Source organism: Ceratotherium simum, chromosome 35 (assembly GCF_057802395.1).
Source record: "Ceratotherium simum simum isolate JZ-2026a chromosome 35, ASM5780239v1, whole genome shotgun sequence".
NCBI lineage: Eukaryota > Metazoa > Chordata > Mammalia > Perissodactyla > Rhinocerotidae > Ceratotherium > Ceratotherium simum.
Window position 1 is genome coordinate 18,239,547 of NC_141934.1, and position 142,424 is coordinate 18,381,970.

Sequence of the window (142,424 nt, forward strand, 5' to 3'; positions counted from 1 at the left end):
GCGACCCCCCAAGCCCGGGACCTCGGCGGCGGGGTGCCTGCTCGCGTCCAGCGCGCCGCGCTGCCCCTCTCCCAAACCACGCGCCCCCTCGCTATCGGCGCTGCAAGGGTTAAAAGTTACCTCTCGGTTTCTTCTGCCTGCAGCCCCCCCCCCCGGGGCCGGATGATGTAACCCCCCTCCTCGAGCCCTCCCCGCCCCCCTCCACCATGTGACACTTTAATTAATAATAGCGCCGTCAGCACAACAAACGCACAACACAAGGAGAAACTTGGTGTCCAGGGGAGGCCCCCGGCGGCTGAAGCGCGGCGGAGGCAGGCGCAGAGGCCGGAGGAAGAGGAGGCGAGGGGCGGCCCGAGCGCGGGGAGGGAGCGAGTGGAGCGGTCATGTGCCCGTGCCCCCTGCACCGCGGCCGCGGCCCCCCGGCCGTGTGTGCCTGCAGCGCGGGCCGCCTGGGTCTGCGCTCGTCCGCCGCGCAGCTCACGGCCGCCCGGCTCAAGGCGCTCGGCGACGAGCTGCACCAGCGCACCATGTGGCGGCGCCGCGCGCGGAGCCGGAGGGCGCCGGCGCCCGGCGCGCTCCCCACCTACTGGCCCTGGCTTTGCGCGGCCGCGCAGGTGGCGGCGCTGGCGGCCTGGCTACTCGGCAGGCGGAACTTGTAGGAACGCGGGGCTTCTTGGTGGGGCCGGAGCCGAGACCCAGCCGGAGCGAGCAACAGGTACGCGAGCGAGCGAGCGCGCGCCAGGGCGCGGTAGCTGGGGACTGGAGACGCTGGGCCGGCCTGGGAGCGGGAGCGCGGCAAGTTTGGCTTTCTTCTCTTCCCATCTCCTTCTTCCTCTGCTCCCTTCTCTCGCAAGGATCTCCGTCCCCCTCCTATCCAGTTCCCTTCTCTCCTTCCAAGTGTCAGGTCCACTGTTTCTGTCCCCTTCTCTCGGAATGCTTAAGCGCATCTTGCCACTCCCTCCAGTGGGGTGGCTTTGGGAAGACTTTCGCCTCCATAATCCCCACCAGCCCCGCAAGTAAACACACAATACAAGTTAAAAAGGGTTCTTTCTATGAGAACGTAGTTACAAGCCACGCAAATAATTATAATCTATCGCCGTTTCTAGACAAGTCCCCCGTCCTCTTCCAAGCCTCCTGCTGGTCCTAAGTCGCCGCCATCTCCATCACCTCCGCTCCAAACCCTCTTCTTCCTAAGTGTCACTTCACTTTCTGTTCCCCAGTCTCTGGCTCCCCGAGTGCATCTCGCGACTTCCTCCCCCTCCAGGTTCCTAGCTGGCTGTTGTACTCCCAAGGCCCGCGCACTTGGCAGTTTTCCTCCGCTTTGCCAACTTTTTCACTCCTTCTCCAGCGAGGTGTCCCGTTTAAGGAGCTTGGGTTCCTCTTCACCAGACGGTTGGGACTGAGATGAAGAAGGAGATGCCCCCGAAGTGGGCTGGGATCTGAGGCTCTTAGGGAAGCTCCAAGGGGAAGCCTTAATGAAAGAGCATTTATTGAGCGCCTTCTGGATGCTAGGCCCTGTTTAAGGATGGAATGTTTGAGAGCTTGCGGTATGCTAGGCACTGCGCGGTGGTGGGGGTGGGGAGTGAGTATGGAGCACCTAGTGTGTTTGGTACCAGTGGGAGAAAGGTATTGAGCATCTACTGTGCACTAGGCCCTTGGGGTTGGGGAATTATTGAGCACCAGCCGTGTGCCTGGCACTGCGCTAGGCGCTTTGGGCGAGCAAACGTATAAGGATCATCTTTTCAGATTCTGGAATAGAGAGGAGAGCTACAGAGAATGGGGGTGGAGAGACTCAGGCTGAGCCCACCATAGGTGAGTCTGGGGCCGAAGGTGAGGATCGAAGGTGAAAAAGCCAGCCACCTTGGGATGCCACGGGTCCACGGATGCCGCGCGCTCGGGTCCGGCGGAGCGCCCCGGTGCGCCGACACCCTGGGAAGCTGGCGCGGCGCCCGCAGGCGAGACCCGAGCGTCTGTGCCCGCGGGGAGAGGCGGCAGCCGGAGCGTGGGGGGTGGCAGCGCCGGGGGAGCTGCGGGGGTGCGCGGGGTGTGAGCCGGGAGCGCGGGCGACAGGTGTCGCGTGGGCCGGCGCAGCCCGGGCGCCGGCGAGGAGAGGTGCGCGCTTCGGGGAGCTCTCCACCCGGCTCCCGGAGGTCCCATCCGCTTTTCCCCCTCCAGAAAGAGGGCCCGGGGCTGCCCTCAGCCGGGAAGGGGCCAGGCTGGGGCTGCCGATTCCCAGGCACAGGAATGACATTTTAAACGGGGCGCAGGCGGCAGAAAAAGGGAGTCGAGGGAGAGACGGGAAGCCCAAAGCGTGGAATTTAGGGAAAGGAGGAAAGAAGGTGGGAGGAGAGGGAAAGGAAAAGCGGGCGGCGAGACAGGGAAAGAAAGGAGGATGAGGCAGCTGGAGAAAAAGAGAGACTGCCTGGAGAACAAGTTGCAAGACAGTGGAAAAGTGAATCAGAGGAAAGATGGGAAGCGAGAGGAATCCAGTAGAATTGGAGAGCGGGGCTAGGACACGTCTTCCTCTAGTCTTGGGTCCATGTGAGGCTGGGAGAGCGCTCCCTTCCCAGGATAGGGCGGTGCGGGATGCTGAGCGCCCCACCCAGGAGGCGGAGAACGCCCGGCCAGGGCCCGGCTGTGTGTGCGTGTCGGGTCTGGGGGTGCTCTGGGGCCCGGAGGAGGAGGCTGCGGGCCGGGAGGAGGCGGGAGACCTCCGCGCGGGCGAGCAGTTGGGAGACTCGGGCTCACGCGGCAGGCGAGGGGGGCGGAGAGGAGTTTCGCTGGTGCGGCGTCGGCAGATAACTGTCTTTAGAGTTTGTTTCCCCCTTCTCTCTCTGCTTCTGCCTCAGAGTCCGTGCTGCGTCCTGACTCCCGGCCACCCCCTCCCCACACCCCTGGATTCATCCTTCCGCCTGCTCCGTCCCGCCAGGGCGTCCCCGGCAGCCACACCCTCCAGGGTTCTCCTGCCTCGAGGGCCCTGACCCCAGGATGCCCGGCAAGACTTTCCTCCAGCGCCGCCCCTCACTCCCTTGGGACACCGGTAGAACTGGGTACCACCCCCTTCCTGCGCTCACATCCCGGGTTCGCCATGCTCGGGCTCCCAGCCTTGGCCCCTTTCCCAGGGACTGGAGTTCCCTCCCTGTCACCCACCACCTGCAGCTCTGGCCTTTCTTGCGCTTTTGGCCTTATTGGGGGGAAACCCATCTTTTCCTGGCCTCTGGTAAGTTAGGAAGAAGTGAAAAGAAAGAAATCCACTGGCGAAAGACAATTTGTTGAGTTTTTGTGTGTGGTCCTCTCCGCTTTTCCTACCCTAGAAGAGAAACGGGAGTACTAATGGGGTACCTTGGGTGTTTCAGGGAGGCCTGAGTCAGCCATAAAGGGCAGACAGTTCTTCTCTTAGGCTTAAGGGTGAGTTTAGCTATCTTCAGCAAACTTGTTTGAGCCTCTACTGTGAGCAGCAATACTGTTCTTAGAAGTCATCATTCACACACACACACACACACACACACACACACACACACACACACAGCCTTGAGACTGTTTTCCTATATGTAAAATGGGGACACTAATAGTACTTAATGCATAGATGTGGTCAGGAGGGTAAAATGAATTCATATACAGAAAATTCTAGAACAGTGCCAGCCACGTAAGTGGATATAAATGTGAGCTACCATGATTATGACTGTGCATTTAGGATCTTTCTTTCCCGAAGTGGACAAAATTTTGCCATTGTCATTGCTGGCAATTCCACACCATCCCTACTTGCTCTCTTGGGGAATCAGGGCCAGACGGCCAGGACAGTACGGTGGTTAAGAGCATGGGTTTAGGGACCAGACAGAGCTGGGTTCAAGTCCCAGCCCAGGAACTTGCTAGCAGTGTGACCTTGGGTAAGAACCATAACCTCTCTGAGCCTTTATCTGTAAACTGGAGCTGTACCTCTGTCAGGGTTGTTGGGAGGATGAAAGGAGGGCATCCATTTAAGGTGCCCGGTGCAGTCCCTGGTGCTTAGTTCACTCATCAGAGGATGTTATGAAATGGCTAATGCCATTCTTATTATTTCAAAGGGGAAACCGAGGCAGAGAGAGTTCACCTGCGTCTTCCCAAAGGATCAGTGGCAAAGTCAGAAAGAGAATTGGAGTTTCTGTCTTTGAAGGCTGGCAGCACGTGGACCCCCAGATGACTTGGGGGATGCAGGGCAGGAGAAGATATTGGGTAGCAAGCAGAGGAGGTGGTGAGCCGAGAATGCCTGCACTAGTGAGATTCCCTTTAGGAGAGAGCCTCAGGGGAGGCTCCTTGGAGGCTGGGGAGGCTGGGAGTAGGATGGGTGTGATTTAACCAGTCACTGCTGGAAGATGGCAGGAGAGAAGGAACAAAAGATGCTTTATGGTGAGCGCTGGCTGGCAGAGGCGTGGGAGGGAGGGAGAAGTGCGCCTTGGGAGGGGGCAGGGAGGGAGAGAGAATGGAGCCCAGGAATCTGGCTGCTAGAGGGGGCTAGGGTGGGCAGAATCTTGCCTTGGAACTAAGGAGAAAGAGAGAAAGGGAGAGTCTGCAGGCCCAAGAGGCGACGTGGTCAGCGGCAAAGAAGATAATGGGCCAGCAGGAGCCTGCTTTAATGAATTAATGACGGCCTGGCCCGCCAGCCAGCCAGACGTGCTAACTGGTTCTTGGCAGGTACTTTGGGGATTAAGTGGTTAAACTTGGAGGCACATCCCTCAGGCCTCCCTCCTAGCCGGCTGCACCCCTGCCAGGATTACTTTTAGATCTTGAAAGTCTAGGCGAGAGGAGGGAGCAATCCGAACTGAAGGAGACAGCTGTTGGGGAGGAACCCTGGGAAGGGGCCAGATGTGCAGGGCCTTCCTGCCACATGGTCCCTGTCTGGAGTCACCAGCTTGCCTAGTGAGAGGCCAGGGCACAAGTGACTGAGCTGTGGATGTAAAAAGAGCCACACTGGGGGATAATTAAATACATCCCCAGATGTGGGCTGGGTGGATTTGGCAACCTCTGGTTTTTGAAAAGTCAGCTTGTCAGACCTACGGTGGGGGCAGGGAGGGGTGAAGTGGGGGTTCTGTTTCCCCTCTGGTCATCACCACGTATGTGTGATGGGATTTCACAGGAACAGTGAGCTGCCCCGCAGTATCCCTGGCCCCTGGTGACTTGCTGGCCACATAGTAGGTACGCAGTAACTGTGTGATGAACAAATGAATCAGTCAGAAACTATGCAAGATAAGTATTACTGTTTCCTGAATTCAGCTTCTTACACTTATTCAGCTATTAATTATTGAGTTCCTACTGTGTGCAGGGCACTGTGGACACAGGAAGAACCGAGACATAGAAGCCCCTTCTCTCATGGGGCCTACATTTTAGTGGGAAGAGACAGATGATAAGTCAATAAAGATTGTTCTGGTTACTGTTGCTGTGTAACCAATTACTCCCAAACTTAGTGGCTTAAAACACCTATTTGATTATGCTCATACATTCCGTGGCTTGGGAATTTGGACAAGGCATGGCAGGGGTGACTCATCTGCTCCAGGCTAGTTACAGGCTGGAATCACGGTGGGGGATCTTCATTTACAGATCTGGCTGTTGATTCTGGGTAGCAGCTGGGACTGCCAATCAGAGCATCTCCACTCAGCCTCCTCTTGTGGCCTGGGCTTCTCCACAGCATGGCAGCCTCACGGTAGCTGGATTCCAACCTGGTGACTCAGAGCTCCAAAAGCAAGTGTCCAGGGCACCAGGTGGAAGCTGCTTTGCCTCTTCTGACCCAGCTTCAGAAGTCACTTTGGTTAGAAGCAAGTCACAAGCTGGCCCAGATTCAAGGGGAGCGGAATTAGACACCACCCCACGGGGGAGCGGCAAAGTTCTAGACTAGCATGTGAGACAGGAGATATTGCTGTGGCCATCTTTGGATCATGCAATCTAACACAGAGATAATTTCAGAAAGTGCGAGGGCTCTGAAGGTAATAGACGAGGGTAATGTAGTGGAGAGAGCCCGGGGGACTCCTTACCTGCAGGGGTTAGGGATGGCCACTTCGAGGAGGAGCTAGGGACTGGTGACATGATTGACAAGAAGGAGCCAGCTATGTGAAGACCTGCAAGAAAGGTGTTCTGGGAGGAGAGAATAGCATGTCCGGTGGCCTGGAGGTGTGATTTTGCATGGTGCGTTTGAGGAAGAGAAAACATGAGCAGCGTGGCTAATGCCATATGAACTTGGGGGAGAAGTCAGAGAGGTAGGCCCGGGCTAGATCAGGCCGTGGCAGGGAGGCTGAGTTTTGTTCTAGGTGCAATGGGAAGGAAGCTCAGAGAGGCTTTCATAAGTAATGTGATTCACAGGTACTGTCAGTGCATGAAGAGGTGCTTTGCAGAAGGGAAATTAGATGTGATGCAATAAAGGGGCTACATTCTGTCATCATGCATCTGCAAACACGAGCATCAGCTCAGAGCCAGGCACCAGGATGCAGGGATGCAGACATGAACAAATCCCAGCCCCTGGCCTCAGATGCTCCTAGACTTCAGGGGCAGGAGAGCCTGGCTCTGACCCTCACCCCAGCCGCTCAGTGAAAGGGAAATAGTTCGCCTCCAGCCAAGGTCTGAGAGGTCCTGATCCTGTACCAGCTCGCTGATGCCCAGCCCTCACCGCCCTGAGAACGCTGTGGATACTGGCTGGATTTCTATTGTCTAAGAAATTTCACCGTTCAACTCAGTATTGTCTCCCTACTCTCCTTCCTGCCCTAAACTGGTGCCCCTGCTGTTGGGTGGGGGAATCTCTGTTTTAGCCCACATCAATGAGATATGTCCTTTTATTACTGCTAGATACCCAGGGAAAGAGAAAGCTCCTCTACCCTCCTGTGGAGAGAAAATTGGCTGCCACACAGAGTGTTGCCATCACTGAATCTTTGCTCCCCAGGCCATAGACTTGGGCAAGATGGAATTAAATTGCTTTGGGAAACTTTGTGTAGTATTCCTTTTTTAAAAAAAAATGTTTTTTCTTGATTACAAAATATATTGCAAGTTCATATCAAATACTTGGAAAACACTGAATAAAAGAATTTTCATCGATTGTTTTTATCTTACTACCCATTCTTAACATTTTGATATTTCTTTCCATTTTAAAAAATGCATTGATAGGTACTTTAACAAATGGAATCACTATGTGACTTCGTTATATCATGGATATTTCTCCATGCCTTATGATAGTTTCTAAGACATACTTCTTAGAGGTTGCTCAGTATTTCATTATCTGGCTGTTCCATCATTTACCTTCCCAGTCCGCTATTGTTAGACATTGAGATTGTTTCCAACCTGATGAAGAACATCCTCGTGTATAACTCTTTGGGCACATCACAGATGATTTTCTTAAAAATGCCCAGAAGTGGAACTTTGATATTAAAGTGTATGTAAACATTTTTTTTTTTTGGTGAGGAAGATTTGCCCTGAGCTGACATCTATTGCCAATCTTCCTCTTTTTGCTTAAGGAAGGTTAGCCCTGAACTAACAACCATGCCCATCTTCCTCTATTTTGTATGTGGGTTGCCACCATAGCATGGCGATGAGTGGTGTAGCTCTGCGCCCGGGATCCAGGCCCATGAACCCCAGGCCGCCGAAATGGAGCACGCCGAACTTAACCACTACACCACGGGGCTGGCCGCCATTGGTAAACATTCTTTTATTATAAAAGTTGTCTAAAGAGTATAAAATCTCATGCTAAAGGTCCAGAAGGGCTTTCTAGACAAACACTGCCATTTTTTCCCATTTCTCATTCATGTCACTGGCCTCTGTACATAAGGTGGTTATCAGCTTGGCTCTCACCATCCTCAGCTAAATCTGTGTTGTCTGTGGAATGTTCTTCGTGGACCACACCTCTGGTCATTGTCGGAGTGCTTAAGAGTGAGGATGACTCCTTGCGTGCCCATCCCAACTGCAGCCAAGATTATGTCCAGTTTCAGACTCCTCTGTTTCCTCCCACTTGAGAGAGAAACTATGGCTTTCATCTGATTTTCCAAAGAGCTATGACCCCAAAAGGTCACCATTCTAGAAACATAGCCAGACTAGACAGGTCTTTAGGGACCACCTACCCCAACTCCCTCACCTTATAGACAGGGAAACTGAGGCACAGAGGTAGCTTCTGAGGGTTAAGATGAGGCAGGCTTCAATGCGAGCTGACTGTCTCGTGTCTGTCAAGGGTTGAAACCTGGTGGTCTCCTGGCTGAATTTGGCCGGCAGTTGAGTTTTATTTGAGTGGAATTTTTTTCCCCCCAGCACTTAAGTATCAGGCACTTTCATGCAGAAGCCTGTATTTCCAGTTTTTCTTGAAAAAATGGAAAGATCTGACAACACAGAGTCAGAATTCCCACGTGGCAGCAAAAGGCTGGAGATGAGTGTCGGAAACCCCTTTAGATGGGACGCAAACTCTCTGGTGACCTTGCCCTTCCTGGGCACACTTTACTGTGCCCAATGCATTTAAATTCGAGACCCCTGATTTGGAGGACCACCCTACCAGACCTCTCTCGATGCACCCACACACCCACACACATATCCTATTTTAAATAAATGAGATCATTCTGTTTTGTAATCTGCTTTTTCCCCACTAAAAGTAGCTTGCTGAGATCTTCCCATGTCAACAAAGAAATGTTGCCATCATCCTTTTTAATGGCTGCATGGTGTTCCATTGTTGGATGGACCATGATTTACTTATTTGGTCATCTCCCTGGGGACATTTACGCTGTTTTGCATTTTCTGAGAGTGTAGACAAGGCTGTAGTGAACATTTTTGTTTGGACAACTTTGGGAAAAAACGTGAAGTTCCTAGGGGTGAAACTGTTGGGTCAAAGAATGTGCATGTGATAACATGGGATGCATATGGCAAGATTACTTTCAGAGGGGTCTGCCCGTTTCATTTGGTGTCAATTCTGTTGTGCACTGCTGCACTCTCAGAGCTCACGCTTCTGGAAATCAAGTTAGCAACTATTCACCGACCACATTGATAACTATTCACGGAGAGGAGGGGGCTGGGCAGAGGGGAGCAAATACTTCTTCCAGGAGCTGCCAAATGGCCTTGTCCTTTCTGACACCCCCCAAACCAGCCTTCTGCTCTTTCAGTCCTCTCACCCCAGTCTCCTCAGCGCCCAGCTTTCTAAGGGGCCAGCATGAGCCACACAGATGGAGATTTAAGCCATGACACAGACCAGAGCAATCTTCTTCCCTCTAGGAAGATTCTGCCTGGAGAGCTTTGTGCCCAGGAATCTTAAGCACTCCTGGTTGCCACTATTATTCACTGTCGTTAAACAGGTTGAACTGAGCACCTACTGTGTGTGGGGCCTTGTGCTGGGCTCTGGGCATGTAATGATGGGGGGGACACGGTGTCTGCAAGTGCTCAGAAAATATTCGGGGAGGCTTAGGGGTGCAGTGAAGGGGGCTTACCTTTCATTTCTATATCCTCTGCTGTTTGAGTTGGTAACTTATCAGGTATGCAAATACCAAGAGCAAAAATGGTATTTTTTTAAATTAAAAATTGGGACCTCTTAGGAGGGAACCCCAGAGTCCTAACCCTTCTCAGATAGAGGAAAAAGGGGGTGAGCCTCCCGCTTTATCTAACCCTGCAGCGGGGCTTGGAGTTCACAGCTTTCCACTCTCAGTGCCCAAGACAGGGTGACAGCACAGCGGCCCAGGGGGCAGGGCCTCAAGATTTCATGTTCTCCCCCTCTGCCCGCCTGGCCTCTCCTCACTGTGGGTGCAGAGGAGAAACAGGGACATTTTTAAAGGCGTTTCATGAATTCTTCAGTTGTGCGCCTTGGCTGTGAGTCAGCATTCGAGAAAGTTCTTTATGAGCCAAGTTTGAGGGAAAATATCCCAGGGGCAGGACAGTGGCTCATAGCGAGTGGTGGACTTTATGTTTTTACAATAGTTTTAAATTGTACACTTACTACTTGCTCCTGGCAAAAAAAAAAAGAAAAGAAAAGAAAAGAAAAAAAACATAAATGATATACAAGTATATAAAGTAAAGCCCTGCAAGGGCTCTTGTACTCCATCCCCAAAGCCACTCGCCTGGGGTAACTTTCAGGCTGGAGTATATAACAACAATGACAATAATAATAACAACAAATGCAGCCCTTACTATGTGCTGGACTTTGTGCCTCACAAATGTTAATACTTTTGGTCCTCACATCAACACAGTGAGATTCACTAGTACTCCCCACCTTTTCCTTGTAGAGACACTGAGGCCCAGAGAGGTTAATAACTGGCCCAAGGTCACACAGCTTTTAAGTGTCTAAATCAGGATTCCAACTCAGGTGTCCGGCTCCAGAGTCTGTGCCTTAACCATTACAATATTTTGCCTCTTTGCTACACCTTTTTATATGGGTATATAGATAGATGTAGATATATAGATATCTGTACATGTGTATATATATATATTCATTAAAGGAAAAAAGATCTGAGATCGTGCTCTTTGGCCATTTTCTCTTTTCAGTGAAGACTCATAGCCATCTTTCTGTCTCAGCACATTTAGATCTAACCTCTTTTTTTTTTTTTTGTGAGGAAGATCAGCCCTGTGCTAACATCTGCCAATCCTCCTCTTTTTTTGCTGAGGAAGACTGGCCCTGGGCCAACATCCGCGCCCATCTTCCTCCACTTTATATGGGACGCTGCCACAGCATCGCTTGCCAAGTGGTGCGTCGGTGCGCGCCCGGGATCCGAACCGGTGAACCGGGGCTGCCACACCTGAGCGCGCGCACCTAACCGCTTGCGCCACTGGGCCGGCCCCATAGATCACCTCTTTCTAATGTGCATGTAGGTTAATTCATTAATCCAGTCTCCTATCGATGGACACATGGGTTGTTTCCAAACTGCTGCTATTACAAATAAAGCTGGAAGGGACATCCTGGAGCACATTTACGTGACCCCTTCTGTGGGCTAGATCCCTAGCCTAGGGTGTCCAATTTAAGATGCCCCTAAAGTGTATGCACATGCCCACTCTCTGATGGTGGGACCTGGTGACATGGTGTCCCCTGGCTGTGCAGGGGGCGCTTCTGGTGTTCATCTTTCACTGTGGACACCAACCTGTCACCAATACATGAGTGGGCGCAGGAATTCATCCATTTAGCAGCCCTGGGAAACCCTTAGAAAGACTCGTCATAGGCTCAATGATTTACAGGTGGGAAAAGTGAAAATCAGTTGCTGGTCCTACCCAGTTTTGCAAGAAAATGCCATTCCTTTCAGGGATGCAGTTGATCACAGCTTTAAAAATACAGTCCCCCCCTTTCCTGATGCTGTTTTTATTCTCCCTTCATCATCTGCATTCAACTCACCTATTCACACGAGCTCCATTCCCACAACTTGCAGATGCAGTTCCCTGCTCATCACGGTCCCCTGTTCGAGCCATACTTGTCACTGCCCTTGCGTCTTGCTCAGGGCCTTTCCCACCTTAACGATCCTTCCTTCCTTCTTCCAAATATTGAAAAAATATGTATGTACATCTTCCAAACCCAGTTCACATCCTGCTTCCTCTCTGAAGCTTTCCTGATGGGAGAAACTGCATCCTGACTTCTGGGCTATAAGTACACCTGCGGACAATGGTCTTCTGCAGCACTGGCGCCTGGCATGTCAGGTCTGCCCCAGTCAGACTTGAGGCACGTGGAAGGCAGGCACCAGGCCTTAGCTAGAGCAGAGAACAATGCTTAGCACAAAGTTAACACACTCAGTGGCACATAGCACGTGCTTGACAAATGTGGTTCCTTTCTCTCCCTCCATCCTTCCATTTTTATACCTGTGTTTAAGGCAGCATAATCATTGTAGGTAATGCTGCAGAGTTCCAATGATTTTCATTCTGTAGATCCGTATGACCAGAAACCAACAAAGTAAGATTTTTAGGGTGTACAAAAGCTGGTTTTCATAAACTGAATCGAGTGTGTTTCTCTGTTGAGTTGATGGATGACCCTGATTCAGTATTCCATGAAAACACAGGGTGGCTACACAGTGATGCAGAAGCCCTACTGTGCTGGTGCTCTCATGAGATAGAAGGGGAGTCGGGGGGTGGCGGGCTGCAGAAGTCTTTTGCCTCCACCTAAGCAGGTCAGAGCAGAAGGTTTGAAGTTGCAGACTGGGATCCTTGTGACTGTCAGCTAATGTAGATGGTGGGGTCCATGTGATCATGACTCATCTCTTTTGTGCAGTCATATGTATTGGTCCGGATGCAAATAAGAGGCAGAGAGTACCCCACACTGAGTAATCAGAGAAGAATTTAGTAAAGATGACAAAGGTATGGGCGGGGTTTAGGAAACCAATGAGGGATAATGCAGTACCCCAGGGCTGGCAACAGAGGGGAGCTGGAACCACTTGGCCTGAAGGGGTAAGTTGAGGGAATAGAGCCTGGAGCCTGGAGAGAGGCCTGGAGCTGAACCAGAGAGCTGCCGGCAGGCGCTGTGGCCCACCTACGGCCGGCAGGAGGGGGAACAGATACCCTGATCTCGCTGTCACATTAGTGCCTTCTGTTGACTGGACCCGGCAGGAAGCCAGAGGCCAAGGGAGCCTGTTGGTGCAGTTCGTACAGGTCAACATCCCAGACTTTTTCCAACTTGGAGGTCATAAAGCGATCTCTCTGCCACTCTTTCCTACGCTCCTTGGTTTGTATTTCTCACATGGCGGTTCTTATCCTACGTGCTTTAGAGTTAACATGTGAAATGTTCTTATCTCCTCTGCTAACCGGCAGCCCCTGCTAACTCGCCAGCCTCCTCTCTCCCAGGCCCCATCGCACGCTCTCTGCTTGAGCCTCGTCAAGCTCCCTGACCTAGTCAAGATATTTTATTCCTCTGCTTGTCCGCTTGTCCTGTTCCTCCTCTCCCCGTCCCCTCTCCCCATCCCGTCCCTCTCCTCCCTCTCCCTCTCTCCCTCCTCCTCCTGGTATTTCACCTACCATAAAATCCATCCTTTTAAAGTGCACAAGTCAATGGTTTTTATTATATTCCCAGAGTTGTGCAACCATCCCCACAATCAATTTTAGAGCATTTTCATTTCCCCAACAGAAGCCCTGGACCCATTAGCAGTCACCCCCCGATTCCTCACATTCCCCCCAGCCTTAAGCAACCACTAATCTACTTTCTATCTCCAAAGCTTTGTCTCCTTTGGACATTTCATTTAAATGGAATCATACAATATTTGTCCTTTTGCGTCTGGTTTCTTTCATTTAGCACAATGCCTTCAAGGTTCATCTGTGCTGCAGGATGTATCAGTACTTCATTCCTTTTTATGGCTGAATAATATTCCATTGTGTGGAAATACCCCGTTTTATTCATCCATCAGTTGATGGACATTTTGGGTTGTTTCCACTTTTTGGCTATTATGGATAATGGTGCTCTGAACATCTGTGTACAAGTTTTTGTGTGGATGTGGATTTTCCATTTTCTTGGGGATGTGCTGTTTTTTCTGCCCTGCTGGGAGAGCCTCATCTTATTCTGACTAATTCCCTGGCATCCTTTGGTACTCGGCAGAGGTCTGCCTCTTTCTCTGAGGAACACTCTCCGACTCCCCCTCCCCGTCATGAGCTGCCTCTCCTCTGGGCTCCCGTAGCCCGTGTTTACCCAGATTGCATGCTCTTCACATGACACTGTCATTATCAGTTTCTTCCCATCTCCCTCTGTTGGCCTCTGAGCCCCTCAAGGGTAAGAACCGTGTCACTGTTTTCTGTAACACCTACTATGGCACTTGGCATGTTTGGCAATGAATGAATGAATGAGTGAATGAGAGCAGAGACTGTCCCACAGTCTGCCTTGAATATGGATCTATGAAATGAATAGATGGGGGTCCTGTTCCTGATTTGGAGGAGCAAAAAGGTAGCACAGCTCCACATTCTCTTTTTTAATCACAGCAGATGCCTATGTAAACGTCTAGGTCTGAAAACAGATGGGGGTGTGTGTGTGTGCATGCACGTGTGCAAATGATGTTTGGGGAAGTCTGCTATATGGACAGAGCTTCTGTGGGGGGTGGCACTAAGACTAGCTTTTGGGGAAGCTTTCAAAATCAGAGCTATTATCTAGCAGCTCTTCCCCTCCTCCCCCTCCCGACATACGGGGCTGGCTGTGCAGAGGCCCAAGGTGGTGACGTCATCCCCAGTGGCTGTCTGCACGTGCCTACTGACCAAAATACAAATCTTTATTTCTGCAGGTTGGTGAAAACCCTGTGGCCTTGGAGAAAGCTGGTTCCCGTTTTCCTGAGGGGGAGCCCAGAGCTTGAAAGGCCGCAGTTGGCACTTCAAGAAGGAAGTGGAGAATAAAGACGTCGCCTGGAGCAATAGTAGCATGGAGGAATGGGACTGGGGAAGCCCTTTGGATATCCAGCTGCAGAAACAGACACCCCAATGCTATTTACATACAGCTCTATATATAAAAAAAAGAAAATATGAATATTACTACTCAGTGCATGCCTTGTCGAGGACGTGGTCCCTCACTTTTCTGCACCTTCCGATATGAACTTTGATATTCTTTCATGTCTGGGGCACCAGAAGAGAGACGCCTACTGTGTACCTAGAAAATTTGCAAAGACTGGTGGGAATTAGCCTCAGAGTCGACCAACCGCCTGGGGAGGGATACTGACAGAGTAAGAGGGAAAATTGCCAAAGGCAAAATAGAAAGAAAAAAAAAGCGAGGAGGACTTGGGGCCAATTTTGTGGGGGCAGTCTGGGATACCTCCATTTCTAAATCTTGACAAGTCCTAGCCTCTCTCTCTACACCTACCTAGATAGACGGCTAGTCCCCCTGTCACATCAGGACAAGTGGGATTTTTTTTTTTCCCCTACCAATCTGATGTCTCTGGTGCTTCACTTAAATCTTGCTGGTGCTAAGTGTGTTCTTGCTGGTGCTGCCATGGTATTCTGCAAGGCCAGGGGACAAGAGAGATTTCTATTTTGCTGTTTTGGAGGCTTTTTTAAAAGGGATGAGTCGCAAAAGTGCCACTTGAGAGTCTCTTTCTTTCTCTGTGGGGACCAATATCCAGAGGTGTTTGGGAGCAAACCCTGGGGTCTGGGAGGGAGGAAGGGAGGGGACGGCACTGAGTGGCTTGCTGGTGACGAGGTGGAAGACTGACCTCATTTGTGACTTGTCTGCTGTCTCCTCCACCCCCACCAAAGTATCCTGGGAGTTCAGCCCACAGCCTCCCCCACTCCCCCCAGAGAATTTCAGGGCTTAGGTTTTATGGATTAAAGAGCCAAGAAATGGCTACGTTCTGGTCAAGGGTGATTTAATAAGCAAGGGATGTTGCGGGAGGGAGTGGGTCATTTAAATGAAATGCACCAGCATCTCACTGAGGGTCTGATTTTTTTCCCTCCCAGGATAAGCTACTATTTTCAGAAGTTTCTAGAAGGGCTAAAAAAAGATGTGTGCTGGACTGAGACTTGGCTGCAAAGACTCGTCAGGGAACAATGATGATTTTTTGCTTTCATTTTCAAAGATCCAACAAAAACAGGTATTATTCCTCTGTGCGGGGTATCACACTGCCGTTTTCAAAGCTGCGATGGTGAGGCGCCAGGCTGCAGGTTCAGACTGTCATTCCACAAGGCTGGATTTGCAGGTCACCATCCAGTACCCAAGGACAGGGGGTCTGGTGGGCTGGTGAGCAGACACCCTTCCAGTTCTAAGAAGCCAGCAGAGGGATCAGCCGTTGCGAAGGTTGACTTGGGGCTGACACGGGAATTATTCCCCATAGGCTTTGCTGAAAATTACCAGGTCCTTTAGAATGCAGGACCTTTCAATGCTGCTGCAAGCTGGGAGCTGTCTTTCTTTCTTTTTTATCCATGCCTTATGTTTTCCTAAATAACCCTTTAAAGAAAAATGCAACCCAGAACTGCGGAAGGTGAGGGCAGCCCCCCACCCCCTCCAGCCTGGAACTCAGCACAGCGAAAAAGAAAGCTTGTTTATGGAGAACGGGTTCCCTTTCATTACTGGAGCCCTCCCCAGAGTTATGTTTACAGGGGATCGGTGTGTAGGCAGGGTCTGCAGAGAGCACAGGTGACATCCCCACCAAGCCGTGAACTTAGAGAAGGCACATTAATTAGGATGATATGACATCCAGTCTCTGCTTATGTTTAGTGACTTTCCCAGCCAGACACTAGAGTCTTTCCAGCTCACCCCATTTTGGGGGAGGGGATTTTCCTTACTGTAGTTATATGCAATCACAGCTTTCTGCTGCTTTAAGGCTGTACCTTCCAGACTGCGGTGAGAACACACTGACCACCTAGACACAGGGGAAAGGTGAAAGGTCAGAGAATCCCTTTTTCAACCCTGACTAGCTTAGGACATTTCCGCTGGAGGATCCAAACTCCAAATGCTAGGGTTGGCGTTTCGGGCAATTTTGATTTCAATGAAGCCACATCGCTGAGAGAACTGGGCACCCGTGACCTCCTCGTGGAGCTTTACAGCCAAGTCCCTTGTACATATTCTCTTGTATTAATGGAAACCATGTATTTATCTAATCCTGGCTTTTTCTTGCACATCATTAATTTGAGTGCATTTCTCGACTGCCCCGATTTTTGACAAGGGCTTGTTTTTAATGCTTGTTTTTATATGAGATTTGACTTCTTGATGGACATTTGTATTAGGAAATTGAAGCATGAGATATATGTATATATTGTTCCCACCGTCTCTCCTGTTGCATTACTTGGATTGCATGAGATAGTGAGGTGGCTTTTTTAAAAAAAATATTTCCACCGTGTGCAAAGTGCTGGCACCGTCCCTCCCTTTCTTCCCCCATTTTCTCTGGCTGCCAAGGAGTCATTGATTTTGATTAGCTTCACCGCAGAGCGTCTGTGAAGAGAGAGAGAGAGGGAGGGAGGCTTTGAAATAAATTTTAAAAAAGACCTCATATCGGGTTTCAGCAGACAGCAGTGTGTGTGTGTGTGTGTGTGTGTCCCCGTGCAAAGCAGGGGGAGGCCTCTGAGATCATCGTTTAGGTAGCTTGCTGCATAATGAGGCGAGGAGCAAAGGGAACAGCCTCCTCCTTCCTGATGGTGCTGGTTGCTCTCAGAGGGTGGGGGTGGGGGGCTCCAGGAGTCACAGGGATTGGAGTCTCTTGGGACTTCAACATTCCAAATTAGATCCATTCCCTTCTGGCAGCTTCTCTCCCCTACCCCATCCCCACAAGAAAATAAGGTCTCTTTTCCCCTTTTCAAATTTAGAGTTCCATTTCATATTCCCTTTGGCACAGATGGAGCTTGAGTAACAGGTTTCTTTGGGGGGAGCCCGTTTGCCTCTCTGGCCGCTGTCCACGGTCCTGGGCCATGGAAGTCTTCTAGAACCCAATTCTCATTTTTTAACTCTTTCATTGGGATACTGGAGACTTCTTTTCCACTTTTTCCAGGGGTCTCATTTTTTTATTATTTTCTATTTTGATGAAAAAACGGTGATTTAAACAATCCTGTCACAGGACAATGGAGCTGTGACTTTGGTTCCACAGTTTATGTCACTGGTCTATTATCACGTTTCTGACAGTGACAGAATATCACTTCCCCTCACTGGGAAATTGGAGGGGGGGATCCTCCTTTGATACTCAAGTTTTTTGGGGGGACACTGGCTTGCCATTGTGGACTTTTTGAGAGTCCACCTGGTGTTAGAAGCTGCAGTGACCATAACACAAGTTTTGTTCTTCTATGTTGATACCAATTCCTTTTCTGAATGTCCTCATAAGTACACCTGGGCCAATCAGAGGGTCAGAAGCTAGCTGGGGGGTCGGGGGGACAGGCTAGACACCCTGGCCTAGTCCCACGGGAGCTGATGGAGGGAAGAAGTTGATGACAAAAGTGTCATTTTAAAGCTTAAACTGAAAGTTTCACTTTTAAATTCTGATTCATTCATTCAGTACTTATTTATTGAGCACTTACAATGTGCCAGTTTGTAGAATCCCATCTGGGAAGTATCTTAGCAGATCTATTGTGGAGGAGCAGCCCTTCTTGAACCAGACGATGCTAAACGTCCCTTTCCAGTCTGGTCCACAGTCTTGAACAGATTCGTCAGTCAGGTCATCGCTATGACCCCAAGCCTTGCTAGCAGATTATTCTGTAGTATTTATATTTACTGAGTGCCCCACTCTCATGAAGGTGATTAAAAAGCCTGCGATCTCAACTCGTCCCCAGCATGCAAAGACCGGTTCTTGCTGCCTCACAGTAATGACAGCCACCAGTGATGGAGCGCTCCCCTCTCCTGAGCTTGACAGGGTCCCCCTCAGTTATTCCTCGCGCCCACTCTGGAAGTCAGTACTGTTATTTCCATTTTACAGTTGAGGAAGCTAAGGCTCAGAGAGGTTATGCAACTTAGCCGGAGGCCACACAGAGAGTGAAGTGGCTGAGTCAAGATTTGGACCCAGGTCTGCGTGACCCCCCAAGCCCATGAGCTGACTGCTTTGCTGCACCGGATTCCTTCCTGAGCTGGTCCCATGGCATTGCTAGTTCAAGGGCAAACACATGCCTGGGGCCTGGCAGGGAGCAGGGGGCCTGACTTGGGTCCACTGTAAGGAGTGTGGCATCTGGGGACACTCCAGGGCAGACTGGTTTAGTTGGAGATTTAACGGATTTGTTCCCTGCCCTTTGTGTTCCTGGTTTCTGTAAGGTCCCTGGGAGGAGCATCTAATTTGCAGACAGGGCCTGTTCACTTACTTCCTAGGATGTGGGAAGCTTTTCTTACCTCCTCCCTGTCCCCTCCCCCACCCGAACCCCCAAGGTCTTTTGCACTATAAGCGCCCAGGAGCCTGTGTGCGTGAAAGGGATGGCTGTGGGGTGTCGGGAACCTCGGCGAGGCCTCTGGCTCAGCCCGAGAGGCAATAAGCGTGGGGACATCTCCTTCTCGGTTCTCACCTGGCTGGTTCATTGTGCTCTTTTGTAAGAGGATTTCATACCTCGGAGACGCTTCGTACGTGTTTGTAATGACTTTATTAAAAAACTGGTTGTGCGCTTCCAGCTGAAGGCGTCTTGGCGTGTTCATTTCCTTTTGGAAGGTGGGGCCCCCAAGACTATGGGAGGATCTGGCTGTGCACCCCAACCTCCCCTGGGGCAGAGGCCACACACTCACTCACCTCCCTTCTCTGTCGTATTCCCGAGAACTCTGTGGGGAGGGTTGGTCTGAACGGTACCCCTGGGTGGGCAGCAGGTTGGGGGACCTTGCCCAGTAGTTCAAGGTCAGCGCACAGAACCACCATTTATGCGTGGCACCATGTGGCTAGCTAAGGAGCCTGCAGACTGATGGGCCCCTCTGGGTGGGGTGCTTCCACCCGCATTCACCTGGTCTCAGATGTACCAAGAGACCAAGTTCTAGTCTCTTCCTGAGAATGGTAGGTGGAGGACAGGTTGTGTTTCTAGATAATAGACCCTCTCTTTTTCCTTGGGGACCCACTCCTTCCCCACTCTCAGTCCATGTGACTTAAAGGGGTTGACTCCACCCTCCCACCTACCCCTGTCCCCACCATCAGGGCTCAACACTCGACCCAGGCCTGGCCAACTCTCTGAGTCCCAACGGCTAAAGTGACTGGTTTGGGGACAAACTAATGACAGTCAACCTCAGGACTCCTGCTGGAGCTTTGGGGGAAGCAGAAGCTCTCTTTGCTGGGGTTGTGAAGCTGACAGAACATAAGCATAGAGCTCCTAAAGGCCATCTTACCACCACGTGGGATCTGACTGCCTAAAATCAAACTGTCTCAAAGGAAAACAGAATTGAGGGATGGAAAGACACGATTCTAATAGCATCACTGGAGCTCCTGAATCCAGCTGTACCTGAAGCCCACACTGTTACTCGAACCAAATCAAGTTCTTTTATTTAAGCCACATTTGAGTTGGTTTTCAAATGACTGCAACCAAAAGGTTCTACCTGATGACGATTTTGTGGCTGGCTTCATAATGTTGCCCTGAGAGGCATGAATTGTCAGCTAATGCTGTTAATTTACATTTCAAATATCCATCATAATCTGGCACCTGGGCAAACCCTTCTGGAGTCAGATGATACATTCTGGGTCCATACGTGCTATATTAACCACCGTAGTGGGCACTGTACATGCCACATGGAGCTCCCCTGTGATCCCTTCTACCAGTTCTGTGTCCCATCCCGCACCTTTGTGCACTTTGCTGGCACCTGACACCTCCAGTTTAGGGCTTCCTCAATGGAGAGCCTGAGTGCCTGAGAGATTCCTTGTCACCATCAACCCATAGCCAAGGACTGACAGTGTGGGTGGGAGTACAAACACCCCGGGGGCAGGACAAACTCTGAGATGCAGAGCTCCAGAGCTCCCTGTGGGACCAAGCTGAGCTGGGACTTCACAAGTTGCCCTCTTGTTTGGCTTCTTCCCCCTCTCTCTTCTGTTTCACTCATTCCCTTACTGGTTTCTCCTGGGAGCACTTCCTTGTTAAATCACGTGCAACTCAACCAGCTCTGCTTTGAGGAGAAACGTAACATCAGATCACCACCCACTGCATGAAGTGCTTCTTCGCATGTGTCCAAAACAGTCCCACCTGGCTTCAAGAGGTGAACAGGGACTCAAGACCATGAACGTCAATTTCGTCAACAGATGATATTTATTGGCAGAAAGGAACTTAGGGGGCGTTAAAAACACCAAAGACGGCTCACCAAAGCCCAGAACAAAAGTACTAAAAGATTCCAGGACCCGCTTTACAGTTCCTCTTTCCAACCCCGAGTCTTGGTGGCCTGGATGTCTCCCAATGCCTCGCACACTCTCCTCTCAGGAAGGTGAGGAACCTGTTACATCCAGGTCCAAGGTTGCCCTTCTATTCTCTCACATTTATTATGCTCGAGATCTTTAAGAGGGCCATTTCCAAGGACTTCGTGGAACTTGAGTCAGTGAATCATAAAATATTAAGAGAAAGATACTCCGATCTGATACTCAGTGACTCCTGCTTATAACACATGAGCTGCAGAGCCAAGATGGGTGAAGGAGAGTGGCTTTGTTCTTCCTTTCCCACGGTGGCTCTTGGCTGCCTTTACACTCGTGTTGGGGAATACACGTAGCCTGGTGTTTGGAAAACTCTGCGCTGGCCACTGTTCCTCCCAGAGCAGAAGTTAAATCCTCCTACTCAAAAGAAAGCCTCCAGGTGGGACTTTCCCCTGGAAGCTTGGGAATGAATAAATAAAATCCTACACTAAACTATCTCACCTGTCCCCGAGTGTCCCCGACATGAGACACTCTTCATAGTATCAGAGGTATGACTTGTTATTTTCAGAACCTTAGATTTTTTCCGGTGGCACAAGTGTAATTGACAAAACCATTGGGGTAATCACCAGTAATCTACATTGTTAGTTTCCCTGGGTCTAGCAGATAATACACTAGGTTTTGTCACCCTCCAGAAGGCTACAGGGAAGGGAAGTGACTTCCCAAAGCCACGCAGAGTCTGGAATCAGAATTCCAGGCCTGACTCCCGACAGACTGCGCTATCTGCTCCGTCACATGCTGGCACTTTAATAAGTCTTCTCCAGCTCCAATTTCTCGTGCCTCTTTGATGGCGTCTGCAGGCAGGGCCATCTTGCTGATAAAAACCAGTTGCAAAAGCTCCTGTTGCCTCCCTTCGGTTGTTCCTCGAGGCAGGGGGAACAGAGCAGCCACGTCCACCCGTCCCCACGTCCCTCCGCTTCCCCTTTCGACTTGATTATCCAGGCAAGTGGGACTGTAACAGCACAGCCATTGCCATAGTAACAGAGCTTGAAAGACGCCACGCTGCCCTGGAAGGGATGTCTTGCTGGGTACCAGGAAAGAGCCAGGGATGTCAGGCAAAGGAAAAGGTCCTGGCTTGATAGCACATAAAGGCCAATGTTCTGAATCTATTGGGGATGGGGAGGGCATGTTAATATTGGCTGAGAGAGAGGTGGCAGCAAGGCTCCCACCATTTCTCCTGGCGCTTTCTTGCTAATCTGCTCACTAGCCACACAGATTGCTTTCTCTGCAATGCCGCTGGCGCTAGCCCATTGTGCTGAGGTTGACAATGAAAGAAGAGACTTGGACAGGGGTAGAGCAGGCAAGATTCCAGTGACTTCTAAGTGATCACCCGTGCCATCTCCTCCCAGATTTCAAAGCAGGGATGTCTCATGGGGGCAGAAGTTGTTCTGTTATAGATTAGTAACTCTGGTATAGAGATTATAGAAACACTGGTGGCTACTGTGCTCTGCGCCACCACCCTGGCTTGTAGAAAAATCCATAACATGGATTGTTTTTTTGCTCTGAAGGCTACCGGGGTGAAGGTGATGTCCCCAGGAGCTGTTGACAAGCCTGCGACTTAAGTGAGGGAGAGGACAAGAACAGAAGGAGGAGGAAAGAAATAAAGATGAGTGGGGAGACCCAGGGACACCTGCGTCTGGACCAAAGCTGGCCTTTCTTGATATCCAAACGTGATGGAGCATCCCAGCGGGAGCCCAGCAAAACAGCAATCTTATGGACCAAGTCTTTCCACGGCCCAGCCACAGCTAGATTTCAGGAGTCAGCATTCTCAGTGCAGTCCAAATCGAAGATGCTATGCACCTGCGCACTGATGGGCATCAAAATCACCTCTCGTGCTGTTAAAAACCATGTCTGCTGGGCTGAGCAGTGGGTCCGCATGGTGGTTGGGAGTGGGGGCTCTGAAGCCAGCCAAGCCCAGGCTGGAAACTCGGTCCACCGTTGCTCGCTGGGGGACCCTGGGAAAGGTGCCACATGGAGCTCTGTGCTGGAAACTCAGTCCACCATCGCTCACTGGCAGACCCTGGGAAAAGTACCACATGGAGCTCTGTGCCTCAGTTTCCTCGTCTGTAAAACGGAGGAAACAGCAGTACCTCCACCACAGGGCTGTGAGGGTTATAGGAGGTCACCAAGCAGGAGGCTCGATGCCGTGCCTGGCTCACACTAAGTGTGTGGTACACTAGTTACTGTGGGGATCAGGTGGGGCCCAGCACTTGTATTGGAAAATACTTCACAGTGGTTCTAATCTGCAGACCTGGGCAATTTGAGAGGGGTGGGGCGGGTGTGATCTCCAGGCCCCTCCCCAGTTTGCAGCATCGGGGTGCAACATTAGGCCACCACGAGTTAAAATAACTGACAGATGGGACTTGTCTGTTACCGGTTCCTTGACTTGGAGAGGGGATGGGGAGACCTACCTGGGCGGAGACCAAGTGTGAGTCAGAGGCTTCCCCGTCTGCAGGGGAAGGATGCACACACTATGCACTGAACGAGACAGGGAGGTGCAGGTTGGGGGGCAGGGGCCCGGCTTTAGGGGAAGAGGTGGAGAAAGGCGGGAGGCAAGAGAGTAAATGCTCGAGGCTGTTCTCCAGGGAGTCCCCAGAGCAGACCCCCATCATCTCCCAGGTGAGCCTCATCGTCAGCCCTAATACACCTGGAAGTGGGCCGACGTGGCTCCGTCCTTCCAGCAGCGCAGGGCATCCACGGCCACCGAGCGGCAGAGCGGGCAGGTGCGCTCCCGGTCCAGCCAGAGGCACAGGCACTCCTCACAGAACACGTGCTGGGGGGACAGCAATCAGGACGACCAGGATGCTTTACTGAGCGTCCGCTACGCGCCCGCCTCTGTCCTAGGAGCTGGAGACATGCAGTGAGCAACACAGACAATTCCGGCCCTCGTGGAGCTTGCAGTCTAGTCATAGAGACAACTGGCAAAATGAATCTCTAAAATGTTGAGGATGTCAGTGGTAAGTGCTAAGACGGGAAAGCAGGGAAGGCAGGTAGCAAGCGCCTGGAAGGGCTGTAATGTTAAACAGGGTGGCCTGGAGGACTTCACTGAGATACTGACATTTAGGTAAAACTTGAAGGAGGGCAAGGAGTGAGCCCTGATATCTGGGAAAAGAGTGCTGCAAGCAGAGGGAACAGCATGTGCAAAGGCCCTGAGGCAGGAGTATGCCTGGTGTGCTGGAGGAACCACAAGGAGAGTGTGGCTGGCGCTGGGGGTGGGGGGTGGGAGGTGGAGATGGGAGGGTACAGATTGTGTAGGGCCTTGTGGGCCACTGTGAGGACTCTGGCTTTTATTCTGAGAGGAGGAGGGAGCCACGGCAGGGCTTTGAGCAGAGGAGTGACTTGGTGTGATTTGCATTTTTAAAAGATCCCTTTGGTGGCTGGGTTGAGAACAGACCACAGGGGTCAAGAGAAATGTAGGGAGATTGGAAACATTCACGGGTTCCACAGTTTTCTGCCTATATAACTTGGACAAGCCATTTAACCTCCCTGTGCCTCAGTTTCCTCACCTGTAAAATAGGGATAAGAGTTCTCCCCTCATAGGAAGATTAACTAACACTAAAAGCACTTAGATATGACAATCAAATGCAGTATATGATTCTTGATTGTATCCTGGATGGGGGGAAAGGCCCTACATGAAGGATATTTTGAAGACAATTGGAAAAATTTGAATATGTATTTTAATACTGGCATTTTATATCAATTTTAAATTTCCTGGGTGTGAGAGTGGAATTATGGTTATGGGAGAGAATGTCCTTGTTTTCGGAGACGTATGCTGAATATTTAGGGATGAACAATCAAAATGTCAGCAACATTCTCAACAGGTTTAGGGGGAAAAATTCACAGAAGAAAAGGCAAACGTAAAACGTTGATGATTAGTGACTCTAGATGAAGGACAAAAGGGTGTTCTTTCTGCTATCCTTCAACTTTTCTGTAGGTTTGAAATTCTTCCAAATAAAAAGTTTGGGGAAAATGATAATATAAGAATCTAAACAATGTTTTTTAAATAAGTAAAATATAAATAAATAAAAAAGAAGGCACTTTGAACAATGCCTGACAAATAGTAAGTGTTCCATAAGTGTTGGCTATTATGACAGTAATAGTTATTATCACATAATGTCTGTTTATTGTTTATTATCTGTCTCTCCATGCCAGACTGTAAGCTTCTTGTAAACCCATTCCTAGCATGGTATGCAGTAGGTGCCAAATTGTGGACAGTGTTCTAATAGAGAATGCCATGATGCTACAGGGGTATGTAACAGAGGGACCAGTCTGATCTAGGGGGAAGTCAAGGAAGGCTTCTTGGAGGTGGCAACACTTCTGTTGAGGCCTGAAGAATGTGTAGGAGTTAACTGGATGAAGAGAGGGGAGAGAATAGAGCATTCTAGGCTGGAGGGAACAGCTGTGCAAAGCTCCAGAGATGGGAAGGCGTTTGAGGCACTCAAGGATGGCCAATGTGGCCACAGTGAGGTGGGTGTAGGGGTGTGGGGGTGAGGAGGTGAGCAGGCCACGCAGAGCCTTGAAGGCCACGCCCAGATTCTCACCCTGGTCTGAAGGGCAGGACCCAGGGGTCAGCAGGCCCAGCAGCCGCCCAGGAGGCAGTGGCTGCTACTGCGTATGCCCACTGACCAGCCCAAGCCTGCACAGTCGGGACTCTGTAAATGGAGCTGACAAATGAATGCCTTCTGGGGCAGGTCAGCTGGGAGATTCTGGAGACGCTGGGATGATTAAGACCTAGCCCCAGCCCTCCAGCAGCTCACGGTCTCCTCCTCAGAGAATTAGGCAGGACAGAATCTGGTGCCAAATTAGGAGATTCGAAGAACACAAGCCCACCCAGGGGCCAGGCTGGAGTTCATGACCCTGGACTGCCTCCAGCACCTGGAGAAAGGACGAGCCCCTTCGGGCTGGGAAGTGTAGGTTGGGTGGGTTGATGGTCACGGAATGCAGGAGACACTGGATTGTTAACAGCTCTCTGGCTGTGCCTCCCGGAGCACAGAGTGGGGCAAGGAGCCCCTGGGGTTGGGTGCCCCCCCACCCTCACCCCGAGTTCCAACCAGACTCCCCAGGTCTTGCTCAAAGATCCAGAGCAGGCTTTCTGAGCCCGTCTCCTTCTCTGTAAAATAGGGTTACTATTTCCCACACAAGGTGACTGTACGGATGGAGACAGGTAAAGCCTGCCCTAGAGCATCAAGCGGGGGCACCTCTAAGCACAAAACCAACCAGAGTCGCTATTCTCTTATCCTCTTTCCTTTATATTGTCAACACTCAAAAAAACAAACTCGTAGTGACCAAGAACTAGAGGGCAGGGGCCGGCCCCGTGGCTTAGCGGTTGAGTGCGCACGCTCCGCTACTGGCGGCCGGGGTTCGGATCCCGGGCGCGCACTGACGCACCGCTTCTCCGGCCATGCTGAGGCCGCGTCCCACATACAGCAACTAGAAGGACGTGCAACTATGACGTACAACTATCTACTGGGGCTTTGGGGAAAAAAAAAGGAGGAGGATTGGCAATAGATGTTAGCTCAGAGCTGGTCTTCCTCAGCAAAAAGAGGAGGATTAGCATGGATGTTAGCTCAGGGCTGATCTTCCTCACAAATAAATAAATAAATAAATAAACTGTTAAAAAAAAAAAAAAAAGAACTGGAGGGCAGTTTGTTCTCTAACATGCTCTGACTCTTCTCTTTGGCAAGGGGTCCTTTTAAATAAGCCAAGTTTCTGACTTTGTGTTCAAAATGCCTGTTCTCTGAGCCCCTGTAGCCTGGCAGGAGGCACGCCATAAATACCATGAGTGACTAACTGGGCAAGTGCACCACCTGAGAGGAGAGCTCTAACCCCTGCGCACGCTCAGTGTCTGCCTGGCCAGCTTCAACTGGCCGTCTGTTTCCCAAGCCCTGGTTCTGGGGGTAATGGTGGGGAGTGGGTGTGAGTGACACACTGAGCTTAATTTGATGACCCTTTGAAGGGGAGACAGGATGTTCCCTTAGCCTAGTGGGCTCTTCATCCATCCACTCATCCATCTGTCCTTATGTTCATCTATCCATTGATCCATCCATCCATCCATCCAACTATCCATCCATCCACCCATTCATTCATCCACCCATCCATTCCCCCCTCTACTCACCTATTCACCACCCATCTGTCCATCCATCTGCCCACGTACCTAGTCATCCACACACTTACACCTCTATCCACCCAGCTTTGCACTCACTCACCCACTCCTCCCCCTGGCCACCATCCATCTCATTCCATTCCTTCCATCCATCCATCCTATTCTTTCCATCCATCCATCCTAATCCTTCCTTCCATCCATCCATCTCTCCCTCCAGACCTCCCTCCCAGCATCCTACTCCATCTATCCTATTCCTTCAGGCCATCCATCCATCCATCCATCCACTCATCCATCCATCCTATTCTTTCCATCCATCCATCCATCCATCCATCCCTCATTTACTGAGTCAGTACTGTGACAAGATAAACAAGACAGACATGGTTGCCACTCTCAAGTTACTTATGATTTGGCAAAGAGGAGACAGACTTTACACAACCAGTTGCCCAGTTAACTATCTAGCTGACAACTGGGCTAAGTGCTATGATGGAAAAACACAGGAATCTGTGAGGCTGTGTAGCTGGAAGCACCAACCAGTCTGGGGAAGCAGAGTCAGGAAAGCATTTATGGAGGAGGTATCACTTGACTCCTTCATTCATTGAGTGCATTTAGGAATTACTGAGGCCCTTTCACCTGCGGAAGTCATCTCTGCCATTCTAGGCCCGGCTCACAGCAGCAGAGCAAGACCAAGACATGTGCAAGGCCTGGTCATGCTTGTGGGCTTCAACCACCACTGGGTGTGGCCGTTGCTCCTAGAGCTGGGACAACGGTGTCTTGTCCAACCCCTCCCTAGAATTCTAATCCAGCACCAGGAGAAGAATGGGAGAGAGACAAGCAGACAGAGGCTTGGAGAGATTGCCAGAACGGAAGAAGAAAGATGTTCACCTTGACGTCATGTTCAAATAATCACTGCTCTTGAGAAGGAAATGCAGATGGCTCTGAAGCATGTGAAAAGATGCTCAACCCTGCTCATAATTAGGGAAAAGCAAATTAAAACTGCACGGAGATGGCATTTGTCACCTGCCAGATTGGCAAAGCTCAAAAAAGGCTTGATAACGCAGAGTGTTGGGTGGGGGGATCGGGAGCAAGAGGCCGTGTCACACTCTACACTGGGAGTGTAAACAGATACACTCTCCATGGAGGGCAATTTAGCAATATCTGTCAAATCTGTATACCCTCTGACCTAGAAATTCCACCGCTAGGAATTTATCCTACCAAGAGCTCGCACATGTGTGAAATGGAACGTGTGCCAATAAGAGCTGATATTAATGGAGCCCTGAGCACGTGCCAGGTGTGGTTCTAAAGGCTTCACTTGAATTAACTCATTTAATCAACATGATGGGCCCAGGTAGGCGTTATAGATCTCCCCATTTCTGATCTCTCATGATAGTCACATTTGTCATAACGAAAGATCAGAAGCTACTAAATGCCCATCAATAGGAGAATGGTTAAACAAATTGTGGTCTATCCACAAAATGGGATGATACGCAAATAAGGAGAAACCTCTTACGACAGATTTTCAAGTCAAAAAGGAAAGATGCAGAATGCGGCTTGGGTAGAATACGCTACAACTTACGACTTTTTGAAAAAGACACGTTCGTGTGTGTATATATATATCTTAAAATTCTATATAGTAGTTCTGAAAGATATAAAGGAAACTGACAACAATGGTTGCCTGTGTGGGTATTTAGGGGGCTGGGGAGCTGGGGACAGGGTAGGAGGCCTGTCACTCTTTCCTTTTTGTATCTTTAAAACATTTTTAAAAACAAACTTTGTATTCTGGAATGATCTGAGACTTACAGAACAGTTGCAAAGATAGTAAGAAAGCCCTTGTATCCCCCTCACCCAGTTTCAGTTCCCCCTAATGTTATCATCTTGCATGACCGTGGCACATTTGTCAAAGCTAAGAAAGCCACACTGATACATTACCATCTGCTACACTCCAGACTTGATTCGGATTTCATCAAACTAGTTTTTCTACTCACGCCCTTTCTCTGCTCCAGGACCCAACCCAGGTCCCACACTGCATTCAGTCATCATGACCCCTTAGTCTCCTTTGTGAATTTTGAGTGGTGCAAATATATTCTCAATTTAAAAATAAATAAAATGAAAAATGAACCTCCTAAAATCCCCAAACAGCAAAAAACTAAGAAATTTGCTGATGCCAAAAAAGGACCCCACCTCCTGCCCTCCTGCCCCCAGAAGGTGGTGGTGGTGGTGGAGGAGGAGGCATATGCTCCCCCATTCCTTCTAGTCCGCAGGCTCTGCCTCTTCCCAAAAGCCTTCCCAACCTGGAACTCCTCGCTCTCTGTCCCGGTCCCCGGGGATGCTGCATGAATCTCTCTTACACAACACTTATCAGCCTGCCTGTTTCATAGTTATTTACGTACGTGCCTGGCTCCCCAAGGAGACCATGAGCTTCCAGAGGCGGGGACAGGGTCTGTGTGCCCTCTGCCTCCCCTCCCCGTGTCTGATAGGATGCTTTGACTCATACGCATTTGCTGAATTGACATCTTAGCCCTGAGGTCAGGAGGAGGGGGAGGAGGAGGGGGGACACATTTACGGAGTTAAAAGGGACTGACCAGCAGTTACTGCTAAGGGTTGGTGACCCACCACTAATAATGAAAACAAAGGGTAATAATAATTATACTGATAATAACAATTATAATAATAGCAACGTTTATGGCTGAATAATTCAAATTTATCTCTTTCAAATTTAGCTCTGAAATGAGATCAGAGATGACCTCATTTCATCATAATAGCTCTTTGAAGCAGGCATTATTATGATACCCATTTTAGAAATGAGAAAAACCAAGGCTCAGGCAGATGGACTGACCCACCCAGGATATTCTGACACGACGTCATACTGAATTTTTCATTTTCTATATTTTACTGATGAAACCGAGGCTCAGAGAGGTGAAGTGACCTGCCCAAGGCCAGCCAGCTAGGAAGAGGCAGAGCGGAGATTGGAACCGGATCTGACTCTCGTCTTGACAACACTGTTCCCAAAGACCCATCCCAAATGCCCGAAGTTTGGTCATGGGACTGGCACGTGGGACTCCCGCATGGGGCAGGGTTTGGGGGTTCCCCAGCCTCAGTCCCCGATAGCCCAGCCCGGCCCTGCTCACCTGGCACATAAGGATCAGAGGCTCCCGGAACTCGGCCTGGCAGATGGCACAGATATCGCCAGCTTCTGTGCACTGCTGCCCTGTGGCCCGGACCCCATAATTCTGCTTGAGGGAGTGGAAAGAGACAAACACAGCGGTGGACCCTCTCTGGAGCGACACGCTCAGAAGCACCGCGAGATCTGGTTCCCGCTCCTGCTTCCTGTGAACTCAGTCGGGAGCATCCGAAACCAACTCACCTGGGAGGTGCAGAGAAGCTTCAGGGCCTTCCTAACTCCGCCCACACGGCCACAGATGTCGAATGACTGAAAGGAGAGCGCGATGATGGCTGAAACGTATCCAAGGGTTGTTCGGGATCTTTGTCACCTCTCCTGAACAACCCCCTGACCCTCTCGTCTTTAACTCCAAATATTTTCAGGGCACTTCCTCCCATTTGGAGCTCCTCATCCCATCAGTTTTGCTTGGCTTTTGTCTTGCTGCCTTACATCAACAGTCTCCCTGCTCTCTGGGCCAGGAGAGCAAATACATGCCATGCATACTGCTTTACCCCCTCCCAAGCCCAGGACAGGCATTGCTAATGGATCACAGCACTCTTCTTCTGAGCCCAGTCAGGGCCTGATAATCCTTCTCCATTCAGCACTCCCATCAGCCACTGCCAGTTGATCAGAATCAACAGGCCAGATAAGCCCCAGTGTCTGACATTGCAAGGATTGCCCAGCTAGTCCTCCTGGGAGGAAGGAAAGAGAAGAAGGCATGCATTCCCCCAGGATTCTCTAAAGTCAGAAATAGAGAAGGGCAAAAAAAGAAGAGGATGTACTTATTGTTAGGGAGGAAAAACTGATTTGTACTAATGATGAAAAGAGAAGTGCTGCACACTGCTCTGTGCAGTTGAGGGGGTGTGCAGTTTAAGAGGAACAGAAAAGAAATCAGTGGCAGTGTGGTCTGCAGGTTAAGAGCTCCAGGCCTTGGAGGCAGCCTGCCTGGCTTGGATGCTCGTTCTGTTATCTCTAGCTGAGCGATGTTGGGCAAGTTACTTCTCTCTGAGCCTCAGTTTCCTCACTCATAAGATGGGAGTAATGATAGTATGTATCTTGAAGCGTTGTTGAGAAGAAGACTATGTGAAAGGATAGCGTATGGTGAGCTTCGTAGGCAAGAAATTAGGGTGGATTTAACCATAAAAAGGAGTTGCAATGCTACAATGTGGATGCACCTCGGAAATATTATGCAAAGTGAAAGAAGCCAGCTACAAAAGGTCAAGGTCACATATTGTCTGATTCCATTTATATGAACTGTCCAGAGTAGGCAAATCCAGAGACAGAAAGACTAGTGATTATCAGGGCTGGGGGGAGGGAAGGGGAGGAACGGGGAGAATCTGCTGAATGGGTACAGGGTTTCTTTCTGGGGTGATGAGAATGTCTTGGAACTAGATAGAGATGGTGGTTGCATAACACTGTGAACCTGCTAAATGCCACTGAATTGTACACTCTAAACCGGTTAGTGGTTAATTTTGTGTTGTGTGACTTCTACCTCAATTAAAAAGAGAGATTAGGGTGGTGATTCCAGGCTCCGCCGTTGCCCCGGGGCCCGGCTAGTGGATGGGGTCTTCCTCAGGCCACCCCCCCAGCCTCAGGGCCCCCTCACCTTGCAGAGGCTGTAGAGAATGACCAGGACCCCTCCGAGGAAGTAGTTGTTGGAGGAGTCGTCGCCCATGATGTATTTATACCACAGCTGGATGGGGACAAGCGATCGGAACAGCTGGCTCAACTCCTCGATGACCAGATAGAACTTCCCCTGCCACCACACAGAAAGCATCAATTACGATTAGCAATAAAGACCCAGAGGACCCAGCTGGGGGGTCCCCAGCCCGAGCAGTAATGACACTCCGGGTCACAGGCAGGCCATTAATCAGCTTTGGAAAGCACTCAGGCCCATTCCTAATGGGCCGGCGATAAGGCCGGGGAGACGTGGCCCCTGCCTGCTGCCCTCACCCGCTGCCCACCAGCCCAGAAGATCAGAGCTCCGAGGATCAGGTTTCCAGGAGTGAGAAACTCTACCCCTCTGGGTGAGGGTTGGAGTATGGGTCATTCCCTGTGCCTGCTGTGGCTTTGAGGGCTCAAAGCCAAACGTGGGGTACAGTCCCTGCCCCCGCACACAGATCACCGTGGTCTCTGGAGGGCTGACCCTGTAGGCATCACAGATGACCACCCTCAGGGGCACAGCAGGATGGACCACAGACGCAGGTAAGCGCAAGTCAAGAGCGGGGGAAGGGGGATCTGCGTTCTCCTTCCCAGCTCCATCATCTACTGCCTCCAAGGAGACAGGATAATATCTGGTGAAAGGATGAGGACTTGGAGACTCAGACGGGGCCAGGTTTGAATCTTATCTTGCTGCATTTCGTGAGCCTCAGTTTCCCCATCTACAGAATGGGAATCACAATTTCCACCTTATAGGATTACACTGATTACAGGAGTTATATAGGAAAGCACCTAGCATCGTGCCTGGCACAGAGCAGTGCTCCACAAATTCTATTTCCCTTCCTCCTTTTTGCCCTTGGACGAGTCCCTCAAGCTTTCTGTGGCCTGTGCTATAAAATGAGATGATAACCCCACCCTGTCATGTCTAATAAAGTTAAACACACACATACTTACGACCCAGCAATTCCACTCCTAGGAAGTACCCGAGAGAAATGAAAACATCTGTCCATTTGTACGCTTAATGTTCATAGCAGCTTTATCCATAATACCCCCGAACTGGAAACATCCCAAATATCCATCAGTGGAAGAATGAATAAACAAATGGTGGTACATTTATACAACAGGACACTACTCAGAGATAAACATGGACAAATGGCCGATATGCACAACAACATGGGTGAATCTCAAGATACTATGTTGAATCAAAGGAGACAGTCATAAAAGAGTATATATTGTGTAATTCTGATTTATATGAAGTCCTAGACTAGGTAACGCTGACCTGGAGTGACAGCAATCAGATCAGTAGTTGCCTGGGGTGAGGAGGGAGGACCAACCGCAAGGAGACATCAAGGAATTTTGAGGAATGATAGAAATATTTCATATCGTGATTGGGAAGGTGGTTACATGGGTGGGTACACTTTCCAAAACTCATTGAAATATATGCTTCAAATCTGTGCATTTTATTGAATTTAAATTATACCTCAATAAAGATGATTAAAACAAATGAACAATCCAACACAGAAACAAACAGCCCCACCCCAGGCATGCATCGCCTTAAAAAGGAAATAATCTTTGCACCAATTCTACTTGTCTAGGAATTTACCCTAACAAAATAATCAGGGACGTGTGCTAAGATGTGTTGATAGGAATAGTCACTGTAGCATTCTTTGTAACATTATAAACAAAAACAAGTAACAAACTAAATGTACAAAAAGAGCATCTCATTTTCGTGGTAGAGATCCATAATGGAAAGCCATACAGCCATTCAAATATTATCCTGAAAAATAGCGACTTTACAGTGACAAAACCCAGCACATACCACATTAACCAAGTGATCAAGGTTAACATCCCCAGCAATAGGTCATAGGGACAGCCTGAACCCCCTGACAGGATGCACTGAGAGGGACACAGTATCACGTCTGTGGTTTTCTGGTCAAAACCTCACAACCTCAATTGAATCATGAAAACAGAGACAAATGCAAACTGAGGGACATTCTACAAAATAACTGTCCAGCACTCTTCAAAAGTGTCAGGGTCACGAAAGACAAGGAAAAGACCAAGGAACTGTCAGATCAGAGAGGATTACGGAGACATGACAAATAAATACAACATGGGATCTTGGATTTGCTCCTAGACTAGGAAAAAGACGTTAGTGGGAAAATTGGCAAAATCTGAATGCGGTCTGTAGTTTAGTTAATATTAACGGTTTCGATGTTAACTTCCTGGCTTTGCTAATTGTACTATGGTGGCATCAGATGGTGACATTAGGGGAAGCTGGGTGAATGGTCTACGGGAATTCTCTGTACTATTTTTGCAACTTTTCCTTTAAGTCTAAAATCATTTCAAAATAAAAAGTTAAAAAAGCAATCATCCTGGCGAAGAATATCTATTGACCCAGGGACATGTTCACATTACAGTTCCAAGGGGAAAAGATGCAGAAAGCAGAAATACTCATTTTCTTTGTGTTGTTCTGCCTGTTTCAATTTTTTTGTACCGAGCATATAATATGTTTAAATTAAAGGGAAAAAATGGTTTTAAAAATATGTTGCGTATCCGTCCAATGGATGATGTGCGGGATGCGGATGGAGACTTTACATCCACCCAGTTATGTTCCGCCTTGATGGGCTGGGCACAGGTCACTCAGCAGGGGACCCCTTCCATCTGTTAAGGACCAAGGAAGGGCATCCAGTCCTCCACTCACCCCAAAGCCCGACCTTTGTGACTGTTTGTCACAATTGTGAGGTCATCATTTTCCCAGGGGCCCCTCCAGACTCCTAGCAGTCCCTGACCCGCAGAAATATTCCCTGGAGGGCAATGCTGATTTCCCTCTGGAGCCTGTGGGAAGGTGGAGGTGACTGGGGAGCAGAGATGTGGAGGACGGCCACCAGGTTTCTTTTACAGGCCACTGGTGCTGGAGCCATGGTGCGGCAGCTCAATGGATGGCTGGGCTGCCCAACGCTGTCCACGTCCCGACAGCAGGCCCCAGGCTCTGCAGAACACCCATGCTGTGAGCTTTGTTTTCCTGAACCACCCAACCTCAGCTGCCCCATGCTTCCCTCACTGCTCTCAACTGTTGTCACCCAGGGTCTCTCAACTACTGCATGTTCTGTCTCATTCCGGACCAACAGCCCAGTCTCTCCCAACTTCCAACTTTAACTTGCTTTTGTCACTCCTCCTTGAATTTAGTGCACCTCCAAAGAACTTTCCTTTCCTGTCTTACTTTCCTCCTCCTCTCCCACCCATGCAGCCATCCGTCCACGCATCATGCATCCATCCATGCATCCATCCACGCATCCGCCTTTCCTTTCTTCCTTCCCTCCTTCCTTCTTTCCCTCCCATCCATTGATGCTTCCTCTCTTCCCTCCCTCTCTCCCTTCCTTCCATTACTGGACACCTACTATGTACCAGGCACAGCGCTAGGCTCTGGTGATACTAAGATAACGAAGATCTCATCCTTGTCCTCAGGGAGCTCATTACCCAATGAGGAAGAACTCATTGGTGGTAGAACTCTGCCAGAAGTAAGCACGAGGGGGCCCCAGAATTGAGGCATGGGGAGGGAGTGGCGGTGGAGGACTGATTAGGTAAGGCTTCTAAGAGAAGGTATCATCGAAGCCAATCTTAAAAGTCTTGCTACTCAAAGTATGGTCCGTGGACCAACAGTGTCAGCATCACCTGGGAGCTTGTAGGAAATGCAAAATCTCAGGCCTCACCCCAGACCTACTGAATCAGAATCTACAACTGAACAAGGTTTTCAGGTGATCTGTGTGCACGTTCAAGTTTGAGAAGCACCATTTTAATAGGTAAGTAGGAACCAGCCTGGGGAAGAAACTGTGGGGAGGATGAGGGAGGAGAAGGTGTTCCAGAAGCCCAGAGGTGACAGAAAGGATGGTCAATGGCCCTGGGCCACCTTGGTGGGCAGCCTCCTGCTCAGTCTGCCTGGCCTCACGGTGGGTGAGGACACGGCCCCCTCATGAAAGGTCCTATGTCCCTGTGTCTCTGGGAACTCCTGCAGGCTGGCATCCTGCTGACTCTGGGGACAGACCCTGCTGTCTCCTCTCAGGCTAACCTACCACCAGCTTGGCTTGCTGGTTAAGAGTGCAGCCTCGGGAGCCAGACAGCCTGGGGTCAGATGCTGTGGCACACCACCTTATTATTACTGCTCTTATTTAGCCTTGGTCACTATCATTGGATCCCCCAATTCTCAGGCTCCATTAGCTGTGGGCTGGTCCCCTGGTCCAGCCACCAAGCTTCCTACTTGCCTGCTGAGAGGGTCTAGAACAGGAGCCAGCAATCTTTCCCCGCAAAAGGCCAGAGACTGAATACTTTGGCCTTGAGGTCATACAGTCTTGGTCACAACTATTTCCCTCTGATTCTGAAGCACGAAATCAGCTACAGATGATAGGTGAACGAATAGGCATGGCTGCGTTCCAATAAAACTTCATTTATAAAAACGGGTGTTGGACGTATTTGATCTGTGGCCCGTGGTTTGCCAACCCCCGGTCTAGAACATCAGAACCGAGATGAGTCAGGTCATGATGGGGACTCCAACACATTCCCAGAACTTCAGAGCAGGCTCAGGTACCAGCTCCTAGGCCCTTCTCTCAGCAGCTTCACTACGTAGACCTAGCTCTTCCTCTGCAGACAGGACTCCGGGCCCCCCACTCTTTGCTGAGCTAACACCTGTTCATCTTTTAGGTTTCAGCTGTCACCTCCAATGAAAGCCTTCCCCAACTCCTTAATTAAATTGGGTGCTCCTGTCACATCTTCTAAATCACTCCTTCAGAGCACTTCTCATAATATTTAAAAAGAAATTTTAGGATCTGTCTCCCCCACTGGACTATAAGCCCCGTAAGTGTGAAGATAATCTGGCTCCTGGTCGTATCCCCAGCATCGAGCACACAGTAGGTACTCATTTAATAACTGGGGACCTTCAAAGCTAAAGATTCCACCCTCATTACTCACATCCACTTCCTAGAGTTTGCTGATGGAGGAGAGTTGGAACATCGAAGAGAGAACTTCTCTTTATAAGCAAGCACCAATGTCACAAAAAATAAGATAAAGGGAGTCAGCGCCTGTGTGGCAGCGTGCTAAGGTAGCAATTAGCTGCGGGGGGTGGGCCACTTGGAGAAGGAGAGAAACCACCAGGGAAAACTGGGCATATCCCAGTGAAACCATCTCTCTCTAATTAAGCAGTTTTATAATTCCAGGTTTCTTAAGCGTGTTATTTCTGACGACCACCAAATGGAAAGTGTGGTTTTTCTGGGGTGTCAGAGAACAAGGAAAGCCATCAGATTATGAGCCGTCTGGCCTCCCCGCCACCCGTGAAGGGGGAACAGTAGCAACTGCCAGAGGACTGCGGCGGCGCGGAGAGTTCTCTGCCGGGATTCTGGTAAAGGGGCGGGAGGGCGGATTCTCTTCTGACTGCCTTACTGCTGGGATGCAGGTGGGAGAAGCAGTGAAATGGGAAACAAGGAAACAACGGAGGGCTGACTCTGGAAAAGGCTGGTAAATGAAGGAGAGTAGGATGCTGGGAAGCAGAAGAAATGAATAGAGAAGGAGAATTTTTGAGAATGTGCCTACATGGGAAAGATGATTTGAAGAATTATGGGGGTGAGGAGGAAGGGAGGCAAGACATAAGCAGATAATTGTCTGCAGCGTAAATGTTTCAAGAGTGGATAGACAGGGACGAAAGATTTTTTTCTGTGTCAGGATTAAGAATGAATATTCATACAGCTTTGCCTGTTTACGAATTTCTTTCATACACTTTTTCTCAGCTACAGAAGCGGGGCAGCTCAGTGGTGAAGGGCATGGGATTTGAGGCTCCAAGGTCAGATCTGCCACCTACTAAATTGGTTGATTTTGGACAATAATTTAACCTCTCTGAGCCTCAGTTTCCTCATCTGTAAATGGGGTTGAATACATAAATACATTATATATATATATACACACACACATACACACACACATACATACATACACCACACACACACAGTGGTGTGCTGGCAAATCAGCTTTCTGGAAAACAAAAAAAAAAGGCCCTGATTGTGTGTTCACTAATTTCTGTGGTGTAAATACTCCCACAAGGCCAATTTCAAGCTACCAAGGGTTTAACAACTGCTCATGAATTTCCTGAAAATTTAACCATCGGCTCTCACAAGCCGGTGTAACCTGGTTCCAATACACCAGGGTGATTGTAAGGATTAAATGAGCAAATGAACCTAAAATATGGGTACCCAGGAAGGGCCTGGTACATGATAAGAGCTAGTAAGGAACCTCAGGATAATCCAGAGATGTGGGCATTGTTACTGTCACCTTCCTTTAGTGACGAGAAGCCTCAGGTCCAGAAGAACTAAGGAACACTAGAATGAGGCAGAAGTCCCATCTGGGACCTCCAAGCCCAGGCCTTACGTGCCCAGCAAGGCACCCAGCCAACAGCGAGAACGGAGGCCCCAGACACAGCACCTGGGCAAGTCCCTCCAGCCATTTCAGCCAAGGCATCAGACCTGCGAGGGAAGAAGCCATGTGGGGGGGTCCCGCCCCAGGAGACACCACGTGGAGACCAGCTGTCCCCAGCGTGCCCTAACTGAACTCGTGGCCCATGGAATCGTGAGGAAAAAGAAAACGGTTGTTGTTTGAAGCCAAAAAAAGAGAAAGAAAAAGAACAAAAAAAGAACTAAGGTACTCATCTAAGGCTGCTCAGCTGGTAGTACATATTGAATTGTGTCCCCGCAAAATTCATCTGTTGAAGCCCTAACCCCCAGTGTGATGGTATTTGTAGGCAGGGCCTTTGGGAGGTGATTCGGTTATGAGGGTGGACCTCATGAATGGGATTTGTGCTCCTAGAGGAAAAGGCATGAGAGCATTCTCTCTCTCTCCCTCGCCCTCTTTCTCCCGCTCTCTCCCTTCCTCTCTCTCCTTCTCCCTCCCTCTCTCCCCTCTCTCCCTCTCCCTCTCTCTCCTTCTGTCTCTCTCTCCCTCTCTCTCCCCCTCCCTCTCTCTCCCTCCCTCTCCCTCCCTCTCTCTCCTCCTCTCCCTCCCTCTCCCCCTCCTCTCTCCCCTCCCTCTCCCTCCCCTTTCTCTCTCCCTCTCTCTCTCTCCTCTCTCTCCCTCTCCCCCTCCTTCTCTCCCTCCCCTCTCTCCCTCTCTCCCTCTCTCCCTCCCTCTCTCTCTCCCTTTCTCTCTCCCTCCCTCTCCCTCTCCCTTTCTCTCTCCCTCCCTCTCTCCCTCTCTCCCTCCCTCTCCCTCCCTCCCTCTCTCCCCTCTCTCCCTCTCTCTCCTTCTCTCTCTCTCTCTCCCTCCCTCTCTCCTCTCTCTCCCTCTCCCTCTCTCCCTCTCTCCCTCTCCCTCCCTCTCCCTCTCTCCCTCTCTCCCTCCCTCCGCACCATGTGAGGACACAGCAAGAAGGCAGCCATCTGGAAGCCAGGAAGGGGGTCCTCACCAAGAACCGAATCAGCTGGCACCTTGATCTTGGACTTATACCTTCCAGAACTGTGAGAAAATTAATGCTGCTTGAGCCCCCAGTCTGTGGCATTTTATTAGAGCAGCCTGAGTAGATGAATACAGCTGGCAAGTAGCCGACCTGTAATTTGAATGTAGGTCTTCTGTTCTTATCTATTGAATGGTTCAAATCCTGGCCCTGCCATTTTCAAGCTAGGTACTTCCTCTCCCTGTGGAACAGGCCCAGACCCCTGCAATCATCCTTGACTCTCCTCTCTCTCATACATAACCAACATCCAGCTCGTGTACAAATCCCTAACTGACTCCTGCTTCCATCCTTGCCCACTATGGTCTATTCTTCCCACGGCATCCAAAATGAGCTTTTCAAAATACAAGACAGATCAAATCATCCCCTGGTTCAAACCTGCCAATGTCTTCCATCCTGCTCAGTGTGACATCTGCAACCCTTACCATGTCCTCCAGGTCCTATAAGATACCCGCCCACATGTCTGATGGGGCCTGTTTCTCAAAAAAGCCAAGCACAGTCCTGCCTCAGGGCCTTTGCACTTGCTCTTCCCGTCTTCCTGATATCTGCCAGGCTGGCCCCCTCACTTCCTCTCGGGACAAATGTCACCTTGTCAGGAAGGAAGTCTGAACAATGCATACACAATAGAAGCCCTGGGCCCCCCTCTCCTCCCTGGCATCCCCACCCTCGGTGTCCTCTTTCATTTTCTGTATTGCACTCACTCCCCAGCATAGTCTATATTTCTTTGTTAAGAGAATATAAGCTCCTGAAACGTAGGGGCCCTGGGTCTTTCTGACACTACTGTTTCTGTCTGCAGAATGTAGAACAGTGCTTGGCACCAAACAGGATGCTCCATACACATCGGCTGAATGAATGGGCCTCAGTGTCCTCATCTACAAACTGGAGATAATGATAATACGTCCCTCAGAGTGCTGTGATGTTAATCATGGCAAATATATACTCTGAGGGATTATAACTTGCCAGGTGCTGTTCTAAGTACTTTGTATTAGTTCATTTAATCCTTACAACAACCTATGCGATAGGAGCTATCATTATTCTCATTTTACAGAAGAGGAAACCGAGGCACAGAGATGTCAAGTCATTTGCTCAAGGTCACACAGCTGGGAGGTGGCAGAAACAGAATTTGAACCCAGGCAGGCCAGCTCCAGAGGCCACTTTAGAAGTCCTCTCTTGTCAGCAAAATACGTTAACATAGGTAAAGAGCTAAAGATGTGACACTCCACAATATTAAATGTCATCGCTCTATAATCCACATAAACAGAAGCTCTTTAGGGTCTTCAATACTTTTAAAAAGAGGTCCTGAGCCTAAAACGTTTGAGAACCCCTGAGAAAAACCTGGCCCAGAGGACGTCCTCGATAACTTTGACTATTATTATTACTAACTGTTTCTGTGAGCTTCATGAGGGCAGAGAACCATATCTTGTTCACCATCTTTCCCCTGTGCTTAGTCAGGGTGTGTCCCTAGCTGCTGGCTGTCACCCCCATCCTTTCTCCCCTTCCTCCTTAGTACTAGAGTCCTCAATTTTTTATTGGATGCACAGCAGTCTTGAACAAAGACTATATCTCCTAGCTTCCCTTGCATCTAGGTGCCATTTTAGTGGCATTAAGATATAGTATAAGCATCAAGTGGCATCTTCAGAGAATCTTTTATCTTATTCTGCCCCCTTCCTCCATGGTGCTGTCTAGAACTTGTATGTGATGGCTGGTGCCTAGCCACCATTTTGGACCATGAGGAGGAGTCTCACACCCTAGGATTGGTGAAGCAGTGAGCCGGAAGGTGTCACATTACCAGGTTTGGATTGTTTACTTTTAGGCTTTGCATGGAAAGAAATAAACTTTTTAAATTTAAGCCACTATTATTTTGGATTCTTTGCTGTTATTAGTTTATTCCAAGTCTAACTAATACAAAGAGTTTGGCACCCAGTAGGTGATTAACAAGTGTTTGTTGAATGAATGGGTGGGCTAAACAACCTTGTGGCTCAAACAGCTAGGTTTTCCACAGGTGTAGCTCATAGAAAACCCTGATGCCAAAGGTGCTAGGAACTGAGGGTCTGTGTACAAGTGTCTATAAAATGACAAGGCTAGGAGAGAGGAAGGCAGTTTGTGCAGTGACGGCTGGGTTGGGCACAAGAGCACCAAGGGAAGACGTGCAGGGAGGGAGGGTGGGGGAGGGAGGAAGGAAGGAAGGAAGGATGGACGGACGGACTGTGGCAGTGGGTGCAAGTCCCAGCTCTGCCTCTTCCAAGCTGGTAAGGCCCTGGGGTCTGAGCACGTACAGTGGTGAAGAGCATAGACTTGGGAGTCAGATGACCTGGGTTTGAATTCTGACTCTGTCTCTTACTGAGTGACCTGGGGCAGGTTACGTCATCACTCTCTGGCTCAGTTTCCTCATTGGTAAAATGGGGCTAATGCTAGTATCTACCTCCTAGGCTTCCTGGGAGGTTAAATGAGCTAATGCACGTGAAGAGTTGAGTTCAGTGCCTAGCACATGGTGAGTAGTCAATAAGTGTTAGCTGTAGCCCCTGCTAGCAGTCTTGTAAGTATAAGACACCTTACAGACGCAATGAATTAAGACTGATTAAATAGGATGGCAGCGGCCCAGAAGGCAGAACGGAAAAGAATTGATTTTTATATGTAACCATTTGTAATGTGAAACTGTTAAAAGTGTCGAGTTTGAAGTCAGATAGCTAGGTGTGCATCCTTCCTAGCTGTGTGGCCTTGGGTAAGGTGCTCTCCCTCTCTGGGCCTCAGTGTTCTATTCTGTGTGATGGGAGTATTAACCAGTTCTGACATTCTGGGCTACTAAGCACAATTACAAGAACTACTGGTATAAGAGCCTGTATTATAGAGTCTCTTGGTTGTAAGTGACAGAAAGCTAACTTGAGGTAGGTTACACAAAGAATGAGATGTACTGGGTCACAAAACTGGGAAGACAGGGGTGGCTCTTGCTTCAGGTACAGCTGGATCCAGGAGCTCAAACAGTGTAGTCAAAGATCTCTCTATACTTCTACAGTTTTGCCTTTCTATCTCTCCTTCTCTTCCCCATCTCTCAGCTCACGTTGTCTTTGCTCCTCTTTGTGTGTAAGCTTCATTCTCTCCTGCCAAGGACAGGCTCTCTCTCTAAGTGATGGTGATGATGATGATAATTATTATCATGTACTTAGCTCTTACTATGTGCTAGGCACCATCCTGCCATACAAAACTTTGAGGGAGGTGCTATTAATGCTCCCATTTTACAGATGAGGAAACTGAGGCACAGAGAGGCTAGGCAACCTACCCCCACCTTCCCACACACACAACTAAAAAGTGCTGGACTCATCTATATCAGGTAGGAAAGATGACCACTGGCAGCTCCAAGCCAATACTCTTAGAGCTTGAACTCCAGCATAAACAGAGACCCCGTTTCTCCCTGGGCCCATTTACCAAACTGAATGGCAAGCCTCGCATGGCCCTGCTGGAGTCAGACCTCTACCCTTAGAACCAAGCTTGGAGGCCATGGAGGCCAAACGAGGCACAGGGTTCTATGATTGGTCGGTCTGGTCACATGGCCAGAGCGGGCAGGGCGCCGTGACTGATGGCTTCATCAGAACTACAGGGAGATGGGAGAGGTGGTTTCCCCAATAGAAGGGGGGTGCCAGGAAAAGGAGGCGAGGAGGCGTCCCTGAACTAACGCTACACAGGGCCAGAGTCCTCATTGCAAAGCCCTCCTTCAACGTGGGGGAAAATAAGCAGGAATTGTGTCCAGCCTCCCGGGCCAAAGGGGCCCCTGGGAAGTGCAAAGGGCCCCTCAGCCTCCCGGGTGGCTTTCCCTCACTTGCTTTTCTGGCCCTGGACTGCTCAGGAGCCCCCGATCCGCCACAGGGGACGGGGCCACACTTCCTGCTCCAAAATGGGCGGGCTGGGCAGGCGCAAGGGGGCTGAAAACAAAGACTTGTTTTCCTGGGAAGGCGGCCTGCAGGTCTGTTATGATTGCAGGCTGCGCGGGGGGACCGCAGCTGACAGAGCCCTCCAGAACAAAACAGCCCGAACAGCGACCTCTGAAGTGCTGTGCATCACTGAGGGGCAGGCGGGCCCAATCTGGGTCTTCTCCATCTCGAGGAGCCTGCGGGTGGGGGAGAGCTTGATAACTGACTTCAGAACAGTGTGGCCAGGAGCGGTGGGGGAAAGAAGTGTTGAGGGGCCTGGGAATAGGAGGAAGGCTAGAGAGGAGTGCAGGGAGGGAGGGAAGGAGGCAGACACAGGAGAGGAAAAAAGGAATGTGTGCAGAAGAAGGGAAGAGAGAAATGACAGAGTCAGAGGCCCCAAGAAGAAGAAGGGCTCCCGGGAGTGATGGACCAGCCAAAGAGGGGGACAAGGAGGAGAAAGTATTATCTTTATTCCTAAGCATTTACCATGGGCCAGGAACTGCACATCAAATGATCCATTCCCATTTCTCAGATGAGAAAGCTCAAACACAGAGACACAGGAGGGAGGAAGAGAGTGTGGGAGACCAAGTTAGCGAGAGAATTACAAGACGGAAGAGAAAAGAAACCAGCACAAATAGAGAACTAGGGCTGGCTCAGTCGGGTGATGAAATTTTCTCTGCGGAATACTTGGGAACTGCATGCTGCCTCCAAACTCTGGCAGCCCTAGGAGATGGACACTGCTATTATGAGCCCTCGCTAACAGCTGAGGAAACAGAGGCTCAAAGAGCAGGTTGTCCAAGTGCTAGACATGGGTAGAGCCAGGATTTAAAGCCAGTCTGACCTCCCATCTCTTGCTTTGAAGCCCTATGAGAAACAGAGAGAGATCCTAGGAGATAAAGTGAGATGTGGGGAGAGAGAAAGAAAAGATACAAGATGTGCTGGGGGGAGAGAACTGAATGGGCCTGATAGAATTCAGAATAATGGGTACTCTTGGCAGCGGTGCTGACCAGAAGAGGGAACGAAGGAGACTTCCAGGGGCTGGAAATGTTTTCTATCCGTGCTGCCCAATACAGCAGCCACTCCTCACATGTGGCTACTGAGCACTTGAAATGGGGCTAAATCCGAATTGAGATGCACTTGAAAGTATAAAATACACAAGAAATTTCAGTCTTAGAGAAAAACAACAAAAAGGTAAAATATCTCATTAAAACTTTTTATATTGATTACATGTTGAAATGATAATACTTGGGACATACTGGGATAAATAAAATATATTATTAGAATTAATGTCACCGGTTCGTTTTTACTTGTTTAATGTGGCTACTGGAAATTTTTTAATTGCCTATGTGGCTCAGATTAGATGTCTATTGGAGAGCCCGATAATACCTTGAAACATATGGACATACATATACATATTTTGCATACGGATACATACATATGTAAAAATTCATCGAGCGTGTATATTTATAATTAGAGCACTCTACAGTACGTAAGTTATATCTCAGTGCAAAAAAAAGTTAAGAGCGAGCGGGGACGCATAGAGGCTGGGCCCGCGGCAGGTGGGGGCGGGGCCACAGGCGGCGGGGGCGGGGCCACAGGCGGTGGCTGCGCGTTACCCGGCAACCGGCGCTGCGGGTGACGTCAGCGGCCGGCGGCGGCCGGCCATCCCCCCCCGGGCGGCGCGGGCGGCGCGGGCGGGCCGCCGCCTCCTCCCCGGGGCCCGGATGAGATCACCGCGGCGGGCGGCCGGCTGTGCCCGCGCTCCCAACACATCGACTCCTCGGCGAGCGCCGGCATCTCATGATCTCATGGCCCCGCGGGACGGCGCCGGCCGATGAGGTCACAGCCCCGCGTCCCGGCCGCCCCGCGCGGGGACCCCCCCCCACCCCGCCCGCGGCCTCCGCGGACAAAGGAGGTCGCCGATGCGAGGGCAAGGCCGCCTTCTGCATTCTCCCGAGCCGTCTTCGCCCGCCCTCTCGGGTGGACGTTCCCCCCAAGCCCCGTGTCCGGCAGGGAGGGCCGCACCGGCACCCCTGCACTCGGGTCCGGAGCGGCGACTCCGCGGCGTGCCTGCACAGCCGCCGGGGGCGGGAGTCCCGTCCCGAGCTGTCTGACGGCCTCGGGGGCCGAGGCTCCGACCGGAGGGGCCTGCCCCAGGGTCCCCGGCTGGGAGCGGGCGGGGCAGAGACTGGAACCCAGAGGGCGTGAATCCGCCCTCTGGCTCTCCCATTCGTCCCTCCAGCTGTACCCAGCCCCTCTGTCCCTTTGTCCCGGTTCCTCCCCGCTCTGATGGGAACGGTGATAATGGCCACGCTTGCTGGGGGCCCACGATGTGTTGAGCACTTGATATGAAAAGTCACTGTTCCACGTGACACACCCACCCGGGAGGTATAAGGACTAGTTTGCACATGAGAACAGGAGGCTCAGAGAGGGGAAACGACTCACCGCCGAGCTGGGATGTGACTCTACAGTACCACCTTCTCCAGGAAAAGATGGAGCCTTCCTGTTGACGGTGGACAATATACCCCCTCCGTTCCCTCCCTGCCCCAGGGTGGGCCATCAAACACAGTCAAAGAGGGGCCAGTGAGGCTCGCTTAGAGGGCTTCACAACTCACCGCCAGCAACAGGTTCCATCACTTACTAACTGCTCACTAACACAGCTCCTCAGCAGATCTCCAGCAACAGACACTGCCAGGGCCCACAGGGAGGGAGGGAGGGAAATGGCATTTACTGAGGGGCTCTGACGAGCCAGGCACTGAGTCAGGGCCTATTACCACGGGCAAAGGTGCGAGGGGTAACAGCCAGCTCCACTTGGCCCATGAGAAAACTGACTTTATTTTAGCCCAAGTCAGATGGCAAGGAAGTACAAGTTTCAGCTCAAATATCATTTCCCCAGAGAAAGCCTTTCCCGTTTCCCTAAATGAGTCCTCCATGAATTCTGTTTTCTTTTCTGCCTAGTGCTTATCATAATTTACAGTTTTATGTTTGTATGTTTGTTTAATGGTGATCTGCCCAACTAAATGAAAGCAGGGACCCTGTCTGTTTCATCCCCGCAGTGCCTGTCATACAGTAGACACTCAAGATTTTTAGAGTGAATGCAAAGAATTGTTGGCTCAGGCTGGTGGGCAATGCCGATATTCAAACCCAGGTTTGTTTGAATATAAAGCTTGGGCTTATTCCGTACTTTCTAGGAAGTCCCCGCCTCTTGGTACACGTACTTTACTCACAGTGAAGTCCCTCTGGTGCTCACTCAGAGCCTATTAATTCTAAGTTGACTACAGTACTGACAAGCTTGATGTTCCGGTTTCCCAACCAGCAGTGTCCTTGCTTGGTACCAGAGAGGAGAGGGGAGGAGGCAGAACTTGGTAGGAAAGTAGGTATGGAAGGGAGGTTATATGTATTTATGCCTGCTAGCTCCACAAGGAAGGAGACATAAAAACTACAAAAAGGCAGACACAAGGAAAATGAGGGGATGGTAACCACAAAAACTCCGTGGTTTCTTATGGGCAAAGAGAGGGAGGGAGATGGATGGAACCCAGGAGGCATGCACAGGGAGCTTCTATGGCACTATTCATTTTCTGCTTTTTAAGCTGGGTGTATTTGTTATTATTTTTTTTAATACCGTACAGGTGTTATTTAAACAAAAAGCGACAAGCAGAAAATTCGCTTGCCCACTTTTTAAATTGACTAAAACAACCCCATGAGGCAGAGGGCAAATTAGTACCCCCAGTTTGTAGATGGAGGAAACTGAGGCTTGGTTTCAGAGAAGTTCATCATTTTGCCTAAGGTCACAGAGCTAATGAGGGGCAGAAGTGGGATCTGAATCCAGGTCTGATGTCAGCACGATGCTCTTACCCACCACCACATCCTGCCTTCTGCTAAGTAGACACGCAGTATTAAAGACCAGAGCTGGTGAAAACACCTGTCACCTTCTCCAGCCCACCCCCAATTTCCTACAAAGGTCTTCTCTTTGCTCTTCTGGCTTCCATGCCCAGGATGAGGAGGAGGCCAGAAAGCATGCCGACAGCTGGGATCAGCCACTGGTGCTGTGGCCCCAGGGGGCAGCTCACAGAGAGTCCTTGGGGCCGGGCTGAGGCCCCACGAGTTGCTAGGCTGCGAGGAGAAATCTGCCCCTCCACAGTAGCAGTCAGGCGCCCAATTTTATTGGCTGTGTTTCCCTTGATTTAAGAGCCTGGGCCCCATGAACAGGAAGGGTCCAGGCCACGTGTCCCAGCAACATGCGCATCGAGCTTCCTTACAAACAGGGCCCTGCTCCCCGGGACCCAGGAGAGGCCTAATTATAAGGTGTTGATGATTAAGCCTGAAGTGGCCTGGGACCCTGTTAGCTGCAGAAAGGCGGCCTCTGCTCTCTGTCCCAGTCCCAGGTGGATGGATGCGCTTATCTGTCCTCACGTGAGCTACAGTCTTAGGCACAAACACTCTGGGCCGCAACTATCCGGGCCTGTCTACCTCCTGAAGCACTGAGGGTTAGGTGCCCGGGAGGCAGAAAGACGGAGATGGGCAGAAAGGGCCTCCTTCCAGGTGGTCTAGAGTCCACGACAGGAACTAGAGAGACAGGGGCCCCAACTGTAGGTGTGTCTTTTTGCTGGGAGGGTGACTTTGCCCAAGTCACATCACCTCTCTGGGCCTCAGTTTTCTCATCTGCAAAGTGGGGGATATGGTAGGCTGAATAATGGCTCCCCAACGATCCTAATCCCTGGAACCTGTGAATATGTTACCTTACACGGCACAAGGAATTTTGTGCGGATGTGGTTACGAATTTTGAGATGGGGAGATTATCTTGGATTATCTGGGATGGAGGGCCCAACGTAATCACAAAGGTCCTTCCTTATCAGAGGGAGGCTGGAGGGTCAGAGTGAAGGAAGCAGAGGTTGGCGAGATGTGCTTTGAAGATGGAGGAAGGGGCCACAAGCCACGGAACGCAGGCAGCCTCTAGAAGCTGAACAGGCAGGGAACAGATTCTCCCCTAGAGCTTCCAGAAGGAAGTGCCCTGCAGACACTTAGACTTTGGCCCCGTGAGGCTGATTTTGGACTTCTAACCTCCAGAACTGTAAGATAATAAATTTGTGTTGTTTTAAGCCACTAAGTTTGTGGTAATTTGTTCCACAGCAATAGGAAGCTAATATAGGGAAGAAATAATATAAATATCATGACACCTTCACAGGGCAGTATCAGGATTGAATGGTCAGGGAGAGTTTAAGGCCTCTGCCTGAAGGGCGGGCTCTGTGGCAGGATGGGAGAGTGGCCTCTGGGGCTGTGGTCCTCTGCTGCCTCTGACTGTATCTCCTACCAGCAGGACCAGCTACATAATTTATGACGCCCAGTGGGAAATGAAAATGCAGGCCCCCTGTTAAAAAATTAAGAATTTAAGGGCCGGCTCCGTGGCTCAGTGGTTAAGTGTGCGCACTCCACTGCTGGCAGCCGGGTTCAGATCCCGGGTGTGCACCGATGCACCGCTTCTCCGGCCATGCTGAGGCCGCGTCCCACATACAGCAACTAGAAGGATGTGCAGCTATGACATACAACTATCTACTGGGACTTTGGGGGGAGAAAAAATAAATAATTACAAAAAAAAAAAAAGGAATTTCAAGATGCCAGCAGTAGAGCATTAAATGAAGGGTGGGGCCCTTCTGCACACCCAGGTTGCATACCCATCAAGCTGGCTCTGCCCCCGTTCTGCTCCAGCCATACTGACTGGCAGCTCCTTGAACTTGCCAAGCATGCTTCCACCCCAGGGCTTTTGCACATGCTATCTCCCTTGCCTGGAATACTCTCCCCCAGATATCTGAATGGCACATTCCCTTGCTTCTTTCAAGCCTTTGCACAAATGTCACCTTCTCAGTGAGGCCTTCCCTGACCACTCTATTCAAAAGAGCAGCCCCCACTACACATTCTGTTTTATTTTTCTCCACCCGACACACTGCTTATTTATTTCACCATCTTATTTATGTTAAGTCCCTTGAAAGCAGATACTGTGTCTTATTCATTGCCATATCCCTAGGACCTAGTACAGGGCCTGGCACAGAGTAGGTGGTCAAAAAAAAGAGTGGTTGAATGAATGAATGGATGGATGGATGGATAGATGTAAGGAGACTAGGACGGTGCTTAGCATTAGTCTGTGAGCTGTCACTGGCTTTTGCAATGTTGCAATGACCATATTACCATCATTTACTCCTAGGGAATGATGAGTGGGAGGGGCGGCGTCATGCCTTCCAGGACCCCCTTTCCTCTCCTTACTTTATTTTTTCACTAAATAATAAATCGTGGCAACCACTTATTGAGCTGCAGTGATTGGAAGCCTTCATTCACATGCACGATCTTCTTTAAGCTTCCCATTGCTATGATTACTATCCCCATTCTACAGATGAGGAAACTGAGGCTTAGCAAAGTCTATGGACTCACCCGAAATCCCACGGCTAATAAGTGGAACAGCTGTGCTGGAACTTGCTTGTTGGACTCCAAGTCGAGTAGGCTCTCTCCACTGACTGCACACCGCCCGCTCCAGAGTAAATATGCCTTTGTGACACTCTCAACCAATTCCTTAGTTCAACCGATGTGTTCTGAGTGCCTAGTATGTGCTCTGCACTGTGCTAGGGATACAAGGAAACATACGAGAGACCTGGTTTCTGCTCTCACCAAGCTTGAAGTCTAGTGGGGGAGACAAGCCAGCAATCACAACATCCCACGATGCATGCAAAACAGAAGTAACCCAGGGACCACGGGAGCACGCAGGCAAGTCTCCCAACCCCACCTGGGGCCAGGGTTAGGTCCAGGCTTCCCAGGGGAAGTGAGGTGTAAATAGAGACCTGGGGGCCATTAGGGGTCAGCCAGATGGGGCTGGGGGCCAGGGAGAGTGTTCCCAGCAGACGAACAGCCACTGCAAAGGCCCGGAGGTGACAGAACAAGAGCATGATGTGGGGAGTAGGGGGGAGAGGGACCAAGAGAAGTTCAAAACACCTGGCAAGTGATGGATGGGACGTCAGGCAGGGAAGAGAGGCGAGGGCCAGGCAGGCGTTCAACAAGACTCCCTCGCCCCTGAGTGGCTTCAAGATTACAGACAGTGCGCTGAAACCCTGGGGATGACGGTTACTCCTGTTAAAATAGGAAAAGCCCTGGACACAGAAGGCTGGCTGCAGGAACCCCCTCCCCCCCTTACCTAGTGTGGGAACAAGTCTGCTCTGGTAATGCCAAGCCCAGGGGCCTGCAGCAACACGGCGAAACCCACAAGGAGAGAGAGCCCACCCCTCCTCCTCTCCGCTATCCCGCTGCCCCCCCCCCGTATCTCTGCTGCCATCACTCAGCACGGATTGCCGTGGGGCTGTGATGTGCCAGGGACCATGAATAAGGACACCGCAGGGAATAAGTCTCTGTTCTGGGGTCCTCTCTCTCTGTCCTGTCCTTGTTCTTTTGTCTGTCTCTCCCCCATCTCTCCATCAGCCCCTTGAAGGCAGGAAAGACCTGATCCTCACAGCAAAGAGTTAGCAGGCACCGAAAACTCTGTGCTAAGCCGTCTAACTCCATGACCTCGTCTGTTCCTCCCCGGGCTCCTCCTGGAGGTGGGTAATATTACCCATCAGTCCCATACACAGATGTGGCAATGGAAGCTCGAAGCTGTGAACTCGCTTGCCCCCAGGAGACAGAGCTGGTGGCAAAGCCACATTCAAACCCTGGCCTTTCCAAGACCCGGCCCAGGGCTGGGGGCGTATAGGTAATTGGGAAGTGTAACATTTCTTTCCTTCTTTGGCCCATTCAAGGTCTGACCTTGGCACTTCTAGGTCTTGAGGAAGAGCCAGAAATCTGCCAAGCCTTAGTGGGCTCTCAGCCGCTGAGCAACAGGGCCTGGCCTTTACCTCCGACCTCGAGCAGAGTCCTGACTCGTGAGGGTCACGAGGGAGAACGAACAAAAAGAAAAACACACACATTGAGCATCCACTACGTGTCAGGAATTGCTGAAAGCACTTCCACCTGCGTTGTCTCAATTTATTTTTAGCTTACCTCAAATCACCCCTAAAACCCTGAGAGGTAAGCATCATTATCTCCCTTTTTACAGATGGGGAAACTGAGGCATGGAACAGGGAGGTGACTGGCCAGAGGTGATATGGATGGAAATAGCAGAACTAGGGTTCAGACTGAGATCCACCTGCCCCCAGAACCCAGGCTCTTTCCAATCAACTCTGGAACATTTCGGACAAGCTGAAAGTTGAGAAGCGGAAGTGGTGGGCTCTCCTGGGCCAAGTCTCAGTTCCAAGCCCCCTCCTTCCCCCAGGGAACATCTAGGGGAAATACGAGAGCAGGACAGCCCCACCCACAGCAGTGGAAGTCAACAACGGAAAACCTGCAGAGCGGCAGCCCCGTCACAACTCCAGCCTCCCCTCTAAGGGAGGAGGTGAAGTGGACGCCGCCTCCGAGGCCACCTCAGGGAGCCTGGCTGCTGCCCTAATCATTTAGCTGGAGAAGAGCAGAATAATCACTGCTTAGCCGGCTAATTAGTCCCCGCAGCACCCCGGAGTAGGAGTTGCCGCCACATACCCATGATGTGGTGTGGAAAGGCAGGGCAGGGTGGGCCTAAGAGCCAGGGGCCGGGGCCTCCCTGCCTTGCCCTGCATGCAAATTCACACCAACCACTCACATGCACTCGTCTGTTCCTTTGCGAGTCACTGCACACCTACTGCGTGTCCCCGTGCCTGAGCATGGCAGACATCATCCTTGCCCTCCTGGAGCTGAGTCCAGTGGGGAGGAGCTGTTCAACAGTTACCTGGAAAAATGCACACGCCAAACTGTTTCCCACCTCTGTGCTGTGACTCCCGTTGTCCCTTCTCCCTGCATGCCCTTTTGGCTTGGCTTTGCCTGGCTAACTCCCACCCATCCTTTTAAAACTCAGTCCCGAGGTCCCCTTATCTAGGAAGACTTTGCTGGGGGCTGGGTTAGGTGCCCTTTGTCTGTTTTCCAAGAGGGCCCTGGAGTTACTGCTTCCCTGCCTGCCATCCCATCGGACTGTGAGCTTGAAAGTCCTGGGTCTGGGTCGCCCCCACGCCTAGCATGGGGCCTGGCACTCTGTATGTCCAAGAAATACTTGTAGAATGAGTATATGAGAGGATAAAGGACGTGACCTGGAACCAGCAACTTTGGGGCGTTGGTTTCCTCATCTGTAGACTAAAAAGGTCTTTCTTTCTTTCTTTTTTTTTTTGTGAGGAAGATCAGCCCTGAGCTAACATCCATGCTAATCCTCCTCTTTTTGCTGAGGAAGACCGGCTCTGAGCTAACATCTATTGCCAATCCTCCTCCCTTTTTTTTTTTTTTTTTTCGCCCCCAAAGCCCCAGTAGATAGTTGTATGTCATAGCTGCACATCCTTCTAGTTGCTGTATGTGGGACGCGGCCTCAGCACGGTTGGAGAAGTGGTGCGTCGGTGCGCACCCGGGATCCGAACCCGGGCCGCCAGTAGCTGAGCGCACGCACTTAACTGCTAAGCCATGGGGCCGGCCCAGAAGGTCTTTCTAACAGTCTGTGAACAAGAGGGCAGGGGTGTAGCCCCACCTCTGAGGGATTGGAGAGGCCTCTGGAATGTTCAAACTGGACATTAATCATTGCGGTTTGCCCCCTCCCAAAGCCATAAGCAGGCCAGAGCCTTGTGAATCCCTCCAGCCTCTGTCAAGGGGGCTGGTGGATACCTTTAAGTTCTCTACTCACAAGGAGCTGAAACTGACACTGGCCCACCTAAGCGACAAGGGACCTTGCTGTGGAAGGATTCTGGGTTCTCAGGCTTCAAAGGAGCGCTGGACCACCGGGCCACATCACAGCCGGAGTAGAAGGGCCTCTCCTCTTGGCTGAATCTTCTCCAACTTTTACATGCACGTGAATCACCTGGGGATGTGGCTAAAATGCAGACTGACCAGCGATGCTGCTCCCAGGTGCTGAATGAATGAACGCACCCAACCTCTGTGTCCCTTGGTTCCTGGGAGAGGGGACCCAATGGGCCCTATTTGGGCCAAGTGCCTGCCCAGAATTATCAGTGATGGGCAGTGGAGTAGGGGCACCAACAGCAGGCATGTTCCTGTGTATCCAGTTATCTCCAGAGAAGGGCCTTGGGATGGGGCGGCCACCCCAAGAGGGGTCAGGCCAGCGCTCTGCTCTCCACCGTGACCATCTGAGCCGGTGAAAGGTATCATCTTTCAACCTGGAAAGTGATTTCCAAAGGCCCAGTGCAGGGGGCGGGTGGGGGTGGCGGGAGAGTTTAAATAGCAGCTGTGTTCCTAATTTCCCCAGGAGGAGGCCTGGCCGCCCCTCCTCCGTGCTGAGTGTTTGCCATTAAAAACAAACAGTATCATTTGGTTCAATATAAAGTGAATTAAAGGAAATTAAACTGCGGGGGCCATGTGGCAAGCCGTGTCTTCCATTGTCTGAAGCCGTTTTTCATCTTCCCCAGTGGGGAACAACAGCTTGGGGGGTGTGGAGCTGAGCAGGACTGGATAAATAAATAAATAATGCAAAAGGCACCCCCCCGCCCCCAGGTGGAGGCTGGGGTTCGAGAAATCCCAGGTGCCCGCTCGGGCCCTGTCCCTGCGGTGTCCCTTGGCGGCAGAATGTAGCCTCTGAAAGTCTCCCAGGGAACCGAGTGAAAGGAAAAAAACAAAACAAAACAAGAACAACAACAAAAAATGATGTGCAGGCCCCTGAGACAGAGGGAGGAGGCTGTGGACCAGAGGTGCTGGGAGGTGAGGGCAGGTGGTGCCTGGATTGGTGGGAGTGATTCTGACTGTTCCCAGCGCAGAGAGAGTAGTTACCGCTGCTGCCATCTGAGTTGGGGTAACGGAGTCAGGAGGGCGGGGGTGGGGAAAGACGGGCGGAGAGGACTGTGCAATGGTTCAGAGTGGGGGTTCTGGAACTAGACTGCCCCAGTTCAAATCCCAGCCCTGCCACTTACCGGCTGTGTGCCCTTGGCAAGTCATTTACCCTCTCTGTGCCTCAGTTTCCTCATCGGCAAAGGGGAGATAGTAAGAGTATCTATTTCAGAGTGTTGTTGTGAGGATTAGTTCATATTTATGAAGCACTTAGAACAGTACCTTAGCTGTTTATTATTCTATTATACTATCATACAATATTTTTTATATTATTATTGTTGGTCCTCGGGGCATCTTACTTGGCATCTGGAAGACCAAGTCTCAAGCCATAGCTGTGCTCAAACTTGCTGTGTGACCCTGGGTGAGTGAACACACCTTGCTGAGCCTCGGGTCCCTCATCTACAAACCAGGGATAATCATCCTGGGACAGAGACTGCTGGTCGATTCTCCCCTTCCTTCTTCGAAATAAGAATCCTGATTTTTGCTTAAATCCACCGGCACCCAGCTACAAGAAGATGCTCCCCAGGTCCCCATGCAGCGACTGTGACTGAGTGGTGGCCAATGAGATGTAAGTGAAAGGGACAGAAGCAACTTCTGGGAAGCCACCTAGAGAGGGAGAGGAACACTGATGACAGCTGATGCGAAAATCCTAAGTAAGATAGTAGCACGCAGAACCCAGAAGCAAATCAAGGGATAATACATCACGATCAGGTGGGTTTCGTTCCAAGAATGCAAGGCTTGATAGGAAATTAACAGTTCAGAGGAGAAAAATCAAATGATTTTCGACCAAATTCAACAACCATTTCTTATTTTAAAGATTTCAATAAATTGGAGTTCATGGATACTTCCCTGACACAATAAAACATTGACCTCAGACCCACAGTTGGTATCTTGTTTAATGGGGGATTGTGATGGTAGTTTTGTTTCAATTTAGGCTACAGGATCCAGTTATGCAATCAAACACCAATCTAGGTGTTGCTGTGCAAGTGTTTTGTAGATGTGATTAAATAAAGGAGATTATCCTTGATAACCTGGTTGGGCCTCATCCAATCAGCTGAGAGGCCACAGAGCTCTGCAGATGCTGGAATGTTCCATTTTCTTTACAAGGAAGAACTGAAGGTAAAGGCTCAGGCTTCGTCCTGTGTACTGACATTGATTGGCAGAGACTGTCTGGATTGCACATTGAGAAAGCTGAATCTGGGTGAAGCAGGGCCATGATTGATTAGTGATGCCTGACACGGGCACAGGCTAGTAAATGGCAGCTCCTGGGCTGTTCGCCATCTCTGGCTTCAGCACTTCTCCAGGGATTAGTGGGCACCTGGGCTACAAACTTCAAGCAGAGAAAAGAAAGAACAAATCCTATGGTTGAGTATGATCACCTGTTGTCCTGGGGTAAAACTCAAATTAGCCTGATGATTTCAAATAGTCAAGTCCTCGAAACTGCCATTTGGCCAAACTCACTTCTCTTGGTTTCCAGCGGAGACATTGGCCATGTTTCACCCCTTGGGGTTTTCTATTTCCCAAAGTGTCTGTCTGCTGCAGAATACTGAGTCCGCCCCTTAGACAAAGCTTTCCTGCAAAGGCCAACCTAGAAGTAGGAATGCAAATGGATTCAAACTCCCGACCACGGTTAGCAAAACTTTTCTTAAAGGGCCAGACAGTAAATATTTTAGGTTTTGTGGATCATAAAGACTCTGATGTGACTACTCTGCCATTGCAGCATATATGAAGGAGCATGGCTATGGTCCAATAAAATTTTATTTACAAAAACAAGCACTGGGTCCAGAGTATATAGTTTACAACCCCTGAACTAGATTCTGAAGCATATTGTGCTCCTCAATAAAAGTGTTTCATGGTTAATAAGGTGGGAAAAATGTCAGGGAAAACCAAGTGAAATTAGTTTCTTGGCTGCAGGACTTCTCAGAGCCTTTACTATGTTAATACGCAAGTAGGGGATAATGTTTAAAGCATTTCCCAAACTTATCTGATATGGAACACCTTTTTATAAAATGCCTATTAACATCTCCCTAAGGCCTCAGGAGTATAATTTAGTAAATGGTATTTTGTCCCATCTGATTTTGGTTAGATTCTGACTTTCTTGCTCGCTTTAACCTATAAACAGATAACTGCTAATGCTATCTTCTTTAGAATAACAATAATTAACCAGCCAGCACTTGACCCGTTATCTTAATTAACCCTCACAAAAGAGTTATGAGGTAAGTCCTGATATTCTCATTTTAAAGATGGGGACACCAGGCTCAGTGAGGTCAATCAAGGTCTCAGAGGCAGAAGGTGGTGGTGTCGGAATTTGAACCTAAGTTTAATTTCAGAGTCTGTGCTCTTTCCATGATGTCACGGTGCCTCCAGAAAAAGACAATTTCTTGCTTGTCTTTCTTGCTTACATGCTCTAGAATCTTCTTGGCAATGACAGATATGGAGGTAAGTTTTTTTAAAAGCACAAAGCACACTAAACATTAGGGAATGTTAGTATTGCTAACGATCAGCGTCTTTGTTGCTGGCTTTGTGTTCTGTTCCAGTGAAACCCGATGATGAGACAAGGATCAACCTCTTCAGGACCAGCTGTAGACAGAGCACCCGCTGGGCTCACACCCTGGCTTCCTGCTCCCCAGCTGGGTGACTCTGACCCTTAGTTTCCTCATCTGTAAAATGGGGATAATAACAATACCTATCTCATAGTATTGTTGACAGGACCAAAGGAAATGATGCAAATAAAGCACTTTGCATAGTGGACACATAAACAGGAAGAAAACCTGAGAAATATTAGCTGATGTTCTTATGGTTATGTCTTAAGTCAAAAGAGCTGGGTTTGGGTACCAGTTTTGCTACCCACAAGACCAGTGACCTTTGACAAACTGTAGAGCCCCCCTGAGCCTCAGTTTTATCTGTAAAATGGGTTTCTTAGGCAAACCTGGTCATCCTCCTCACAGGGTCACTGTAAGGATTTTTTTTAAGAGGTGGGCTGCGTCAGTGAATGAGACAGACGTGCATCTGCCCCTTGGAATTTATGGTCCAGTGGAGGAGCAATGATCCCGATAATTACAGAGCAGTGTGCTAAGTGCTGGGACAGACGGGGCCATAGGGAAATAACGAGGGAACTAACATTGCCTTAAGGGGACCGGGGGGAAGGGACATCTAAGCTGAGTCCTGGCGAACCACAGCGTCAATGGGTCAAAGGGGGCTAAACAATTCACAGCTGTCCAAAGCGTCCTTAGAGGAATCCCGGAAAAAAAAAATCCCTAATAAATCTAAACAGTTCCCACAATACAAAAATCCAGCTGTTAAAAGTTAACTTTTATCTATTGCATATTACGAGATGTGCAATTGGATCCTCAAAACACCCTTGAGGCAGTGTGCTGTGCACCCCCAAGATTGCCCCCCGTAATGCCCAGGACTGTGATATGATGAGATAGCTCACTGGGATTATGTTATGTTACAGGACAAAAGGGATTCTGCAGACGTCATTAAGGTTACTAATCAGTTGACTCTGAGGTCATCAAAAGGGAGATTATCTGGGTGGCCCTAATCTAATCACATGAGCCCTTTAAAGGCAGAAGGGGAAGTCAGAAAGATGTGAAGGCCGAGAGGGATTCCACAACCATTTCTGGCTTGAAGATGGCAGAGGTCACGTGAAAGGAACAGAGAGTGGTCTCTGGGAGCTGAACATGACCCTCGGCCCACAGCCAGCAAGAAAATGGGGACCTCGGTCCTATAACCACACAGAACTGAATTCTGCCGACAACCTGAATGAGGCTGGAAGTAGATTCTTCTCCAGAACCTCCAGATAGGAGCCCAGCCTGGCCGACACTTTGATTCTGAGCCTGTGAGACCCTACACAGAGAGCACAGTCAAGCCCACCGGGCTGTGGACCTACAGAACTGTGAACGAATAAATGGGTATTCTTTAAGCCATAAATTGGTGGTAATTTGTTAGGCAGCAATTGAAAATACAGGTAGGCACTACTATTATCTCCTTAAAGATGAGGAAATGGGAAGCAGGAAGAGGTGAAGTAACTTACAAGGCCACACAGCTGGTAAAGGGCAAAGGGTTTCTGAAACAGATTTGAACATAGGCAGCCTGGCTTTTAACCATGATGCTGTGTTTTCTGTACTTATTGCCAGGAACAATCTCCAAGATAGACGGTTAAGTAAAAAAAAGCAAGATGAGAACTATGTGTAGAATATTGCTATTTGAATATATAAAGATGAGCAGGAAGAACATACACATGCATTTGCTTGTATGGATATACAATAGCTATGGAAAGATTCAGAGATGATATTATTATCTCGTAGGAGGGGAAATGGGTGTCTGGGGGCAGGAGAGGGAAGGACATTTGTCACCATACTCTGTTTTTGGTGTTTTGACTTCTGAACCCCCTATTAAAAAAATGAAGTATCCTTAATAATTAGAGGAATGGTAAAAAGTTGGGAGACATCTGAATGGATGCAACAACGCTCTCAAAAGAGCCCAGAACTGTAGGTAAATGGGTCCCCAGGTGTATTAATTTGCTAGGGCTGCCATTACAAAGTACCCCAGGCTGAGCGCCTTAAACAACAGAAAGTTATCGTCTCACAGTTCTGGAGGCTCGAAGTTCAAGATCAAGGTGTTGGCAGGGTTGCTTTCTTCTGAGGCCTCTCTCCTTGGCTTGCAGATGGCCATTTTCTCCCTGTGTCTTTACATGGTCTTTCGTGTGTGTGTGTGTGTGTGTGTGTGTGTGTGTGTGTCCAGACTCCCTCCTCTTATAAGGACACCAGTCATATTAGATTAAGGCCCACCCTTCTGACTTCATTTTAACTTAATTAGCTCTTTAAAGAATCTTTCTCCAAATGCAGTCACATTTTGAGGTACTAGGGGTTAGGACTTCCACATACAAATTTTAGGAGGGGCACAATTCAGCCCATCACAGTAAGGGAGCTAACTCAAGGGCCCTAAAACATTGAACCCAGGGTTTCTCAACCTTGGCACTACTGACATTTGGGGCTGGATAATTCTTGGTTTCAGGGGCTGTCCTGTGCACTGTAGGATGTTTAGCAGCATCCCTGGCCTTGATCCACTAAATACCAGTAGCAACCCCCCTCACCTGTGACAACCAAAAATGTCTCCAGAAACTGCCAAATGTCCCCCTAGTTGGGAACCACTGCTTTAACCCCTTCTAGCCCCGCCGTGCGGGGAGCCGGCTCTTCGAGAAGTGCTGCGCCTTTACACATGGAATGGTGTGCTGCAGGAACCATGGCTCAGGCCTGGGAACCCAGACCTGCCCTGGTGTAGACAGATGTCTGCTTGGAGTGGAGGGGAGAGAGGGGAGTGGGTGACCTCAGGGAGGGAAGAAGACGTAATCAATGGGAAACCACTCTGAGAGCAACAGTGCTGGGTTCACGGCCCAGAAAATAGAGGGATTTTAATGGCACAAAAAGCATCCTGACTCCTCCTGGCTCTCACGTCAGAGAAAACTCCCTGTCTTACTTTTGTCCACCCTCCCAGACCCTGCCCTGTTCTGGGGCTGAGATCTCATGGAATCTCGCCCTATTGAAACCTGTTGTCCAGGGGTTTGGCTACGCAGGCTGAGCCAGAAGTTAGTTAAGATGATTCTGGAGTAGGAAGGACTCCTCCTTCCTATTCTGATGGAAAAGACAGAGTTGGTCAAATGCTGCGTTCTTTGGAGAAAACAGTTCAGCAAGCCTTTCCTTGTTTCTGACACAGCTGGTCCTAGCAAATACCCAGCCACCAGATACCCAGCCTTCCTACCTCCTGATAACCTGAAGAGGGTAAAAAAGACCATTTTAGAGATGAGGAAGCTGAGGGCTCCAAAGAGTGATGTCACTTGTCCAAGGTCACAGAGGTAGTAAGTCCAGGAGCCAGGATTTGAATCCAGATTTGCTGACTCAAGGCCGATGTCCTTTCTACTCTGCAGTGCCGAGTAAGAGTTCTTACAAGTGCCTGCTTTTATGTTTCTCCATCTGAGAAATGGGCAGAATGGCAGCTGCCTGTGACCCACACTATTGGGTGGATGGATAAACTCTGTCCTAAGAATGTTCTAGAACAGTGTTCTAGAATGTTCTACAATGATGGAAATGTTTTATACCTGCACTGCCCAACACGGTAGCCACCAGCCATGTGCAGCTACTGAGACTTGAAACGTGGCTAGTGCAACTGAGGGACTGCATTTTAAATTTAAATAATTTAAATGTAAATAGGCACACGTGGCTTGCGGCTGCCATACTGGACAGCGCAATTCTAGAATCATGGGCCAAGAGTATTTCATGTTAATAAAGGGAGGGAGCAATGTGGACAAGTCAAATTTTTAATGATTACTACTATTAATGGTAGGAGTTGGAGCGTATGAGATGTACGTTTCTGGGACAAGCGATTTGCCTTCTTAACTAGGTTTGGGTTAGGTTAATATAAAAACAAGTTTCATTTGCAGAGAATAAGAGTGGACAAAGGTTAGGACAGTGTCTTACTTATTCTTACGTTCTCAGGGTCTAGCATTGCCCCGTAAGCAAAGAGGTCCTGAATAATGGCTGGGGGACTGGGGAGAGAGGAGAGGTCGCGAGGAGAGCTCTATGGGTGGGTTTAATTTACACGAGGCTCTTCATTCAGCCCATAATATCGATCGTGTGTATCCTGTGAGTCAAGACAGACCTAAGGGTCCTCGTCCTCATGAGTCCCCACTGCAGCAGGGGAGAGGGAAAGTCAACAGAACCATCTGATCATTTCAGATCCTGGTACACGCTGGGAAGGAAATAAAATGGTGGTGTGATAATGCAGGCTGGGGTCAACCACGGTCAACAGGGAGGTGACATGGTCTCAGAGGAGGTGGCACTGGAGCGAGAGCTGAATGATGGGAAGGCGACAGCCAGAAGAACATAGGAGGAAAACTGTCCCAGGAGGAGGGAACAGTAACAGCAAAGGGCCTGAGGAGGAAGGCGCAGGGTGCAGCAGGGAGACCACGAGGCCACCAGTGGCTGGTCTAGAGGGACCAAAGGAGAGAGTCATGGGTGATGAGGTTGGAGAGGTGGGAAGGAGCCAGACCAGGTAGGGCCGAGACGCACAGATTATATAACTTATCTGAATTTATAATGACAAACGGCTGCTCTAGAAAGCCGGCCAGCGTGATGGTTTGGGGCTGAGGTTGCAGATCAGTGGTCGCCATCGTTCACCCCATCCCCATCTTGGCCGGCCAATGAGCAGGGCTCTCCTGGGAGGCCCAAGTGTGAGAGGATTCTCGACAGACCCTCTGGTGTTGGAAGGCACGTGGGAACTGGTGGCTCACCCAGCCTCACACGTCAGGAACCATGGGGGCCATCAAGCAAACCCCAATACCAGAAGCCCTTCTAGTATAATGACTGTAATATTAAAAACCAACCCACCCTCTCAGCGGATGGCGTGGAGGCGCAGGAGAGAGCATCTGTGCTGTGAGCCATTAGGGGTCCCTGACAGATGTGCTCTCTCCCCGCTTCCCCCCAGCTGCAAATGAAGACCCGTCCTTTTCTTCTACCCAGACAAGGATTGATGAGGATTCGGGAGAATGCTCTGACAGGCAAGGAAAGGCTGTGAACCTTTTCCAAGCCTGCAATTTATCTTGAGGAGACTAGTCACATCACTTTTTACAGGCTGGATTATGCTCTGACCTGGCACATTAATCTCACCGAATAAAATAATAATAATCAGAAAAAGGGAGCTGGACATTTGCCAGGGAGGCATTAATAACTGTCGCCCACACCTCGGTGGTGCAGGGAAGGGGGGTGCCGGGTCCCATCCCCGCCCCCTCGCCCCAGCAGTGCCCCTCTGAAGGAGAAGGCAGTGAGGCAGCCATGGCCTGAACTTTGGGAATTTTATATAGATGGCGTATGGGGACTCCGCTCCTCAATCAACTCTGCGGAATTTCCCCCAACAAATCCGGGGAACTTACATGGGAGGGAGCACGGTCTAGTAACTCAGAACAGGGGTTCTGGAGTCGGACTGCCTGAGTTCAAATCCCGGCTCAGCCACTGACAAGCTGTGTGGCCTTGGGCTACTTTCTTAACCTCTCACTGCCTTTGTTTTCTCCTCTGGAAAACAGGGATAAAAACGGCACCTGCTGGGAATGTAAAATAGTATAGCAGTTACGGAAAACAGTTGGGCGGTCCCTCAAAAAGTTCAACACAGAATAACCATATAACCCAGAAATTCCACTCCTGGGTATTTACCCAGAAAAACTGTGTTCCAACAGATACTTATACACAAATGTTTAAAGCACCACTATTCATAATAGCCAAAAAGTGGAAACAACCCAAATGTCCATCAATGGATAGATGGATAAACGAATGGTGGTCTATCCACACAATGGAATAGTATTTAGACACAAAAAGGAATGAAGCACTGACACGCTACAACACGGGTGAACCTTGAAAACATTATGCTAAGGGAAAGAAGCCAGACACAAAAGGTTACTATTGTATGATTCCATTTATATGAAATGTCCAGAATAGGCAAATCCACAGAGATAGAAAGCAGATCCGTGGGGTGACAGAGGCTGGGGGGAGGGGGACTGCAAACAGGTACGGGGTTTCCTTTTGGGGTGATGAAAATATCCTGGAACTAGACAGAGGTGATGGTTGCACAACACTGTGAATGTACTGAATGCCACTGAGTTGTATACTTTAAAACGATTACTGGTTGATTTTATGTTATGTGAATTTTACCTTAATAATAAAAAACACACAAAACAACAGCACTTGCCTTGTAAGACAGACGTCAGAAGGAAATGAGTTAGAGCAGTGCCTGGCTCACAGGAAGAGCTGACTCCACACTAGCTGCTCCTGCTGCCATCAGTGTTGTTACTACAAGGTTTGCAATCTTTGCCAAGTTATTTAACTCACTTTCCGCTCTGTGAAGAGAGATATCACCGGCATCTACCCTCCCAGGATTGTTAAGATGAAACAAGCCAACATCTTCAGTAGACCACAGACTCCATGAGTACGTGGACTCTTGTCTACCTTGTGCACTGACGGATCCCCAGTACCTAGAACAGTGCCTGGTATGTAGTTGTAATTCAGCAAACATTTCCTGAACAAATGGCATTGCTTAAAACACTGCCTCACTCTTGGTAATTGCTCAGCAATGTTTACCCATATTTATTATTCTTAGTTTGCCTGCCAGATTTATTTGAGGCTCTCTACACGGTCCTTTCTAGCACAGAGGAGTGAGTACTACTTTGCCTTGTGGATTTCTGTGTCTTGGTGACAGAGGTGTATGGACGCCTACCAGATATAAGAAGATTGAGCTGAGCTGAGAACAGAATCTAAGCTCCCACTGCTGCTACAAGAGGAGGTGGTGAGAGTTACTATAGCTGGCTGGACTATCAACTCATCCACTCACCCAGCCATCTACCCACCTATCTACTTATCCATCCACCCATCCATCCATCCATGCATCCATCCATCTATCAAAATATCCATCCATCCATCCATCCATCCATCAAAATATCCATCCATTCATCTAAATATCCATCCATCCACCCACCCCCCCACCCACCCAATCACTTGCCTACCCATCTATCCACGTATCCACTAACCTTCCCATCCAGTCATCCAATTCATGCATCTACCTATATATCCACTCACCCATCCATCTACCCACCTATCCATCCATCCATCTATCCAAATATCCATCCATCCATTGAAATATCTGTCCATCCATCCACCCAATCACTTGCCTACCCATCTATCCACGCATCTACTAACCTTCCCATCCAGTCATCCAATTCATCCATCCACCTATATATCCATTCACCCATCCATCTACCCACTCAAACATATATACATACATACAATGAACACTTGTAAGAGCATATCAGATGCTGGTGATCCATCAACAAACAAGCTAGAAGCATTCATTTCCTGCTGTCACAGAGGTTAGAATTGAGCAGAGAAGGCAGACAATTAAACAAGCAATTACAGTCAGGGTGGTGAGTGCTGGAATAGGGGAGTAAAGGGTGCTGGGAGAGTCCTTAGTAGGGGCACCATCCCTATCCTGAAGGGGCAGAGAGGGTTTCTAAGAGGCTGTGATCTGCAGAAGGAGCAGGAATTAGTTAAGACACAAGAAAGGGGGAAGGGTCTTCGAGGCAGAAGGAATAGCAGGTGCAGTGGGTAGGAGACAGGGCAGCACAGAGCCCACTCTGGGTTAGTTACTCAGCGTCTCAGGGCCTCAGTTTTCACATCTGGAAAATGGGATAAGAAGAGCATCCACCACATGTTAGCATGGAACCAGTGACTGCGTGTCAAGAAGTGAAAGAAGTAGGGTCTGGCTGAAGCACCAAGAACAGAGTGAGGGGGCGGGCAGGAGGGGGTGAGTGGAATGAGTAAAGATGCTGGACGGGCAGGTGGGAGCAGTGGTGGAGGGCTGCAGAGCTTCACCTGCCTTGACCAACCCAGCCTTCATTTCATCCACATCCATCACATCTTTTTATCTTGGCAGCATCTCAAGCAGGGGTTTCTTTTTTTTTTTGTGAGGAGATCAGCCCTGAGCTAACATCTGCCAGTCCTCCTTTTTTTTTTTTCCACTGAGGAAGACTGGCCCTGGGCTAACCTCCGTGCCCATCTTCCTCCACTTTACATGGGCCGCCGCCACAGCATGGCTTGCCAAGCGGTGCGTCGGTGCACGCCCGGGATCCGAACCAGCGAACCCTGGGCCGCCGCAGCAGAGCACGCGCACTTAACCGCTTGTGGCACCGGGCCGGCCCCTCAAGCAGGGTTTTCTTAATTCTCAATTTTCTACAGGAAGAAACACATCCAGGGACATTAAGTGACCCACCCAAGGCCCCATGGCTGGAAAGTGGCAGGGTCAGGAATGGCCCAGGAGCTCCGGCATCTGGTCCACTCAGTGCCTGGCAGATGACCTCCCGAAGCGGCCACGGCCTTGGGAGCTGGAAGACTTGGATTCTTATTCTGATTCTACAACTGACCAGCTGGGTGTTTTATGGACAAAATCTCTCACCCTCCTTTCAGCCTCAGCATAATAAGTGAAATAATGGCCACCCAAAGGCACCGGGTCCTAATCCCCAGCACCTGTGGATGTGACCCTATGCGGGAAAAGTGTATCTGAAGACATGATTAAATTAAGGTTCTGGGCATGGGGAGAGCATCCTGGATTACCCAGTTGGGCCCTAAATGCAACCACAGTATCCTTACAGGAGAGAGGCGGAGGGAGACTCCATACACAGAAGAGAAGGCCTCGTGACCACGGAGGCAGAGACTGGGATGACGCGGCCACAAGCCAAGGGACACCAGCAGCCACCAGAAGCTGGAGGAGGCGGGGAGCGGACCCTCCCCTGACATCCGGAGGGAGCGCTGCCCGGCCGACACCTCGACTTCAGCCCAGTGATACTGATTTTGGACTTCTGGCCTCCAGAACCGTGAGAGAATAAATTTCTGTTTTAAGCCACCCAATTTGGAGTAATTTGTTAGAGCAGCCACAGGAAACTAATACTCATTTTTTCACTAGAAAGAGGTGATGATAAATTCTATCTCACAGGGGTGTCGAGAGCCTTAAATGAGTCAGGACATGGGAAAGAATCTAGCGGGAACCAGCAAGTTCCAGGTGACGTGTAACCATTAACTGTTTCCATTATCTTTCTCCCACAACCACTTTGAGGCAGAGCTTGGGCCCTGGAGCTGTGAAGCCCTGGGCGAGAATCCCAATTCTACCAGGTAACAGCCATGTGACCCTGCCCTCTTAACCTTCCATCTGCTCATCCATCAACGAGAGTAACGGCACCTACCTCAGAGGAACAGCAAGGGACTAAGTGAGGTAAGCCAGACACGAAGCACAGAGTCTCAGGTACACAGCTGGTGCTCAGTAACTGCCAGCTCTTATTATTCCAGGCAGTCAGTGCTGAGCTAGCTTCCTCACAGGCCTGGATTCACGTCTCCTGCCCTCAATGGACACTGAAAAGATTTCCTGTCGTATTTCTGTCTGTAGACAATCGACCAGAAGGCACAGGGCAGGGATTGATTCTAAGTCCAGTTTCTCTGCCACAGTACTCGCTCACCCGTTTACAGCTCACCCGACACGGTGCTAGGTCTTGCAGATGGACCAGTGGACAAAACAGACTTTCAGTAGAGTGGGAAGACAGAAGTGAATCTAATAATCACACAACTAGGTAATCATAAAATCTCACAAATGCTATAAAGGAGAAGGTTCGGGGGATCTAGAAGGGACTTTGGAGCTGAGGCCCCAAAGATGAGCAGCTGTAGCCACGCCCTGACCCCAGCAGCCCGGCTGGGCAGGAGCTCGGGCTGAAGCCAGCACAGAGAGGCGGCAGAGGCACCCCTCTTAAAGTGTGCAGTTTGATATGTCTGTTATATCTAAACGCGGTGAAACCGTCACCAGGGTCAAGACAGTGAATATACCTATTACCCCCAAGTGTCCTTGTGTTCCTTGGTAATCCCTCCCTCTGGCCCCTTCAGGCAACCACAGATCTGCTTTCTGTCCCCACAGGTTAGACTGCATTTTCTAGAGCTTTACATAAATGGAATCATACAGTATACTCTTTTTTTGGGTTATGGTTTCCTTCTCCTTGCATAATTATTCATTATTTTGAGATTCATTTATGTTGTCTATATCAACAGTTCATTCCTTTATGTTGCTGGGTCATATTTCATTATTGGATATACCACAATTTATTCACCTATCGCTGGTGATTTGGACGATTTCCAGTTTACGGCTATTACAAATAAATCTGTAGGAGCATTCATGCACAAGTCTTTACACACACATGTGCCATAATTCCTCTGGGGTAAACAGCTAGCAGTAGGATAGCTGGATTGTATGGTGGGCATATTCTTCACTTTTAAGAAATCACCCAACTGTTTTCCAAGGTGGATGTATTGCCTTACATTCCCACCAGCAGCACGAGAATTTCAGTTCTTGCACACCTTTGCCAACACTTGGTATGGTCAGACTTTTTAATTTTAGCTATTGGAATTGACATGCGGTGGTATCCAGTTACAGTGATACTTTTCACTTCTCTCAAGACCTATGATGTCGAGCATCTTCCATGCACTTATTTGCCATCAGTGTATCTTCTTTGGTGAAATGTCTGTTTAAATCTTTTGACCCTGTGTTAACTGGGTTGAAAAGAGTCTAATAAGTCTGCTCTTCACAAAGGTGTGGGCAGGGTTTAGGGAAGCCAACAAGGGGTGATAAGCTCTCCACGGGTGGGGGGCTATTATCACCCCAGCCCGGCAGGTGGGGGCGGGGGGGGGTGAAGTTACCAGACAGAAAGCTGTCTGCAGAGGACTGCCCGTGATGGGAACTGTGCGTTCAGACTTACTTTCCACATCTGTGAAAGGGCATTGCAGTAATAACAGTTGTGTGGGTTGTGTGTTGTGTGGGTTCACTGAGTTAATGCCGACCCAGCAGGAAGGAGACCAGGTGTGGCTGGTAGAATAACAACCCCCAAGACGTCCATCTCCTAATCCCCAAATGTTGTGAGTCTGTTAGCAGATATGGCAAAAGGGACTAGAGAGGGGACTAAGTGAAGGATCTTGAGACGGGGAGAGTATCCCGGATTCTCAGGGTGGGTTCAATGTAATCACAAGGGGCCTCAGAAGACAGAGGCAGGAGGGTCAGCGTCACAGGAGGAGACACGAGGACGGAGCAGAGGGCAGGGAGAGCAAGGAGAGAAGGACCCAAGCTGCCGCTGCTGACTTTGAAGATGCAGGAAGGAACGCAGCCCTGCCGACACCTTGACTTCAGCCCAGTGAAACCCATTTGGGAATTCCAACCTCCAGAACCAGAAGATAATAAACTTATGTTGCTTTAAGCTGCTAATGTGGCTTAAATGTGGCAATTTGTTACAGAATAAATACCTCCGCCTCTCTCTCCTTTCAGGCCTCCCATTGGCTGAACCCAACTGGAAGCCAGGGGCCACAGGTCACCCAGGTCAGCCTCCAGGGCAGAGGGCAGGGTGAGAAAGGTGGAGAGCGTATCTGGAGGGGTAGGAGGAAGATGTCCAGCACAATTATTATCCCCATTTTACAGATGAGCAAACTGAGGCACAGAGAGGCTAAGTAACTTATCCAAGGTCACACAGCTGGTCGGTGTGGAGCCGGCAGTCATGAAGACTAGATAACACTTAGAAGTACTGCGAATCATACATGGAGTGCTTACTATGTGTTGGGCATGGGGCCAAGCACTTTCTATTTCCCACCAGCAATAGTTCTTTTGAGGTTAGTACTTAGGAGGAAGGTGCTATCATTGTCATCAGTTGACAGATGAGGAAAGTAAGACTCAGAGAGGGTTTGTCATCTGCCCAAAGTCACACAGCTAGGAAGGGGTATAGCTGGGACCTGAACATAGATGTGTTGGATGCTGAAGTCCACATGCATAACCACTGGGCCATGTGGCTTCCCAGTGTCAAGTCCCTGGTGCCCCCCTGGTACGTGGCATGAGTTCCACAGGCACATAGTAATGTTATTATGGTCGCGGGGTGGGGGAGGCGGGGGCATCTCAGGACTGTTTTAGACCCATTGTCCCCCTCTTGCCTTCTTCTCTGTCTCTCTTTCTGTCTTCATGCCATTTTAGATTTCCTGGCACTGCCTTTGGGCCCCAGAGCTGTGGTTTCATCTAAGAAAACCTCCACAGCCTAGGATTTTGGCTCAACTAGATAAACCACGTGGTGGGGCAGCGGGTGAAGGTGAGGTATGGCGGGACGGAATCGGACTCAGATGACCCTGGTGTGAAATAAGAAGCAATGTATATATGGGTCTCTGCCCCCAGTTCCTGACACAGTGCTCCTTGCACCCCTTGTAAGTAGGGGTGCTAGGAGCATCTTTTGATTCAACGTGAGTCTTTGGTCTCAGTTCCTGACACAGAGCTCCTAAGACCTTTGTAATTTCCTGGGAGACAGGGGCATCTGACACCCAACTCCTAAATACCTTGGAACTTCCTGGAGCATCTTTTGTTCTAAAGAGGTGACTCTTGGTGGGCTCCTGGATGGGGGCTGTCCCCAGGGTCAGCACCCCCTCTTTACTCCGTAGAGGAGAGAAGGGCTGTGAGTGGAGTTAATACTCGACCATGCCTACATGATGAAGCCTCCATACAAATCCTAACGGTATGGGGTTCGGAGAGCTTCTGGGCTGACGAACACATTTACATCCCGGGAGGGTGACGCACCCCAACTCCACGGGGACAGAAGCTCCTGTGCTCAGGACTCTTCCAGACCTTGCCCTGTGTACCTCTTCCTCTGGCTGTTTATCTGTATCCTTTATCATATCTTTTATTATATAATAAACCAGTAAGTGTTAAGTGTTTCCCTGAATTCTGTGAGCTGTTCTAGCAAATGACTGAACCCAAGGAGGGGCTCATGGGAACCCTGATTTATAATCAGTCGATCAGAAGCCCAGGTGACAACCCGGACGTGTGACTGGTGTCTGAAGTGAGGGAGGAGTCTTGTGGGACTGAGCCCTCAACCTGTGGGATCTGACGCCGACTCTAGTAGACAGTGTCAGAACTGAGTTCAACCATAGGACACCCAGCTGGTGTCAGAGAATTGCTTCACGGAGTGAGGGAAAACCCACACATCTGCGTCAGAAGTACCGAGTGTGTGAGTGAAAAAGAAACACAGCAGTGCGTTTTTCCTATACACCTGGCCAATGGGCTTGGTCAGCTGTCACTCAAGATGGATGGACAATTCCAACCCGCTCTTCTGCCACCCACTGCCTGGGACAACTTCTGGGCTTTCTGAAGCTGAAAAGATGGCTGTTTTTACAGAACGGAAAACAGGAGTCTTCAGAAATTCTTTAATTTGTCTGCCTCTGTCCAGATTCCCTGCTTCTGCTCTTTCTGCAGAGACAGTGGCAATAATTATGTACTAAAGGTGATGTTCTAGCACCGCTCAGTCCTCTGAATTACAATGGTTATCCTCTAAGACCTCTTCATCCCGACACCTACCTGCAGGCCTTTCCCTACGGTTCACTGCAAAGCACGACTGCCACTACTCCCCTTCCTGTGTCCAGGGCAGACATCACTAATTGATCACGGAACTCTTTCCTCCTGAGCCTTGGCACTCTTTCCAAAACATGCTCCTGATGACACGAAGAGTCAAAACCTATGAGAGCCATCCTTCCCTGGGAGAAGCAGGACCCAGGGCATGTCAACGTGCTTTTTCCCTCTCTCAGGTGAAATTTAGATGAAAACTGCATCGAGGGCACCTCTGAACAATGAAACTTAGGAAATGCACTTAAAGAGTAGAGGTGTCACAGGAAGGTGGTGACAACAGAGCACCACACTCAGCTTCGGGGAACTGTAAGAGGTGGGTGATGGGCTCTACTAGCTCAGACTCTGTTTATGTGACACTGTGACATTGGTTCTGCCCATGCCCATTCTCTTCTCCTCCAGAAGGCGCTCCCAGGATCCCCTGCATGATCGGCGTGATTGGGGCTACCTGGCGGCCGCAGCCTGTGCTTACCTTGGACTTGACGGCCAGGATGATCTTGGGCAGGGCCACAATGAGGCACTTGAGGGCAATGGTGATGTACTTCAGCACAAAGTCTGCGATCCCCACGATCCACAGCAGGTCGAAGAAGTCCAGTGTCTCCAGGTTGGGCTTCAGGAATATGAGGCTGGGGGAGGAGTCAGAGTCAGGAGGTCACTGAGGATCCCTGGCCCCTGGCAGCTCCTTCTACTCACTCTGGGAGGCTTGTAAGTACTACTTGCAGAAAGAGCACTGAACTGCGAGTCAGATACCTATGTCCTGTTCCAGAATCTGCTACTAACTTGCTGTGTGACCTCAAGTGGGTATTTTAACCTCTCTGAGCCTCAGTTCCCCTGAGGGTTAAAAGACGAGATTGGCCTGGAGCATCATTAGTTAAGGTCCACTCCAGTTTTATGGGTCCACAACAGGCTTCACAAGAGGAAGCAGAAGGAAGAAAGGCAAGCCAACATTGCAAAGGAAGAAGGGAGAGGAGGAGGAGGGAGGGAAATTGATGGGCCAGACACTGTGCTAAGCTCTTTACTCACTGTATCTCATTGTCCTGCTTATCCCCACTTTATAAATGGGGCACCGAGGCTTGGAAAGGTGAAGTAAGTTGCCCAAGGGCACACTGCATGATAAACATATGGGGATTAGTATCAGACAGACGTGAGTTTGAATCTAGGCTTCTCCACTCATTGGATGCGGGGCAAATAACGTTATCTCTGTAAGCCTCAGTGTTCTCACCAATAAAATGGGCATCATTCCCTGCCTCGTAGTGTTACATGTGGGATTCGATGTGCTAATAGATACACTACAGACTCTGCCACGCTGCGGTGACAATGACACAGCACCTCAATGAGGCAGGCACTGTTATCACCCCATTTTGCAGATGAGGAAACTGAGGCACAGACAGGTAAAGTAACCTGCACGAGCTCCTACAAACATAAGAGGCAGTGCTGGATTCGAACCCAGCATCCTAGCTGCATCTGTGCTCTCAGTTCTCACTCTAGAGCAGTGTGACTTGGAGTGTGTAAACCCATTGCACTCTCCCTGACCAGGTAAGGTGACCTCACACTCCATTTCTGTACTTACCTCGTTGGAGACAGACAACAAACAGTTCTCAAACTAGCGCTGGTCCGTGGACCACACTTTGAGTAGCACTGCCCTCCACCACCTCTGAGGAGGATGATGTTACTCATAATAATAACGGCATAGTCATGCAGCACATAATGATGTTTTGGTCAATGATGGGCCACTATATGATGGGGGACCAGTATATGACGGTGGTCCCATAAGATTAGTACCACATAGCCTAGGTGTGTAGCAGGCTATACCATCTAGGTTTGCGCAAGTACACTCCTCGATGTTCACACAGTGACAAACTGCCTCATGATGCATTTCTCAGGACGTATTCCCGTCGTTCAGCGACACATGAACATAGTTAAAATCTCTTAGCTCTTTACATCATGCTGGCCCCACTCTACACGCTTTCCGTGTGTTAACTCGTTTTGTCTTCCCAAAGACCCTACGAAGTAGGAACTATGATTAGTCCCATTTTGAGCTGAGGAAACTGGAGTGCTAAGAGGTGGAGTCGCCTGCCCACGGCATCTCAGCTAGAACGTGGAGCTGGGACTAGAACCAGCGCCTGCTCTGTGCGGGGCCCCTCTCGATCCTTCCCGCCGGATTAGAGGCTGTGAGCGAAGGCCAGATTGAGTCCTGTCTGTCCCCTGGGAAGCAGGGAACAGTCACAGCCCAGAGTGGGTGCTTTCTAAACGCTTCTGACACACTCTGCCGGGCTGGCGGAAAATGGTACAAACGGAGGCCCCCTGATTGTAGCATCTTAGGAATGAACTGGTCTATTTTTTAACTTGTATTTTTAAAAGTCTACTTCTATTTATAATAAAAATCTTTAAAGAGCTAGAGTAGGGAATATCAATGAAAACAATCTATTTTGGCAATCTCTCACAATACCTTCAGTGTCCTTCCACAGCATAGCTTGTCTCTGGGGGATTCCTCGCCTCCGAGTTTGAGTGGCCATCCACATTCTAACACGGGGAGAGGCTGGCAGCCTGTGTCTGTCCTTCCCTGGGGATAGTCCAGGCTGGCTGGTTGCCTTCCACGCCCTGATTCTCTATCACGCCTCTGTGATCGCAATAAAACGAAGATCTGCCTTCCACTTTCATCTCAGAGACACCAGTTGGTGTTACAGTCACCTATCTGGGTTTTAGTTCACCGTCCTAGCGTTTTTTCCCGTTTTTGCCTTTGGAGGAGAGGCGGTGCAAAAGTGTTTTTCCACAGTTTTGATCACTAAGTCCACTTATTTCTAATGGACGCTGTGAACTTTAATGAACTGATACATTCTATTGTCAGTTTTGCTCATTAGACACCACCACCAATAGATATAGTAATTCAACATAAAAGGATAATATTAATTATGATAGGATTACAATATGTCAAATGTCTCATGGTTTACCCAGTACCTTTCACGTATTATAACATTTGGCCTTCCTAATAACTAGCCTGTGCAGGTGGCTAAGGCAAGAATTAATTGGGTCCTGATTTCACAAAAGAGGAAACTAGAGGAGGCTCAAGGTGGTTCCATTATTTGCCAAAGGGCACAAAGCTGGTAAGAGGCAAGACTAAGACTCTCTGATATTGGTCATCAGACTTCAAATCCTGGGAAGAGTCAAGCTCACTGTTACTGGCTACCTGCCGGGATGAAGACTCATTAGAAAGGGCTTCACTGAGCCTCTGTTTCCTCACCTGTGAAATGGGTGAGGAACAGCAACACCCTGCTGGGGCACTGGGAGGGCAAAAAAAGATAATGGTTGTTGGTATCACTTACAAACACACTCCAGACTGTTGACATCAATAAGGAAGGAGGCTCAGCTCTGTTGCTTTTCTCCTAAGCCACTCTCTCTTTTTCTCTCTCTGTGCTGCCAGTCTGAGCCCTGGTTTGCTGGGGGCACAGAGGTCTGAGCCTATAAATGTGATCATGCCCAGAGAATGGTATGAGCTGGAAATTCATCCAAGGTTCTGGGAAACTCCACCTCTACACCCTCCACCAGGACCTCGACATTCTGGGTCAGACAACTAATGCAGTGCGTGAGATGCATGTTGATGCCTTAAATCTAACTCCCCAAATTGCTTTTATGGAGTGGTCCCAGAAAGTGGTGAATCTGCTCACTCCTCAAAGCCCATTTTCAAAACACATACGCATGATCTGAAAGCTTGGCTCAAATTTCAACTCTGTCCTGGAGGCCCTCCCTGGCCAGCCCTCCCCCGCCATCCACTATGTGGCTACTAGAAAATGTGAAATTACATACGTGGCTTTGCATTATATTTCTAGTGGAAAGCTCTGCTCTAGGCATGCATTTATATAACAAGAGGGTGGAATCTGAAAGTTACAATGTGACATACAGCTGCTGCATTGCTGTCACGTGAAGGGGTTGTGTCCCAAGCCCAAAAAAGCCCCCCCACTTTTCCACTGGGGGTCAGATTCCCTTGCTCACCTGTTGTACAGCTGCTGGGAACTGAACGTATAGAGCACATACAGGGTGTTCCCCGCCAGAAAGGCCAAGATCCACAAGATGACCAGCACCGACCTCTTCTCCTGGAGACAAAGCAAGAGATCTGTGGGGCTGCTGCAACGCCAAAAGTGCACACGGCAGAACATTCCAGAATGTTCTCTGACAAGTGGCAACTTCTCCCTTTCTCAAAGGTTTGGAGGCAGCAGGGCTAATGGTGAAAGAAAGCGTATTGGCTTCTTTCAATCCCACTGGAATCGAAGGGGTGGTCACGGGGAAGGTGACAGAAATGTGGAAACCTGCTTGGGGAACTATCTGGAAAGGCAGGAGAGCACCGTGGTTAGCAGCACAGACTCTGGAGCTGGATGGCCTGGGTTCAAATCCTTGGTCTGCTACCTGGGGGCTGTCCAACCCCAGGCAAGTTACTTAAACTCTTTGTATTTCCCTTTCTTCATCTGTAAAATGGATACATATTGTATCTGTCTTACAGAATGACGAGAATTAATGTACGTGAAATGAGAATTAATGTACATGAAACGCTTAGAACACTGGAATGTAGCCAACGTTAGTCCACATTTACTGTTAGGAACTGAGGCCCAGAGAAGTAACTCTTGCTCAATGGCCCATGTTTTAAGCCTCAGTGCCCTCATTTGAAAATGGGGATTTACGGGCCGGCCCCGTGGCTTAGTGGTTAAGCGCACGCGCTCTGCTGCTGGTGGCCCAGGTTCGGATCCTGGGCGCGCACCGATGCGCCGCTTCTCTGGCCATGCTGAGGCCGCGTCCCACACACAGCAACTAGAAGGATGTGCAGCTATGACACACAACTATCTACTGGGGCTTTGGGGGAAAAATAAATAAATAAAAAATCTTAAAAAAAAAGAAAATGGGGATTTTGTTAAGGATTAAGTAAAATTTATAAATGTAAACATTCAGTCTGGTACAGGCTCATATTTCAGGCTCGCTAAATGGCAGGACCTATTATTCAGACTTTACAACCCAGTAGTAGATTCATCTACAGGTTGGAAACTTCTGTTCTCACTTTTTCTAGCATGACCCTCTGGGCTACTGTGCTGGACTGGCCGTTCAACGTAGGGCCACATTTATACGATTAAATTCAAACTCATACGCATGGCCATCAAAGCCCTTCACCATTCAGCCTCATTTCTCTTTCTCCAGCCTCGTTTCTAGTTAGTCCCCAGGAAGACAAGCTGGAAAACGTCAGTTTGCTGTTTCCCAGCAGCTTCTCGGCCTGAGAGCAATCCTAGGAAACTTCTGGAGGCGGCTCAGAGCAGGCGTGTTCCCGCCCGTGTACCCTGGGAGACACACACAGACCCCCGGGCTGCTGATTCTCAAAAGCTAGCCTTTTCCTGGACCAGGGCGGCTGCATTGCTGGAATAAGATGAGGTCATAACTTTCCCAGTGTAACTTTCCCTGTGGTTTCGGTAAATGCTCCACGGTCTCCAGACACAGCTCAGTGCCCCACACACTGTTACAACGCACGTTTCCACAGACTAGACAAAATAAATGCATCTCCATGCACCCATTATTTCAGGAGCGGTCAAGGTTAACGACCCGAGAAACCGCCTCCAGCCAACCAACTGCTCTTACCAATGTGATTAATCCACTTGGCAGCCCTTTCCACCCCAATAAATAATGGATCCCAGTTTAATACTCTGTAAATCCAAACCAAAGGTGGGATAGAAAGAGGGAATGAGCAATACCCCAAGAAGCCAGACTCTGGGGGACACAGAGGGTAGTTCTCTGATAGTAAGTTGAGATTTCTAAACTTGCTAAGGATCACGCAGACCCTCCTTCGCAGAAAATATGCACAGATAGGCAAAACGTCGCCTGTGTCTTCATAGGTTCCAGGACCCCTAGAAGCCTGTCCATGGATACAGGCATCCTCCTGTCCCCTAAAATTCAAGTCAAGGCACCATTTGGATGTTATGCCATTTGAGACAGAGCCAGCCCCCAAAGTGTCCCACTACGGTGTTGATCAACCTGCTGTTCTGATGGCAGCAGAAAGGGGTTTGCATGAAGAAGATGAGACTAAGGGTCAAGAAGAACCTCTGGCTCCACGCCCAACTCTGGACCTCAACGCACTCATATGTCAAATGGAGACTAAGCTGCCTTCTGTGCCTTGTGGAGGCCCAGATGTTTTGCGGAAAGCAGATGACCCCAAAGAGGGGTCAGAGAGGATGGTGGCTGTTAGGGGATCACAAGCACAGCAGAAAGCATAGGTTTGTTAAAAATAGCTCAATTAAATGTTTCCTATGCGCCAGGCACTGTGCTGCACACCTTCTAAGCACTATCTCATTTAATCCTCTCAATGGGTATATGAAGTTGGTGTGAGCAGTTCCTTTTCCAGAGGTGGCTGAGATCAGCAAATGAACCTGTCCAAGGGCTTGCAGGTGGGCGGAGGAGCTGGGATTCGAACCTGGAGTGAGCACAGCCTGTGGGCTCAATGCCTGGCTGCATATGCCGATGCCACCACTTGCACTGGCTGTGTGACCTTAGGCAAGACACTTAGTGTCTCTAAGCCGCTGTTTCCTCATTGGGAAAATGAGATCAGAAGAGTTTTGCCTCCCTCCCAGGTTGCTGGGACGACTCCGCAAGATGAGCTGTGCAGTGGGCCAGCTCCGTGCGGGGCACGGTTCGTGCTCCACGGGTATTAGAAGGCATTCAGGGCGATGGGGTGGAGCCACATGTCCACCCAGCAGCACCAGTGGGATGGCCTTCACCATGACAGTGGGCTGGGAGTGAGCTAACTGGCTGAATGTCAGGAGGGTGAGGGGACTGGGCTGGGGACATGCGGGTGAGAGATGCTGCTTTCGGGAGGGCATGGGAAAAGGATGGCAACCCAGGGGTCTGCCCAGGGGCGGCAGGCAGAAGAATGGCCTCCCCAAAATGTCCCCATCCGAATCCCTGCAACCTGTGAATATGTTAGGTTACACGGCAAAGGGGAACTAAGGTTGCAGGTGGCGTGAAGGTTGCTAATCAGCAGACCTTGAGATGCGGCGAGTCTCCTGGATTATCCAGGTGGGACCAGTGTAATCACCAAGGTCCTTACAAGTGGAAGAGGAGACAGGAGAGGAGAGTCAGAGGGAGACGTGACTATGCGGGGATGCTCACAGAGATGCAACGTTGCTGGCTGGAAGGAGGAGGAAGGGGCCATGAGCCAAAGAATGTGGACGAACTCTGCAACCTGGAAAAGGCCAGGAAAGAGACTCTCCCTAACCCCTCCAGGAGGAATGCAGTCCTGTGGACACCTGGATCTCGGGCTAGAGAGACCTCTCAGACTTCTGATCTACAGAACTGTAAGACAGTAAATGTGTGTTGTTCTAAGCCACGAAGTTTGTGGTGCTTTGTGACAGCAGCCCTAGGGGACTAATTCGCCAAGCGACTCACCTTCAGAGACACCTGTTCTCGGAGCGTGGAGTTGGCATAGGCGAAGGTGCTGGCCATCCCGATGCACACAGCGATGCCTGCGGGACAGAGGAGGGTCCGACACCACCCCGAGGCTCCTGAGGCCTGGCCTGGCTTACTAGGGACTGTGAGCAATGTTGAGAAGACACACCCCGGGCCCCTTGGAGTTTACAGGCTAACCGCAAGGGAGAAAATCCCAGGGCTGGGGGATTTGGGCTGCCATGCAGATCACTGGGAAGCCTGAGCCACTCTGAGTATAGGCCTCTGGCTTAGGGCTGGGATTGAGGCCCCTGGGGGGCTATTTCACAGAACCAGGTTAGGAGCATGGGCTGTGCAATCTGGTAAGACCTGGGTTCAAATCTCAGCTCTGCCGCCTCCTCTCTGTGTGAGCCTGGGCTACTCACTGTACCTCTCTGAGCCCCAGCTTCCTCATCTGTAAAGTGGACAGAATAATAACAGTATCTTCATGGAGGGATGATTCTTATAGAGCATAATTTCTAGCAGTTAGTAAATGGTGCCTATTATTATTTCCACTTTCAAAAACAATCTGAGGTGTATTATCTGTAATAAAAACATACGTAGAAAAAGATCACACGACACCATAATGAATTAAAGTTTAACGTTAAAGGAAGAAAAAATTCCTGGCTGACGGGAAAGCATGACCCTGGCAGATGGGGGAACAGAACTGAATTTTATTCCACAATTCATTCAAGTGCCACTGTTTGCCAAGCTACAGTCTTGGAATTCTCCCTGAATAGGGATTTTCAAATCCGACTTTTCATTCCCTGTAGACAGGACTCTGCTCTCACATGATGCGAGCTTCCCATGCTCGGAGCTCACTTGTGCGTTGTTAATCGTATGCGTACTCTGGGGATTTTTCCAGATCTACTTTGTAAAAGATGTATTTCTTCATTGAAAACAAAGAAAATAAAAACTAGTAACCCCACAATTCTTTCTTCTACTCTCCTCTTTGATTAAAAAACCAACCAACCAACCTGCCAAGTGAAAAAGACAATGACCACACTCAAGAATAAAACTGAGTTGTGACTTCGCCAGAACTCAGGGTGAGGGGGAACACGCCGGCTTCTGTTTCTAGGAACAGAAGGGGAGGGACTGACATGGTAGCACCCCAAAAAGGAAAGTGGGGTGATCTGAGTCAGCAGAACTCACCAGAAAGAGGCAAATAAGACATAAGGGATGGCCTAATCTCCTCTAGGTATTTTCTTCCGGAATGTAGGAGGCCATGAGATAATTTGTACCGTAAGACTAAAACTATAGCCTAAAACTCTCCAGGGCACAACAACTTCGCGATCTAATAACAATAAGTAACAACAACAATAATAACAACAGTGGACCAGAGGCCATTTATTGAATGTTAAGTGTGTGTCAGGTATGAGGTTAAGCACTTGAGGAATAATTGTCTTACTTCCTAAAATTAGTAACAATAGGTAGTATTTACTGAGCACTTGTTCTGTGCTGGGTTCTATGTCAAGTATTTTACATCTTCATAATGAATATAAGGAAAATAATAATCTATACTTGCATAGCACTTACACTCTGCCAGGCACTGTGCTAAGTGCTTTACACATATTAACTCATTTAACTTCACTGCAATCTCATGAACTATGTGCTATTATAATCCTCATTTTATAGATGATGGGACTGAGGCACAGAGAGGTTAAGTAATGTAACCAGCGTCACAAAGCTTGGAAAGGGCAGAGCCAAGGTTCAGACCCAAGCAGTCTGAACTGTCGGTCACTACATTCTATTTCCTCGCACCAAGCAACCAGCTGAGGAAGTTCTATGATGACCCCCACTGGACAGACGAGGAAACCGAGGCTCAGAGAAGGTGAGTAACTTGTCCGAAGTCACACAGCTAGTGGGGCAGGATTTGAACACAGGTCTGACTGAGACTCCAGGACTCGTAAGCACTTTGCACCATGAGGGCCTCTACTGCCTTCCCCTGGCACTTGGGATGAGGAGCCCCCCACCCCGCGGGTGAAGGCCGAGGCTGCTACACCTGTGTCCTCCGGACTCACCGAGCTTATGCTGGAAGCACACTTTGGCCAGCAGGATCAGGATGAAGGGCAGCCCTCTCTGCAGCCAGCAGACCACGGCCTTCAGCTCGGACAGGGCGGGGGCGGGCGTGCCCGGCTGCTCGTCGCCCCCGTCGTCGGGGTGCGCGCGGGGGTCGCCGCCCACGTGCTGCAGCAGCGCGCTCCCGCGGGGGCCCGCGTGGTGGAAGTGGTGGTGCGGGGGTCGGTGGTGGTAGGCGCCGCCCTCGCCCCGGCCGCCGCCCTCCTCCCTGGCCGCCGGCATCTGGAGGAACACGTCCCCGCCGCCGGCCGCGGCCCCCAGCACCAGGCTGGACTGGAACGGGGCGGCGGGCAGGCTGCCCGGGGGGAGGCCGGGCAGGCCCGAGAAGAGCGCGGGCGGGGAGGCCGCTTCTGCCTTCAGGCTCTCGAAGACGCCCCCCTCATCCACACTCGCCTCGGAGCTGAGCGCTTGGCTGCGATTTCTGGGCCAGAAGAGAAGAGCAAGCCCCACCAAGTTGGCAGTGGAGCATGGGGGCCAAGAACCGTATCAGTGATGTTATGGGCTGAACTGTGACCCCCCCAAATTCATATGTGGAAGCCCTAACCCTCAGGGCCTCAGACTGTGACTGTACTTGAAGACAGGGGCTTTGCAGAGGTGCAAAGTTAAATGAGGTCATTAGGGCAGGCCCTAATCCAATATGACTGATGTCCTAATAAGAGGAAATTTGGACACAGACACACACAGAGGGAAGATGATGTGAAGACACAGGAGACTGACCATCTACAAGCCAAGGAGAGAGACCTCAGAAGAAACCAACCCGGCTGACACCTTGATCTTGGACTTCCAGCCTCCAGAAGTAAGAAAATTAATTCCTATTGTGTAAGCCACTCAGTCTGTGGTACTAACACAAATTATCATAGCACTAGGGTCATAATCTTCACTGAAAACTTACTATGTGCCAGACACTTTTCTAAGTGTTTTATATTGATTAACTCATTAAACCCTCCCATCAACCCTGTGAAGTAGGTACCAATAATACCCCCATTTTACAGACCAAGAAACTGAGGTGCAGCAAGAGAAAGTAACTTGTCCAGAGTCACACAGCTGGTAAGGGCTGGAGCAGGGGGGATTCAGACTCAGCAGACTCACTCTAGAACCCACTTTCTTAACCACTATACTTTACTGAAAAGGGAGCACAGAGTTTTGTGATTCTAGAATAACCTCAGGAACCCAGGGACCCTTGGCTCTGAAATCTTCGAGTTCAATGACTCCCGGTTCCCAAGAGTGTCCAGCCTTGGTCACCGCCAGTATTTGGAGGGCAGCAGACAGTAATGGAAAGAAGACTTAACAGAGAGGCCCACATTCAAACCCCAGCTCCACCCTTCCTAGGGGCCTTCACAACCCTGCACTCAGCTTTCTCACCTGAAAAATGGGCATAAACATCATTCATGGATAGAATTCCTGTGGGATCAAATTTAAAATACTCTTTTTAATATAGGCACGTAGTAGGTGCTTAATAAATGGGAACTATTCACTTTAGTCCCTACGGAAAGACCTCCATGGCCAACTGCCTTTTGTAGTTCCCAGCACGGGCTTCTTGTGTGGGAATCAGGCGAAGGAGTCCATGGCTCTTTCAGAGTCATCACCAGGGGAGCAGAGAACTCAGGGGTCCCCCTCTGGGAATGGAGAACCCCACACTGGGTGCACTTTCCCACAAACACCACGTCCCAGTGTTCCAGATGCCACCTCTCTTCTCTTGGGTTTGTCCTTTTTCAAATGGCATCATGACATGGGAACTCAGTCCTCACGACAGATCCGAGTGGAGCTGATTTGCATGCATCGGTGGGAGGGGCAGAGAGCCCCCCCTGCCTTGTCTCACTGCAGCAGGCCCCCAAGGCACCTCCACAGACCCCTAGCGTGCTCATAAATCATGAGCTTACTGAAGTGAGAGCGGAGTTCCATTCATCCCCTGGACCCCACAACCCAGGGCACACAGTAGGTGCTTAAGAAACGTATCGTAGTTATCATCCAGGCACAAAAATGCAGCAGGAGAGAGACTGTGGGGACTTTTACACTGCTTTCACACTTGACCCCCTATAATCTATTCTCCACTCAGAGCCCAGGGTGCATTTAAAAAAACATAATTCAATTATTTCACTATCCCTCTAAAAGCCTTCCCAGGGGGTTCCAATTCTAGACTCCTCCCAGTGGTCTCAGATAAACCCTACAGATAGGTACTAATATCACTCCCATTTTACAGATAAAAAAAACTGAGGCTCAGAGAGAGGAACCAGCCAGACACCCTGGATCATCTGGCCCTGAACTCCAATCTCATTGTGTGCCCCTTTCTCACTTCCCAACGGCTTCCTACTGTAGGGCCTTTGTGTAGGCTGTCCCCTTCACCGGGATGTCTCGTCCCACCAAGGTAACCTCTGCTCTTCCATCAGATTTCAGCTAAACTCTCTCTTGCTTGGCGGAGCCTTTACTACCTCCCAGACAATGACAGTCTCCTCCTTGTTCCCACTGCACCCTAACCTCACCTGCATGCATGATCATAGTCATCATTTTACTGCTTACCTGAACCCTGGCTGCACATTACAATCACTTGGGGAAGCTTTTGAAATACACAGGTGCCCTGGATCCAGTGTTGGCCAACTGAATCAAAACTTACGGGGCTGGGCCTGGCATCTCTATTTCTTTCAATTCTAACGGGCAGTCAGCACCAAGGACAGCACTTTAGACTGGGCCCCACTCCATGAGGTGGAAGACCATGATTATTTGCTCCCCACTGTATGTCCACTACCCAGCACGATGCACCTGGCACACTGAACATGCGCAATAAATATTATTTCAAAGAATGAATGAAGGAGCATGCTAAAGGCTCTGAGAAGGCCTGCAACTGAAAAAATTAACTTTGTTTAAACCTAGTGTTTCCCAAACTCATTTGACCATGGAATTATTTTTTGCCATGGAAAACCTATTAAGAGCTTGCAGAACACCTGTGAAACCCAGCAGGGGAAATGCTGGTCTGGAGAAATCTCAGGGCTGGCTTCTCGGGCTTCACAAACTTGACCTGGGGGTAAGTTATAAACCTGGTGCAAGAGAGGGAACTTGAAGATGGCTACCCCCTCCCCCAACCCCCACGGCCCCTCCCTGCTGGCTCCAAAAGCCCAGGAAATGTGTGGTCCTACTCCCTGTGGTTCGGGATAATAATAAAGATGATATTAATAATGACAACAACAACGGACACCATGGCTATGATCCTCAAGGGGCCTTGAGCTTTTTCTGCACTTCAAGAAGCTGAGCTCAGAACGCAGAAGTCCTGGAAGGTGCCCATGCTGGCCCATATGGGGGCCACCCTCTCTCCCCCACCACCCCACGGGGCCCTGGAAAGCGTTCCTGGCCCCCTTGAGCTCACCAGCACTCTGAGTTCCCTGGGCTCAGGGGGCCTCCAGCACAATCAGGGAAGACTCAACCCACCAAGGGGCTTTTTATAGCTGGCCTCCCTTCTCTGGGCCTCTCCCCAGCATCCAGCTGAGATTTCACCCTAAACGGGAAAGAATATTCCCTGAGGGATAGAGGCTGTGCTTCCAACTTAACCTCTTAAGAGCTAGAGTGAGGCAGCCCAGGAGGAGGAGTGGATCTGCCCGGAGAGGAGGCAGCCAAAATGTGGTGGCTCAAAGCACAGACTTTGGGGGGGGGGGGCACAAATGGACTGGGGACCGAATCTCAGCCCTACTACTTTCTGGCCGTGTGACTTGATGTAATTTACTTCCCCTCTCTGAGCCTCAGTTTCCACATCTGTAAAATGATGATAAAAACAGTCCTGATCTCAGTAAGTTAATGTGAGGATGACACTGAGTGACCACACAATACACAGTGGCTGCTGTTTTTCTGGTGTGGTCTCTGCCCCCAAAGATCTCAGGGTTCCCTTGAAAGCAGACAGCGATTCTGTCTTCAGAGGCTAGAAGAGCTCCAACAGGCTCGCTGTTTATACGCCGGATGCTGCGTTTGTGCATTTTCACACTAATTCACTCTTTCATAAGCAACCCTGAATTTTATTATCTGCCAGTATTGATGGGCAAACTGAGGCCTGGGGGTGGAGGAGTTTGCCAAAGGCACCACAGGTGGGAAGGGGCTAAGTGGGATTTTGGCCAAGGGTCGTCTGATTTAAGGCCAGTGCTCTCCCCTGCAGAACAGGCAGGCCTGATGGAAAACTCAGTCCCCAGGCTGGGACTGGGGGATTCTCTCGGTGATTTTGCGGCCACCCTCAGGGTTGCAGGGGACCCAGAATAAGATGTGTGGGAGGAAAAGCTTGGCTGTCTGCTCCTCGGATGTACCTGCCAGCATGGTGGGGGGTCTGGGGCTGGGAGACTGTCACAACCTGAGACCAGGTCCCCATGGTATGTACTCTCTTGGGCTTACCTAGGTAGATATCCTAGCTCATGTGTTTTCTTAGATTCTGTATTTGTCTATTAGACATCTACTAATTATAGGGCCAAACTAATGGCTAAACTTGTTCACATCTTCCCTGCAATCCAGAGCCAATATCCCCAACTACCTCCTTTACCTAACTCTCACCCACCCAGCCAATATTTCCCCTGCCCCAGATCACCCAAGGCCAGGTACCAGGCAAGTAGAAACCACCCCTATAGCCCAGAGCCCTGACGTTATTCAAACTAGCCCATCTGAAGCTGGTTCCCCTGCCCTGCCTTGCTTTGTGAGAAAACACAATAAAAGCTGTGACCTATGCTTTCTCCTTGCTCCTTTCTGCCTCCTGACTGGCCTGGCGCTTCCCCATGTGGCCCTGCGAGATGTGGCATGCCCCTTCTCTCGGGAAATGTGAGTAATAAAAATCTTTCAGTGGCATTAGCCTCTCCATGTTGTCACTCAGTCACCTCTATAAATTAAAATCCCGTGGGTAAATCATTGATACGAGTCAAGGGGATCACCAGTCACACAGGCTTTGAGAGTTACCCTAAGAACAACAGCCAGCTGTTATGCATTGAGTAATATAAGGCCATCACTGTGCAAAGCAGTTTCCAATCAGAGCTCCTCTGCTCTTCTAACAAGTGGCCCTGAGAGGCAGGTATTATTCAGCCAAGTTTTGGGGGCCCCTGACCACCCGGAGCCCAGAGCCCTCAGATGGAATGACACCAGAGGAGGCCTACCTTTCAGGTGGAATGTTATCCGTGTTGCTGCTGTGGCGTCTCTGCATTTTCCTTAAGACCTGCAAGCCAGCACATGGCATGAGCCAGAGTCTCCCCACATTCCCACTGCCTGTCAGATTACCATGGTAACCACGAACAAGTACTACTCACATCTCACATCCCCAGAGCTCTCGGACATTTTGCAAACCATGTTTCAATCTTAGGCCATGCAACCCTCGATTCCACATTCAATCCCATCAGGAAAGCGTTATCACCCCATTTCACAGATGAGGATGTTGAGACCCAGAGGTGGAGGGAGTCCTCATGTGAGAGGAGAAAGCAGAGAACTCTGCAGCAAAGAGGTGCTAGATGAGGTGAAGTGAGCAGCAGACTGGCAGATAGGGGACATGGATTCTGGATGGATGCCCCTCAAACTTGCTGTGTGGCCCTGGACAAATCAGCAACCTCTCTGTGGCCTCAGATTCCCCATCTGTAAAAGGGGAGAGGGTGGAGTGGCCGAACCCCCAGCTTCCTTCCAGCCTTCCCATTTAATAAAGCGGTCATGAAGGTGTGAATTCTCATGGAGACATGTTACCTTGCTCACTGTGAGGAGCCACATGGACTTCAGAACTCCATGTTGACGACAGTGGAGGTGGGCCTTCAGGGCTCCTGATGGGCACGTGACCAGTCGATCCCAGAGAGAGCAGGCCTCCTCCTTCTCCTCTCCGGAGGGCTGCACGGGTCAGAGGAGCTTACCAGAGACTCCCAACCCTGGAACACAACGCTTACATAGAATGTCCTGAATCCGAGACTAAGTCTTGGGCCATCATGGGTAGCTATAAAGCGTATGATTCTGTCTGCTCCATTTCTCTGGTTAGCCACTCATTGATCCCTCTTTAGGACTCCTGAGGGTAGTTATGATCTTAACATATTTTGTCCTATTGTCAAACTTTGAGTCCTGATTGAGGAATACAGAAAATATGTTTTAGACTCTCCAATGGCTTCCCACTGCAATCAGAATAAAATCTGAGCTCTGTTCATGGCCTCCAGGTTCTGCCTGATGTAGCTCACCTGTTTCCAACCTCATTTCCCTCCACTCTCCCTTTAACACGACTCCCCTCCAGCCACACTGGCCTTTCTGTTCCTCAAACCTGCCTCAGGGCCTTTGAACTTGCTGTTCCCTCTCCCTGGAATGCTTTTCCTTTTGGCTAGCTCCTTCAGGTAAAATTTCACCTCCTCCCAGAGGCTTTCTCTCACTCTCCTGATCTACCATAACATTCCCCTGTTTTATTTTCTTCCTTGCACTTATCATTTCTATAGTTTGCTTATTTATTTATGATCTGTCCCCCATTAGAATGTAAATACCACAAAAGCAGAGATGCTGTCTGTCTGGTTCGCCCCTCTACCTCGGCATCTAGAACACTGCCTGGCACAGAGTAGCACTCAAATGTATTTAATCAATGAGTAACACATGGGTCTCTCAGTTACCTTTTTTTATATCTCTTGCTCCCTTCCTGACCTTTTGCCCTGGAGAAGAAATCAAGGCCATAGACTTTCCATGAATAGGTTTAGCCTCCTTGAATATTTTTTTGTACCAGGACCAAAGATGGTATCTGCCTCTTAGTTCAGGGCACCATAATTGGCTGTTGAATGTTGAATGACTTCTTAATCTTGACCAGCCTTCTCCAGGGAGCAGCAGTGGTAATATCAGGGCCGCTGATTAGAGAGACAACCCATCAGCGAAGCCTCCTTTCTCTTTTGGAAAATCACCTAAGCAATGAGTCAGTAAAACCATCTTTATATATGAAGGAAAGCTCATCACATATTTTTTCAAGAACTTGCAATCTCAGCTTAATGCCCCCCTCCCAATGATCTCCCATCACCTGCAAATCCTTGGGGAAAATGAAACACAGTATCCCAAGTTTCCATCCACAAATTTGACACAGCCTCCGAAACGAAATACCCAAGATTCTACTGTCAGATGCTTGCTTTCGAAGGGGCTTCAGATTCTCTTTTGGAAGCAGGCCATGCATAATTATTCCAACATCGAATTCTGGAATAAATTTTAGTACGTGGGATGCATCTGAACGACTGGATGAAACGCCTTTTAACCTTCTCCACTACACTACATCCCTATGAAGGATGACACCCAGACTTGCCAATGGATGCGATGTTTTAAGTTGCGCCCCCGGGCCGTTACAGGACTGCACCGAAATGCATGCAAGAAAGCATCTCCTGCGTTCCTTGCAATGGAAGCAGGCAGGTGCACTTCGGATACAATGCCGCGAGCATTCTTCATTCCTGCAACCAACATGCAGCGCAAAACGCACTGAGAATGCAAGGGCAGAAGACTACACTGACCATCCTGTGGGGGGGAAAAGTCGCGTTCGCTTTTTACCTGCCCAGACAATTCAGCAATCACAGCGGCATCATTCACGTCCTTCCAAGCCAATCACTCGCGCGGCCCGGGGAGCACCTGACTTCCGAGAGCTTCCGGCCTCTCCTTGGGTTCTTTCTCAGGTTGCGAGGCCCGGCGCTAAGACCCGGGCACAGCCGCTCCGGCCGCACGCACGCGATTGCCCGCCCCCTTCCCGGGGTTCAGCCAATAGGGAGCCGCCGCTCCGCAGGGACCAATGGCAGGAGGCGGGGCGAGGCCGGCTGGTGCCGCGAGAGGCGTGGAGGCGGGGGCGTGGGGCGGGGTCACGTGGGGCGGCGCGGGGTGGCTGCCGGGAGCGGGCTGGGCCGGGGGCCGCGGGGCCGGTGGCCGCCGCGATCGATGGGGCTGCCGGCCGCGTAGGGGCCATGCCGCCCGGGCCCCGGGCCTGCCCCGCTCCGCGCCCCGGCCGCCGCGCCCCGCGTGCGCGCCGGCATGGTGAACCTGGCGGCCATGGTGTGGCGCCGGCTGCTGCGGAAGAGGTGGGTGCTCGCCCTGGTCTTCGGGCTCTCGCTCGTCTACTTCCTCAGCAGCACCTTCAAGCAGGTCAGTGCCGTCCGTCCGTCCGTCAGTCCGTCCGCCCGCCCGCCCGGGTGGGGGAGCTGCCTCCGCAGCCGCGCCGCCCGCGTGTCCGGAGAGGAGGGCACGGCTGTCCCGGACTGAGGACGGGCGAGGGGACCTGGGCGGGAAGGCGCTGCTCGGTGCGGGCAGAGCCGGGACTCGAACCCGGGGCTCTGGGTCCTTACCCTGTGGCTGCGGTTACATCTGTAGCCGCCCACCAGCTTTCCACCTGCCGGTCCAGTGCCAAGAGGGATGTGCCTGTCTGACTTGATCCTCGCCGCAGTCCTGGGGGGTGGTGGCCCCCAGTTTCAGCGGGGGAAACCGAGACTCGGAGAGGCAGAGGTGGCGGGGCCAGCGCCGGTGTGCTTGGCTTCCGTTTAATTTAGTGGCTCAGTGGTCCGCCAGGGAGACCCAGGAGGACCCACAAGGTGCCCTTTCTGTGCGTAATGTGGTTGGGTGGAATTTTCGCCTCCCCGCCCCCTTAGCTTTTCTTCCAGGTGAGAATTTCTGGGAGAAAAAGCAGGGTGCGTTGGTGGGAAATGTCACCCAGAGCATCAGTAAGTTTGGTTAGAAGTCCAGTTTGAGCATTTGGGTTTTTAGAAAGGGTGAGCATACCCTAGGGTGTACCGGGGACCATCTTGGTTTATGCCATTGTTCTGATGTGGTTATTAAAAGCTCCCCTTTTCGCTGTCAAGGGCCAAGTTCGTAAAAAATACGTGTAATGAATAGGAAATAAACTATATGGTCACCCTAGTTTTATCGGATTGGTGGGGGAGCTGTGAAAAGGGAAGACAGGGAACTGTATCCTCCTCTGACCTCAGGCAAACAGAGAGGCTGAGTGCTGTAAGCCTCTTTTGTTGACCAGGATGTGTGGGTGACGTTCATGTGAACTGAGCGCTTCAGTGACTTTTGTTTTCTGCCACCTCACAGGCACCTTCACGTGGTCCTGTGTTGTCCCTTCTCTATCTGGTGTATCTCTGAGTGTTGTAGTGAGCTGGGAGTCAGACCTCTGCCTTCCTCCCTACCTGACCCACGTGATCTCTGGCGCTAGCAGGTTCAAATACCAGCTGTATGCTCTTGAGATCCCACTTGATAACTCTAGGCCAGATCTGTCCAGAAAACCCTGAATTCTTACATCCAATTGCATACTTGACCTCCTTTTTTGAATGTGTTGTAGGCTTCTCAAACTTGGCCAAGACGGAGCTGTTGTTTCTCTACCACCAACACTTCCTAGTCTTCAGGCTCTCTGGGTGGCATTACTGTTCACCAGGTGGTCAAGCCACAGATGCTTCCTGCTTTTCTTTCTCACTCCCCACATCCAGAGCATTGCCTGTGCCTCCAGGATGTATCCTGAACCTGTTCATTTCCCTGATTGTCACTGCTGCCACCCTAGGTCGGGCTGCCTTCCTCTCTTGTCTGGACCACTGCAGTAGCTCACCAACAGGTCTCTGCTTCCTTTCTTGTGCTACAGTCAGTTCTCTTCCCAGCAGCAGGGGTGATAATCTTTACAGAGTCAGTCACAGCACTGCCCCGTGTATAGTGCTTCTTTGCGTTCCTGTTGCACTCGATGAAACTCCAGACTCATGCCAGGGGCTCTGCATGGTGTGTCTTTTTGGTCAGTTCAGGTCAGGCTGTTACTGCCTCAGGCCACACTGGGTGACCCAATCTAAATGACTTTAGTTTCTTGCCCATAGACCTGCTTTATTTCCTTCATGGTAGGAATCACTAAGCATTTCTTGTTCATTTCCTTGTTATCTGCCCCCTCACTCTCTCTTCTAGAATGTAATTTTCTTGAGAACAGGGACCTTTGTGTTGTTCATAGAATCCCAGCCCCTAGAACACTGCCACGCACTTCATGGACAGTCAAATATTGGTTGAACAAACAAGTGAGTCTCTTTAATTGGAATCTTTTTAATTGGGATGACTTTTCCTTTCTTCTCCGTCTGGCACGCGCACTGATTTTCCGTATCTTGACTTCGGATGCTATTTAGTCTGTGCCCTTCCCTACATCCACCTTTTAAGTACTCCAGTGCACCTTGTCCAATTTTTTTTTGTTATAGTGTGTCTTTTTAAAAAACCAGTGACCTGTGACCATAATCAGGGGAGGAGATGATTGTGAATTCCCTGAAACTGTTGACCAAGTGTTTGTTTTGTAGAGTTCTGTGGGTCTGCTTCCTCCACAGCCCAAGAAACACTGAGACAAACACTTGAACTATAACTTCCCTTTCCCTGCCCATCAGCCTCTGGCAACCGCTAGTCACCTTTCTGTCTCTATGGATTTGCCTGTTCTGGACATTTCGTATAAATGGAATCGTACAGTATGTGGTCTTCTGTGTCTGGCTTCTTGCAGTGAGAAGCCAGTGTTTGCAAGGTTCATCCATGTTGTAGCATTTTATGTCTGAATATGTAATCTTCTATCGTATGCATCTCGCACATTCTGTTTATCCATTCATCAGTTGATGGGCACTTGGCTTGTTTTCACCTTTTGGCCATTGTGAATAGTGCTGCCGTGGACGTTGGTGTACAAGGTTTTGTTTGGACATATGCTTTCAGTTCTGTTGGGTATGGTCCTAGGAGTGGAATTCATGGGTCACATGGTAACTGTTGAGCTTTTTGCGAAACTGCCAGACTGTTTTCCAAGGTGGCTGCACCATTTGCAATGAACTTTTAAGAAACCACACTTGTCGAGTTTTGATGTAGTATCAGAGAAGGTTGTCCGTAATTATCTGGAGAAGCCATTAAAATACTCCTCCCATTTCCAACCACATATCTCTATGAGGTAGATTTTCTTCGTATGCTTCAGCCCAAACAACATATGGTAATAGATTGAATGCAGGGGGAGATGTGAGCATCCAGCTGTCTTCCATTAAGCCAGACATTAAAAAGATTTGCAGAAATGTAAAAACATTTTCTCTTTTCTCTAAATGTCTTCTTTCGTTTTGAAAAGCATTTTTTTTTTAAAAAAAACTGTTGACATCTAATGGGTTCATTATTGTTATTTTTATCTTCTTCTTTTTTTTTTTGTGTGAGGAAGATTAGCCCTGAGCTAACATCCATGCTAATCCTCTTTTTGCTGAGGAAGACCGGCTCTGAGCTAACATCTATTGCCAATCCTCCTCCTTTTTTTTTTTCCCAATGCCCCAGTAGATAGCTGTATGTCATAGTTGCACATCCTTCTAGTTGCTGTATGTGGGACGCGGTCTCAGTATGGCCGGAGAAGTGGTGCGTCGGTGCGCCCCTGGGATCCGAACCCGGGCCACCAGCAGCGGAGCGCGCGCACTTAACCGCTAAGCCACGGGGCCAGCCCTGTTATTGTTATTTTTAAATGAATGAATAGTTTATTTAAAATAAGTGTTTTAAGAATTTGTGTTTTAATTGCCAATATGACAAGTATCAACAGCCATATCCCTCATAACCCACATATTGAGGTCGTCAGTAATTTTTAAGAGTATACAGGGCCCCTGGAACCAGAATCGGGGAGCCCGTCCTGCTGGATGCTCTCCTGGGTGCATTTGAATTTGCTGTTCCTGATCTGCTCTCTGCTGCAGGTTTGGTCGTCTGCCGCTCAAGAGCTGTGTGACTTGAGGCGAGTTCACTTCGTTTTGGCTAGCATCAGGTTCTTCGTCTGTCAAATGGAGATGTGATATGGACTGTGCTGGGCTGGGGGGGGTTGGGATTAATTGAGCAGAGGCTGTGAAAAACCTCAGAGCTCCGTGTGATCCTTAGCTTTGCTTCAGTGAGACTATGAACTCATGAAGCAGATGTGGCCTAGAGAATAGTTGATTATTCTCTACTGCTTTGAATTCCTCTTTTCTTTGGTTTTCATGTTAATTAATGCTTTGGGGGATAGTTTAAATTGTAGAGATGGGAGCACAGGAGAAATTAGTGACAATGGTGGGGATGCCATTGGGGGAGAGGAGTGGGTGCCAGGTGACTTGGGCACGTTAATTTAACAAATGTTTAGTGAACACCAACTGGGCTAGGCACTGTGTGCTCGATGATGGAGATACCATGGGGGGCAAAGCAGGGGAGACCTTACTCTCCAGGAGCCTGTATTCTGCTGGGCGGTGAGGGGGAGAGATGGCAAATGAGCAAAATTCTTTCAGATAATGATGTGTGATATAAAGAAAACAAAACAAGATGCCGTGATAGAGCAGCAAGGTGGGCCCTCTGTGTGGGGCGTTTGAGCTGAGATGGAGGAAATCCCAGTCTTGGAGTCAGAAGGTCCTTAGAGGTCCTCTCATGTAAATAAATGTTCTCATACTTGCTCTAGAGGTGCAGTTCCTGAAAGTCTCAGGGCTATTTATGTAACTCCTTGAAAACATAATGTCTTCAGCTTTAAAGTAATTAAGTAGGTAAATTGGTGCTAGGTTAGGTACTGTCTAAAGTAAAGTGTAATAAATAAATCGTAGGAGTTGCTGATCTGTTGTTTTGTTTTTCACTGATCCCCAAGGTACATATATTTTCCAGAAAGTTCGTAAAGTGCTGCACATGGTAGAGGAAGAAAAGAATTACCCGTCATCTCACCAGCCGGAGGGATTCACTGATGACGTGGGCGTATTTTCTTCCTTCATTTTTCACTTTTTAAAAATATAATTGGGGCATACTGTTTCTTCACTTAACATGTGCCCATTTTCCCCATCTTTAAAAGCTCTTTGTAGGTACATTTTCTAATAACTAAAATTTTCCATAATCAGGCTGCGTTTAGCCATTCCCCAGGTGTTAGACATTCGGGATGCCCTCTGCCTTTATCCCCTTGTGTTTTCTTTTCTTTTTTGAGAACCGTAAGCAAATCTTTTAATGATGATGCCTTATGTTTAAGTGCTTTACTACATGGGACATTTATCTCATTTGACCCTTATGATAACCCCTGAAAAATAGACAGGACAGTTATTAAAATACCCATTTTTAAATCAGAGGTTAAGTAACATAACATTAGTAATAGAAACATTTCTGTAGCTGCTTACAGTTGGTGAAGAAAGTTCTCGTGTATCTTCTCCCTCCTTTTTGTCCCCGTTCTCTTCGTTGTACCCCGGTGTACCCCGTGTGGACGTCTGGCGTGGGTGGTTGTTCTGGTTTCTGTGCTGCCTGTTTACCAGCTGCCCTGGAGGCTGTTTGAGAATCGAGATCCTGACTGCTTTGTCTCTATTTCCTTAACGCATTGTAAGAGCTCCATACCTTTGAATGAATCTTGAATGAAAAAGATATGTATAAAGGAAGCTTAAAATTGAGACAACCTAATAGGTCAGTGGAACAGTTTGGGAAAGGTTTAAAACCACCCGTCCAATGAAGGAACCCCTCGGTCCCCCTCATCACACCCTTTGCGAGACTGGACCTTCAGAAAAGCGAATGTGTGCTCCTTCATTACATTGGCCGTTGTGTCTTACACAATCTCTTGTACAATCTTGTTTCTTTTTTCTTTTTTCTTTTGCTGAGGAAGATTGGCCCTGAGCTAACACCTGTGCCCATCTTCCTATTTTTTTTTTTTTTCTTTTTTTTTTAATGTGGGACGCCTGCCACAGCATGGTTTGGTGAGCGGTACATAGGTCCGTGCCTGGGGTTCTGAACCTGTGAACCCTGGGCTGCCAAAGGGGAGCGCGCAAACTAACCGCTACGCCACTGGGCCAGCCCCTCTTGTCCAATCAAAAGAAGATTACCCATTCCTTGTGGCAAGGTCTTGAATACTCGTGTTTGAAAGCAAGTTCCAGCTGGGAGAATGGCCTTCCTGTTTACTAGGAGCATAGTTATGTGGAGGAGGCCCCTCTGGGATGCACTTGTCCATGAGCTGTTGTTTTCTTTGAGGAAGAATAACAGAATAGTTTGAGAGTAATGTTAAGAGCACTTTCAACCTTGTCGTGAGATCCAGTTTACCCTACTGTGACCAGCCTCTTAATAGTCTTTATGGCTACCAGTTTATCTAGGGTGGCATTTGCAGCTCAGTGTAGTTTGCACATGGCTTGATTGTGCAGTTAACTGACGTGACCCCAGCAGAGCGGAGGAGTGGATTTACAGGTAGTTAAGCAGTGTACACCTCAGTGATTTGTCCATATTCCCAGGGCTTCCGTACCAACCAAGGAATTCAGATGTTGTTTTTGTGTAACCCATCCTGTTCCTGCTAGTGCCAGTTCTTTCCTTTAAAAGAAACAAAAGGGGGGCAGAATAGAAATTAAAGCCACCTTGAAGGGCTTTAGTAATTTAGTAAATTAGGGCTTGGTAAATTAAAGAACAAAATCCAGTACTGGTGCGGTGGTGGGAACGTGAGCACGGTTATGTAAATGCTGGTAATACTGCAAATGGTAGATAGAAGTTAGGGGAAGTTTTTTGACACTTCATAGCACTGGCTCTACTTCTAATAATAATGGCTACTACCAGTTATTCAAGAGCATAAACAAATGCTCTACATTTTTATCACAGTGCTGTATATGATAACAAAAACCTGGGATGGGCTTAAATGCTGATCTGTAGAGGATGTGTTTACTAAATTATGGCACATCAACACGATGGATTGTTATACAGCCTTGAAAATGCGATTATCAAGATAATGTAAGTGCTTGCATGGTTTACCATCCAATTAGTGTCAGGAAGAGCTGAATGCAAAGTATTCTAATTTGTAGTGTAAATGCTGGGATCAAAGGCTAAAAGTTAGTATGCAGAAATAGATATAGCTTTATTTAAGTCGTGGGATCATGGGTAAGTTTTGTCTTTAATGTTGGCAATCATTTTTTTAAATAAACTTTTTATTTTGGCATAATTATAGATTTACAGAAAAGTTTCAAGCATAGTGTAGAGTTTCCAGAGATTCCTCACTTAGCATCTCCTATTGTTAATGATAAGCATGTTTTTAATAATGTTTTTATCATTTTATTTTAAATTAAAAATGAAAATATTCCAAAAATGATAAAAGATATTAATAATCACCTATGTCCTTTCCATTTAATAGTCTATAGTATATATTTTCATGACTTTATCTCAGCTCTTACAAACCTGCATGTGTATTTATTATACTTATTATCATAATATAATGTGTGATAATATGCATGTTATTTTGTAACTTGCTTTTTTAACTTAATAATATACTATGGACATCCAGTGGTCTACAACCCTGTCTGTGTCTTAAAATCATCTGGGTGCTTTAAAATATTGACTCCCAGGTCCCATCCACAGAGTTTTACTCAGTCTGGAGTCAGGCTCAGGAATCAGAATTTGTTTTAAGGCCCCTACGTAATCTGATGTGCAAGTCAGGCTTAAGAACCACTACGCTAGATAAATACGTAACAGTCGTGTTGAGGGTTTTCTGTAAGAGCCATAGCTATAATAGCCATAGCTATACCTATGTATATTCCATCGTTTTTCTGTTGTTGGGTTTCCAGGGTTTTTTCTACCATGTAAACAGTGCTGTAGTAAACTTCCTGGTGCGTCCTCACACCAGGTACTTGCTATGGGATAGGCCTCAAAAATGTGTTTGCTGGCACCAGCCTGGTGGCATAGTGGTTAAGTTCGCATGCTCCCCTTTGGCGGCCTGGGGTTTGGATCCTGCACACGGACCTACACACCGCTCATCAAGTCATGCTGTGGCGGTGTCCCACATACAAAATACAGGAAGACTGGCACCAATGTTAGCTCAGGGACAGTCTTCCTTACCAAAAAAAATGTGTTTGCTGTGCCAAAGTGTATGTGGATATGTATGTTTTAAATATTAATAGCTCCTCCCAGATTACTTTCTTAAAGAAATCTTAGTAACTTGAAAGATCTTTCCCATTAAAGTATATATAACCTTTGCCATCAAACTTTCAAAGTTAGTCCCTTTTGCTCAAACAGTGACAAATGACAGATCATTCTTAATGGTAAAAGCCACAGAACTCTATTAAAATGGTAGAGTGTTTCAAGTATATAAAAAGCGTTTGGGAGGGAGTCTTTTGTAATTGTTTTGTTTTCGACAATAGGTTGGGTTCAGAAGATGGCTGTCTTGTGCCTGGCTTGTTTCCTGGTGCTCCGGCCTCTTCCTCCTTAGTTTCTTTAATAGTACAGGAAAGGCAGTTTGAAAGCTCGACTTGGAGGCTAGGAGAAAGGGTCTAACCTCCTGCCTCTAGAGCAGCTCTCCACTTTGCGTGTCCAGGTGAAGGGCTGGCTGGCAAGGATGTCTTTTGTAAAGAAAGGTATATTGTAAAGGTTACATACTTAGTATTTTTTCATAGAAGTTTTCAAGTTGACCTGCTTTTTCTTTTCCCTAAAATCAGTCTCCTAATTCAGTATTCCCATAAGTCTACCACCGAAGTACTCGTAACTGGAAATGAAAGTGACCTTGTGCTCTGGATGTATCTGGGTAGTGTCTGAAGTGACAGCTGCAAATTTGATTTGAAATTTCCCCTTCTATTTTAAAAGTGTATTCAAATTTTACATTCTATTCCACAATGTACTGGTTTTAATATAAAAAAATAAATGATTTGCCATCAGAAAGAAAAAGTTCAAAACTTTTTCCCTCCAAATTTTTCCACAAAATTAACACTTTCACGCACATGTATAATGTGCGCGTAATCTAGGGGCCATTTGTGTAAGCATATCAGTTTTGAAGCATAGCCCTAATTTATTACTTTTTCCTACAGGTTATTTTGCATTTTATTTTATAACTTTGGCTCAGACTTTGCTCCTACCAGGGGAGTGCAGCTTCCTGTTGTACAAGCTTTTTTACATTGTTTCTGTCCTGTTACTGTAGTTTTTGTGAGAAATTGGGTGAAAGTGCAAGAAACGGTACATTAACCTTCTCATTTATGGTCTCTTTGTAGGAGGAGAGGGCAGTGAGAGATCGGAATCTCCTCCAGGTTCAAGACCACGATCAGCCCATTCCGTGGAAAGTGCAGTTCAACCTGGGCAACAGCAGCCGGCCCAGCAACCAGTGCCGGAACTCCATTCAAGGGAAGCACCTCATCACCGACGAGCTAGGTGAGGCTGGCTGCCCCCTCTCCCGCGGTCACTGAAATACTCCTGTGTGGCCACGCGCAGGGTTTTTTAGTGGGGATTTTGTACAGTGGCTTTCCCCTTCTTACTCATTTCTAACATTTCTCACATCTTCTTTGTCTTTCATACCTCAGTTATCAGATCCCTTCAAAGTCAGAGCAGTTGGTTTGATAATTCTGACTCTGAAGTTCCTTGTGCCTGTAGCTTATGGTTCAGGCATTTTATCGTGTGTCAGCCCCTGGGCCCCTTCCTGCCAGCCTCTTCCCAGCCCCAGTATTTTCAGGTCTTGCCAGTCTTGTCTTCTCATCAGGATGGTGAACTCTATAGGGTAAGAGTTTTCCTCCTTGGTGACCTGAATACTGTCACGTAGTGTTGACACTTAGGAAATGCACTTGTCGACTGACGGACTGATGAGATCATCTCAAATGAACTGTAAACCGATTCAAAATGCGTTACTCTTACCGTTCAAACGTCGGTCTGCTTGTTTTGCTGCTTTCTCCCCGAGTTTCCTCGCTTCCTTTCAGTCTGTGAGAAAGGTGGTTCCTGCGCTGGGGAGGTGGGTGGCTTAGACAACTGCTAGAGCTCTGCCGCTTCACCTCAGTCTCCCCAAAGAGGGGCCCCACTCATGCTCGGCCTGCGTTAGTGGAGCTCTTCCTGCGTGCTGGGCGCTGGGCCAGGAGCTCTCCTTGGATATCTCATTTGAGTTTCGCAGCAGTCCTATGAAGGGTAGATCTTGCTGTTGTCACTTTACAGGTGAAGACATAGGCACCAGAAGGTTAAGGCACTTGCCTAAAATGGCAAGGACTTTTATAAACCATAAACAGGGTGCCATTATCACACCAAAAAAGTAACACTTCTCCTTAATGTTAACTACCCGAACAGTGTTCAGAGTTCCCTGATTGTTTTACACGTTATTTTTTATTTTTTTACCTGGTAGTTTGCAGATAACCTGGTTGGTTGGTTTGGTTGCAAGAGAAAGTTTTACTCTGTTTCAAAGAGTCTCAGAACAAATGGATTATGAACATGACAATACTGAAGTTCACACAGGTAACCTTGAATTAGAATCTTCAAGCTGAACAAAATGAAGACACATGCTGTCTTTAAAATGAAAACTACAGTGCGTTATTGTTTTTTTTTTTTTAAAAGTTTGCGTTCCAGGGGCCGGCCTGGTGGTGTAGTGGTTAAGTTCGCACGCTCTGCTTTGACGGCCCAATCCTGGGCATGGACCTACTCAACACTCATCAAGCCATGCTGAGGTGGCATCCCACATAGAAGAACTAGAAGGATCTACAACTAGGATATACAACTATCTACTGGGGCTTTGGGGGGAAAAGAGAAAAAGAGGAAGATTGCCAACAGATGTTAGCTCAGGGCCAACAAACCAACAATCAACCTCAAACCAACCAACCTCAAAAAAAAAAAAATTTGCATTCCCATCAAAATAAAAAAACAAAAATTTCCCAAAAAGATCTCAAAGGCATCAGACCGAATGAGATTATTTGGCATTAAAGGAAGGAATCAGGAAAACCCCCCACCGAGGGTAGAAGAGCTGGAAAATTTTGCACAAAAATGTGCTGACAACTGAGCAGTGATGCCTGTGCCAAGCTCTGTCTTTAAGATCACATTGAAGAAGCGAATAATATTGCAAATAACCTGTTTTTTTGTTTTTTTTTTTTTTAACAGAGTAAAGTTTGGCAAAGGCACAAGATGGCACAGCTAGTCAGTGGGCACACCCAGGGCTGGGACTGAATTGGAATTCAGTGCTTTTTTTTCTTATAGACTGTCTTGTTTGTATGACACTCAGATGTGTAGTCTTATGCCTTGACTTTAATATGTAATATTAGGTATGAATGACAATTTGTTATAACTAGCAAAAGAATAGTTTTCGTCTGATTAATTCAAGTGAGACAGAGACTCTCAGACTTCTTAAGTAAAAAGTTCCAAGAATCAATCAATAAAAACCCAAGAGCCATTGATTTTATTTGACCTCCGTGAATGTGGGAGCAGAGATAAGCAGTGATTGCAGGAATTTATGCCTTTTAGCAAGCAACTACCACCACAGATATTGCCAGGGTAACCTGTTATTAAGTAAGACAACCAATCAGAATTATAAACTTTTCAAAGGTTAGAAATTAATTTCCCAGCCAATAGCAACACACTCTGAGGTTGTGATCGTACAGGAGTCCTTGTTGGAAATGACGTTTGCACGAGTAGATTTATGATGCAAAAGGAGGACTCTTGATGAGCTTTCTTTGACCAGAAATTAGAAAGACCTGTGGTTCCAAGACTAAACATTGGCAGTTCGCACCAGGGAGAAAAAGGCGGCCTGAGATGCTGACTTGTAGAAAAGGGAAAAGGGCAGAAAGAGAATTTCAGCAAGTGGAGTTTAGGTCACCTTGTATTTTACATCTTCCTGACACAGAGGTGATAAGGCTGCTATGTATTTGGGCAGAATTTTGAGAAACATGCTGGCTTATTTGATTTTGTATGTGTGTTTATTTATAATCCCTGTGAGGAAGATGAGTTAGAATAGTTAGGAAGAATCCCAGAAACATTTACTGTGGCATCAGAACCGTCCTCTCTTAATTTAGAAGACAGATTGGCATGGTTAAAACAACAACAAGAAGCACCAGTTCCCAGGTGACTGGGAGCTGGTTCTTTCGAGGCCTCAGTTTTCCAGGTGTTAAGTGAGGGCCCTTTCAGTCTCTTCCATTGTTATTTTACTGGTGCCTCCTGCTTTTGCACAGACTTTGTTTTCCAGAGTAGTTTCTGAAAACAACCTCAGACTTCACCAAGTCTTATTCCCTGGGGATTAAGGAGCTGGGGCATTTGGAATGGAATGAGGCTAGGAACAGCTGCTCTGCACCTGTGGGCCTGGGCATACACCTGTGGACCCGTGTGTGTGCACCTGTGAGCTTGTGCCTGCACCTGGGAGTTTCCCAAGGGCCAACTGGTGTCCCTCATGCAATTATTCCTGCATTTTTCTGTCCCACTCCCAGAAGAATGTACAGAAATGTGTATTTAGAAAGTCTGAATGATAAATTAGCTTTTGTAAGGAGATTCCTTCCTTAAAGTTGAGCCTGGATTGAGTGGGCTGGAGGGAGTGTGTATGTATAGACGATGGGATTTATGAGGAATGGAGGGAATTAGGAGAATTTTTCTTCCTTGGGTATTAGAGAACTCACATTCCCTAATGCTGAGGGGTAATTGAATCCCTGGCATATATATTTACAAACAGCCTAAATCAATTTAGAAAGGTTTGGTGTGACTACTTCTGTTTAACAAATCCTCCAAACTACTAAATAAATGGCAAACATTTAAAAGATATTGTACAGAGTGGGGTTTTGTTTTTTTATTTAGAAAGATCTCACTTTCGGGACTGAATGCCTTGGTTTTCCCTATTTTCAGATTTTTGCTTGAAAAAGAATGACAGTTTTCTTCAGGCATACATGAAAGAATGGCTTGCATCGGTTAGAACAGGAGAACATAGGTGTGACTTGGCGTGATGATTGAATCAAGTATAGGACGGCAGACTGATGGTTCATTTTAGGTGGATTAGGATGTGTCTATATGGGACTCTGTTTCCTTAAACTCCCACACGTGGGAGCAAGCCCTAATGACAGTGTGTCTGAATCCTGGCTCTTTGGAGCTTAGGCTGCCCTAGGCTCCAGGTTCTGTCTCCGTGTTCTTTGCGTGTTTACCAGCCTTGCTGCTTCGTGATCGCCCGGTGGGGAGGCGGGGGGCTGCTGGTGTTATGCTCAGGTCCGTCTCTGACTTGCAGGGTACGTGTGTGAAAGGAAGCATTTGCTGGTGAATGGCTGCTGTAATGTCCACGTCCCCAGCACCAAGCAGTACTGCTGCGACGGCTGCTTGTCCAGTGGCTGCTGCAGCGCGTACGAGCACTGCGTCTCCTGCTGCCTGCAGCCCAACAAGGTATGGAGACTGGCTCCTGGTCTGCATCGACTTTTTTTCTTTCCGCCTTTATTTTATGATGAGCGTTGGACTCTTTGTGTGAGATTCTTTTGAAAATAGAACCTAGAAGTCCTGGGAACTTTGTACGTGTCAGAAATTGCTGCTGGGGCTGGCCCCGTGGCATAGTGGTTAAGTCCGGCCTGGTTAAGTCCGGCCTGCTCTGCTTCGGCGGCCCAGGTTTGCGGGTTCGGATCCTGGGCATGGACCTACACCACTCTGTCAGCCATGCTGGGGCAGCTACCCGCATACAGAATAGGAAGATTGGCACAGATGTTAGCTCAGGGACAATCTTCCTCAAGCGAAAAAAGAGGAAGATTCGCAACAGGTGTTAGCTCAGGGAGAGACTTCCTCAGCAAAAAAAAAAAAATTGCTGCTGGGAAGTAGCCTTTGTCTACCAGCAACGGAGGTGGTTCCTAGTGCCCTGAACGGTTCTTTTGCAGAATGGACCGTTGTGTTGCTAAGCCAATATTAATGAGTAAGATACCAGCGCTCATGCTCGCTTGGACTCCTCTCTCTACCCTCCCTCCCCGGCATCTGCAGGCTCTTAGTTTAGGAGAAATATCCAAGGTTACCTTGTGCTACTGAGTCTGGAATTTATTACAGGTACTAACTTTTATTTCCGTAGCAACTTCTCCTGGAGCGCTTCCTCAACCGGGCAGCCATGGCGTTCCAGAACCTCTTCATGGCAGTCGAAGATCACTTTGAATTGTGTTTGGCTAAATGCAGGACCTCATCCCAGGTCAGGAGCTGGGATGCCTCTAGCTGGAGGATGGCGGGTGGGAATCAGGGGCTAGGAGGAAACTCAGAAATACGCACTGTGGGGGCCTCTTGGTGGCGTGACGATGGAGAAGAGAGTCCAGTGAACTGTGTAGAGCTTGCTTTGGTGGAATGACAGTGTTGAGAGTGTCAACATGAGATTTGTACAAGTTAGGGAAGTAAAATGTTTATATTAAATCAAGGTCTACTCAACTTGCATCTCTCCTGTCTGATTGGCATGTCTGCACTTTAAGTGGAAGCTTGAAATTATTCTTAAGTCTGGGTGGAGTCCTAATTGTCCTGTTCCTGAGAGAAGTTCTCTCTAGCTGTCTTTGACTGAAATTTGACTAAGGCTTTCCAGCAACCACTCGGTTAGAGTGAGTAGTGATTTGTTCTGGAACAGAGTTGTGGTTTATTTTAGGATTTAAGGGGATGGGGCAGGTGGGTGTTTAAAAATACATGAATAAATGTGTAGGTTGTCAAGCTCTCGATCCTTATTAGCCTGCTGTCGTTAAATGCTTGCTCGTTGGGCCCTGAACGTCGCAGCTGCCGCGCAAAGCGCCTGAGAGCTTTGCTTTCCCATCGCTCTGTGTCCTCAGCCCTCTGCGTCTGTGGTCAGCAGTGTTGGAGCTGTCTTTGTAAAATCCCCAGGCGTGTTGATTATACAAACACGCTCCTGGCTTCTGTTCATGGTGTCTCCGAGATTGTACGGGCCTCGTCTGAGATAACCGACTTGTTCGTCATTCTCTGGAACTCTCGGACCCTTTGCCAGATTTCTGTAGTCCACCTCTTGATTTTATGGTGCTTTTTACGTCTCTGGTCTGCTCTGAGAGCATTCGGCATCACTGTCAGTGTTTCAGGGATTATAATGAGCATTTGAGAACAAGAAGAATTTCCTGATGGTCTTGTTTTGCTGAAAGAGCTTCCCACTTGAATGGGCTTTAAAGGAAATGTGGAGGAAGGCTGAACACGTGACTCGTATTGATTCAGATTCTCTCTCATTCTGAGAAATGCTAGAAAAGGCGAAATACTTTCTCTTCATAACTGATAAAACCAAGGCGTTATTACCATTCTTTAGGGAAGGTGCTGAGCTTTCTGACTTTGTCTTTTTGTCGTGAAGAGAGATTTCCCAGTTACCAATTTGGTTTGATAGCAGTATCCCAAGAAAGAGAAGATTTGGCTGTCTCTAAATTGGATTAATACTTACAATTTAGATGTTGAGCGTTGCTGTTGGGTTAATTAATGAACTCTAGACCAGCCAAAAACTCAAGTTGCTTGTTTGAAAACAAATTGCTGAAAAACTAGCCATCAGGAGGATTGTCTTTTTTAAATCACACTTCACGTTTGCTGAGCCAAGTAAGGCTCATGTTGTGTTGTGGGCCTTGGCGTGTGGGCCAAACCTTTAGGTACATAAAACTTTGTGATAGTGACCTGAAGTGGATCTCCTTCATCTCTGCAAGGTTCAGTACCAGGAATTGAATTTTTCTGAACCACAGGGTCAGGTGCAAAACACCCATTGGATCTTAATCTAACCTAAAATCATTTGAAAAAAATTCATGTCCTGAGTTGCCCGGGTCACAGCTCGGTTGTTAAAAAACTCACTGGTGTACATAAAAAGAAACAATCACTCAGTGCTGTTATGTCCATTTCATGTTCTTCGTTGGCATTCTGTGTTGCACACCTGCTGTTGTTCCAGAAAGCGCCTTGGAGCCTTGTAGTGCCGTCTGGAGATGGACTGGGCCAGGCTCCTGCGGGGCGTGTCTGACAGCAGCCCCGCTTTGAGTGGGGCCGTCCTGAGAGGGAGAGGGGTGGCCTGCTCTCTCACGGCGCTCTTCTCTTCTCTTCGCCAACAGAGCGTGCAGCACGAGAACACCTACAGGGATCCCATAGCGAAGTACTGCTACGGAGAGAGCCCCCCAGAGCTCTTCCCCGCCTGATGGACGCAGAGGACCCGACTCGCCGCCGAGGAGCCTGCAGCCGGGCCTCGGCGTTCTCTGTCCGTGGAAGAGGGCGGCGGCGGCGGAGCGCTTGGCTTTGACCACTTCCTGTGTTGTGCTCTTGGCGTCATTCACCGCGAGCATCACCAGACGGGACTGTTCTGTGACACAGCTTGGAAACGCCGGCGGGTCCCCTTCGGAGAGGACAGACTGCAGGCGAGCCCGCCGGGGGGTCGGCTCTCTGGGCCTCGACCCCTGCAGCTGCCGGGGGACCTGTGGGCACCCAGGGTCTCATCGGCCCTCACTGTAAAGTTATTTATTGGGTTTCTCTGGAGTAGTGGGAGAATTACAGTGTTTTATGTAGGAAAACCCCTTGCCTTGAGAGTTGAATACATTCAAGGAAATTATTGTTGCTTTTCTTGTTTTCTGTGTTCTTGGGCTTTCTGAGTGAAATCATCCCTTCACCCAGATAAAATGTTTGGCCTTCTAGAACGTGCGTGATCTCTCAGGGTAGTTATTTTTGGTTCTGTTTTAAGAGCATCTTCAGGAGTGGGCCGTGAACACCATATCCTGACTTCTAAAATTGTCTAGAAACTCGAAGATACTCCACTCTAATCGTGTGCCAATGTCCTAGCAGCTGGCACCATGTGCCCTCAGGTTGTTTTCTAGTGGTGTTTTGTATCCTCGTATATCTGTGTGAGCACCGTTTTGCCAGAAATTCTGACTTACTGTCCCGGAGGAGTCGGTTCTCGTGTGTTGTGCTGTGTTGACGTGACTGTGGTCTGCTCAGCCGTGGTGCGGTGGGAGCTCAGGAGGGTCTCCGGCGGCCTCCTCTCCTCTCCTGTCGTGGAGACCCGGTGTTAACGGTGATTCCCAGATGGAGACTCCTCAGGCAGCTGGCTGTCCGCAGCCATTCTTGAGTGCTTCAGCTTTGGGGGGATGTAACAGGTGTGGAGTTCGGTTTCCCTGTGATTTGCAGAGAAGAGGAAGAGAGCCCGAGTTTCTCTCAAGATGCTGAAAGACACTTCATCTCCCGTCAGTGGGACAAATCGGTGAGCGCTGGCCGTGCAGGTGGCTGGCCTCATGCTCGGCTGCTCCCCTTAACTCTAGTGCAACACTGCGTCTCTCCTCGAGGCCGAGAATCCTTGGTCCTCAGATCAGGACATGGTGCCCCTCGAGTGGCACGGCTCTTTCCTCTTGGGTCACAGCATCGCCCAGCTCCTTCCTGGACGCCCTCACTCACCCTAGGATCGGGCAAGGTCTTGGTCATTTTTTTCGTTGTTGACCTTGGAGTGCTAGTTTTACAGTCTGCTTTCGACTTTTTTTTTTTTTTTTTTTCCAGTGGAGCCTTTTCTTTGGGCCACGTTTGCCTTCCAGTGTGTTTCTGCAGCATGGAGCAGTAATTTCCCTTAACCTCCTCCTGTTACTTCTTACACTTGTCTTCCCAAAGTAGGCGTCCCCCTAAATAAGCTTTCTGAGAGGGCAAACCGCCTGGCAATTGTTTAATGTTAGATCCCGAGAAGTGTGTGCAGTTTGCATTGGACTTTTCAGCTTCTCCGTGTATTCATGGGGCTAAATCAGACTTCGTATGAGGAAGAAGTGCGCACGTCGGGCTGATTTTCCATCTCGTTCCTTGTTGTAACTCATCTGTCTTCAGTTGGTCGTCGCTGGTGTCAGCCTCTCCTTGAGCGTATTTGAGCTCTTGAACGACATACGGTATCTAATGTGAAAGTTTGTATCCGAGGTCAGCCTGTGCCTCTTCACGTCGTACGTGAATGTTGACCAGCACGTCTTGGGTTTTCAGCCATGTGGTAGAGAGTTAAGCTCGCTCGTATGCCCACCTCGTAGATGAGGAGATAGTGAGAGGTGAGGTGACTTTGCAGAGTCCTCACTGCGACATGACAAAACGAGGTAACGATTTAACTGACAAAGCAAGAACTTCATCTGCGGCCCCAGGGCTCCAGGCCCACCGTCCTCCCCCCTGCCTCTTGCCAGCTCCAGCGCTGATTCATCCGTAAACATCCCCCTGAGAGTGCACGGATTTCAGTCGTCCAGGCCATAAGAGGAGAGAGGTGGTATGAGTAGCCAAATTGGGTCGATAATCCAAAGGTCATTTTCATTTGGCCCTGGGATGTGTTTTTTGTACTTACGTCAATTAGGGGCACGCTCTCTGATTTGGAAACTCACAAGGCTGCAGATACATTGTGAGGCCTCCTTAGCCTTCCAACCTGAGACCCCTCCCTGCTCCCCACCTTCTGGTTTGTTTCTGGTTCCCTCCCTGAGGGTTTTTGGGTTAGGGAACTTGTCTTAGTTTTATATGCCCAGAGCCTAGGAAAGTACATGATACATGTTGGGATTTTAGGTAAAGATCAAAGAAGGGACGAAAACACCTTTAGTTTAGGAAAAAGTTTACTAAATACTGAATGTGTGGGGCTAAAGGTAATTGAGTAGGTCTAAGCATTTCCCCCAGTTCTGAATCTTTATTGCCACGCTTGTTGCTGGAGCAATTGAGATAAGTCCTCACAGGGAAAGAAGCAGACAGTAGAGTAGGGGAAAGGATGCGGAGACAGACATGTGCAAAGGAGGGTGCCCCGCCTCCACCAGCATGGGACTTGGGGTGGCCGTAGACCCCGTGATGCTGCAGCTGGCAGAAAAGCAGAATATAGGGTTTTAGAGCAGGGGTGGCAGCCTTCATCCTGCTCCCAAGAGTATTCGGAGGGCCTCTGGGGAAGCCTCAGTTGGTATGGCTGCAAAGGAAGGTGGGGAAGGGTTGCACAATTTGCAAAATTCAGAGCAAATCTTTTCCCATCGTTGGGGTTTGCCGATAGTTGTAGATGTGCAGAACTGTTGCTTATTTGGTATCCTCTTCACAGGCAGGAGAGAATTCTGCCTTGTGGTTGTGGTTAGTAACTACTACTTACTGACGGTGTGGCCTTGGGCACTCCTCTTTCCTCTTCTGGGTCCCAGGCCCTTCATCTGTAAAATAGGGTCCCTTCTGCCTCTTAGAGCGTTGTGAGGTGTCAGCGTGAGCAAAGTCCGGTCTCAACCCAGCGGGGGGTGATGTCAGGTCATCGGCAGGTGGGGATCCGTGGGCCCCTCGGGTGGAAGGGTGGCAATTACTGTTTTTAAAAGAACTCATGCTAAAGTAAAAAATTTCAGATAATTCAGAAATTTGTAAAGGTGAGAGAAATAACCTAAAATCGCACAACCTAGAGGTCAGCCCTAGTACTTTTTCTCTTCCCTCATGACTTTTGCTAGGCAGAAGTGAGGGCCTTTTTTCCTCTTGAAAACAGTCCTGTAGTGGACATCCTTCTAGGTTACACGTAGGCCTGTATAGTAATTTTTAGTGAGCACGTGGTGTCAATTTCATGGATGTACAGTAATGTTATTCAGCCCCTGCTGAGGACATTTAGCTCATTACCATTTTTTTTGCTACTACAAATAATGTATTGATAATATGCTTTTACATACACGTTTGTATATTTATCTGATAACTGTTTTCACCAATTTCTACTCTCACCCACAGTGTGTGGGAATGTCTCTTTTGTGTCTCATGGGGTCCCGGAGACCCCGTGTTATCGTTTTTTAACTGTTTGCTAATGGATCTCAATGTTCTAGTTTGTATTTATTTAATTTCTAGTGAGGTGAACCCTTTCCTGTGTTTGAGTTGGCCATTTATTGTTCACATGTGGTGAAGTGCCTCTTCGTGACCGTGGCCAATTTTTCTGTCTTTTTCTTGTTAGTGCCGTCGAGTGGATTCTGACTCCTAGCAGCCCGTGTACAGCAGAGCAGAACCCTGCCTGGTCTTTTTGTGCCATCCTCTCACCTTCTTGTGTAATATCAGACAGTGCTCTGCTGTTATTCACAGGGTTTTCATGGCCAGTTTTTTGGAAAGTGGGTGGCCAGGTCCTTCTTCCTAGTCTGTCTTAGTCTGGAAGCTCCGCTGAAACCTGCCCACCATGGGTGACCCTACTGGTATGTGAAATACTGGTGGCACATCTTTTGGCATCACAGCACCACGCAGCCACCACAGTATGACAACCGCCCAGGGGGTGGTGTGGTTCCCTGACAGAGAAATGAACCCGGGCCACAGCAGTGAGAGCACCGAATCTTAACCACTAGACCGGTGTCTTTTTCTTCCAGAGCATTTTTAAATGAAGGAAGCCTTAAACCCCTTTTCTTTCTCACCCTGTACCACTCAGAAGCAAATAGTCTAAGTGTTAACAAAGTAACTTGTCCAGTTGATCAGGGGCAGCGAATGGGGGCCGTTTTGCCCCCAGGGGACATTTGGCGGTGTCTGGAGACATTTTTGTCACAACTCGGGGAGGAGGCCAGGGATGCTGCTGAACATGCTGGTGTGCACAGGACAGGCCTCACAGTTACCCGGCCCCGATGTCAGCAGGGCCAAGGTGGAGAGACCCTGCTCTCGGTCGTATTCCCCCTTAGGTTGGCACAGGAGCTCTACCAGGAGCTGAGAGCTGACTTGATTATTTCCCTGCCCTTGATTTCTGCCGTGCCTGAGTACTGCTGATTAAATTACCCTGGAATCCCCCAGGACCTGCTGCTTCCTCGCAGGTCTCTAGCAGCCCAGTGCTGCCTCCAGGAACGTCATTATTACTCTGCCACGGTGTCCCTGCGCACTCACATAACCCGGGGGCATGCACCCTACCGTCCGCAGAATGACCTGGAGGCTTATGAACAGCCCCCTCCCCTCCACGGCAGGTTTGCTCTCCCCAGCCCCCCACAGCAGCTCTTTGCATGGAGGGACTGTGGGGTGGGGGGACAGGAAATATCACCACAGATTCCATTTGGAAAACTTGTCATTCTGCTGTATAAAGGTACCACATAAATAAATAGTAATAATTAAAAAAGAGAGAGAAGGGGCCGGCCTGGTGGCGTAGTGGTTAAGTTTGCACTCTCTGCTTTGGCGGCCCAGGGTTTGCAGGTTTGGATCCTACACACCACTCATCAAGCCATGCTGTGGCGGCATCCCATATAAAGGAGAGGAAGATGGGCCCGGATGTTAGCCCCGGCCCAATCTTCCTCGGCAAAGAGAGGGGGATTGGCGACAGCCGTTAGCTCAAGGCTACCCGTCCTCACCAAAAAAAAAGAGGCTGGTGGGTGATGAGAGCTCGCTCCTGCTCACGCGCCGTCCCTGACTGCGGCGTGTCGGCGCGTCGCCCTCCAGGGCCTTTGCCGTGTGGGTTTCGTGCAGTTTGTGATCGTGGTGTGAGTAGAGTTTGGGGACCGGAATCCCTGTTCGCGCTCGGGCGCGTCTGCGGCGTTCCTCGTCTGGTCCGCTTTCACAGACACGCGGGGGAACCGGTGGCGCTGGGAGTCGCTGTGAGGCGGGAGCAGCGCGGGTCGTGTTGGTGGGCCGACGCCACGTCCCCGCGGAACCTCGTCGCTTCTCCTGGTGTGTGCAGCCTGGTTCCCGCCTGAGGTTAGAGCTGAACTGCTGGGCTTTCTGTGAAGTGAAGAGCAGCTTTCAGTACTATAGCCAAGCAACAAAACCACTGCCCACCCACACGCAACGGGCGCAGCAGTTAGTTATCCAGATGCTTGGACGGGGGTCCCGATTCCCTGTTTCTGTGGACCCGGAGGGACCAGAACATCCCTGCTAGAAATGCCTTGTTTGTAGGTGGCTGCCTTCAGAGTTTTTGGTATGGTTCCTTCAGTCTTTGGACTTTATTAATTGGTAAATGTTTTGCGTAGAGTAGGCAAGCTCTGGTCGGCTTGCATCCGGGTTATCACAAAATCAAAAGTGCTGACTGAGAAATCACGATTATCAGTGACGTTCAAGATTTCAGACTGCGTCGGCCACACCTCGCTATTACTAAGGAGGGGCGTGTGTGTGTGTGAGTGTGTAACAACAGCCATATGAAGTATGTGATTCTGTTGACGAGCACAGGCACTAATGGCCTTGAGTTAATTAACCTCTTCTGGCTTTGGTGTCCTCATTTGTGAGATGAGGGTGATTGCTAAAGGATCTTGCAGATCCCCAATTCTGATTTTTGTGGCTAAGACCCCACCACATATTGAAGCGAGACCAGGGCCCATGTCTCCTGGCAACGTGGTCCTGGGCCATGAGCCTCACAGGTGAGTGGGGACCAGCCATCTGGAGCCTGTTTTCCTAAACCCAGGGCTTCCCCCTTCTCTCTTGAAGATTTCACCTGGGGCCAACCATTTTCTGCCTCTTCCTCCTCAGATTTTAAATAGACACCATATTCTTCTCTGCTGGGACCAACTTATCAGGTATTGCTGCTCTGCACCTGCGAAAACAGCTGCTGTGTTTTCCATCATAAAGACAGTTGCCTTTTGGCAGGAAGCACAGAACTGTCCTGTGTAGCTATACCTTAATACAACGCTGAATTATTTAGGTGTGCTCAACCTGGGCTACCCGGAGCATCTTGGAATCCCTAATAAGGGCTTCTGTAGTCATCACTTGCTAAAAGGTTTTCCTTTAATTTCTTTTGTGATTACGAGGCAGAAACCTTAAAATGTAGGAAATTACAAAGAAATTAAATTGTGCTGAACTAGATTCCTAGCCCCAAAGGTAACCACTAATTAAAGTTTTGATGTAAAGTTTTACCTGTATTTTGTACATAAATGTGTATTTTGTGTTATAAATAAAGCTAGAATCCTGCTGTACATATTATTTTAAAATAAATAGTTCCTGTTAGATTGATTTAATCCAGTTATAGCTAATGAATTTACAAAGCAGGAAAGGTACATTTTACTTGTATCGTCCAGCCTCTACAATAAAGCCAGCTTAGGGGTGAAAGCCCTTTTATACTTGCACACAAGTCTGGCTTTGCATCCCTTTTCCTCATCTGATTTTACACAGTGGGGAAGGAAGTCTTTTTGTTCTTTACACATACACGATGGGCATTCTGCCTGGGCCAGAGGTGACCTGTGTGAAGTGGCTGAGGACGACCTGTCAAGGCAGACTTCCACTTTGTTGAGAGAGCTGAGAGAAAAAGACGGGCCACCCCACTCCAAATCTAAGCATGTCATTCGCATTAGTGAGTCACTAACGGCAGAAATTTAAAAAATAAAAACATACACAAAGGTTGGGAAGGACACGTGGACCGTCTTACTGGATGTCTGGTGTTGAAAGGAAGATCTGAGCCCAAGGCAGCCCAAGTTTCCCCCAAAGCCGGCTCTGCTGTCAGGTGTCTGGCTTACACGATAGTTTTTGAGGGTATCGGGGTATGAGGGACCTCGGTTTTTAAAGATGTTCCTAAGTGCTCCGTAGGGCCCACTTGGTGGGCACTATTTGGAGCTAGACTCTTCTGTGCTCTCCTCCAGAGTCTCAGAGCCCTGGAGTCCCCCTCATGGGCTGGACTCAGTTTCTCCTGGGAGGTTTGCATCTGGGCAGCAGCTCAGGGCGTGTTCCTGGAGCTCAGTCCCTGGCATCCAGACCCTTCCCGAGCTTTGCCTGCAGCCTGCCAAGTGCCTACTTGGAAGCCCGAGATAAATAGTCTTGCAGCAGCTTAGCAGTCGGCTGGGCTCGTTTATTTGACACAAATAAGCTCATTGACCTGACTTAGCACAGGGAGAACTAGAGTCAGTCAGTCAGTGTGGTCTCACAGCCCTGTCTTCTCACTGCAGCCTTTCCAGACCTCCGAGGACAGCCGCCTAGTTCAGCGATGCTCGTGGGCGCTCTTAAAGGAAGACGGAGAAGAAGAAGGGAGGAGAGATGGAGAGGAGGAATGGGAGAGGAGAGAAGAAGGAGGGGCTGGTGGCACAAACACCAACAATTGCTTTCTGTGCCACTTGGTGGCACCAATTCCACAGGTTTTCTGTGCTCCGCATAATCCTTGTTAAGAGACTGTGGGACCTGTGCCTGTGTGGACTCCTCTCCTTAAAACAAGGAAGCTGTTTCTGTAGATGAGGAACCATCTGATGGTGAGGACACATCAGACTCTTTGTGGGGTCCTGTCGATTTTGTGTGCACAGGGACTCAGGAAAGCAGCCTCTGGTCTGCTGCTGGTTCTTAAGTGAGGGCCGTGGCTCCCCCTTCCTCTTTCTCTCCCATCCACCAAGACGAAGGCCAGGACGGGTCTCTTGACCGTTCTCACCCAGATGAGGAAGGACGCTTGTGACGTGCTTACAGTGTGCATCTGCGGATGCACCCTCACTTTCCGTCTGCACGTCCCCTGAGGCAGCTTTCTTTCCCGTCTTCATTTTATAGAGGAAGCTCTGAGGCTAGGTTAAATTTTGTTCAAGGTTACACCATGAGATGGTGGAGCCACGTGCAAACCTCAGAGCCCTCGAAGGCACAGGCAGGCCCAGTGGGCAGCGCGTGGTTTCGGCATATAGTGATAACAGTGACCGTCTTCCAATCATCTCTGGCACTAAAGGCTTCTTATTTAATCCTAACAGCCACCCCTATGAGGTCGGTAGGTCTTTTTATTTTCATTTTAAGGAAACAAACTCAGAGATTAAGTGCTTTGCATAGGGACACGCCGTCGTCATGATTTAAACGGGGATAGCAATTGAATCTAGGTCTTTCTTGCCCCTGGACCTGGGCTTCAAGCCCCTCGGATGTGGGAAGTGCAGCTCCGGGCTCTGGGCGCTGAGGGGGAGGCCCCGGTGGACTTGCGTTTGCGTTTGCTCTGAAGTTTGCTGTTTGCCCTTGCCTTTGGATCATCCTTGATTTAGGAAAATGTTTCACCTTCTCGCTGCTGGTCCCTGCCCTCAAGGTGGGTTCTAATCCAGTAGGACTATGTCCTTAGAAGAAGAGGGAGAGACACCAGTGCTTCAGGAAGGTGGCCATCTGCAAGCCAGGGGGAGAGGCCTCGGGAGAAACCGACCTTGCCCACGCCTGGGCTTGGCCTTGCAGCCTCCAGAACCACGGGAAAAGAGATGTCTGTTGTTGAAGCACCCCCGTCTGTGGTGTTTTGTTAATGGCAGCCCACGCCGACTAGCATGGTCCTTGAAGGAAGTAAGTGCCGAGTTAATACACAAATCCAAAGGACCACGGGCAGGGAGAAACGCCGAGCTGCAGTGGAGGAGTTCCTTCCAGCTCCAGTGGGTCTCTTGTCTGGGCCTGTCTGCCCATCTGTGCAAGTGTGCACACGGGATCGTGCATAAGGGTCCTTCCAGCCCTGGCATTCTAGGATGCTCGTTGGTGACGTCCAGGGCCTGGAAAGTGCTGGTTTAGACCAGTGGTGTTTAATTGTGCCCCCCAGGGGACATTGGCCGAAGTCTGAAGACATTTTGATTGTCACAAAGCATGTCTGTGGAGGTGCTGCTGGCCTCTCGTGGAGGCCAGGGATGCTTCTCAGCATCCTGCAGTGCACAGGCCAAAGCCCCCCTCTCCACCCACTGCCCCCGACGAGAAGTTATCCCGCCCCAGATATCAGCAGTGCCGGGGGGGAGAAACGGGGTTAAAGCTTGTTACCCCTTGAAGGGTGACGACGCTGCCTTCCAGCCCCAGTCGTTCCTCAGCTGGCGTTTACTTAGCAGAGCTGTGTGCCCAGCTCTGTGCTGGGGCCTGGGAGTATACTGAACTGGAAGACAGCCTTCTGGAATTCAAAATCCAGTTGGTCCTGAGCCTCTGGTTTTGGGAACACAGTACCTGAGCATCCTCAGGTACTGATGCTGCCGTCCCCCTTAGGATAAGCTGTCACTTCGGGTTTCCAAAGAAAACCTTTTCTGCTTGAGCCGCACAGACACCATTTGTTTATTCCCACCTCATTCACAGACCTACACTAGTAGAGCTTGTTTCTTTTCAAAAAGTACTTGAGGAAACCCCACGTTTATATACAATACTGATTGGTAAAACAAATTAAATTAGAACCAATTTAAAATAGAATGCAGACGTGCAACACAGCTGATGCAGTTGAGTTTCTTGGCAGCAAGGGCAAAAAGGGAAATAATCCCTCATGTTAATGCAGAGCATTCATGGCATTATACTGCTCTTTCCTCAAAGGATGCAAAGTCTAAAATAAAATTTTCATGTGGACTTTGAGACAGAGGATACTGACTGATATTTAGTGATACATCCTGTGTGTACTGAGAATACCAAAAGCAGGCATCTTTGGATGTTGGAGAGAATGTTGAATTAGAAGTGGTCTCTGCTTTCAGATAATATAAAGTCTGTTGGGGGCACAGGCAGTTATGTCACTACTTGTCATACAGGACTGTAAAGGTGAGGACAGAGGAGTGTTTCTCTGTGAGAGAGGCAGGCAGGGAAGACTTAGAGAGTAAAATGACATGTTTTTAAATACACATATTTGCATTTTTTCTAACTTGTAATTTTTTTCTAATTACAGAGTAATACATTACAGAAAATTAGAGCAATACAGAGAGAAGCTTTCATAATCCATCTATAGATAACCATATCACACACACATATTAATATATTTAACAAAAAAGAAAATTGCAGTCCTATTATATTTTGCCATTTCGTAACCAGATGAGCGGCCCTTGAATGGGGCTTTGAAGTATGAATTGAAGATCACCAGGCAGAGAGAGCAGTGTGCCTGCTAGGCTGACTACAGAGCTATGTAGCCGGGGTCACTGCCCAGCGAGAATGCGTAGATCCATGGAGAGGGGTGAGGTCCCACGTTTCCTTTCACAACTCCAGGGGGCTTCGTTCCTGTTGTAACAGAGAGAATGGTGCGTTCCCTGCCCCGCCCCCCAACACAGGCACACGTAGAGATGTAGTGAGAATGATTTTCCATGTTACATAGTCCAGCAGTTCATTTTCCTTTTGTACCAGCTTTATTGAGATATAATTCACTTAGCGTACAACTCACCCATTTAAAGTGTACAATTTATGATTTTAGAGTATTCACGGAGTTGTGCAACCATCACCACAACCAATTTTAGAACGTTTTCATCACCCCAGAAGGAAACCCCATACCAATTAGCAGTCACTCCCATTTCGCCCAATCCTTCCAGCCCTAGATGACCACTATCTACTTTCAGCCTGTTTAGATTAGCCTATTCTGGACACTTCATATAAATAGAATCATATAATACGTGTCAGGCTTCTTTCACCCGTGTTGTAGCATGGATTGGTACTTCATTCCTTTTTATGGCTGAATAATACTCCATTGTCTGGATAGACCACATTTGCTTATCCATTCATCGGTTAATGGATATTTGCGTTGTTTCTACCTTTTGGCTGTTGTGAATAGTGCCGCTGTGAACATTTGTGTACAAGTGTTGATGTTTTCAGTTCTCTTGAGTATATCCCTGGGAATGGAGTTGCTGGGCCATATGCTAACTCTATGTTTCACCTTTTGAGGACCTGCCAGACTGTTTTCCAAAGCAGCTGTACCATTTTACATTCCCACCAGCAGTGTCTGAGGGTTCCAGTCCTCGCCAACACTTGTCATTGTCTGTCTTTTTGATTATAGCCATCCTAGTGATTTTGAAGTGGTATCTCATTGTGGTTTTTGACTTGCATTTCCCTCGTAGCTAATGACATTGAACATCTCTTCCTGTACTTATTGGCCATTTGTCTATCTTTGGAGAGATGTGCATCCTAATCCTTTGCCCATTTTTAAATTGGGTTGTTGTCTTTTTATTGTTGAATTGTTAGAGTTCTTTATATATTTTGGATACAAGTCCCTTATCAGATATGTGATTTGCAAATACTTTCTCCTGTCCTGTGGGTTGTCATTTCACTTTCTTGATGGTGTTCTTTGAAGCATGAAAGCTTCATTTTGATGAAGTTCAACTTATCTCATTTTATCTTTTGTTGCTTATGCTTTTGGTGTCATATCTAACACCACTTGATTTTTAATGAATGATAATATTCCTTGGAATGGATGTAACATAAAGGGATAATTATTAGATTCTAACTTGCATGGAGTTCTTTGTTTTAAATGCCTTCCCCCCTCCCCCCGTATCTTTGTTCTGGGGACATCTGGAGTTAGACCTGCAGCCATTTGCAAATTTCGTCAGATCCTGGTAGCCTTTATAAACACATCATTGTTCCACATGCCTCTTTTTCTCCCCCACGGATGTGTTTAGCGGTGCTCAGACCTCTGCAAAGCAGTTGACAAGGTGCACCGGTCTCCAAGGAGCACAGCTTCAGGTGCCCTCGGTCTCTGTCGTTTCATTGCCAAGGGTTGCGCCAACGCAACCTTGCAGGGCCACGTCGCCATCTGCTGGCAAAGATGGGAAGGTGCAGAGCCAGAACTTGAAGGTTCTGCAGGTAATTCTTTTTCAAATTCTTTCGCTTGTCCATGGCAGATTCTTTTCATTCTGGCCTACTCCTGTTGTTAAAAGCTCTTCCCACCTTTGGGGGTAGTGTTTACATGTTGAACCTCTTGCTAAAACTGAATCTGTTTTCTAGAAGGCAAAGAAGGTTACATGGTTCTTGTTCCATGGGCGGCTCCTGGTACGTGAACAATGTCATCATCAAGTGGGAACCAGTGCTTTACCCCAGGCGAGGAAAGGAAGATGAGTACAAGTTGTTCCTTGTGTCATTTTGTTACATCTGTTGAGTCCCTGATATTCCAGAACTCTCCCAGGTGTGCCGTTATTCCTGATTCTCCCCGCCCTCTCAGGAACGCGTATTGTCTCCTCTTTGCGACAAGGAGAATGAGGTCCTGGAAAGATAAGTGACTCACCTTTGTTTGTTTTCTAGAATAGCATGGGCAACAGTTTGATTTTTTAAATGAATGATAGAACAGTCAGGGTGTGAAATCATCAGTACCTAGTGTAATGTCTTACACTCTGTTTTAATAAGTATTTATTGAATGATTGAAAAAAATAAATCACTTCTGTGTCTTGACTGCTGACCCACTTTCTTTTCACCACACCCAGCTGCTTCTCTGTCCTAAATGCCTCAGTCATGTCAACGAATATTCAGTGTTGTTCAGTGAGAGAACAGGTGTTTATAACTGTTCTTTCAGTCTTTAATAACAGAAGTAAAAATGTGATTTTAAAAAATGTACAGAAAAACATGTATATGAATGTTCACAGCAGCATTATTCACAATAACCAAAAGAGAAACAAATGCCCATCGACTGATGAATGGACAAAGTATGTTCTAGCCCTACAATGGAATATTATTCAGCCATAAAAAGGAGTGAATACTGACCCCTGCTACAGTGTGGATGAACCCTGAAAATACTATGCTAAGTGAAAGAATCCAGTAACAAAAGGCTACATATTGTATGATTTCATTTTACATGAAATGTCCAGAATAAGCAAATCTATAGAGACAGAAAGGAAATTCATGGTTGCCTACAGCTGGAGGGGTTGGGTGAACATGAGGGGTGACTGCTAATGGATATGAGGTTTCTTTTGGGGTGATAAAAATGTTCTAAAATTGATTGTGGGGATGGTTGCGCAATTCTGAATATACTAAGAATACACTTCAAATGGGTTTGCATTTTATAGTATATTAGTTAAATCCCAATTAAGCTGTTTTTAAAATGTGCACAAGAAAGCTTTGCAAAGGGATGGTGTTGGAGCGTGATGGGGGTTTGTACTTGGGACCTTCACGGAGGAAGTGGAACCCAGCACAGAGAGCTGGACCAGCCAGCCAGACCTGGGCTTACACCCCAGTCCTGCCCCTGACTGGAGGCATCATTTTACACTAATACTTAATCGTTCTGAAGCTTGGTTTCCTTATTTGTAAAATAGCTCAGGTTTTTTTTAGATTAAATAGATAACGTAAGTAAAGTTTACGGCACACACCGTGTTCAACAAGTATTCATTTCCGTCTCCCTTCCAACCCTGAGCTGCTGTGATTCTGTGGCTTAGTCAGGCTAGCGAAAGGGCTTTCTATTAAATCTTTTTGCCTTCAGAAACTTCTGGTGGGCAGTGTAGCTGAGCGGATCCAGAATGTGAAATGAGAGGTTTGGACTGAGCTCAGAGCCTGGCTGGTTTCAGGTGTCTGAGGTTTCCTTGTCTAGGTGTTCTCCCTAAGTTAGGTGTCTGCTCGAGCCCATTCGGTTCTGCACCGCAAGATCCGATCCTGCACCTAGCGGTTTGTGAGTTTAGGGGACACACACGCGCAGTCCTCTCATTTATTCTGAAATCCCTGTGCAGCATCTCTAGGCAGGTGCATTTCTCCTGTCTGCAGTTACCCCCAGCCCTGCCTTCACCAATTCATTCTTCAAGGGACCGATTTGCAGAGCAGCCTTCTTATAAGGGTGACGCTGGGAGTGTGGCAAGCAGCAGAGTTCTTCCTACACCCTCGTAAAGCAGTTTTGTCCTGGATGAATAAGGACCCTTCCAGCTACTCCACAGAAACAGTATGTTGGATAAAGGCAGATGGGACGTGCCACTGAGGCTGGGAGAAAACGTAAGGGGCTATCTAGAAACGTCTGCCATCCCCAAACCAAGTCACTTTGGTCCTGCCATCAGACACCTCAGGACCCCGATGAAATCGACTCCATCATTGACCCCTGACCCCTGCCCCAATCCTGGGCATCCAGGTGACCTGGTGAGCTCCACCCCTGTGCTCTTCCTCAAACCCCCTGCATTTAGAAGAGGGCTCACCCAGTGGGCAGTGCCCAGAGAGGGGACTGAGTTACCAAACATGGGATTTTCAGACTGGGTGAGGGGGACTGGGGAGGGAGAAATGTGTGGGATAACTTCCAGGGGAGGGCCGATCCTGTGATTCTTATGAAAATGAAAGAAAGGAGAAAAATTCTATTGGGTTTTGACGCTTCTAAATTCTCACTTTTACGCTGGGGGAGTATATTCAAATTTCCTTTTGTTTAAAATAACCTTTCTACTGTGGAGGGATGCTTACTCAAAGCCTTCACTTGGGGTCTAGTGCGAGTAACCGTCATGATACTCCGGGAAAAGGAGAGCTGCTGAGCCAGGACCCGGGAATGGGGGTTTGAGTAGGGGCCACTGGGAAACGGGGGTCTCTCCTCCTCCCTGGCTCTTGATGGAGGGAGTGTTGTGTGACAACGTTGACAACGGGGTTTTGAAAGACTTAGTGAAACACAACGCAGCCACCTGCGAAGTGGGTGATGTTTCCCACTTGACATGCGAGGAAACAAGCCACGAGAGGTGACTGACTGACCCGGGCCCGAGGAGCTGGTAAGGGAGGAGTGGGATTCTGCCCCAGCCCTGCATTTCTCTCCTACCTTCTGCCGACACGTGCACATCTCATGGCTGAGCACTGCCCTCGAGTCCCCTGTCAAAGTATAGAGAAGGTTTTCTTTCTTATGTGGGTTTGTGCTTCTTGTGTTTTGGCTTAAACTGATGAATCACGGAAGCCCCATTGATGACATAGTACACGTGATGATGGACGGATGAAACAAGACTGGGTCAGGGCTGGGGATAAGATCATTGTTAAGGCAGATGCAAAGAGATGGCTTAGAGCGGCGGTTGAAACTTTTTCTGTAAATGGCCAGATAGTATTTTCAGCTTTGAGTGTTATATGGGCTCTGTTTTAACTGCTTAGCTCTGCTGTTGTAGCTTCAGTGCAGCCATAGACGATCTGTACACAAATGGACATGGCTGTGTTACAATAAAACTTTATTTACACAGACAGGTCGAGGGCCGGGTTGAGCCTGCCAGCTGTAGTTTACTGACTTCTGGCTTAGTGGACCAGCCTTAATTGCTCAGACTCCTTTCTTAGCATTGTCTCTTTTTTTTAGAGACCAAGTGCTAGAAAAGCTGGAATCTTTTCCTCAGTGCTCCCGGGAAGGTTGCTAAAAACAATGAAAGGCTACCTTCAGAGAAAGACCTCAACTAGGTGGAAGCAACAGGAATTTGGAGTTTTAACCCGGCAGCAGATGCTGAGAAATGAAGATTCTGCTCTCTTCCCATTGTCCCTCAACAGAAGGCTGGGTGTTTTAATTAGCTAATGTTGGCAAATTGCTTTCAAGAAAATTGTAAAATGTTTCGTGCTACGAGTGCCAAGAATCCTAATTAGCTTTCCTTAAAGATACCACCTGGAAGTGTGATATTTGTTGCTCGAGGTCCGAGCCAGCAAGAATAACCTGCAAACCAAAAACCGGTTTTTAAGCAAACGTAACTGAATATGACCGGATCTTTGCATGAACGTCACATTTTCTTCCTTCTGCCTGATCTGATTCCTAGCAGCTGGGATATTAAAACCCCGCAAACCGAGGGGTTTTTTTTCCATGAGACCCTGGTGGCAATGGGAGCACGAAACACATTAACCCATCCATTTGTTGCCGCCGATGTTGCCTTTTGGATTTTGAGCTCGCGCACCGGAGGCCCTGCCCTGGCATGTCAAGGTTACGGAGAGGAGGAGGAGGCTGGCAGCCACTCAATCATACAGCAGGGCTGGCTCTCAGGTACCCCGGTCCGGGAGAGATGTGTGCACGCTCTGTCGCTCTTAACAGCTGGATAATGAATTTGCTCGCCAACATTCTTGTTTCATGTGGTGGCAGTGGCGACAGCAGCAGCATCTGATCTGTGTCACCGTCAGAGGCAAGTGAGATGTAGTTAATATGGACCTTAGCCACCGACGTGCATTGATTTGGAATCTCCAGGCTCTGACGAAGCCCCTGCTAAATTAGCAGGGGGTAGGGGAGCCCTGTGTGAGAGGAGGCCGCGGGGGTAGGGGTAGGGCGGATTCCTCAGCCTCGGCGCTGGTGACATTGGGGGCCCGTGATTCTTTGTGGGGGGAGGGGGACTGTCCTGTGCAGTGTAGGCTGTTGACCAGCATCCCTGGCCTCTACCCACTAGATGCCAGTAGCAGCCCTCATTCCCGGTGGGCTTCTAGGAATGCCCCCAGACATTGCCAAGTGTCCACTGGGGGGACAGTTGCCCCTAGTTGAGAACCACTGGGTGGAGGGGAGGGGGAGGGCTAGGAGTCCCATTTTTCAGGGACACGCTTGGAGCAGGGGCCTAATGGAAAGTGGGCTCCAGGAGTCGCTCTTGACTCCTCTCTGTGTCTCACACCCTCGTCTAATCCATTTGCAAATCCCAAAGGCTCTCCCTTAACAGTATGTTCTGAACCAGACCAATTGCCACCCTGCCTCTCTTGTCCTCATCCAAGCCCCCACGTCTCTTGTCTGGATAATGACAGCAGCCTCCCAACTGGTCCCCCTGATCCCCTTTGCTCCCCACAGGCTGGTCTCCACGCAGCAGCCAGAGGGACCCTTTGGAAGGGGAGTGAGAGCATCTCACTGTCCTGCTGCGAACCGCCAGGCTCCATCGCGCTTACGCTGAAATCCCCAGTCCTACCTGGTGGTGCGCCCTGAGTCCACCTCCCCTGGCCCCTGCGCCTGTGCCCTCTGTGGGGGGAGGAGGAGGCCGGCAGCCACTCAGTCATACAGCAGGGGTGGCTCGCAGGTACCACAGCCTCCCCGCAGACATCCTTCACACCCCGGTCTCTGCTCAAATGTGCCTCTCCAGAGGCCTTCCCTGACCCCCACCGTGAAGAGCACACCTCTGTCTTCTCTGGCCCTGCGGTCCTCAGCCTCACGCTAGTGACATTTGGGCCAGACAATTCTTTGTGGTAGGAGCTGTCCTGTGCATCATAGGATGTTGAGCACCATCCCTGGCGCCTCCTCGCCAGATGACAGTGGCACCCCCACACCCCACTGCGACAACCGAAAATGTCTCCAGACATCGCTGAAGGCCCCCTGGGGGGCAGCATGGCCCTGGCTGAGAACCACAGCTCTCCTCCTCCTCCTCTGTTTTCATCTGATAGGACTTGCTATCTGTTTGTCTGTCTTCTTCGCTGGAATGTAAGCTTTATGAAATCAAGGACTCAGATTAAAACTCCTGCTACATTTCCAGGGCATAGAAGAGAGCTTGGTGCATAGTAGGTGCTCAATAAACGTGTTGAATATCATAAACTTCATACTTTTAAACAACCAGGGGGGCCATGGGGTCGTGGATTTGGGGCAGGACTGGCCTGCAGAGTGTGTTTTACTGGTTGTGGACGTTGAAATGCTGTGCCTGGGACTCCTGCAAGTTCTTTAGAGTACAGAGGAACCTGCAGGGGACCTAGGCCAGAGTTCTTGTTCAAGGGCGGGTCCAGGGGCTCCTGCTGCTTGCACGTTATTTCTCCACTCTCTATTCATCGCGGAGGTGGAGTCCTGTAAAGCGTAGCCATTAGGAGACATCTGACTTCCAGCTGACGTTCTTCCGTCAGCTGTGTGACTTTGGGCAAATTACCTACCTTTTCTAAAACTCAGTTTGCTGACCCATGCAATGGGGATAATACCTAGCTCCCTGTTCCGTCACAAGGATTCGATGAAATGGGCAGTGTTTCTCACCTGGCCTGGCCAGTGTGAGGACCCACTGAGGAGCTGCTGTTACTACTGCCTCCGTATCGGGCGTTCATTTAACCAGCTCAGCCCACGGCAGCGTTCACCTGCCTCCTCCCTTCTCCTGTCGAGTTTTGCTTCTGCTGCCTCTTCTGTGTCATCTGTCCCTACCAGCGAACGGCTTCCCCCTCCTGACTCTCACCCCCTCACCCCTCCTTCCCAGCATGCGTATCTCATCACTGTGATTACACCGTATTAGCCACCGTGATTGTTCCATGCCTTGGCACCTCATTACTGAAATAAAGTTAACGTTAATGGGAGTCCTGCAGCTAATCCCTCCGCTCACCTCTCCTGAAAATGCATTCCGGTGATTAGCAGGAGAGACACATGCATATATTCATTTTAAAACTGTTCCCTTCCTCGCCCGGCTCACGTCGCGTCTACCCACAGTCACTGCAGCGACGGAGGCCAGGAGGCCTTTTAGCTGCCAACAGGCAGAGGAGGAGGAGGCAGTAAAATGTTCTGAACTGGGGCAGGGCAACTTTTCCCCTAGATAAAGAAATATATCCGTTTCCTTTGGGCGGGTGCAATGAAAAACAAAACCAACCCACAAAACAAAAGACCTTGGAGTGAGACAGACCCGGGGGTGTGTCCTAGACTTGCCACTTGCTGGCGATGAGACCTTGGCGAAATTGCTTTAACCTTCCTGATGCTCTGTTTCCTCCGCTGTCAAAGGAGAATGCTAGCTCGGGGAGGATGATGTCAGATGAAGGACGGTGAAGAGCCCAGGGCGGGGTGCACTCCCCTCCCCTGGCCTGGGGATCCAGAGGTCAGGTGTGTCCACAGGGCTCCTCGAGGCTCCCAGTGCCTGGATGGCCTGTTTCCTTCTCTACTCAAAAGTCACCCTCCCATGCCACCCCCCGCCAAGAACAATGAAGCCTAATTGCTCAGTGGCCTATTATCATTTATAAGAACTTGGGTGAAACTCCTCTGGCCACTGGGAAATCTGCAGACAAATGAGCGTCCCCCATCTGACTCAGGAGCTGGGCTCCCAGGTCCGCTCAGGTCACCTCAGCGTTCCTTTCGTGTGTTTCCTCTGTCCCGATTAAAACTGGGGGCAAGATGACCCCCAGGCAGCTACCACTCGGCAGCGGCCCAGAAAAGGGAGCAGAACAGCAGAGGGCGTGGGGCTGTAATGAGATTCGCAGGCGCCCTGACTCACCCTCCGTGTCAAGGAGACATTTTCAAAAAGGTTTGACACAGCATCCTCACAGAGCCCTTTGCCAAAACGCAAGGTGGGGGCCCCTAGAGTACCCTGAGCTGGCTTCTGTTAACGGGAGCCATCCGTATGCATATTATAATCACACTGCTCCTATTCCCCGTTAAGCAGCTGTTCCCACAAAGAGGGACAATAGCCCGGCCCCACCCCTTCGAGAGCTGATTTCAGTCTCGTCTTTGCTGGTGCCAATTCTTTGATCAGTTTTCACTTAGGATGTGGAGGGCATGTTACAAAGTGCTTTGGGCTGGCTGCCAAGAGGCACCTCACTGGAGCATGACAAGGGCCCAGAAGTGTCAGCGTTGGGAGAGAGACGGAGCACACAGGATGCCTTTTAAAAAATAATTATGTTTGAATTTTAAAAGCAATCTTCATATATGTTAGTGGATTCATTTATATGGAAAACTATGCTGGTTCCTCTACCCTTTTAATATTTGATGTTGCATGAGCCTCCTTCACAGTCGGGATAAGCGTTCTGTGGCTTCGATGGGACTTTTTGGGCTCCTGGGTTAAGAAAAAACAATGAGAGGGGGAGATACTGTCATTTCTTTTCCAGTCCTCATCTGTCTGCCCTCCTCCCGCACCTCATCCAGATGCTTTGTTGCTAAATTGACTGTCGAGGATTTGAGGGGGCAAGGCGGGACATTGAGGGGGTCCAAAAATAAATTTGGTTTGTGGGTGATGGTGGTAGTGGTATGTTTTTATTATTATTTTATTTTGTTGTAGTAAAATATGCATAATATAGAATTTACCATTTTAACCATTTTTAGGTGTGCAGTTCAGTGGCATTAAGCTCATTCACATTGTTGTGCAACCATCACCACCATCCATCTCGAGAACTTTTCCATCTTCCCAAACTAACACTCTGTTCCCATTAAACACTACCTCCCCATCCCCTTTACCGCCAGCCCTCGGCAACCACCATTCTGCTTTCTGTCTCTATGAACTTGACTCCTCTAGGTACCTCATATAAGTGGAATCATAGAGTATTTGTCCCTTAGTGTCTGATTTTTTCCTTTTAGCATAATGTCCTCAAGGTTCATCTGTGTTGTAGCATGTGTTGGTACTTCCTTCCTTTTTAAGGCTGAATAATATTGCATTGCATGTATACACCACATTTTGTTTATCCATTCATTCATCGATGGACTTCTGGGTTGTCTACCATTTATTGAATGTTACAGGTTGCCAGCCAGCCATGTTAGGTGTTTACATACTTACAGACATCTAATTTAATTCTCACCAGGGCCATTTCTGGTTGAGAAAAGGAAGCCGGGAGAGATGAAGGATCTTGCTTGAGGTAACCTGCTATGAATTGGTGGAACTGAGATTTGGTTTTAGGGCTGTCTGACTCTAAAACTATAGTTCTCGAATGTTGCTGAGTTCCAGGATTGCTTAGGGGAATCTGTTAAAAATGAAGATTCCTGGGCCCTGTCTTGAGCTATTCCAATTCAGAAAGTCTGGAGTGGGACCCAGGAATCTGTATCTTAGCAAGCACCCTGCTCTGATATAGGTGATCAGAGAACCAGAGCTTGCTCAGTAAGCTGTAAGGTCTAGGGTTTTGACAACAATCCCATATGACCGTTCCTAAGGGAATTGGAGGCAGTTTCTCAAAAAACATCTTCAGATAAGATAAACAGCTGTTTTCTGGGTAAAGGAGCATTGGGAGAGACTTTTGCATGAATCCATAAAGAGTTCATATGCAGGAGCGTGTGTGAGGGCCTGCAGTTTGGGCCCTGAGCGTCTTAGCAGCCTAAGCAGAGAGTGAAACAGGATCAGCCACAAGACGTATCCAGCTCATCACATAAAACATACCACCAGAAGCACAGCTATTGCGTGCATTTTGGTCTGAAGGCTCCTCATTGAGAAGACCCTGTGCTGTAATAGGAAATAGTCACAAACGCCCCTGAGTCAACACAATAGGACCATCCTAGGACTGGGTCTTTAGGGTGAGCCAAGGCGTGATGCTAATGAACAGTGCGGTAGAAACAGACCTGGAGAAAAGCGTGCTGAACCTCTTCAAGCCTGCTTTTCTGCAGGGGTGGAATGGAGTTCTGCGGAATCTGAAACAGATCCCCTGGCTCCTTGCTAGATGGCTGGCCTGCCTTAGCCCCTCCATTCTCTGGTTCCTCTCTGGAGCCTGCCGGTCCCCCTGCCCCGGAGAGAAGAGCCCAGCAGGAGCCTCAACGTTAATGACTGGGATGCTTGTCTTCAAAGTTTGCAGAGCCCTCGGCCTCCACCCAGTGGCCAGGTTGGCCCTTCTTCCTTTGGCATGCAAGAAAAGCCGCTGTCTGGTTGAGAGAGCCTTGCTATAAATCAAAGTGTCACCACTTAGCCAGTAGAAGTGATTTAATTAATCCGCTGTGTTGTCCCCTGAGCATTACTGCACCTGACTGCTAATCAACTTCCATCAGCAGGAGGAAAATACAGGCCCCCTTTCTCTGAACCACATTGCATGAGATGAAGGAGCAGAGGAGGGGGGAGAAAAAGTTAATTGCAGCAGGGGAGCCCAAACTGTCACAAGAAGAAAGTCTCTTGTCTGGCATCTGCCTCTTTATACGCTGTCATCTCCGTCTCGGATGAGCTGCAGGAGAGGACCACGTTTTAGTGATATTAATATAGACGTTATCTATTGTCCATATCTATTTATCAGAAATAATATCTTGCCTGGAAACCACGACAGCTGGCATATTGCAAAAAGGAACTGTTCTTTTATCATCCACCCAGTATGTAGACCTTTAAAAAAATGCACAAAACCTTCATTGATAATCCGATAAGACTGCGAGTTTATGTATCTATCTCTTGGGCACAGGAACGTTTTTGACAGATGACCACCCCAATTTCTGTCACATTCAGGCAAAATAAATGCAAGCCATTTCTCTGTGATGTAATTAGGCAGATCTAGTTAATGCTATAGTGTTTTGAAGGTGAAATGAGCTATTGTAATGAGAATTCCAAGGATACTTGAAACCTTGAAGAGCCTTAAATCTTTTCCTGAATGGTAGCTACTACGGCTCCATTTTATAGATGGGAGAAACCAAGGCAAACAAGGGTTGGGGGAATTTTCAGAAAGTTGCAAAGCCGAAATGAGTGTTTTGGAACTGGGATCCATCCCCTATTGGGGGAAAGGAGGGTGGCTAAGATTCTATTTTAAAGCATGGGTTTATCTGGAACTGAATTCTTTTCTGATTACTGAGCACTTATACTGTAAAAAGAAACATAGAAATTCTCTTTAGCAGGATGAAGACCAGAAAATCTTTTATCTGATCCAAAAAATGACATCTTGCATCAATTATACATAAACTTTGTGTTTTTTTTCCCACCAGAGGAAGCCCCCTACCTCCCCCCCAACCAAGCAAACGAGTTCCTGCCCCGCTTATGTGGGTGAGTCATTCTGCCCTTAAAGATGGGGTGGGGGCAGCGTTCGCCCGCCCAGAACACCGTGTTTCAGCACAGATGTGCTGGGGATCCGACCTCGGTGGTGCTACAGTTGATGGACGTGCCTTTTAAAGGAAAGATTGCCCTGGAATCTAATTCCACTAAATTTGAGCCCCCAGGGCGTGCAAGGACTTCACCGGGTACCTCCACGCAAGGCCTCTTTATTATGACCGCTGGGCCAGGGCCACCGCTAGAATTCTGGATGGGCGACAGGGTGAAGGAGAGAGCGTCTCTCCATCGTTATTAAGTCGAAATCTGGTTAAGATGGTCATCTAGGGCGGCCTTAAGGGGAAAGGCTGTCATTAAGAGAGATGCGGTGGTGTGTGCAGTCCGCCAACACTAGGGGGCAGTACCACCTCCTCCTCGCCCTGGACGCGGCTTCTCTAGAGCGGCTTTCGTCTTGCCTGAAGGACAACTAGTGCTGCCTGGGAGAGGAGACAGGGGGCGCTGGCCTCCGCGAACTGAGGTTCACGGGCACCCTTGCAGGGGTGAAGTCCGGCCCCTGTCTGTTGCTGGGGGTAGTGCAAAAAGGACCGAGATCGGGGCCCCATAGAACTGGGTGGAAACTGATTGTGCTCCTGAGTGCGTCTGTGTGCGGCCGTCTCTGGACTCAGTTTCCTTATCTGCAAAATGGGAACACCCATCTCCCAGAATGGACATCACGATGAAGTGAAATCGTACATACAAAAACCCCCAGCACAGCACTAGGCACATAGGAGCTGCTAAGTAAATGCAGCTTCCTTGCCTCTCTCCCCACCCAGTGGGCTGTTACAGACACAGCGACGCACTCTTCACTCTTCCCACGTGGACCTCTCATTTCAAGAGTTTCCACCACAGCCATTCAGCCGCACTCCAGGCTGACTTGGGGCGTGGAGGGGCCAGCCAGGGAGCCCTTTATTGTTGGTTTGTTTATTTTTATACACAACTTAAGAACATCTGTTCTGACATATTCCCGGGTCGCAAACAGGAAGAGAACAAGGCTGATATTTCTCAGGCACTGGTGCCTTAGCGCATCTGTAATTGGAAAGCAAAATGGTTCGCCTTGCCTCTCCATTTGTCATAAACGTTTCGCTTGAAAGAGAAGCCAGTGTTATTGTGCTCAGGGCTTACACTGTATGCAAACAGGTATGCATTACAGGGGAATCTCCTAAGTGAGAAATGGCAAAGCGTTGTGAAACCTATGGCAAAGGTCTGTGCCACTTTATTGTAGACAAAAGACCAGCCACTGGGAGTGGGAGTCGACTGCAGCCCTTTTCTGCTTCCTTGAATTGGAAGCATATTCTCTTTTTCTTGGTTCATCCCCTCCTTGAGATGGACCTGATAATGTTGGTGCCCAGAGGTTCACCTAGGGTAGGAGAGCAAGTGCATTTGTTGAAACAACATTTACTGAGCGCCTACTCTAACCTGATCTGCACTAAGTGATAAATAAGAGACCGCCTATGCCCTTAGGTAATAATTATAATGGAGAGTGGTGAGTGTCGCAGTGAGCTATGGGAATGCAAAGAGGGAGTCAGGAAAGGCTTCATGAGAAGTTTGCCAGGCAGCAAAGGAGGAAGGAGATTAGCGGGCAGAAGGAAGAGCTTCTACCAAGAGCAGAAGAGCTAACAAAAAAGTGCTAGAGTTATCAAATAACATCATTTGATAGTTATATGCCATATCAAATACCGAACAGTGTGCTGACTGCTTTAACGTACATCGTCTCATTGAATCCGCCAACATCCTGCAAAGAGTAAGTGCTATTATCCCTATTTTTCAGATGATGCTAGGAGAGACTGCATCGCTTGGCCGAGGTGAAAGCTAACAAGTGGAGAACTGAGATTTCCCCCAGGTCTGCCCTCCCCCTGCCCCCATGCTTTCCCCCAGCGGTGTGCTGCTTGGTATGACTTGAACATAGAAGATGGACCTGGAGAGCTGTAGGGGGATAGATTGCAAAGGACTTTTCATGCTGTGTTATGGAGTTTGGACTTTTTCCTGTAGGCGATGGGAAGCCAGCAGAAGTTTTTAAGTGGATGTTGATTCCGTTACCAGTGGGAGATGGATGGGAGAAATACCCTGTGTCGGACTGCCGCCCGGAACCATGGCTGCCCATCAGAATCAGCGCTGCCCACCCAGTGTCCCCTTATGACTGGCTGCTTGGCTGAAAGAACCAGATTATCAGGGAGGACGAGTCTCACAGGTGAGATGGAAAGGCAGCCTTTTTCTTCTCTTTATCTTTTTTGGCTTGGATCTACTTTTTTGTTTTTTACTAGAAAGCTCACATAGGCATATAAGTGAAAAAAAATTAAGTGGTACAAAAAGAAAAATGAAAGTAAAATCTCCTTCTAACTCGTCCCACTCCCCAGATGTACCCACTGTTAACAATTTCTTGTATGGCTTTCCTGAAATTTTCTATTCATATATGAGGATACATATATGTATAACTCTCCTTTTAAACTTTTAATTTTACCTATTTTTGATCAGTTAATACATGTACATGGTTCAACATTCAAAAGGGTTTTACAGTGAAAGATCTCTCTCCCACTGCTGACTCCCACCTCTCTGTTCTCTTCCAAATGTCACCATTTTCTTGTGTTTATGAAAAGATAGTTTATGCATATGCAGACTAATACTTACACGTGTTATTTCTCTTTTGCCTTCAAGTACAAAAGCTCTAGAATATGCTACGTGCACTGTTCTATTTCTTGCTCTTTTGTTTCGTGATGATAATTTTTAGAACTCCAATATTTAGATAGTGTTTACCAGGTACCATGAGCCCTTCTAAATGTTTCCTATGCATTATCCCATTTAATCCTATGATGGGGGCACTGCTATGGTCCCCATTCACTGGGGAGGAAACTGAGGCACAGAGAGATTGAGTGACTTACCCAAGGTCGTTTTGTGACCTTGGACTTGAACTGAAATAAGGCAGGAGAGGCCGTGCCACTGCCAGTCGGGGCTAGTCTGATGATGTTCGGGTCTCGCTTTTTTTTTTTTTGTATCAGCATAACGTGGAGATATTTCCAGATCAGCACATATAGACTTCTTAATTCTTTTACATGGCTGGATACTTAATTTTAGCTACTTCATCATTTGCCTGTTGGTGGATATTTGGGTTGTCTAATATCGTCCTACAAATGGTGCTGCTGCTGAAACATCCCTGTCTGGACCTCTTGGAGTGCTTGAGCAAACGTATCTGTAGACTAAATTCCTAGAAGTGGACTCGCTAGTCCCGGGGTATGCATGCTTCAAATTTCAGTCGAGATTGCTAAATTGTATTCCAAACAGCTGCACCAATTTACCCTCTCCCAAGCACGTAGGGAAGTGCTGACCCCACAGCCTCACCCACCCCGGGCGTTATCAACCTGTTTAATCTTTACCAATCTGACTGCTGAAAAACTGGCTCACTTTAATTCGCGTGATTATGAGCGCATTTTTTTCATATGTTTATTGGCCATTGATATTTCTTTTATGAACTGTTTTTTTGTGTCCTTTGTACATTTTGTGTTTTGGCTTTGTCTTTTTCATAGAGATATATAAGAGCTCTCTGAATACTAAAGAAACGTGTTACAAATATTTTTCCAGTTTATTGTTTGTATTTGTCATTTTTCACCATCTAGGAGATTTTAATTTTTATGTGGTTGGATATATTAATCTTTTCTTTATGGCTTTTGGCTTTTGTGTTTGCCTTTTCCTCTCCACAATTATATATATTTTTAATGACCAATTTTTCTCTCCTTAGTATTTTATGGTTTAAATTTTTAAATTGAATGCTAGTCCACTTGGAATTTATTTTGGGGTATGGAGTGACATAAAGATCCAGCTAATCCCTGTTAAAATCCCAGCTGGATTTTTTTTTTGCAGAAATTGATAAACTGATCCTAAAATGCACATGGAAATGCTGGGACCCAGATAGCCAAACCAGTCTTGCAAAAGAAGAACAATGTTGGAGGACTCCTGATTTCAAAACTTACAAAGCTACAGGGGCCGGCCCGGTGGCGCAAGCAGTTAAGTGTGCGTGCTCCGCTGCGGCGGCCTGGGGTTCGCCAGTTTGGAACCTGGGCGCGCACCGACGCACCACTTGTTAAGCCATGCTGTGGCAGTGTCCCATATAAAGTAGAGGAAGATGGGCACGGATGTTAGCCCAGGGCCAGTCTTCCTCAGCAAAAAAAACAAAAACAAAAACAAAAACTTACAAAGCTACAGTAGTCAGCAGTGTGGCACTGGCATAAGGATACACATATGGATCAATGGAATGTTGTGGAGAGTCCAGAAGTAAACCCTTAAGTTTATGTCAATTGATTTTTGACAAGAGTGCCAAAACAATTCAATTGGGAAAAATAGTCTTTTCAACAAATAGTGCTGGGACAACTGGGTAGCCACATGCAAAAGAATAAATTTGAGTTCCAACCTCACACCATACATAAAAATTAACTCAGAATGCATCAAAGACCTAAACGTAAGAGTTAAAAACTATAAAAACACGTAGAAGAAAATATAGGAGTAAATCTTTGTGACCTTGAGTTAGGCAATGGTTTCTTAGATACGACGCTAAAAGCACAAATGACAAAAGAAAAAATAAATTGGGCTACCTCAAAATAAAAAACCTTTGTGATGCAAATGATACCATCAACAAAGTGGAAGACAACTCATGGAATGGGAGAAAATACTTGTGAGTCATATCTGATAAGGGATTTGTATCCAGAATATATAAAAAATGTCTACAACCCACTAATCAAAAGACAACCCAATTTAAAAATTAGCAAAATATTTGAGTAGCCATTTTCCAAAGAAGATATACAAATGGCCAATAAGTACATGAAAAGATGCTCAACATCATTAACCACTAGGGAAATGCAAATGACATCCACAATGGGAACACAGGCACTGAGATGGCTACAATAAAGATAGACAATAACAAGTGTTGGTGAGGATGTGGAGAAATTAGAACACTCCTACATTGCTGGTGGGAATGTAAAATGATGAGGCAGCCATTGTGGAAAAGTCTGGCATTTCCTCAAAAAGTTAAATGTAGAGTTACCATATAACCCAGCAATTCTTTGTTGTTGTTAGTGCCATTGAGTTGATTCCAACCCCTAGCAACACTGTGGACAGCAGAGCGGAACCCTGCCTGGTGTTTTTGCACCATCCTCTCACCTTCTGGTGCAAAATCAGACAATTCACAGGGTTTTCATGGCCAATTTTTTTTGGAAGTGGGTGGCCAGGTCCTTCTTCCTACTCTGTCTTAGTCTGGAAGCTTCGCTGAAACCTGCCCACCATGGGTGACCTGCTGGCATTTGAATACCAGTGGCGCAGCTTTCAGCATCCCAGCCACACATATAGCCACCACCGTATGACAACCACCAGATGGGTGGTGTGGTTCCCTGACTGGGAAACGAACCTGGGCTGCAATGAGAGCACCGAATCTTAACCACTAGACCATCAGGGCTGGTTTCAGCAATGCTGCTCCTAGGTGTATTTCAGAGTAATTATAACATATGTGCACACAAAAATGTGTACACGCATGTTCACAGCAGCACTATTCACAATAGCCAAAAAGAAGAAATAATCCAAATGTCCATCAACTGATGAATGGATAAATAAAATGTGGCATATCCATACAAAGGAATAATATTTGGCAATGAAAATGAATGATGTGGCACTGATAAACTGTACAACACGGTGAACCTTGAAACCATTATGCTAGTGAAAGAAGCCAGTCCCAAAGACCACATCGTAAAACTCTATTTACATGAAATATATAGAACAAGCAAAACCATAGAGACAGAAAGGAGATTAGTGGTTTCCAGGGGATGGAGGGAAGGGGAACTTGGGACTAACTGCTATTGGTACTGAGTTTCTTTTAGGGAAGACAAAAATGTTCTATAATTAGATTGTGGTGATGGTTGCACAACCCTGTGAATATACCAGAAACCATTGAATTGTATAGTATGTGAATGCTATCTCAAAAAGCCATTTAAAGAAAAAGATTACATGGTTCATTCTTTGGTGATCTTTGCCACGTACAGAGACAATATCAGTCACTGTCATCCTTGAATACAAAGGGCAGTGTCATAACTACTGGTAATTATGACCTATTAAGTGCATTAGCAATTGGTAGCCATAGGCAAGAATACCACAGTTGAGATATTGGGTCACTATATCTCTGTTACATTATTTACTAATATGGTATTCCAGATCGTATCCATTACTATAAACGTCGCGTTAATTTTAGGTCTGCGAGGACAGGGGAATTTTAAGAATGCTGGTGCCTCTTCCCATAATCTGCCTGGTTCCGGCCAAGGGAAACCCAGGCTGCTCTGCCAACAAGTCAAATGTGAACTAGAGGATCTTGGCACACAGCCACCCGTCCATCCTGTTTGCTACCAGTTGGGGGTTTTGTGTGGGTGTGTGGTTAAGTTTTCTTTCTGGCTGTCAGTCTGGCTTCCCCTTTATGCTCTCCTCACCCTCCAACCCCATCCCTCCCAGAGCCGCCACCGCAGCCATGAGGGTGAACCGAAAGTCCCCTCTGCCATCTTTGCCGAGTCGAAATGAAGGAGGGCAGCCAGGTGCAAGAACGGGTGCCACCTCTGGCACCAGCCTCATCCGCTTTCTCCTGATGGTCTCCCGTCATCCTCCCTCTAGCTGGATGCACCCATTTTCCGCGGGTGGAGAGCGCACGTGGGAGCGCAGAACGACGCATGGAGGAAGGCACCTCTCCACTCCTCTTGCCAGCTTCCCTCCAAGGGCGTAGAGTCAAGGTCATTCTCAGCCCCTCTCCCCTGAGCACCTAGCCCAGGGCTTCAGGCCGCACTTGGCCAGCTCCCCGAGTCCACGCGTTTGCCCTGTGCCCTCTCCTCTGCCCTGAACTCCGGGGTCAGCGCCCCTTCCGATTGCGCTTTGCTTGCTGCCACGTTTCCCTCCGCACCGTCACTTAGCGCGCTTCCTGCCCGGGTAGGACAAGACCTTTCAATGAAAGTCCCTCTTCACTCCGCGGCCCTTGAGCATGAATGGCCTCTGGAAGCAGATATTGTCCGACTTCCAGGAGCCTCAAGTGCCTGACCCGCCCGTAATTACAGAGTGACCTACCAGACAAGGAAATGTTTGTTTACGCTACATCGAGGCGGCCTCCCCCCTGCGCCCCGAGGGGAGAAGTTTGGCACCGCCAGTTCCCCCATGTCCATTGTGAGTCCTTCCTCTCGGTTTCCGCCCTGTCCCCTCCCCTCGGATCTGCAGGCCAGGCCGGCAGTTAAAGTAGACCCAGTGAGTGAGCTTGCTTAAAAAGCCGGATAACTCGTGTAGGTGCATTGTCTTCGCTTAGTCGCATCTGCAGCAAATATTTATCGAGTGTATACTACAGCCAGGCTCTGTGTCAGATTCGAAGATGTCTGGAGAGTAAGCCTGGTGTGGTCCCTGCTTTCACCGAGCTTGCAGTTTAGGGGACGAAAGCAAAATGACAACTGTGATAAATGCTTAAATGGGAGAGTTCAGGGCACAATGAAAGCATTTAATGGGGACACCTGACCTAGCAGGGCTAGGAAAGGCAAGGGACTCATTATTTGTGACTTGGTGAGTCCATTCTCATTTTTTAAAAAATTACCTTTTACGACTGTGTTAGTGTAAATCCAGGCTGGATTCATCGTTACATAGTCATTATGATACTCACTTTGTTCTTCTTCTGATTTTAAAAGATATTAATTTTTTTTCATGGGCCCCTAAGGGTATTGTGGGCTCTAGGCACTGTGCCTGCTGTGTCTTGTGGAGAAATCAGCCCTGGAAAAGGCTGCCCTGAGGAAGAGACAGCTGAGTTGAGATCTGAAGAATAAACAGGAGTTAATTCAGTGAACCAGGTGTGAAGTGGGATCTAGGCAATGGTAGCAGCATATGCAAAGGCCCTGTGGTAGAGGGAACTAACAGTGAAGGAGGGTCAGTGAGGTGTAATTCAGAGAACAGAGGATGCATGGATGAAGTAAGCTAGAGAGAAAGCAGGACCACACAGGCCATGAAAATCATTGTGACCTTTACCCCAGAGCAGTGGGAAATCATCAATAAACTTTTAAAAGGGGTGTTGAATGACCTCTGAAGATATTGCTAGGAAAAGCTGACCGGAAAACCAGAATGCCACCACTATCAAATCTAATCAACAGAACAAGAACCAGTCTGGAATTGATCCAGCATCAATGATATCCATGTTAAGAAAAGTTTAGGACATGGCTGCTGGTCTGTGGCTGGTGGAGAAGAAAAGACAATATTTTCCTCCAAAGTTCATTACGTCCCCCTCCTAGATCAGATCCTCTGGAAAAAGATTCTGAGACAGAGATTGTGTGTCCATGTATGGGGATGTGTTCTTATGGGGTACAACACTTGTCAGGAAGCGAGCACAGGATGGGGCTGATGCAGTAGCTATGTCAGGCACTCCCCTGGGCTCCCTGGAGCTGGGATGCCCTCTCAGAAACATCACAAATGGAGCCCAGGGAGCCGGGCCTTTGCACCTCCTTGGATGAGGGTTGCTGCAGGAACCGGAAGAATCTTGGGTGAGCAGCTCTCTGACTGAGAGCAGTTCCCGTGGAGGGTCTCAACTCCAGCAGCCAACACCGCAGGCTACTGGGGAATGCATTTTTTCTATAGAGGGTCAGATAGTAAATATTTTCAGCTTTTTGGGCCGTATAATCTCTGTTGCAACTACTCAACTCTGCCATCGAGGCACGGAAGCAGCCACAGATGACACGTAATGAGTTGGCATGGCTGCTGGGAATAAAACTATTTATGGACGCAGAAATTTAAATTTCATATAATTTTCACGTGTCACGAAATATTCTTCTTTTGATTTTTCCCCCAACCATTTAAAAATGTAAAAACTATTCTTAGCTTGCGGTTATTGGACTGGGTTTAGGCTTCGGGCTGTAGTCTGACAACCCCTGGTCTTGAGAGATTCAGGAGATGCTGAAGTTGGAATCTTTGGTCTTGAGTTGTCAGCTGTTGGCTGGTTGACGACGGACATTTCTCTCTACCTTCAGCTTCCTTGTCACTAAAGTGGGAATAATTTGAAAAACCAAGCTCCCGAGACGGGGGTTGAGTGGTGTTGGGAGGGGCAGGTTCTGTTAAAGTGATCATGAAGCACATTTCAGAATATAAGCATCATGGATGCATTTCACCATCAGTACCATCCCTCAGGCCAGAGCCATGCACACATCTAAAGATGAGTGTGTCTGATGACATCCAGAAAAACGCACCAGGAGCAGATGGAGTCACGGTTGGTTCAGGATCTTTGGGAGTTACTTGGGACTCAAACCAACGATTTCCTTTCCTGTTTTTCTGTATGGAGGGAGCAGCAATCCCCTTTCCCCACCGCCCTCCCTCCCCTGCCTTCGCTTCTTTCCTTTCATGTTGTGTGTGTGTGAAGCAGGCCGCGCCCAGCTCTGCCTTGCAGTGTGTCCTAATGATGGGTTGCATTCCATAGGAGTGGGTTTCCAAAGCTGCCTGGAAGAAGCTGTCTAGTGTTTGCAAATGAAAAGGCATCCTCCTCTCCCCTACCCCCTCACGAAATGCGAATAATAATGACACGGCCCAGAATGCTCAAAGGGAACATTTGCTGTGGGTTTGCCACCCTAAGACCCACAAATCCCAGGAAGAAACTAATAAAACATCAACCCTGAATTTCACCCCTGACTCCAACCTCTCTCCTCTACAAGTGTTTGTCCCCCCGACCTGCACTCATGGCTCACATCATTTTGGCTGCTGTTTGATTTGAGGGGTGAGGAGGTGATTGGAAGGGGGACGGAAGGCCACTTCAGAGAGCCACAGCTCCTAGAGCGCGTTGTGGAGGTCCTTCATCCTTCCGAACGTCTGCAGACACACCTGACTCTCGGTGCCACTTCCATCCTTTCGGCACAGGGCAACTTGGCGACAGCTACTGCATCTTATAATTTACGTCCCATGTAGCTTGTTTACTCCCACCCCACCCTTGTTCTTTTTTTTTTTTTTTAAAGATTTTATTTATTTTTCCCCCCAAAGCCCCAGTAGATAGTTGTATGTCATAGCTGCACAACCCTCTAGTTGCTGTATGTGGGACACAGCCTCAACGTGGCCAGAGAAGCGGTGCGTCTGTGCACGCCCAGGATCCGAACCCGGGCCGCCAGCAGCGGAGCGCACGCACTTAACCGCTAAGCCATGGGGCTGACCCCATCCCACCCTTGTTCTTGTTCTATTCGATTTCCTTCCTGTCTGACGCTGGAATTATTCTGGTTACCATGGGAGAAAAAAGGTACAGCGTTTTAATCTGTCACCGTGATTGTCTGGGCCCCAAAGGCAGCACGTCTTGTGACGACTGGCTCAGAAGGAGCTGGCTGGTCTTTTCTGTCCCCTTTCTGCATTCTATACGCCTGGTCCCTCTGCCATTTTCATTTCTGTCCCTTCAGTCCTGGGATGTGTTTGCATCTGATGAGGTCGATTCGCCCTGTTGAGAAGATAGTGGGCAGTGGATGGATGAACTAGATGTAAACTCCTGCAGGCTCAGGACCACGTCTTGTGTTTATTTCTCCTGGATCCCTGCAGTGCCCGGAATAAAATAACGTTCCAGGGTCACGTATTGGTTGATTGGACAAATCCAGTATTCCACAGGTGAGATATTTCTTGGATTCCCCACCCCCCGCCCCGCCTCCCCAGCCCCTCGTCATCTGTTTCTTGGGCCTTCATAATTATTTCTTATTTTATCTTCCCACCCATTCCCTGGACTTTTCAAATATTTGAGCCCATGACTTCCACTTTTTGACTTAAGTCAGTTTGCTGGGGCTTCTGACATTTGGAGCAGGGATCCCTGACATTCAGATTTTCCTGGACTGTGTGAGGCTGAGGATGGCAGCCCGTTTCTCATGCATCTTCATATCTTCAGTGTCTTTCATGAGGTCTGGCTCTTAATGCACATTTAACAATGTGTGCTGAGTGAGTGAATGAATGAATGAATGAATGAAAAGGAGGAACCTCTTTAACTGCATGCCTCTGCCTGCCTCCAGCTCTCTCTAATCCCCAGCCGGGATGAATTCTTCTGACTCCAAGCACAATTCTTCGACTTCAGCGTTTACTGCAAAATCCTCCTAAAAGAAGGGATCCAGAAGGGTTCCAGCATCAAATGAGTGTGAAGAATGCTACATACAGTGGTCCCCCCTTATCTGCAGTTTTGCTTTTTGTGGTTTCAGTTACCCATGGTCAACTGCAGTCTGAAAATATTAGAGGGAAAATTCCAGAAATAAACAATCCATAAGTTTAAAATTGTGTGCCGTTCTGAGTAGCATGATGAAATCTCTTGCCATCCCGCTCCATCTCACCTGGATCGTGAATCATCCCTTTGTCCAGCGTATCCATGCTCTATACACTACCCGCCCATTGGTAACTTAGTAGCCATGTCAGTTATCAGATTGGCAGTCACGGTATCGCAGTGCTTGTGTTCAAGTCACCCTTATTTTACTTAATAATGGCCGCAAAGCCCAAGAGTAGTGATGCTGGCAATTTGGATATGCCAAAGAGAAACCATAAAGTGCTTCCTTAAGTGAAAAGGTGAACGTTCTCAACTTAATAAGGAAAGAAAAAAAATTGTATGTTGAGGTTGCTAAGATTACGGTAACTTTTATTACAGTATATTGTTATAATTGTTCTATTTTATTATTAGTTATTGTCGTTAATCTCTTACTGTGCCTAATTTATAAATTATACTTTATCATGGGTAGGTATGTATAGGAAAAAACGTAGTATATATAGAGTTTGGTACTATCCTTGGTTTCAGGCATCTGCTGGGGGGTCTTGGAACGTATCCCTCGCAGATAAGGGAGGACCACTGTATTGTTTCCACATTTTGTGAGTGCTCATACACTTTGTCATTTAAAGACTCTGAAACATCCCACATTTAGAAACCTCTTTAGTTCTCTTTAGTTGCTGAATTTCCCAAACTCATTTGACCACACAACCCTTGTTACTCAGAGCATCTCCCAGAACCAGTCTTCCAGGACTTGAGGGCTTAATATGTACACCTTGTATCCTTATTTATGAAATATAATAGCACAATGCCTGGTGCCTCAATAGAATTATCTTAGCCCCTGAATGTCTATTTAGGTCACCTCTAAGAATAAACAGTCAGCCCAAAGAACATACCTTAGTAATGCAGACAGGCACAGAAGTGGACATCTCTTCAAGATCCTGATTCCATTTCCTTTGGATATATATGCAGAAGTGGGATTGCTGGGTCATATGGTAGTTCTATTTTTAATTTTTTGAGGAACCTCCATACTGCTTTCCGTAATGACTGCATTATTTTACGTTCCCACCAACAGTGCACAAGGGTTCCAACTTCTCCGCATCCTCGCCAATACTTATTATTTTCTGATCTTTTGATAGTGGCCATCCTGAGGGATGTGAGGTGATATCATTGTGGTCTCGATTAGCATTTCTCTTGTGATTAGTGACACTGAGCACCTTTTTATGTGTTCGTTGGCCATTCGTATATCTTCTTTGGAGAATTGTCTCTTCAAGTCTTTTGCCCACTTTTTAATTGGGTTATTTGTTTTTTGTTGTTGTTGAGTTGTAGGAGTTCCTTATATATTCTGGATATTAACCCCTTATCAGTATACAATTTGCAAATATTTTCTCCCATTCTGTAGGTTGCCTTTTCACTCTCTTGATTATTTCCTTTGAGGGGCCAGCCCGGTGGCACAAGTGGTTGGGTGTGCGCGCTCTGCTGTGGCGTCCCGGGGTTCGCCGGTTCGGATCCCAGGTGCACACTGACGCACTGCTTGGCAAGCCATGCTGTGGCGGCGTCCCATATAAAGTGGAGGAAGATGGGCATGGATGTTGGCCCAGGGCCAGTCTTCCTCAGCAAAAAAAAAAAAGAGGAGGATTGGCAGATGTTAGCACAGGGCTGATCTCCTCACAAAAAAAAAAAAAAAAAAGATTATTTCCCTTGAAGTGCTGAAGTTTTTAGGTTTGATGTGGTCCCATTTGTCTGTTTTTGTTTTTGTTGCCCGTATTTTGGTGTCAAATCCATGAAATTGTTGCCAAACCCAGTGTCCTGAAACTTTTCCGCTGTGTTTTCTTCTGGAGTTTTATAGTTTTCCATTTAGGTCTTTAACCTATTTTGAGTTAATTTTTGTATATGGGGTAAGGTAAGGGTCCATCTTCATTCTTTTGCATGTGGATGTCCAGTTTTTCCAGCAGCATTTGTGGAAGAGACTGTCCTTTCCTCATTGTGTAGGTAATTACTGATTTTTAAACCAAAGCTGAAATGCACAAGGATAGCAGCAGTAGTGATGGAGGAGGGGATCGATTAGCACTACTTGAGTCCTGGGGACGTCTTTCACCTAACTCTCCTCCCCTGATCTGGTTTGTCGGGGTGTGGGAAGCATGGAGGCTGGCCAGAGGAATGTTGGAAAAGCCCCAGGTGATCCTATATATATCCCTCTTCTTCCGGTTAAGAACGTAGAACCAACAGAGGAAAGAAATCATCAAATTGGTTGAATGGTGACTGTGCAGTGTAGAGACACCTTGCCCATAGGTGTCTGCTCTGCAAATGTAGACTTTGTTCCTGTTGAGTTTTCTCAAAGCAGGGCACACCTGTGAGCTGTCTATCCAGGGGCTTGCAGGTCTGGCTGCCCAGGTACTGATGAGGAAGTGCCTGCTGCCCCGTACCTGGACAGGCTGAGAAGCATTCCAAACATCTGTCTGCAGTCTGCACACCCATTTGAACGGCCTTCTAGGGGAAGAGGAGAGGAGGAGCAGCTGGGGAGAGGGGGAGGGAAGGAAGGACAGACAGGTCATCTGCGTGGAAGGCAGCAAACACAAATGTTTGCAGCAGCAGAGCCCCCTATGGTCCCCTGGCCTTGCAAAGGGAAATGAGAGGGAGAGGGAGGCCAGCCAGGCTCCTCTTGAGCCACAGCCTCCAGCAGCAACATCCACCTCTGTGTACACAGCATGCACGTCTTCTCCCCTCGCGAGTATTGATCCAAGACCTAGAGTACATAGGCATCTTGGAGAGCCAGGTCTACCTGTGGGCTCACTAATGCTCCTAAACAATCATTGCCCAGGGGCTGTGTGGCTGCATTTCTGAATACCCACTGAGAGGCCGCCAAGTCTCCACACTGGCTGCTAAATGGACAAGGGAGCGGCCTAGGGCATGCAGCTTTTCCTGCTGGAGAAGACCATTCACAGGCTGCTCGGCCATTCAGAACCCCAAACCAAGATCAAGTGGAGGAAGAAAGAGGCCCAGAAGTGAAGCCAGGGCAGCCTGGGTACAGCAGAGCCTCTGTCCCTTACTCTCAGTGAAGGCATTAGTCCTTGGCAGGCAAACCAGCGGTGGGTGAGGGGCAGAGGGGGTGGGAGGTGAGTGGGGGGAGTGAGGGACAGCAGGTGCCACCATTGTCACGTGCTCACGGCAGAGCATCGCTTCCCCATCAGCATCTCCACTGTACTTCAGAATCCTCCTCAACACAGCTCTTTGGGAAGGTAGCACTAGCCAGTTGGGGTTGGCCGTGGAGAGGAAGAGGAAGAGCTACCATATAGGCTGCTGGTCCTGGCTGTGCCTCAGTGACCTCGTGCCTCTGGAGGACTCCCTCCGCCCCTGGGACCTTAGTTGTCCCAGCTGGAAGGAACAGGAAAGCCACTCCACCCTGAGTATTAGTTTTCTTCCTGTTGGGCTGAACTTGGAAGAGGCCAATGAGAAGCCACAGGGCCGTGTGGTGGGGGGAACAGAAGCGCAGAATTCGCTGCTCCCGAGTTCTTTCCCAGCCTTAGTGTGGAGCCTGGGAGATGTGAGAAATCGTCTACACTGTATTGAAAGGGAGGGTGCAGGGCGTGATGCGTGTGTCCAGCATCACGAGTGGCTGGGAAACACAGCAGTGGTGATCACAGCCAGCCCCTCTGAGGGCTCACCTGGGCCAGACTCATCTGGGCCCTCTGCACATGGGAGTTCATTCAACCTCCCAACTGCCCTGTAACGTCACCGTGGAATCCTTCCTGTTCAACACAGCATGAAACAGACTCCCAGCCAGGTTGAGTAGCTCGTCCACACAGCTGCCACTACTACTACTACTACAGGGCCAGGATCAGATCCCAGGCAACCTGGGTTCAAAGTCCATGTTTTTAATCACTATACTATGCTACAAAACAAACAAAAGCATCGTTCACCCACCAGCCTGACAAATAGCAGGTTTGATACGATCAGGCAGCGATGAGGCTGTGGTGAAGGAGCTGCACCTAATCACCCCTAGGAAGGATGGAGGGCTAGGACTGGGGCTAGAAGGTGGCAGGCATTTCACCTGCTCTGTGTTTACTTTGCGACACAGAATATAGTTGTGTATTACTTGGGTTCATAACTCATTAAAGAGAGAGAATTGAAGAGGGTGGGGGAAGAGAACCAAAGATAGCGATGGAGGCTTCTCACAATCCAGAACTACCTTTGAACATGACCTCTTGGCTGCAGACGCTCTGCCAGCCTCAAGCCTTGGGGAAGCCCATTCTTTTGTCCAGCACACATTCATTTACTGAAGACCCCTATGTTCCGGGTGCTGTGTTGGGCTCTCTGCTCTTTTCCATGCAAACCCAGGGTGTGTCCTAACGGTACTGCTGTACTTCTGCCCCCAGACTGGGTGCCTCTGTGGCAGTGAGGTCATGGCCGCATCCAGGGAGGGGCTGGTTCACCCCTCGGCTCTGATTTGTGATGGGCTGCTCCCCTAGAGCAGCTGCTGCAACAACATTTACTTTGTACAGCGGCCAAGAGAGAGTGAGAGCGAGCGAGCAAGAGCGAGCACGCACGAGCCTACCCCATTCCAAAATGTTTCTGACAAAATCTGGCACTCCTGGTTCTAATCAAAATACTGAACTTTGGAACAAATTAACATTCCACAGCCCTCGCAGGGAAGGAGAACTCAGCCGAGACAACTTCAGTTCACAACCACAACAGAAATAGCTTCTCCCGGGGAAGACACAGTCTGCTAACAAGGTCACTTTTGTTTTGCTTCCCTTGCCATCTGGCTGAGTGGCACCGGGGGCTGGATTTGGTACCGGCTTACTCAGCCGAGAGTGGATGGGAGCCGGGTGGCACTGCAGAAGGCTTCTGAGCCTCCTGGCAAAGGGTGCCGGCACAAAGTTACCTTCAGACAGCCCCCAGAAGCACGCGGGCAGATGGAGTCCCGGTTTCGCCCAGCCCGACTCTGCTCTGAGCTCCGAGCGTGCAGAAGGTGTGACACCAGCAGACAGCAACAAGCAGGTGGGAATCAGAGGAGAGCGAAAAACACGACAGGATGGGGAAGCTATCTTCGTCTTGAAAAACATTCCAGAACTCGACGTAATGCTCGTTCCAGAGGGCTGGGAGTCTGAGTTCCAGAAGGCGAACAAAGAAGCATGATTTCGTTTTTTTTCTTTTTCTCTTTTCTTTTTTTTTCCTCTTCCCTGGTACTTCCACGATTCAGCCTCTTTCAATTATT

At 48.7% G+C, this 142,424-nt stretch overlaps 3 protein-coding genes across 14 annotated transcripts; 2 read left to right on the forward strand and 1 right to left on the reverse strand.

The window, feature by feature from the left end:
• Nucleotides 1-256: 256 nt before the first annotated feature.
• HRK (harakiri, BCL2 interacting protein) lies at nt 257-17,010 on the forward strand. Of its 2 annotated transcripts, XM_087424157.1 has the most exons (3): nt 257-715; nt 14,154-14,585; nt 15,316-17,010. In XM_087424157.1, the coding sequence occupies exon 1, from the start codon at nt 384-386 to the stop codon at nt 657-659; it is 276 nt and encodes a 91-aa protein (XP_087280283.1). In that variant the 5' UTR covers nt 257-383; the 3' UTR covers nt 660-715; nt 14,154-14,585; nt 15,316-17,010. The 2 variants fall into 2 exon arrangements, with proteins under 2 accessions (XP_087280283.1, XP_004430000.1); XM_004429943.3 differs by having other exon boundaries at nt 14,154-17,010.
• Nucleotides 17,011-19,414: 2,404 nt separating this feature from the next.
• Nucleotides 19,415-87,024, reverse strand: RNFT2 (ring finger protein, transmembrane 2). 9 transcript variants are annotated; one of them, XM_087424150.1, is made up of 13 exons: nt 86,870-87,024; nt 86,355-86,772; nt 85,960-86,187; nt 85,067-85,242; nt 84,493-84,551; nt 79,324-79,802; nt 77,267-77,343; nt 73,844-73,944; nt 70,326-70,479; nt 31,554-31,703; nt 30,152-30,217; nt 29,916-30,020; nt 19,415-23,534 (listed from the first exon to the last, which is right to left on the reverse strand). In XM_087424150.1, the coding sequence occupies exons 4-13, from the start codon at nt 85,088-85,090 to the stop codon at nt 23,211-23,213; spliced, it is 1,539 nt and encodes a 512-aa protein (XP_087280276.1). In that variant the 5' UTR covers nt 85,091-85,242; nt 85,960-86,187; nt 86,355-86,772; nt 86,870-87,024; the 3' UTR covers nt 19,415-23,210. The 9 variants fall into 9 exon arrangements, with proteins under 9 accessions (XP_087280276.1, XP_087280274.1, XP_087280281.1 ...); XM_087424148.1 differs by having other exon boundaries at nt 85,960-86,241; XM_087424155.1 differs by adding an exon at nt 80,744-80,782 and having other exon boundaries at nt 85,960-86,772.
• Nucleotides 87,025-87,236: 212 nt separating this feature from the next.
• Nucleotides 87,237-115,846, forward strand: SPRING1 (SREBF pathway regulator in golgi 1). Of its 3 annotated transcripts, none has more exons than XM_087424158.1 (5): nt 87,240-87,387; nt 96,250-96,406; nt 100,203-100,354; nt 101,019-101,132; nt 103,003-115,846. In XM_087424158.1, exons 1-5 carry the CDS (start codon nt 87,274-87,276, stop codon nt 103,084-103,086), a joined length of 621 nt encoding a protein of 206 aa, XP_087280284.1. In that variant the 5' UTR covers nt 87,240-87,273; the 3' UTR covers nt 103,087-115,846. The 3 variants fall into 3 exon arrangements, with proteins under 3 accessions (XP_087280285.1, XP_087280284.1, XP_004430183.2); XM_004430126.3 differs by having other exon boundaries at nt 87,263-87,451; XM_087424159.1 differs by lacking the exon at nt 96,250-96,406 and having other exon boundaries at nt 87,237-87,451.
• The last annotated feature ends 26,578 nt before the right edge of the window (nt 115,847-142,424 follow it).

Bases quoted from the DNA above. Each gene is read 5' to 3' on its own strand.
- HRK (XM_004429943.3), top strand. From the start codon at position 384: ATGTGCCCGTGCCCCCTGCACCGCGGCCGCGGCCCCCCGGCCGTGTGT.
- RNFT2 (XM_087424151.1), bottom strand. From the start codon at position 85,090: ATGTGGCTCCTCACAGTGAGCAAG. The intron at 84,552-85,066 runs GTAACATGTCTC...GCTGGCTTGCAG, and splicing joins GGCTCCTCACAGTGAGCAAG to GTCTTAAGGAAAATGCAGAG. The intron at 73,945-77,266 runs GTGAGTCGCTTG...CTTTGTCTCCAG, and splicing joins GAGAACAGGTGTCTCTGAAG to GAGAAGAGGTCGGTGCTGGT.
- SPRING1 (XM_087424158.1), top strand. From the start codon at position 87,274: ATGCCGCCCGGGCCCCGGGCCTGCCCCGCTCCGCGCCCCGGCCGCCGC. The intron at 87,388-96,249 runs GTGGGTGCTCGC...GTCTCTTTGTAG, and splicing joins CGCCGGCTGCTGCGGAAGAG to GAGGAGAGGGCAGTGAGAGA. The intron at 101,133-103,002 runs GTCAGGAGCTGG...CTTCGCCAACAG, and splicing joins AATGCAGGACCTCATCCCAG to AGCGTGCAGCACGAGAACAC.